Raw genomic sequence first — 123,563 nt, forward strand, 5'->3', positions numbered from 1 at the left:
TCAGAAAGTTCTTGCTCATGTCTAACCTAAGTCCACACTGCTAACATGAGGTGTTTTTTCCGGGTTTGGTCTTCAGAAGAGATAAAAGGCACAGTTTATGGGAAGGCCCAGCTTGGAAAATATCCAGGTCTTGACTCCAAATATCCCCTTGTAAAGCTTCTGCTGTCTGGAATGGCCCAAGGAACTGGAGCAGAGGGATCCTGCTTCCAGAGAGGGGTTCTTGGCTGTTCTGGGGCTTCCGAGTATTTCCTCCTTGTCTTTTTTTTTTTTTTAAATGTTTTTATTTATTTTTGAGACAGAGAGAGACAGAGCATGAGCAGAGAAGGGGCAGAGAGAGAGGGAGACACAGAATCTGAAGCAGGCTCCAGGCTCTGAGCTGTCAGCACAGAGCCCAATGTGGGGCTCGAACTCACACACTGCGAGATCATGACCTGAGCCGAACTCGGACGCTCAACGGACTGAGCCACCCAGGCGCCCCTTGTCTTTTTTTTTTTTTTTTTTTTTAACTAAAACAGTTGACAATTTTATTTTCACATTTCACAATAGAAATGAAAATTGCCCTTTTTTTTTTGGTCCCACTACTCCTCTGCCAAAACTATTCTCTCTTGATAGGAAGGGGGAGCAAGTCTTCCCTGTCATGCTGTTAGAAAACACCCAGAGGGGCGCCTGGGTGGCGCAGTCGGTTAAGCGTCCGACTTCAGCCAGGTCACGATCTCGCGGTCCGTGAGTTCGAGCCCCGCGTCGGGCTCTGGGCTGATGGCTCAGAGCCTGGAGCCTGTTTCCGATTCTGTGTCTCCCTCTCTCTCTGCCCCTCCCCCGTTCATGTTCTGTCTCTCTCTGTCCCAAAAATAAATAAAAACGTTGAAAAAAAAATTAAAAAAAAAAAAAAAAAAGAAAACACCCAGAGTCACAGCACCATGATCTCCTGGTGAAGCAGAACAAGTAATAGAAAATGGATATAAAGAGGTTCCCGTCTCTGCTTATCTGCCTGGTCGGGTCATTCCAGGCCGAGTGGGCGCCATCATGGGATGGGCGGGGCTCTGACCACTGGGGGCCCAGGCGTCCTTGGCATGTGGCCTCCCCTAGATGGTCTCATTCCAGAAGCAGGTCCCACTGGCATCATCCCAGGAGAGGGAGGGCCCAACCTTGGCATCATGGCAGGGCCCCCCCTTAGGGGTCCTGGCATCATACCAGGGCGAGGAGGACTCTGGAGCCTGGGGGGAGGTGGGATCATGGCCCAGGCAGGAGGAGGAGCAGAGAATGGAGGAGGAGGGATCTTGCTGAAATGCCACGGTGGTTTTGTGGGTCAGGCTCTGAGCCTGCTCTCTATCCATTTCTGATAGTCTTTTACATTCTCTTTGTGTTTCCTACCGCTGCGGTGTTGTCTTTCTCACAGATGGAGAGTCATGGGTCAGGGATGTGTCGCAGGGGTCACAGTACAACCCAGCCATGCTGTTCTGCGGGCCAGTGGCCCCCCCCCCCCCCGCCCTTTGTCTTTTCGGCTGATAAAAGGGCTTGAGATTCCCCCATTCAGCTCATGTTGAGAAGGAAAAAAAAAAAAAAAAAGGAATTGCTCGTCTTTGTTTTTGGAATAAAAATAATGTGCAGATGCCAAAGATCATATTGGGATGCAGCATTTAAGAGAAAAATAGCACAGGTTTTTAAAGGTAGTTTATTTCTGGGCGCCTGGGCGGCTCAGCCGGTAAGCATCCGACTTTGGCTCAGGTCACGATCTCACAGTTTGTGAGTTTGAGCCCCACGTTGGGCTCTCTGCGGTCAGCACAGAGCCTGCTTCGGATCCTCTGTCCCCCTCTCTCTCTCTCTGCATGTCCCGCTCCCCCTCCCCCGCTCTCAAAAATAAACACTAAAAAAATAAACTATATTTCTGATTTTTAAAATGGGTGCTTCTGGTATGTTAAAATTGCCCCCAAAAGCAAGGGAATGGCATCAGAGAGACCTGGGCTCCTATTCTGACCGGGGGCACTTGCTAGTTGTGAGAACCTAGGCAAGTTATTGCACTTTTCTGAGCCCCAGTTTCCTCATCTGTAGAATGGGGTAGGGCAGAGGAATCCTTTCTCCATTGGGTTGTTAGAGAAATTACCACATTATAGCACAGACGGACACTGGGAGTTCAAGCTCCCCAGTCTACCTTGTTCTCATTCTTTTCTGTTGCCTCTCCCATTTCTTCCTCCCCTTCCCGATCCACTAGTCTGGCCCAAGTCTTCACCTGCCTGAGGGGCCTCCAGGGCAGGGCTCACAGCTGCTTTCCTCTGTTGGCACCTGGAGCCCAGCTCCCCTGCCCAGAGAAACCGGGAACTCCTTCTGGAGGTGAACCTGTTGGTCTCCCTTTCATCTTCCTTATCAAGCTGGGGTGATGACATCGAGCGGCCAAAGACAATTACCCATGCTGTCAAGCACCGGAATTTAATCAGAACTCACAAACCAGCTCTTTGGCTTGTGGCATTTGGGGAGCTCGAGACATTCTGGCCTTCCCCACTTTGTGCTGCTTTTTCTGATACTGCGAATACTTTTGGATGCTTATTGGTATGCAGGAAAGCCCTGAATATCTGGCTTCTTAATAAGAGTTCCCGTGGAGGGGTGATCGATTGCATCTCTGGAGGCCAGTTGCCACTTCGGAGACTAATGGGGCAGCTTTTCAGCAAAGAACCTAATTAAACAAGCTCGAGAAAGCTGCAAACTGACGTGTCTCTGTGGGGCCACAAGACCATGGTTTCAGGGACAAAGAGGGAGGCTCCGATGCCAGCCGCGTGAAATAAACATTTTCATCCCACAGCCCTTTCCAAAGGCCCCGAGGACTCCTGTTGGTGGGTTCCCCTTGGGGACCCTGCCAAGAATCAGGGAGTGAGGCAGGGACCAGGACTCCCTAAATCTTTTTCCTCTAATAGTACAGGGGAGTACTATGGCTGGAAGCCATTTGTTTAAAATTTTTTTTTTTTCAACGTTTTTTATTTATTTTTTGGGACAGAGAGAGACAGAGCATGAACGGGGGAGGGGCAGAGAGAGAGGGAGACACAGAATCCGAAACAGGCTCCAGGCTCCGAGCCATCAGCCCAGAGCCCGACGCGGGGCTCGAACTCACGGACCGCGAGATCGTGACCTGGCTGAAGTCGGACGCTCAACCGACTGCGCCACCCAGGCGCCCCTGGAAGCCATTTGTTTAACAAATTAATTTCCTATTTCATTTAATCAGTGAATAATTGTCATATGCATTTTTTTTTTTTTTTTTTTTTACTTACAGAATAGGTAAGATATTTTCATGCTTCAAAATTCAGAAGATATGAGGTAAAAGTCCCCCTCTGACGCACTCCCCAACCCAAGGTCTGGAGGCAAGCAAGGATTCCAGTTTCTTATACCCCCTTCCAGAGATATACTGTGTACAGAAAAGCTATACATATTTTATTCCTTTACCTGTTTTTTTTTAATCATATAAATGTTAGTCATTTATAAACTTTGTCCCAAACCTTGATTTTTAAAAACTTAATAAGGGGCACCTGGGTGGCTCAGTCGGTTAAGCGTCCGATCCGACTTCGGCTCAGGTCACAATCCCGCAGTTTCTGAGTTCGAGCCTTGCATCAGACTCTGTGCTGACGGCTCAGAGCCTGGAACCTGCTTCATATTCTGTGTCTTCCCCTCTCTCTGCCCCTCCCATGTTCATGCTCTCTCTCTCTTTGTCTCTCAATAATAAATAAACATTAAAAAATTAAAAAAAAACCTTAATAATAAATCTTGGAATTTTTTCAAAAATTGCATAAAAACTTCATTATTCTTTTTTGTGGTTGGTTTTAGTCCACTGTGTGGAGACATCCCAACTTTTTTGTGATCTCCTCTTGAGAGATATCTGGTTTGCTTCCATTCTTCTGCTATTCACTGCAGTGAATAACCGGGGAGAAATGTCATTTGGTACATGGGCAAGTCAGTCTGTAGGATAAGTTCCTAGGAAGGGGTTGTTGGGTGGAAAGGTATATACCTTTGTAATTTTGAACAGTGTGGTGAAATTGCCCTGTTGAAAAGTTGAACCAGTTTACACAACCATCAGCAAAGTATACGTGTGTTTTCTTTTTTTTTTTTTTTAATTTTTTTTTTCCACGTTTTTATTTATTTTTGGGACAGAGAGAGACAGAACATGAACGGGGGAGGGGCAGAGAGAGAGGGAGACACAGAATCAGAAACAGGCTCCAGGCTCTGAGCCATCAGCCCAGAGCCTGACGCGGGGCTCGAACTCACGGACCGCGAGATCGTGACCTGGCTGAAGTCGGACGCTTAACCGACTGCGCCACCCAGGCGCCCCTACGTGTGTTTTCAATATGCAAGTGTGTTTAATTGAGTGTCTATTATGTTCCCCATACATCAGGTGGTTAAAAAGGTAGAGCCAACCTCTAATGGCTTCCCTTTGCCCTTAGGTAAAGAGCAGCCTTCTACCGGCTGCCTTGTATGACCCCCAGCCTCCCTGCCTTCCTCTCTCCTTGCCCAACTCACCACCCTCAGGCACACCGACCCTTCTTTAGTTCCTCAAACATGCCAACCTCCTTCCCCTCGCGTGACCTTTGTATATGAAGTGCCAGACGCTTAGAAGGCCCTTTCTCCCCTCTCCTCACCTTGTTTTTTAAATGTTTATTTCTTTTTGAGAGAGCGAGAGAGACAGAGTGTGGGCAGGGGAGGGACAAAGAGAGAGGGAGACACAGAATCCGAAGCAGGCTCCAGGCTCTGAGCAGTCAGCGCAGAGCCCGACGTGGGGCTCGAACTCACAGATCATGAGATCATGACCTGAGCTGAAGTCAGAGGCTTAAACGACTGAGCCACCCAGGCGCCCCGCCCCTCTCCTCACCTTGTTAACCATTTTCAATCCTTAGCACTCAACTCAGGCACCATGACTAATTCTCTATAGCTAAGTTATAAGCTCCCCAGCACCATGGACTCCTCTTCAAGGCCCAGAAGCTATTATCCATTTCATTTCTGAGGTTATTCAGTTAATGTCTGTCTTTCCTGCTGATCTGTGAGCTCCATGAAGGCAGGGACCATGTCTGTTTTGCTCCCCATTGTAGCTCCAGAGCTTAGCACTCTCCCTGGTGCCCAACAGGCACTTAGTAAATATTTCTTATTTGGATTTATTCAAGAAGATCAATGCCTATTAAGTATCAACCATGTGCAGGAACTATTCTAGGTACTGGGAATCTATTTGTGAATAAAACAGACAAAATTCCTGCGTGGCGCTTAACATTCTGACGGTGGTTGAGGAGAGGAATATGCAGTCAATAAATACATAAACTGAACATAGAATATGTCAGGTTGTGGTACATGAAAAGAAATGAAGCGCGGTAAAGAAGAAATGCAAGATAGGATCAGGAGAGCCATTTAACAGAGTCTTCAGGGGCACCTGGGTGGCTCAGTCGGTTGAGATTGGACTTTGGCTCCGGTCACGATCTCACGGTTTGTGAATTTGAGCCCCGCATCAGGCTCTGTGCTGTGCTCCAGTTTGGATCCTCTGTCCCCCCTCTCTCTGCCCCTCCCCCACTCATGCTCTCTCAAAAATGAATAAATATTAAAATGAATAAATAAAGTAGAGTCTTCAGGAAGTTCTTTTAAATAAGGTGATATTTGAGCAGAGACCTGTATGAAATGAGGGAGTGAGCTGTGTGGATATTTGGAAGATGAGCATTCCAGACTAAGGGAATGGCAAAGACCTTGAGGCTGGTCCATTATAGGCATGTTAGAGGAACAACAAGAAGACCAGCATGGTTGGAATCAAGAAAGCAAGGGGAAGTGAATGAGGATGGACGGATGAATGAATGACCCATTGACGTGTGGTGGGAAAGGTGAAATTTGCAAGGGGAAAAACTGTAGTGTTTAGACCAAAATCGACAAGGGTCTTCAACAAGTGCTACCAGGGCAAACGGACATCTACATACAAGTAGTTGACCTTGATCTACACTTCCCACCATCTACAAAAATTAAAATGGAACAGAAACCAAAATGCAACACTTAGAACTATAAAGCTCCTAGAAAAAAAAAGAGAACATCTTTGTGATCTCAAGCTAGGTAAAGAATTGTATCTAAGAATAGATACAACACCAAAAGTATGATCTGTAAAAGAAAACAAATTGTAAATTGGACTTCTTCAAAGACATTGTTAAGAAAATGGGGACACAAGTCATAAACTTGGGAAAAATCATTGCAGAGTGCGTAACTGATAAATGACTCGTATATAAAGGACTCTTCATACTCAAAAAAGCAAACAACACAATTTAGAAAGGGCAAAAGACTGGAACAGGTACTTCAAAGAAGACACAGGAGTGGCAAAAAATATGGATAGCAAGTTACATGGAGAAGTATGTGAAAAGCTGCTCGATGTTGTTAGTAATTAATGAGATGCAGATCAAAACCACAGTGTTATATCATTATCCATCTTTTAGAATGTCTAAAGTAAAAAATATTGATGCTATCAACTGCTGACTAGGTTGCAGAGTACCTGGAACTCTTTTTCATTTTATTTCATTTCATTTCATTTCATTTCATTTCATTCCATTCCATTCCATTCCATTCCATTCCATTCCATTCCATTTTATTTTATTTTATTTTATTTTGAGAGAGAGAGATAAAGAGCACCTGCATGCATGAGCAGGGGAAGGGCAGAGGGAGAGAGAGAGTGTGGAACCCAACCCGGGGCTTGATCCCACAAACCTGGGATCATGACCTGAGCCGAAATCAAGAGTCGGATGCCCAAACAACTGAGTCACCCAGGCACCCAGATTATCTGGAACTCTTTTTTTTTTTTAAATTTTTTAATTTATTTTTGAGAGAGAGAGAGAGAGAGAGAGAGAGAGAGAGAATGAGTGGGGGAGGGGCAGAGGGAGAGGGGGAGAGAGGATCCAAAGCGGGCTCTGCACTAACAGCAGAGAACCGGTGCGGGGCTCGAACTCATGAACCATGAGATCGTGACCTGAGCTGGGACCCTCAGCCAACTGAGCCACCCCGGCGCCACCTGGAACTCTTACACCTTGCTGGTGGCAGTGCAAAAATGCTGCAGCCACTTTAGAAATCACCTTGGCGGTTTCTTACAAAGTTAACATACATCCACCGTATGACCCAGAAATCTCACTCACCCCGAAAGGAAATCAATGATCACACAAAACCTGTATGTGAATGATTACATCGGTTATTTGTAATTGCCCAAACTTGGAAACAACCTAAGTCATCCTTCACTGAAGGAATATATAGATAAACTGTGGCACATCCATACAAGGAAGTATTACTTCTCCATTAAAAAAAAAAAAAAAGTGGACTCCAGATATGTATAGCAACATGAATGAATGTCAGATGCCTTATGCTAAGTGAAAGAAGCCAGACTCCGGTCTGCATACTTGGACATTTTGGAAACGGCCAAACTATGGGGACAGAAAATTGATCAGGGCTTGCCAAGCATCTGAGATCAAAACCTGAGCCACATGATCTCTCTGAGCTTCTGTTTCTTCATCTGTAAAGTGAGGGTGATTATACCCATCTCCTCAGGTGTTGTGAGCACTCAATGCCAAACTATACGAAATAGCTGGAAAACTGCCAGGGCTCAAGAAATGTTCGTTTTCTGCCCTTTTTCTTCTCCTACTTTGGGAAGACCCCTTTTACAGTTGGCTAATCTCTTCTATTAAGTGTTGATTTAGGGGCGCCTGGGTGGCGCAGTAGGTTAAGCGTCCGACTTCAGCCAGGTCACGATCTCGCGGTCCGTGAGTTTGAGCCCCGCGTCGGGCTCTGGGCTGATGGCTCAGAGCCTGGAGCCTGTTTCCGATTCTGTGTCTCCCTCTCTCTCTGCCCCTCCCCCATTCATGCTCTGTCTCTCTCTGTCCCACAAATAAATAAACGTTGAAAAAAAAAATTAAAAAAAAAAAGTGTTGATTTGACTAGTTTGCCTCTTGGAGGGGCCTCGTATCTTTAGATTCTGGAGGCACCTTCTTGCCCTCTAGGTGTCAACATCTTCTACTGACATATGTTGACTATGACTTGGGTGGTGATACCATCTGGAATCCAACCCAGGATTCAGATAGGTCTGAAGCTCCACTGGGACGGCTTTCTAGAACCCTATTTGCATAAAGAATAGAACCTCCCTGAGAACTCGTTCTAAGAAGGTGATACAGCCAAGGATAATGAATGGCTAGGAAGGAGCCCTTAGGAATGACCGAGGCAGGGAGAGAGGACAAGGACTCCGATGGTTTCTCAGATTGGCACACCTGCCCAGCCTCCCTTGGACTGTTTAGGGACCCCCTCTCAAAGGAGTGTAGCACCAAGAGGGATTACTGCGAAGAGGGATTCTCTTTCTCTTTGCACCAGCAAACCCCACAACTTTAATATTTCAAGGGCTCCTGGGTCTTTGCTATGACAGGAGATGGTGGTGTTTCATGGCCATGGTGTTGCCCTGGAACAGCTCTGTGAAGAAACCAGGGCTCAGCAGGAGAAGATTCAACCATGGGCACATGGGGGGAAGTCTCCAGGGAACTCCCAGAAGTGCATGAGCAAATGGAACAAGGGGAAGGGGGTTTTGAGTCATTACTCTTCTTGGAGCACCTTCTGTGTCCATAGGCTGGGAGGATCTTCTCCATATTTCTCCCCACCTTTCCTTCTGATGATTGTCACGTAGTGTCTACAGATGATTATGATCCTTCCGGTATGGCCAGGTATTTGAAGACAAGCCCAAAGGAGGTCTTCGTTAACAGAAATTTGGTCAGCAGACATCCATTAAGCATCTACTGAGCACACATCATAGACAGAGCCCTGGTATGTTCTAACAGGAGGCTCCAGTCTCCCTGGTGAGTGCCTCTTATTGGGGGCAGTCACGCATGAAACAACTTTAGAATTGTGGTCTTAATAATATATGTTCTCATACAGACACAAGGTTGGTGGGCTCTAGGCGTGGGAAGAAGAAGGAGCTTCTAGGCTCCTTCCAGAAGAAGGAGCTTTAAAAACTCTGAGGCCTGGGGGGCGTCTGGGTGGCTAAGCCGGTTAAGCATCCAACTTCTGCTCAGATCGTGATCTCGTGGCTCGTGAGTCTGAGCCCCACATGGGGCTGCTCAGAGCCTGGAGCCTTCTTCAGATTCTGTGTCTCCCCCTCTTCCTGCCCCTCCCCTGCTCATGCTCTCACTCTCTCTCAACGAGTAAATAAATATTAAAAAATAAAAAACAAAAACTCTGAGGCCTGGGTCCCACCCAAGACCAATCCCATGGGAACCTGTAGGTAGAGGCCTGCTGCTGACATTTTTAAAAGTTAACAGGTGGGGCGCCTGGGTGGCGCAGTCGGTTAAGCGTCCGACTTCAGCCAGGTCACGATCTCGCGGTCCGTGAGTTCGAGCCCCGTGTCGGGCTCTGGGCTGATGGCTCAGAGCCTGGAGCCTGTTTCCGATTCTGTGTCTCCCTCTCTCTCTGCCCCTCCCCCGTTCATGCTCTGTCTCTCTCTGTCCCAAAAATAAATAAATGTTGAAAAAAAAAATTAAAAAAAAAAAAAGTTAACAGGTAGTTTATTTTCCTTACCTCATATTTTTAGGACCCTTTTCCAGTTAATTAAGACTGAATATTAAACAGGACACAAATAGAGGCTGATCGAAGAACATTCCACATTTCTAAGCTTTGTAAAAATTCAAAATGGGACTCTCGCCCTTTGAAGTACTATGTGTTTTCAACAGCAAACTGCTTTAAATATACTGTGCAAAAAATGAATCAAAAAATAAATTTTATAAATACGCAGGTAGATATTTTTAAGATTAGAATTGACGTAGTGTTGAGACAATTGGGCTCAATTTATCCCACTGTCTTAGTTATGAGGTTGGAAGATTCCAGGGATAACTTAAGATTGAGAAAAAAACAAATTTGATAGTGAAAATATTACTTTCTCCTGAGACCACAGGCCAAAAATAAAACCAGGATCTTCTTTCTAGAAACATCTTGTTCTTTGTGTAATTAGGGCCAGCCACCTTGCTTCAAAATATTTAATTCATTTTGTCTCAGCTTCTTTAAGCCAACAAGACAATACAGTGAAAATTCTTTTTAGCAATAAATAGCCACATTAGGATAAATAAAACCTCCTGAATGTTTTAAATGATGTCAAAAATTTCAATTTATTTAATATTTATGTAACTTTTTAATATAAACATATGTAAAATTACTTATTTTTTTGAAGAGATTATCAATGAAGGAGTTTATCTCTACTTATAATCTTTTAAAGATTATCAACATTCTACTCAGTTCAATGTAATAACTCAATATAATATTGATGATTCTATTTTTGCAAGTGCTAGTCAAAAAAGGGGCAGTGAGATGAGATGCCAGTTAAAAGAATTGTTTTTACTGAAAGAATTCCATGTGCAGATTTGGTCTCCTGAGAACCGGGCAGGATTCACAAAATTGCCCTCAGTGTCATTACCTCCTCAAAAGATTCATCGTAGGTATTTACAAGCACTGTAGATCAAATACTGTGACACCCGCCATGTCAAAATTGGGCCCCCCAATAGCAGATGTCACCGTGGTATACTGAGGCAAGCTCACACTGGGCTTCCAAGGCTGATGGTTAAATATTTAAGAACTTTGCAACCAGGCTGTTCAACTATTAGTAACTTGAAATCTTCCATCGTGAGAGGAATTTCATCGCAGAAATCAGCAAATGCTACACAATCAGGCCACCCCCAAAAGCCAGCTTACCAGAACCTGCTGTCTAGGACAATATTTGTGATTTTACCTACAATTGCCATATTTGGAAAGGCAGTTCCCCCAGGACTTTTAGGGAAGATGGCACAGTAGGAGGAAAAGCAGTTCCTCCCAAGCCCTAACCTGCCTTATCTTTTGCCTGGGGACACATCGAACTAGGATTTAATGGCCACAATACTGAGCCCACTGCAGGCCCATGTGACACAGGCCCGGGTGTCCCTCTTCTTCCATAGTTGAGTTATGCTAAGTCCCCCTAGTCCTGGAATGACACCCCGTGGTTGCATTAGTGGAGTTTCTTTGATAACATGTATGCCCGTTTACTTTGAGCCTGGCTATTTAACATGTATGCATACATGTTAACATATTTGTCCTCGCCATGAGTGAACAGAAGATGTATGAAGTACTTCCCATCAGGCATGGATTTGGGTAGGGAAAAGAAACATGAACCGGGAAACTGCCTTATAAGAAAGTCTCCAAATCTCATCAGTATGACTCACAGATGCAGAGCGTCCCATATTTCTACCTGTAAAGTGACAGAAGTCTGTGTTTTATTGGTAATGATTATTCCCAGTAAGAGCACTGTTCTGCCCAAGACTCACGTTTGAGTGGTATCCTCCCGTGAACAACTTTGTGATCTCGCCAAGTTACCTGGCTACTCGAGCTTACTCCACTGCTCTGTTGTAGACTGGGAAGATACTGAAATAGAGCAGTTTCTCAGCTTTTCCAACTTGAGGGCATCTGGGATCGCCTGGAGGACTCTCGGAAACAGATGGCTGGGCCCCACCTCCAGAGGTTCTGATGCAGTAGGTGTGGGCAGGGCCTGAGAATTTGCATTCCTAACAAGTTCCCTGGAGATGCTCCTGAGCAGGGACAACACTTTGAAAACCACTGAAGCAAAGCATAGAAACAGTAATTACATGGAAACAATAATTCTCTGGGCGCTTGGATGGCTCAGGCGTTGAGCTTTGGCTCAGGTCATTATCCCAGGGTTGTGGGATCCAGCCCTGCGTCCGTCTGTCTGTCTCTGCACTGAGCACAGAGCCTGCTTGGGATATTCTCTCTCTCTCTCTCTCTCTCTCTCTCTCTCTCTCTCTCTCTCTCCCTCTTTGCCTCTGCCCCTCTCCCCTGCTCACACTCTCTCTCTGTCTCTCTCAAAAATAAAAAATAAAGGGGTGACTGGGTGGCTCAGTTGGTTAAGCATCCGACTCGATCTCAGCTCGGGTCACGATCACGGCTTGTGCGTTCAAGCTCCACATGGGGCTCTGTGCTGATAGCATAGAGCCCACTTGGGATTCTGTCCTTTCCCCTCTCTGCCTCTTTCCTGCTTGCACTCTCTCTTGCTCTCTCAAAATAAATAAACTTTAAAATAAATAAATATTTAAAAATTTTTTAAAAAACAATAATTCTGTCTCCCCTATTGCCTTGACTGGTAGGTTAAGCGCACAGAAATAGCATTTATTGCGGATCTGCAATTACACAAATCGTCTCGTTTGATTTAATTCTACACCCTCAAAGTAATTATCATTACTTCATTTTACAGATGAGGAAATTGAAGCTCAAGAAAAGGTAAATGCCCTGAGTTTTACAATGAGGAAATGGTGAATGTGGGCCAAATACAAATGTATCCTACTCCAAAATCTGTGTTCTCATTCTTAGACCTTACCGCCTTCTCCCCATGTTCGGCCACCGCAATTGCATAAGCTTACGGGTTTAATTTTACTGTACTTCTTCCTGCGTGACAGTGTGTCATCCACTTTAATGGTCTTATTATATTTTTTCCAGGTACTCGGATGTACAGCCCAAGTTCAGTGCCCTGGTCTGGGATAAGTAATGTTGGCTCGCTCAGCCTCGATTTCCTCATCTGTAGGATGGGGAATCATCACAACTGTAGGCGTTGTGGTGGAGCTACCGGGCAATGAGCCTGGCAGACGTTAGGTGCACAACCCTTGATAGGTGTTATCATCCCTCCAGAGCCTCCTGCCTCTCTTCTGTACCACCGTCGCTAACTTCAGAACCAATTAGATGGTATGTTCTCCTCCTCTGTGTTAGCTTCATTAGCCAGAACTTGCTCTGCCCATGTGCTTGAATGGTCTTTTGGCATGTCTTCCGCTGGCACCATAATGTTGTGTTGCCGGGTGTTGGGATTATAAATGAGATAACGTGCAAGATGCGTGGCAGCCGGTGAGCGAGCAGATATTTACTGCGCGTCTGCTCTGTGATAGGCATAGGGGGAGTCGTGGAGCAGAGAGGCCCTGCCCTTAAGGAACTTACCTAATGATTCGTATTGCTTCTTTCTGGAAGTGGCAGGGATCGGATCTCTGACACTTTCATGAAGTCACTCCTTCTGCTTCTCCGCTACTGTTTTGCTTTGTTTCTGAGCTATTTTGGTTGGTTTTGGTTGGTGGGTGGGTTGGTGTTCAGTATGTGTACTGGGAGCCAGTGACTTGGCTGGGAACTCGGAATCCTGCTTTTGAACTCCCGCGGCTACCTGTCTGCTTTCCCACAGATGGGCTTGTTGGTGTCAGCAGTGTGATGCTCAGTATCTACGACGTTCCAGGTCTGGGTGAAGCCTTCTGCTGTGACCCTCAAGACAGCAACAGAAGCTGCAGTTAGGAGCTTGCTTTTCCTTCCAGCATCTTCCATGCTCTTGTACAGAACCTGAATTTCCGTGCTTGGTGCGGTACCTGTGACCTTCAGTATTTAGTGGTGCTCTTGTCAAGGTCGCCAATGATTTTCGTGTTGCTTAAATCCCATGCCCGGTTCTTGGTCCCCATCTTAGCTGACCCATGGCAGCATTTGGCAGAATTAATCCCTCCCTCCCTCCTACCTCTAACATATCCTTCACTTGGCTTTGAGGACATGGAACTCTCCTGGATGGTAGTTTCCTCCTTGCCCCCAAGGAGGTGTTCAAATTCGATCTCCTTGCCTCCCCACCCCTGATCTGCCTACCATGTTCTCCTTCTCAGCTAAAAGCGCCTTCACCCTTTTAGTTGCTTAGGCAAAACCTTTGGGGTCACTCTTTATTCCTCCTTCTCTCATACCCCACATCTAATCAACCCAGTAGCAAATCTTGTTAGCTCTACTTTCAACGTATATCTAGAATCTCACCACTTCTCATCATCTCCGCTGCTGCACCTTGGTCCCAGCCACAACCATCCCTCACCTGGATGACTTTAGTAGCCTCCCAACTGGTCTCCTCACTTTGCTCCTTGTCCCCTCCTAATAATTTATTCTTGACCACAGTGTCCAGGTTAATTCTTTCCTTTTTAAGTTTATTTATTTGGAAAGAAAGAGAGCATGCAAGTGGGGGAGGGGCAGAGAGAGAGGGAGATAGAGAGAATCCCATGCAGGCTCCATGCTGACAGCACGGAGCCCTATGCAGGGCTCAAACTCACAAACTGCGAGACCGTGACCTGAGCTGAGGTTGGATGTTTAACCGACTCAGCCACCCAGGTGCCCCCAGATTGAGTCTTTTCTTTTCTTTGTATTATTTTTTTAATGTTTATTTACTTTTGAGAAAGAGGGAGAGTCAGGGTACGAAAGGGGGAGGGGCCTAGAGAGAAGGAGACACAAAATCTGAAGCAGGCTCCAGGCTCTGAGCTGTCAGTACAGAGCCCGATGCAGGGCTCGAACTCACGAACTCATGAACTCACGAACCATGAGATCATGACCTGAGCCTAAGTCAAGTGCACAGTGCCTGGCCCACAGTGAATACTTAATAAATACTTGTCACATTCAGGACTACCTGATGTTTACAGGTTCTCCCTGTGTCCTGGGCACTGTGCCGACTGCCTTTGTGGATTCTGAAGTTTCACCCTCTAGCAGCACTGTGAGATGGGCACCGTTATTTTTTTTTATGGGTGAAGAAATGAAAACTTAGGCTAAGTAACACGCCCAAGGTCACATGGTTAGAAAGCCGTAGACGTAGGCTTTGAACCTGCCTCGCCTGCCTCCACAGCCTGCGTGCCTCAGCTCTTTGCTGTGCTGCGTTTAAGTCTCAGTCCAGAGTCTCTGCCTCCAACAGGCCTTCCTGACCCTCCACGCAGGCCGGGCGGGAGGACCGCCCCACACAGTTGGTGCTCACACCACATCAGGACCATCTTGGTCATGTAGCACTTTCCTGTTATGCTAGGAGTCTGTTTGTATGTCTGTCTGTCCCTTTAGACTGTGCCCTCTGCTACAACGACGCCCTGTTCATGTTTTCCCAGCCTGGCACACAGTAGGTGCCCGGTGAACATTGGTGTAGGAGGTTGGAACTACTTGTGACTTCTGGGCACCGTGGATTAGACAGTGGCTGCTGGGAGCTGTGCAGGAACCCCAGGCCCAGCAGCCACATGTGTCCTGTGCTGGGATGAAGAACAGTGTTACGAGTACCTGTCTGCCCTCATCCAAACACGGAGTGGATAACTTTTATGTAACTTTGGTGACTTGAAGGACAGAATGACTTCCTTAAGGAACTGAACTCTTCAGGCCACACGGGGGGTTTTTGGTTTTGGTTTTTGTTGTCCTTGCCCTTTCTGGTTTAACTGAAGGGAAACCCACTCTATTTTGGTTGACATGCTTTTGAAACTTTGTTAAAATTCTACTGAAAGAAAATGCTTTTGCCTCCAGTGACTGAGGATGCGATAGCATCTATAGGTTAGTACAGCAATGATGCTTGCTGGGTGGGTCCAGGCAGCCACGTAAGGACTCGGGTTAAGTCAAGGACATTCCCTGGGTATTGGTCCTTTTGTTACCTCTCAGACATAAACGTAACTTCGTGTAATTTGGCTCTTTATGTTAAAAATGGAGCACCTATGCTTAGGAATGGGATGGATAAGATTCCAATGAGCTGAGGGTTTTATTTGAATGAATTTCCACTGGTTGACTTTGCACGTAAGGGGGCCCCAAGACAACTTTGGGAACATGTCCCATGTTTACTCATTCCGTGAACCAGAAATAGCCACACCTCCCTGAAGCCAAACTTGAGCTCAGTCCAAAAGTTTCAGCTGTTCTGTAACTTTGTGGGTTGACAATTGTTTTAATAAGCGGACCTCTTTTCATTCCCAAGGCTTGGACGCCTTTTGTTCTATTGAGATTTCTGCTAGTTGTTGTAGCAAGGTTTGGCTGAAAGATAAGAACATGGATATGTGTGGCTGAGGGAAGTGCTTTGCCGAGAGCAGAAAAGATTGTTTTGAGCCACTGCACCTGCCTGTCTCCCTGGGCTGTGAGGCAAAACACAATCCTTTCAAACAAAAGAGTGTAGGAAGTGACTGTCCCTTAGCCTCGCCAATCAATTCAAATCAGCTCCCAGAAAACAGATTCAAATCAGTTAACCCAGACTCCACCCAGAGCCAATTCTTTCTGAACAACAGTAGTGACCAAGCCTCACTGAACATTAGGTGTTCAATTCTATTTTAAGTGGCATGGGAGCTTAGCCCCAAAGTCAGGTTTAATTAGCTAATTAATTTTATTCTGACTCTCTCTCACTCTCTCTCCCTACATATATATGTATGTATATGTACATATGTATACATGTATATGTACATATATATGTGTATATATACATATATATAAAGACACAAGGGGTTTTATACTTTTAAAGATGGTGAAAATGACGAATTTCAAGAGAGAGACTAGAAGCCGGTTATGGTGGGAAGTAGTCTATCAGGAAATGTGGATAAAATAGTTTGAGCATGAAAGTTAACTCTGAGCTTCCTAGCACCCAAGGCAAAAATAAAAATGGCGGGTAGGCCATGTGAGTTTTCATCCTCATTTGAAGACGGAGAAAGAAAGCAGCTAAAAATGGTTTTGTTTGGGGGAGCAAACATTCATCTGGCATTACATGGTTGAAAAATTAGATTTTGTAGAACCTCACATAAGGGACTTGAGATCACTTGCTCAAAGACATCCTCAACCATGATTTTGCAGGAGCAAAATACCCAGGTCTGGGTATTCCCACGAAATCATGAAGGCACAGATCAATGATGGCTCCTCTGAGGAGAGCAGTTGATTCATATTTACGTTCCCACATCAATGCCCGATCCCACGTCACATTTATTTTTTACTTTGGTTCAGGGATGCGAGATGGTTGCTCATAATGAGTTGACTTCCAGAAAGGTGGAGTTTAGAGACATGGCCGATAAAGTAATACAAACAAACCAGCTTGAGCAAACCACCAGAAAACCCCCATGCCTTCTCTTTCCACTGGTTGCTCAATACTGTATTTACCCCTGGGTGATTCTGTCAAAAAAGAAAGTGAAATAACCAGGAGAGGCTTGATCAAAGGAGGCACGAAGCACTGACTTCATGGACTGAGCAGAACCTTTGGTGATTGGAAATGCCCAAAATACGTGCACATTCTGGCATTTCCACCTAGAGCGTGGACTTCCCGGGGTGGTGGAAGAAAGCCAGGCTTGGCATCTGCAGTAAGAGTGGTTCCTGCCCAAGGGCAAATATCCTTGCCCTGAGCTCTCCCTCCTCAACCAGCAGGCGAACTGGCCCAGTTCCAGGGTTTGGCTTTGTACACAAAGGTGGCTTTTCTGATGCATGTTTGCGAGAGATTCAATTAGCTAGTTTCCTTGTCTTCTCTCATCTAGCTCTTTTACAACCAACCTCAAACGTCTGCGTTGCAAGTGAAGGGTTTAGCACGGCCGTGACCCCTATCACTCCTGTAGGCCATCCGCAGGGGGGCTTCCAACTTCTCTGGATTAATAGCCAACATGTCGCACAGGAGGCAGGTACAGGATTAAATGCAGACCTTCTGTCTCCTACTTCGATCCCTTTTCATGAGGAAGTTTCCACTTGGGAGACAGCTCAGTGATGGATGCTTTCCAGCTACGTGCTCTTTGAGAGGTTAGGTTCCTGCCAGGGTGCAAGTGAATGGCAGCGGCGATGACGAAGTCTTCTCTCTAGAACAGTGTGCTGTTTTATGACCAGTAGAGGGCATGAGTTGGCATTATGAAACAGGGGGCTGGGTTGTCTGTCCCCTTACTGGAGGGACAGTAAGCCACTGTCAAGTCAAAGGACAGGAAGAGAGCTCCCCACCTTCCCCGGTGTAGTAAGCCGGTATGTTCTGGGGCACCTGGTTCAGTTCTGAGCATGGCAGCCATGGGGTTTCCCCTGTCTGGGTAAGACAAGTGATTCAGCTCTTTGGCTAATTCTCTTTTCTCAGTTCTTGGCTGTAAGTATTGGCTTGGCTCTAGAAAAAACACTTCTCGGAAATGGGCAGCACTTAGTTGAGCCACTTATGAGGGAGCCAGACATCCATGCAGAAATTCTCTGGGCTCCCCCGAAGGTCCAGCAAATAACGCTAGGAAAAATAATAAGAACGACCATGCCTTATGTAGCAATTACTATGTACCAGCTTCTGTCCTAAGCACTTCCTGTACTACTGTCATGTTCAGAAGAGCCCTAGGAGGCAGGTGGGGTTGTTCTCCTCTTTACAAATCAGGGACTTTAGGAACAGAGAAGTTTAGTAACTTGTGCAAGGCCACACAGCGGTGGGAAGATGTCTGCCGAACACAGGCTGCTAAGAAAGCATCATCAGAAAGAGTGGCTTGAGGTAACGGTAGCCAGCCTGGTGAGGCCCTCATGCTGCTGAATCTTCTTTGGGTCCAGGAACCCTTTGAGAATATGGTGACAGTGTATAACCTCTCTCCAGGAAAATGTATATGTGCTTTATCCCGGAAAAAAGAAATTCCAGTGTAGCTGCTTTACCTGAGGAATTGCAACTCGCTGTTTAACAAGGAATAGTGTGGTTTTTCTGTTTGCTACCAATAGTGCTTGTCAGCCCTCTTTTCTGCAGGTAAGCCTGCTGATGAACAGCCTGAAGGATGTCTCAGTCTGTCCCCATGACATCTTAGTCATGTGTATTTATTAAAGTAGTCTCGTTTTGTGCACTTTGAATATATACAGTTGTATCCGTCAGGAATACCTCATAAAGCCGAGGGGGAAATCAGTCTTAAGGTATGAAATCTTTTTTTAAAATTTTTTAAAAAATGTTTTTATTTATTTTTGAGAGAGAGAGAGACACAGAACACAAGTGGGGGAGGGGCAGAGAGAGAGGGAGATACAGAATCCAAAGAAGGCTCCAGGCTCAGAGCCTGACTTGGGGCTCAAACCCACGAACCACGAGATCATGACCTGAGCCGAAGTCAAGAGCCCAATGCTCAACCGTCTGAGGCACCCAGGTGCCCTGATACCATAGAGAATTTAAAAAGCAATGATAAGACTGACCGAAGTCAGTTTGCATTTATCATCACTACACCCAGATAACACTAAACAACGTCAGTGATACAGCAGTTTTTCCTGCCTAAGCAGACCACCAGCCCTTGGTGTTGCTATGAGGTCACGGGACTTTGGCAGGCCTTGACAGTCCCTTGAGACCTGGAATCTTCAGGCCGACTTCCAGCCGGGTGCACCTGTCGCCCACACCTCTGTGCCCAGCGCTGCCTGCCTCTTTGGCCCTCCAGCTAACCTGTAGCCCTCCCAGCTCATCTAACTCTCCACAGCCCCAGCTCTGCCTGCAGAGAACCTGGCAGGGACCTGGGGTTGGAGGGGGTGACCCCTGCCCTCTCTTGACCATCCCACACATCACTCCAATAGCCCCATGGCATCCTGGTGGCTCTGCAGACATCCAAATAAGCAACGAGACGTCAGTCTCCCCATCGTGCACATCCCCACAGGTTTTTATTGATCCTTGTCCTTGTTGAAACTAGTCAAAAGTCCCACTCTCCCCCTACCTCCACCAGGGAGAGGAAGGATGGACTAACTTCTTTTCACAAACACTCTGCTCCCCCAGGGGACCTCTCCCGACTCCCACAGCCCTCCAGCTTTATATAGACCAGGGTGGTGGGGAGAAGGGGGTGTGGCTCTGGTCCTTCCAAGGGTTACCTCTCGGCAGGCCTGGAGGGAAGGAGGCTTGCCTCCAAGCCCTGTGCTCACGGACCTTGCTATGCAGTATACCTAGGCCCTGTGGTTCTCTGCTCCAGTCTCGGTTTTGGGAAAAGAGACAATTCTTCTCAGCATCTCAGGCCACCATGCAATAGCTGTATGAAATTCCAGACCCACTTAAGCCCCGGCCCCGGCCTCAGGTCAACAACCTCTGTGACAGTGTCGTCACCTCTGAGGCTGGCTCTCACTGGGGGACAGTGCTGGCTGGTGTTGGCACAGCCAGTGTCTTAGTCGCCAGGGCCCTTTCCTCACCTTCGTTTTACTTGCGAAACCTGGTGCAAGCTTCGTGTACCCCAAGGAAGGAGTGGCCTCTTCCCTATTGACACACGGCGCTCCCTGGGTCAGTTGCTGCCTGGGCACAAAGACCCTTTAACAACCCCCTACCCCCACCCCGAGTCCCCCAGGTCCTCGCTAGCTCCCAAAGTTACCCAGTCCCCTGCTTGCTTTGATCTGGGCTATCTTCTTGCCTGTAACTTCCGGGCTTTTCTCCCTGCATCTCTGGCCTCTTTCTGCATTTGGGCCCATTTTGTTTTACCCCGGCTCCTTAGCAGGACCTCTTCCTCAACCTGCTATCCCTCGTTCCAGTCTGATCCTTCACCTAGAGCGTGGTCAGCTCCATGCTGGGACTTTCCAGGTCTGCTTTATGATCAGGGAACTTTGAAGGCCATATTTATCATCAAAGGATCCCAGGATCCTTGTAAAATACTGCTCTTGAAGTTAATTAGTTAAGAAAGAACCCGGGGTGCCTGGGTGGCTCAGACGGTTAAGCATCAGACTTCGGCTCAGGTCATGATCTCGCGGTCTGTGGGTTCGAGCTCCACATCGGGCTCTGTGCTGACAGCTCAGACCCTGGAGCCTGCTTTGGATTCTGTGTCTCCTTCTCTCTCTTCCCTTCCCTTGCTCTGTCTCGCCCTCTCAAAAATAAATAAACCATTAAAAAAAATAAAGTGATGCTAGGTTTCTGCTAGACAAGATGAAGTAGACACACTTTTCCCTATTCCTCCCACTTTAAACACACCTAAATATCCTGGACATTACATATAAAGCAAATATAACAAGGCCCATAGTGGTAGAGAGAAGAAGACAGACCAGCTAGGGACCCTGGGACTCTAGGATTTTCTTTTGGTCTCCTTCACCAGCACTGGGTGTTGGGTGCAGCAGCCTAGAAACACCCAGTGGGCACAGAAAAAAGACCTAAGAAGTCTGTTCTCTCTAGCCAAAGTACAAGGAAAGGGATAACCTAGCAAGACAGAAAACTTTTAGAGAATAATTGGTCTAATCTACCCAATACTATAGAAAGACCTGTGGCCCCACTTCTGCCTCCATCATCAAAGGCTGCATGAGGACTCTAGAGCCCCACATTTGGTGTCTATAATGAGGATTCCTTCCATCTCCTCACTGAGGTAGTGTCAGAGGAGGCCTAGTGGAGAGTCAGGACTTTCACTGCCACTCAGTGATAACAACGCTTCCCCACCATGATGTCAACGGAAACCACATGGTGAGCAAGGCACTCTTGTCTCTTCCTCCCGGAGTATCAGTGGAAGCCAAGTGAGGAAGCTGGATTTTTACCCTCACCAGGAAGCAGTGAGGCAGTGTCAGAGGAGACCTGCTAAACAGATAGAAATAAAATTCAGAATTTCATACTATAATATCCAAAATGTCCAGAATTCAACTGGAACTCACTTATCACACCATGAACCTTCATACCAGGAACATCTCAACTTGAACGAGAAAAGACAGTTGACAGAGACCAATACTGAGGTGACACGGATGTTAGAATTAACTGACAAAGACTTTGAAGCCATCATGAAAGTGTTTGAACAACCAATGACAAACATGCTTGAAACAAATAAAAAAAGACAAAATCTCAGCAAAGAAATGGAAGATCAAAGAAGAAGCAAACATATGTTAGAACAGAAAATACAATAACCAGAATTTTAAAACTCAGTTGATAGACTTAATAGAAGAATAGAGGTTATGGGAGAAAGAATCAGTGAACTGGAAGTTAGAACAATAGAAATTCCCAAATCTGAACAATAGGGAAAAATAGACTGAAAAAAAAAAAAAAAACCCACGGGGACCTAGGAAACTATAACAAAAGATAGAACATTTGTGTCATTGGAATCCCAGGAGAGGAGAGGGAGAGTGAAGTTAAAATGAATTTGAAGAAATGATGGATGAAAACATCCTAAATTTGGCAAAAGACCAATTCAAGAAGCTGAGAAAATATGAAACAAGATAATCCCAAAGAAATGCATGCCAAGACACATTATACTCACACTTATAAAAAGTAAAGACAGAGAAAAAAATCTTGAAAGTAGCAAGAGAGAAATGACACCTTAACCTATAAGAAGAAAGCAGTTTGAATGACAGTATATTTCTCAACAGAAGCCATGGAGCCCAGAAGGAAGTGGTGTAACATTTTCAAATCCCGGAAGAAAAGAACCAGCATTCTATACTCAGTGACATAGAAAATATCCTCCAGGATTGAACAACAAATCAAGACATTTTCAGAGGAAGGAAAACTAAGAGAAGTTGCCTCCAGAATTTGTCTACCCTGAAAACTGGCTAAAGGAAGTTCTAGAAACAAAAAGGAAATGGTAAAAGGAGGAATATCAGAGCATCAGAAAGGAAGAAAGAGCAAAGGAAGGAATAAAACTATTGGGAGATACAAGAGTTTCCTTCTCCTTTTGAGTTTTCCAAATTATGTTTGATGGTTGAATAAAAACCACTATTTGATGTGGTTCTCAATGTACGTAGAGGAAATATTGAAGACAATTATATTATAAATGTGAAAGAATAAGAGACACTGAGAAAAACACAACATCATGTCTGTGTTTTTCTTGCCCAAAATGCTTGACTTCAACCTAATGAGAAAACACCAGACAAACTAAAATTGAAGAACATTAACTGACCAGTACTCTTCAAAAGTATCAAGGTCATGAGAGACAGAAACACGATCTTGGATTGGAAGAGTCTCAAAGAGATATCACAACTGAATGCAATGTGGGATCCTAAACTGGATTTTTAAAATTTGTCCTCCTTTTAAAAAACACTGCTTAAAGAAATTAATATTAACAGAGTGCATAAATACACTAATTTTAAGTATGATGATTTATTTTTACATATAGACACAACTATGTAGCCAATACCCAAGTTAAGACGTATAATATTTATTTTTTTTAATTTTTTTAAACATTTATTCGTTTTTGAGAGACAAAGCACGAGAGGGGGAGAAACAGAGAGAGAGGGAGACACAGAATCCGAAGCAGGCTCCAGGATCTGAGCTGTCAGCACAGAGCCTGACGCAGGGCTCAAACTCATGAACCACAAGATCATGACCTGAGCCAAAGTCAGATGTCCAACTTACTGAGCCACCCAGGAGCCCCAAGACATAGAATATTTCCATAAGGTAAGACAGGGCATACCCATAGTTTCCTTTGTGCCTATTCCCTACCTATTCCCTCCTCCAGAGGTAACCATTCCTCTGAGTTCTGTCATCACTAGTTAGTTCTGCCTGTTTTTGAACTTCATATAAATGGGATCACATACCATGTTCTGTCTTGTGTCGGATTTCCTTCATTCAACATATCTGTGAGATTCATTTATGTTGTTTTGCAAATAACATATGGTGTGTCGTATTCCATTGTACACATTTACTTACTTATTTTCCTATCGATGAGCATTTAGCTTGTTTACAGTGTTTACTGTGGACAAAATCTCCTATAAACATTTTTGTATGTCTGTTTTTGTCCTCACATGAACTCATTTCTTTGGGTAAATATATGGCAATTGCTAGGTCATAGTTTTAGCCTTACAGATTTCCCAATTTATATTCCCACCAGCAATGTATGAGAACCTGTTGTTCTGTGTCCTTGCTCACACTTGGTATTCTTAGTCTTTTTTTCTTTTTTTCTTTAGCTATTCTGGTGGTTGAGATGCTCCCTTTATTTTCATGCCATTTATTTGTTGAAGCATCTGGGTCAATTTTCCCATAAATCTTCCCATAATCTGGATTTGGCTAATTAATTGTTCTTTGCAGTAGCATTTAATTAATATGTTTCCTTTCTCCCCAGTATTTCCCTTAAACTAATGATTATCTCTAGAGACTTGATTATATGAAAGGGTTTTTTTTTTTTTTTTAAATACTTCATAGGCTGTTCTTCCTTTATTGCATCAAATCAGAAAGAACATAATGTCTGTTGTCTCGCTTCAATTTATATTAAGAGATCACTGGACTCAGGTGATATCAGCATGTTTCATCTGCTATCAAGTTTCCCATCAACCTTCCACTTGATGATTTTATTTTATTATTATTTTTTTAATTTTATTTTTTATTTTTTAAAGTTTACATCCAAATTAGTTAGCATATACTACAACAATGATTTCAGGAGTAGATTCCTTAGTGCCCCTTACCCATTTAGCCCATCCCCCTCCCAAAACCCCTCCAGTAACCCTCAGTTTGTTCTCTATATTTATGAGTCTCTTCTGTTTTGTCTCCCTCCCTGTTTTTATTTTTGTTTCCCTTATGTTCATCTGTTTTGTCTCTTAAAGTCCTCATATGAATGAAGTCATATGATTTTTGTCTTTCTCTGGCTAATTTCGCTTAGCATAATACCCTCTAGTTCCATCCACGTAGTTGCAAATGGCAAGATTTCATTCTTTTTGATTGCCAAGTAGTACTCCATTGTATATATATACCACATCTTCTTCATCCATTCATCCATCAATGGAAATTTTGGCTCTTTCCATACTTTGGCTATTGTTGATAGCGCTGGTATAAACATGGGGGTGCATGTGTCCCTTCGAAACAGTATACTGGTATCCCTTGGATAAATGCCTAGTAGTGCAATTACTGAGTCATAGGGTAGTTCTATTTTTAGTTTTCTGAGGAACCTCCACACTGTTTTCCAGAGTGGCTGCACCAGTTTGCATTCCCACCAACAATGCAAAAGAGATCTTCTTTCTCCACATCCTCGCCAACATCTGTTGTTGCCTGAATTGTTAATGTGAGCCATTCTGACAGGTGTAAGGTGGTATCTCATTGTGGTTTTGATTTGGATTTCCCTGATGATGAGTGATGTTGAGCATTTTTTCATGTGTCAGTTGGCCATCTGGATGTCTTCTTTGGAGAAGTGTCTATTCATGTCTTTTGCCCATTTCTTCACTGGATTATTTGTTTTTTGGGTATTGACTTTGATAAGTTCTTTATAGATTTTGGACACTAACCCTTTATCTGATATATCATTTGCAAATATCTTCTCCCATTCTGTCTGTTGCCTTTTAGTTTTGCTGATTGTTTCCTTTGCTGTGCAGAAGCTTTTTATTTTGATGAAGTCCCAGTAGTTCATTTTTGCTTTTGTTTCCCTTGCCTCTGGAGACGTGTTGAGTAAGAAATTGCTGCGGCCAAGATCAAAGAGGTTTTTGCCTGCTTTCTCCTTGAGGATTTTGATGGCTTCCTGTCTTACATTTAGGTCTTTCATCCATTTTGAGTTTATTTTTGTGTATGGTGTAAGAAAGTGGTCCAGGTTCATTCTTCTGCATGTCGCTGTCCAGTCTTCCCAGCACCACTTGCTGGAGACTGTCTTTATTCCATTGGATATTCTTTCCTGCTTTGTCAAAGATTAGTTGACCATACGTTTGTGGGTCAATTTCTGGGTTCTCTATTCTGTTCCATTGATCTGAGTGTCTGTTCTTGTGCCAGTACTATACTGTCTTGATGGTTACAACTTTGTAGTATAGCTTGAAGTCTGGGGTTGTGATGCCTCCTGCTTTGGTTTTCGTTTTCAAGATCGCTTTGGCTATTCGGGGTCTTTTCTGGTTCCATACAAATTTTAGGATTTGTGAAGAATGCTGGTGTTATTTTGATAGGGATTGCATTGACTATGTAGATTGTTTTGGGTAGTATCGACATTTTAACAATATTTGTTCTTCCTATCCAGGAGCATGGAATCTTTTTTCATTTTTTTATGTCTTCTTCAATTTCTTTCATAAGCTTTCTATAGTTTTCAGCATAGCGTATAGATTTTTCACCTCTTTGGTTAAATTTATTCCTAGGTATTTTATGGTTTTTTTTATGCAACTGTAAATGGGATCGATTCCTTGATTTCTCTTTCTGTCACTTCATTGTTGGTGTATAGGAATGCAACCGATTTCTGTGTGTTGATTTTATATCCTGCAACTTTGCTGAATTCATGGATCAGTTCTAGCAGTTTTTTTTTTGGTGGAAACTTTTGGGTTTTCCATATACAGTATCATGTCATCTGCTAAGAGTGAAAGTTTGACCTCCTCCTGGCCGATTTGGGTGCCTTTTATTTCTTTGTATTGTCTGATTGCAGAGGGTAAGACTTCCAATACTATGTTGAATAACAGTGGCAAGAATGGACATCCCTGTCTTGTTCCTGACCTTAGGGGGAAAGCTCTCAGTTTTTCCCCATTGAGGATGATATTAGCAATGGGTCATTCATATATGGCTTTTATGATCTCGAGGTATGCTCCTTCTATCCCTACTTTCTTGAGGGTTTTTATCAAGAAAGGATGCTGTATTTTGTCAAATGCTTTCTCTGCATCTATTTAGAGGATCGTATGGTTCTTGCCCTTTCTTTTATTGATGTGATGAATCATGTTAATTGTTTTGTGGATATTGAACCAGCCCTGCATCCCAGGTATAAATCCCACTTGGTCGTGGTGAATAAATTTCTTAATGTATTGTCGGAACCGGTTGGCTAATATCTTGTTGAGGATTTTTGAATCCATGTTCATCAGGGAAATTGGTCTATAGTTCTCCTTTTTAGTGGGGTCTCTGTCTTGTTTTGGAATCAAGGTAATGCTGGCTTCGTAGAAAGAGTTTGGAAGTTTTCCTTCCATTTCTGTTTTTCGAAACAGCTTCAAGAGAATAGGTGTTAACTCTTCCTTAAATGTTTGGTAGAATTCCCCTGGAAAGCCATCTGGCCCTGGACTCTTGTTTTTTGGCCAATTTTTGACTACTAATTCGATTTCCTTACTGGTTATGGGTCTGTTCAAATTTTCAATTTATTCCTGCTTCAGTTTTGGTAGTGTATATGTTTCTAGGAATTTTTCCATTTCTTCCAGATTGCCCATTTTATTGGCATATAATTGCTCATAATACTCTCTTATTATTGTTTTTATTTCTGCTGCGTTGGTTGTGATCTCTCCTCTTTCATTCTTGATTTTATTTATTTGGGTCCTTTCCTTTTTCTTTTTGATCAAATTGGCTAGTGGTTTATCAATTTTGTTAATTCTTTCAAAGAACCAGTTTCTAGTTTCACTGATCTGTTCTTCTGTTTTTTGTTTTTGTTTTTTTGGTTTCGATAACATTAATTTCTGCTCTAATCTTTATTATTTCCTGTCTTCTGCTGGTTTTGGGTTTTATTGGCTGTTCTTTTCCCAGCTCCTTAAGGCGTAAGGTTAGGTTGTGTATCTGAGATCTTCCTTCTTTAGGAAGGCCTGGATTGCTATATACTTTCCTCTTATGACCGCCTTTGCTGCGTCCCAGAGGTTTTGGGTTGTGGTGTTAACATTTTCATTGACTTCCATATACTTTTTAATTTCCTCTTTAACTGCTTGGTTAGCCCATTCATTCTTTAGTAGAATGTTCTTCAGTCTCCAAGTATTTGTTACCTTTCCAAATGTTTTCTTGTGGTTGATTTTGAGTTTCATAGCGTTGTGGTCTGAAAATACACATGGTATGATCTTGATCTTTTTGTACTTACTTAGGGCTGATTTGTGTCTCGGTATATGGTCTATTCTGGAGAACGTTCCATGTGCACTGGAGAAGAATGTATATTCTGCTGCTTTAGGATGAAATGTTGTGAATATATCTGTTAAGTCCATCTGGTCCAGTGTGTCATTCAAAGCCATTGTTTCCTTGTTGATTTTTTGATTAGATGATCTGTCCATTGCTGTGAGTGTGGTGTTGAAGTCTCCTACTATTATGGGATTACTACCAATGAGTTTCTTTATGTTTGTGATTAATTGATTTATATATTTGGGTGCTTTCACATTTGGTGCATGAATGTTTACAATTGTTAGGTCTTCTTGGAGGATAGACCTCTTGATTATGATTAATGCCCTTCTGCATCTCTTAATCCAGTCTTTACTTTAAAGTCTAGATTGTCTGATATAAGTATGGCTACTCTGGCTTTCTTTTGTTGACCATTAGCATGATAGACGGTTCTCCATCCCCTTATTTTCAATCTGAAGGTGTCTTTAGGTCTAAAGTGGGTCTCCTGTAAACAGCATGTAGATGGATCTTGTTTTCTTATCCATTCTGTTACCCTATGTCTTTTGATTAGAGCATTGAGTCCATTGACATTTAGAGTGAGCACTGAAAGATATGAATTTATTGCCATTGTGATACTTGTAGAGTTGGAGTTTCTGGTGGTATTCTCTGGTCCTTTCTAATCTTTGTTGCTTTTGGTATTTATTTATTTATTTATTTATTTATTTATTTATTTATTTCTATCTATCTATCTTTATTTATTTATTTATTTATTTATTTATTTATTTATTTATTTATTTATTTTTCATCTTTTCTCCCCTCAGAGAGTCCCTCTTAAAATTTCTTGCAGGGCTGGTTTAGTGGTCACAACTCCTTTAATTTTTGTTTGTCTGGGAAACTTTTTCTCTCTCCTTCTATTTTGAATGACAGCCTTGCTAGATAAAGAATTCTTGGCTGCATATTTTTTCTAATTCAGCACACTGAATATATCCTGCCACTCCTTTCTGGCCTGCCAAATTTCTGTGGATAGGTCTGCTGCAAACCTGATCTGTCTTCCCTTGTAGGTTAGGGACTTTTTTACCCTTGCTGCTTTCATGATTCTCTCCTTGCCTGAGTATTTTGTGAATTTGAGTATGATATGCCTTGTTGATGGTCGGTTTTTGTTGAATCTACTGGGGGTCTTCTGTGCTTCCTGGATTTTGAGGTCTGTGTCTTTCCCCAGGTTAGGAAAGTTTTCCGCTATGATTGGCTCACATAACCCTTCTACCCCTATTTCTCTCTCTCTTCCTCTTCTGGGACCCCTATGATTCTGATGTTGTTCCTTTTTAAAGAGTCACTGATTTCTCTAATTCTTAAATCGTGCTCTTTTGCCTTCATCTCCCTCTTTTTTTCTGCTTCGTTATTCTCTATAAGTTTGTCCTCTATATCACTGATTCTCTGTTCTGCCTCATCCATCGTTGCCGCCGCTGCATCCATCCGTGATTGCAGCTCAGTTACAACATTTTTAAATTCATTCTGGCTATTTTTTACTTCTTTTATCTCTGCAAAAGGGATTCTAATCTATTTTCAACTCCAGCCAGTATTCTTATTGTCGTGATTCTAAATTCTGGTTCAGACATCTTGCTTGTATCTGTGTTGGTTAAATCCCTGGCTGTCGTATCTTCATGCTCTTTCTTTTGGGGTGAATTCCTGCGTTTTGTCATTTTGAAGGGAGAAAAGGAATTAATGAGGTGGAAAAATTAAAATTAAAATTAAAATAAAATAAAAAATACTAAAATTAAAAAATTAAACACACACACACACACACACACACACACACACACACAAATCAAATAAATGATGCTAGATCCTAGGTGTGTTTTGGTCTGGGTGTTGAAAGTGGTTTGACAGATTAGAGAAAAAAAGGAGGGGAGGGAAGGAAATCGTTTGAGAATTTGAAAAAATGAATACACTGAAGTAGACTAAAATGAGATGATGGGAGTAAAATAGAATTTGAAAAAATATACGCAAAAGTAAAGAATATGGTAGAAAAAAATTAAAGAAAAATATTTTTAATAAAAATTAAAAATAAATATGAATGTTTTCTTTTTCTGTATTCAAGAAAAGGAAAAGAAATCAAAAAGAGAAAAAAGATTTAAAAAAGAAGAAAAAGGAAATCGTTTGCAAATTTGAAAAGTGAATACACTGTAGTAGACTAAAATAAAATGATGGAAGTAAAATAGAATTTGAAAAAATTTACATAAAAGCAAAAAATATAGGACAAAATTTTAAAGAAAAATATTTTAAATAGAAATTGAAAGTAAAAATGCAGTTGTTCTCTTTTTGCATTCAAGAAACAGAAATGAAAAAGAAAAAAAGGAAATCGTTTGAATTTGACAAGGTGAATACAGTGAAGTAGACTAAAATAAAATGATGGAAGTAAAATAGAATTTGAAAAAATTTACGTAAAAGCAAAAGATATAGTAAAAAAAATTTAGAGAAAAATATTTTTAATAGAAATTGAAAGTAAAAATGAAGTTTTTCTCTTTCTGCATTCAAGAAAAAAGAAAAAAAGACAAAAAAAGACAAAAAAAGAAATCGTTTGAAAATTTGAAAAGGTGAAAACACTGAAGTGGACTAAAATAAAATGATGGAAGTAAAATAGAATTTGAAAAAATTTACACAAAGTAAAAAATATAGTAATAAAAACTAAAAAATATTTTTAATAAAAATTGAAAATAAAAATGAATTTTTCCTTCTGTATTCGAGAAAAAGAAGGGTAAAAGAAAAAAAAAGAAAGAAAATTGAGTAGATGGACCTGCTACCAGATTGAAGCAGGACTGAAATTACTTCATTTTCCCCTAGAAGTCAGTCTATGTAGTGCTTTATAGTCCATAAACTAAGCCAGCAGTGAGACTTGTGTTCTTGAAAAGCAAAATTGGCCCAGTTGGGCGGGGCTCAGTGTAACACCTCTGCTCTCCACTACATGGCGCTGCTAGGCCATTGGGGTGGAGTGTTGCAGTGCTCGTAGGTGCGTATGCGCATGCGCGGGAGCGGCGAAAATGGCGCCTCCCCCAGCCACCCAGTCTGTTCTCCCGGATCAGCAATCCCGCACCGGTCCTCTGTCTTCAGCTCTCGTCCACTCCCCGCCTTTTCACTCTCCATGACCAGGCCCCAGGCAGTACCTCTCTCCCGAGTTTTGTCTGATGCGGCTGTTTTCCCCGGCCCCTTACTTCCAAAGGACTGCGGCTTTGACCCGTTCGCCCCTCTGCGGGAGGGTCTCACGGAGCAATGGCCGAATGGGCAATGGCCGAATGTTGGCTGCACCCAGGAACGCCCGCTGGACCCTGCTGCTGCCGGTGCCCCGAGACTGTGGCCAGGTGCCAGCCCGCCCAGAAAACGTTCGCGAGATAGTGTAGCAGCAGCTTTTCAGGGATTCTGGAAAATCACAACACACAGCTGGCACCGGACTTCACCCTTAATGACCTTGTTCCAGCACCAGCGAATGTGGCCGTTTCCTGGGGTCTGCTGGGACCAGGTGGCTTCAACAGTCTCTACCAAATGTCCTTCCAGCAGTGGAACCGCTTTTCCCTGTGTGGCCTGAGAACCTCCTGGACCCCACCCTGTTCCTGGGGATTCGCCCTTCCCACCAGAGCACTGCCAGGTATCGAGCTGCGGAGTTGCAGACTTTGCGCTCCCCTTGTTTACAGTCTTAATGGAACTTAAACCCTCTTTTTCCTTCTTTCTCCCTTTTTAGTTTAGTCCCTACAGCTGTTTCCAATTTCCCACTTTCTCTCCAGCTGCTTTTGGGGAGGGGTGCTTTTCCCGTTTTCTCCCTGCCCTCACCCAGTCTCCGTCCTCTCTCCACTCGCAAAAGCACCTCCCTTCCTGCACCTTCTTGCTCCCCAAGTTCACTTCTCCGCGCTGCGTACCTGCTGAATTCTGTGGTTCAGGTTGTGCAGATTGTTGTGTTAATCGTCCAGTCAGTTTTCTAGGTGTGTAGGATGGTTTGGTGTTGGTCTGGCTGTATTTCATGGACGTGAGACACACAAAAAACCTCCATGCTGTTCCACCATCTTGGCTCCTCCTTATTTTATTATTTTTAAAATATTTATTTATTTTGAGAAAGAGAGAGCTTGTGCATGTGAGTGGGGGAAGGGCAGAGAGAGAGAGAATCCCAAGCAGGCTCTGCACTGAGCTCATTCCCACGAATGGTGAGATCATGACCTGAGCAGAAATCAGGAGTCGGGTGCTTAACTGACTGAGCCACCTAGGCTCCCCGACTTGATGATTTTAATGGAGATTGATGATTATTGCTTAGATCCATCATTTCATTGGAGTTGCAAAATGATAACTTTCTTATTATAACATTCCTTTGCATTTGTTATCTCTGATTATTGGTATTCTTCCTTATCAATTATTTGCTTGTCTTGTAGACATTTCCTACCAGAAAGGCAAGAAAACTGCCTGATTATCTACTATCAGAATACTGGGTTTTTGCTCCTTATTGTTGTTGCTTCAACCTCCCAGATAATGAATGATTTTTTTTTAAATATCATTATCCACTTAGGGATTTATAAAAAATATCGAAAGGTTTTCAATTCACTGGAGTTGTTCTTTTTGATGTTCAAACTGTCCCATCTTTGGCCAGCAAGAATAGCTTCAAGTTAGCTCTAAGTGTATGGTCGTTTTTAAGGCATTTGATACACACCACCATATTGCTCTCCAGGAGACCTATGTGACTATATACCCACAAGTGGTGTGTGATGATGTCACTTTTCTGCTGTCACTTACAATGGGTTCCATAATATATTTTAAATAAATACCTGCCCATGTGATAGATTAAAAATAGTATCACATTAAACATTTTTTATTGTGGGGGCACCTGGTTTGTTCACTTGGTTAAATGTCTGACTCTTGATCTCAGATCAAGTCTTGATCTCAGGGACATGAGTTCAAGACCCACATTGGACTCTGAGCTGGGCATGGAGCCTACTTTTAATTTTTTTTTTTTTCAATGTTTTTATTTATTTTTGGGACAGAGAGAGACAGAGCATGAACGGGGGAGGGGCAGAGAGAGAGGGAGACACAGATTCGGAAACAGGCTCCAGGCTCCGAGCCATCAGCCCAGAGCCTGACACGGGGCTCGAACTCACGGAGTGCGAGATCGTGACCTGGCTGAAGTCGGACGCTTAACCGACTGCGCCACCCAGGCGCCCCTGGAGCCTACTTTTAAAAAAAGAGAGATAAACTTTTATTGTGATAAAGTGTACAGAACAGAAAACGTACCATTTTAACCATTTTTAAGTGTACAATTCAGTGGCATGAAGTACATTTTATTGTCGTGTAACCGTCACCACTAACCCTCTCTAGAACTTTTTCATCATCCCAAACTGAAATTCAGTCCCCACTAAATAATAACTCCCCATTCCTCTCTGCTCCTTGCTCCTAACAATCACTATTCTACTTTCTGTCTCTGAGTTTTTAAAATGTAAATCCAAGTTAGTTAACATATGGTGTAATGATGATTTCAGGAATAGAATTTAGTGATTCATCACTTACTTATAACACCCACTGCTCATCCCAACAAGTGCCCTCCCTAATGCCCATCGCCCGTTTTTTTCCATTCCCCCCCACACAACAACCCTCCAGCAACCCTCAGTTTGTGTTCTGTATTTAAGAGTCTCATGTTTTGTCCCCCTCCCTGTTTTTATATTATTTTTGCTTCCCTCCCCTTATGTTTGTCTGTTTTGCATCTTAAATGCCACAAATGAGCGAAATCATATATTTGTCTTTCTCTGACTTATTTCGCTTAGCATAATACATTCCAGTTCCATCCACGTAGTTGCAAATGGCAAGATTTCATTCTTTTTGATTGGTGAGTAATACTCCATTTATAATGGAGTGCGCACACACACACACACACACACACACACACCACATCTTCTTTATCCATTCATCTGTTGATGGACATTTGGGCTCTCTCCATACTTTGGCTATTGTTGATGGTGCTGCTATAAACTTGGGGGTGCATGTGTCCTTTTGAAACAGCACACCTGTATCCCGTGGATAAATGCCTAGTAGTGCAATTGCTGGGTTGTAGGGTAGTTCTATTTCTAATTTTTTTTTTAATTTTTTTTTTTAACATTTATTTATTTTTGAGACAGAGAGAGACAGAGCATGAACGGGGGAGGGGCAGAGAGAGAGGGAGACACAGAATCGGAAGCAGGCTCCAGGCTCTGAGCCATCAGCCCAGAGCCTGATGTGGGGCTCAAATTCACGGACCGCGAGATCGTGACCTGAACTGAAGTCAGACGCTCAACCGACTGAGCCACCCAGGCACCCCTCTATTTCTAATTTTTTAAGGAACCGCCATACTGTTTTCCAGAGTGACTGCACCAGTTTGCATTCCCATCTATGAATTTTTTTTAATTTAAATTTTGTTTTTGAAATTGTGGTAACATAACATAACAAAATTTATCATTTATCATTTTAACCATGAGTGAGTGTACATTTCAGTGGCATTAAGTACATACACATTGTTGTGCAACCATCACGGACATGTATCTTCAGAACTTTTCATTTTCCCAAACTGAAATTCTGTGCCCATTAAACAGTAACCCCCGTTTCCCTCCTCCCCTTGGCCCCAGCAACCACTATTCTACTGTTTGTCCCTATGAATTTGACTACTCTAGATACCCCATATAAGTGAAATCATACAATATTTGTCCTTTTGCAACTGGCTTATTTCATGTAGCTTAATGTCTTCAAGTTTCATCCACGTTGTAAGCATGAGTCAGAATTTCCTCCCTTTTAAAGACTGAATAATATTCCATTATAAGTATACACCACATTTTGTTATCCATTCATCTGTACTTGTGAATAAGTTTAAGACTCTGTGCTTTCAATTCTCTTGGGTATATATCCAGAAGTCAAGTTGCTGGATCATATGAAAATTCTATGTTAGCTTTTTGAGACTCTCTTCCACAGTGGCTGCACCATTTTACATTCCCACCAGCAATACACAAGGGTGCTAATTTCTCCACATCCTCACCAACACTTATTATTTTCTGTTTGTTTGTTTTTTAATAGTCATCATCCTAATGGATGTGAGTGGTATTTCTTTGTTGTTTTGATTTGCATTTCTCTAATGATTAGTGATATTGAGCATCTTTTCATTTCCTTATTGGCCATTGTATATCTTCTTTGGGGAAATGTAAATTCAAGTCCTTTGCCCTTTTGTTATTAATTTATTTTTTTTAATATTAATTTATTTGAGAGAGACAAGGAGAAAGTGCACACGCCCGAGTGGGAAAGGGGCAGTGAGAGAGAGAGAGAGAATCTCTAGCAGGCTCCATGTTCAGCATGGGGCTCAATCCCACGACCATGAGATCATGAGCTGAGCTGAAATCAAGAGTTGGACACTTAACTGACTGAGCCACCCAGGCCCTCCAAATCCTTTGCCCTCTTTAAAATTGGGTTGTGTGTTTTTTGTTGTTGTTGAGTTATTGGAGTTACATATATTCTGGATATTAACTTTTAAAATTGGTCAGGAAAAATTTGGAGGTACAGGTACCTATATTATCTGTCTATCATCATCTTCATAAAGATCAGATATAGGATTTGCAAATATTTTCTTCCATTCCATAGGTTGCCTTTCACTCTGGTTGATAGAGTCCTTTGGTGCACAAATATTTTTAATTTTGATGAATTCCAGTCTTTGGTCTTTTGTTGCTTGTGCTTTTGCTGTCATATCCAAAAACTTATTGTCAAAGACAATGTCATGAAGCTTTCCCCCATCTTTTATTCTAAGAATTTTATGGTTTTAGTTCTTCTGTCCATTTTTTTTGTTTTGTTAAAAAAAAATTTTTTTTTAAACATTTATTTATTTTTGAGAGACAGAGCATGAGCAGGGGAGGGGCAGAGAGAGAAGGAGACACAGAATCCGAAGCAGGCTCCAGGCTCTGAGCCGTCAGCACAGAGCCAGACACGGGGCTAAAAACCCACGAACTGTGAGATCATGACCTGAGCCGAAGTCAGAAGCTCAACCGACTGAGCCACCCAGGTGTCCCTCTTTGGTCCATTTCTAGTCAATTTTTAAATATGGTGTAAAGTAAGGGCCAAACTTCAATTATTTTGCATGGGGATATCCAGTTTTACCAACATGTGTAGAAAAGACTGCCCTTTCCCCATTGAATGGTCTTGGCACCCTTGTAGAAAATCGTTTGACTATTTATGCCTTCCTGGGATGGCTTGAACCTTTATATCCCCAGGTCCTTTTTCTACACAACAGGCCTTTAAATATTGTAGACAGCCATTGTGGTCCCCCATATGGATCCTTAGGTACATCAACCATCTTTTGATACAATTCTTCCCTTTCATTTGCAGTGCCTAGGAGGTATTTGTAGGTTGAATTGATGAACTCATAAATGAATAAATATGCATGGTATAAATCTTCCTCCTGACCTTGGTCATTCTTCTTTGGACATGCCCCAGTGTTCCAATGTTCTTAAAAAATGTGATTTCCCAAACTGGACACAAGGTTCCATATGAGGATGAGCCATCTGTAGACCAAAAGTTGTCACCTCCTATTTTCAGGACACTCTGCTCTCTTCACATGGCTGAGAGTTGTGTTAGTTTTTTTTTGGCAGATGTGTCTGTCTCACTGTTGACTAATCCTGGGCTTATGATCAGCAAAAACACCCAAGGATATGTTAAAAGAGTTTTTATTGCCATTTCCTCAACTTAACTATAAAAGAGAGAGATTTTGGGAAATGTAGAAAGGTAACATGAAAACAAATCAATTGTTAACATGTTTAGTATTCAGTCTACCTTCTTGTCTATTTGTACGTTTTAACTTTTTTAAAACAAAATTCAGGTTATATATTTTATGACATTAAGTATTCTTTAAAACCTCATTTCATAATGAGACTCTATAAGATCATAATGACTATATAAAATTCCTTCATTTAGAGTGTATTGTACCTTAATATTCTATTTTATAATTTATTAAACCATTTTGCTATTGTTGGACATTTCAATTGTTTTCACTATCTGTTATAAATAATACCATAGGAACATCCTGGTACACAACTCTTTTTTAATCTCTCTGAATCTAAGTTGGACTTCACAATTTATTCACTAAATTTTACTTTTTCCAACATTTAACTTGTTTTTGGTTGGTTTTACTTGATTCTTTCATCCTTATCAAAGTCTCTATGAACCTCAATTTTCTTTCCTAATATATTAGACATTCTTCTCCCATTTGGGTCAATATAGGCAAGTATTATATCTTCGCTTGAGTTTTTACTAAAAATATTGAAGAGTGCAAGGTCCTATGCAGAGCTGTGTAGCTTCCTATTAGAGAGAACTTTCTGTTGATGTTAACCACTTAGGGGGAAGAGAAGTTACATCTTATTACTATTATATTCTTGACACTTTGGAAACTGACATTAAGAGAGGTTATATCACACAAACTGAGTCTGACTGGAACTAAAGCCCACGTTAGTCATATGCCACATTTAGTTTTATAGTTAGTCTTAGTAAGTCTTGATATCTGGTAAAATTAGTCTCCAACTTTCTTTTCTTCTTTTTCATGATTATCTTGGCCAGAGGTCAGAAAACTATGACTCACAGAATAAATTTGGCCCACTGCCTGTTTTTGTACATAAATCTTTATTGGAACACAGCCATATCCATTTGTCTAAGTATTGTTTATGTTTGCTTTTGTGTTACAAACAGAAATGAGTAGTTGTGAAAAAGATTGAATGGTTTATAAATCTGAAATATTTACTATCTGGGCCTTTACACAGTTTCCCCAACCCCCAGTCTTAGTTATTCTAGGTCCTTTGTGTATCTGTATTTTAAAAATCCTGCAGGGACTTTAACGGAGATTGCACTGAATTTTTAGGTCAATGCCGTCTTGCAGTATTGAGTTTCCCAATGCATCAATATGGTATCTCTTGCCACTTATTTGTGTCTTCTTTAATTTCTCCCAGCAATGTTTTATGGTGTTAGTGTAGCTCGTGCACATCTTTTAATAGATTTATTCCTAGGTGTCTGATGTTTTTGATACTATTATAAATGCATTTTTAGACTTTTTATTTTAAAATTATTTCAGACCTAAAGAAAAGTTGCAAAATTAGTACAAAGAATTCTGGGTAGTCTTCCTCCAGATTCCCTACATGGTAACATTTTATTGTATTTGCTTCATCATTCCCCCCCTCCTCTCTCATACACACACACACACACACACACACACACACACACACACATTATTGGTAAGTGATATTTTTAAAATCTTATTTTTCAATGTTGCTAATATATAGAAATAAAATTGTATTTTATATTGACCTTGTAGCTAGTGACTTTGCTAAACTCACTTGTTAATTCCAGTAATAGACTCTTTGGCTTATCTACATACATAATCATGCAATCTGCAAAAAAAACAAAAACAAAAACAAAAAAACAAACAAAAAAAAACGACAGTTTTACAGTTTCCTTTCCAATCTTTTTTATTTCTTTTTCTTGACTTATTGCATTAGCTAGCACTTCTGGTAAGGTGTTGAATATAAGTGGTGACAGTGGATATTTTTGTTCTCAAATCCAGAAGAAAAGTGTTCAATATTTTACCATTAAACTGGTTATTAACAGTAAACATTTTGTTGCTATTATAATAGAGTATCAACAAAATTCCAACAAAACCCAAAATTCCATAAAATAAATTCATACGACAATGAAAAAGAATGAATTACTGCTACATTCAACAATATGGTGAATCCTCATAGATACAGCAATGAACTAAGAAAGCCAGAAATGAAAGAATTCATTATGTATCATTCCACTTATATCAAATTCAAGAACAGACAAAACTAATCAGAATAGTGGTTTCTGAAGCAGGAGACTGACAAGACAGGGGCATGAATAAGCCTTCCGGGGAAGAAGTATTATATCTTGATCTGAGTGATGGGCACGTAGGCATGGATCATCGACCCTGCTATCTAAACTTTATGAAGTCTATTTATCTAAACTTTGGTATTTCCAAGTAAAATAGGCCAATAATCTCTTCCTGCCTTACAGAATACTATTAAAATTCAAATAAGATAAGAGCCATGATAGCTAACACATGCTGGGTGTTTTTTCTGTGCCAAGCATCACTTAAACACTATATACATCAATTCATTTGATTCTCACTATACCCTGGATGGTAGGGTCTGTTGTTGTACATGTGAGAAATGATGCTTCTGAGGGTCTCACAGTCTCTAAGTGGAAAAGCCAGGATTTGATCCCTGTTAGCCTGGACCTAGAGCTGTAACGACTGCCCCATCCTGCCTCTGAGCCCTTCTGCTCTGACAGTGACCAGGATGCCCTTTTACAGCCCTTAGTGTGTTTTCCAAGTTTCTGCTTCTTCTGCTCATCAGCCTTCCTGCCTCTGCTTTGAGTTCTCTGAGCTGCCACACCATGCTGGAGGAGCTGTTGGAAATTCCATGCTGGCACGGCATAGCATTTCCACCCAGGCTGTGGGCGCAGCCTCAAGACAACACGTTCTTACCTCAGCCTGTGAGTGAAGCGGTGGGGGAGGCAACCCCAGGCATGGTGAACAGACTTGGCTTGCTGCCTGCGGGCATCATGGTGTAGCCAGCAAGAATGCTTTAGCGTCTGGGCTTGCTTCTTGCTGGAGGACAACTCTGAACTCTGAACTGGCTTTTCAAGAACCAGTGTTCACCTAGTGATACTGTTCCCTCCTCCTCTCTCTTTTTTCCTTTCTTCCTTCTTGCTTTTCTTAATTAAAAAATTTTTAATGGATAATATTTATGCCAGGTAAAAAAAAAAAAAATCAAACTGTACCAAAGAGTACAGAATAAAAATGTTCTTACTCTCAACCTCGATTCTCTCCCACATTAGTTGCCCCTCCCAGAGGCAGCTATTGAACCAGTTTCCTGTATTTCTTCCTGAGATATTATTATTATTATTAATTTTAATGTTTGCTTATTTTTGAGAGACAGACAGAGTGCAAGCAGGGGAAGGGCCGAGAGAGAGGAAAGCACAAAATCCAAAGCAGGCTCCAGGCTCTGAGCCATCAGTACAGAGCCCGATGTGGGGCTCGAACGCATGGACCTCGAGATCCTGACCCAAGCTGAAATTGCTTGCTTAATCAACTGAGCCACCCAGGTGCCTCTCTTCCTGAGATATTTAATGTATCAAAGCATATATAGATGTATTACTCCCCCTTGGCTTTTAACAAGTCATGTGATACTATTACATCTTGGTTTTTACACTTAAAAATCTATGTTGGAGGCTGTTACATATCACTATATGAAGACCTGGTTCATTCTTTGTAACAGCTGCAGAGAACTTCCATCAATTCATCTAATGTAATCTATTTAATGCTGCCTCTTCTGGCCGTACCATCTGGTCTTGCCCGTGAGAGGCGGGTAGGGGTCCACGCAGGTGTCTACACACACACCTACCCACAGACACCTAACTGAATGCAGGGAGAAGCAGCTTCAATCCTGGGCATTATGAAGGAAATCAGAGAGTCTAATGGGAATGACGGACCCACGTGCTGGAAGGAGGGTGATATACATATTATTGTATGGTTATCAAATCTAGATGTGACTGAGTCTCTGTGGAGAGTCTCTTTCCTCTTCCTGGAAAGCTGGGCTCGGCACTTCAACATATGTTGCAGATGGCCATGTCACAGCATGTAACTAAGAAATGGGTACTTGACAACACTCTGGGGGAGAGATGGGGAAGAGGCTCTCCCTCCATCACTGCCAAACTTCATGAAGGCCCCCAAACCCCCTTTCTCATACTCCCCGCCTCATCTCCCTGCTCCCCCAGTCTCACTCACTGCCTCTTTGGCTGCGTACTCCTCTCGGACTCTCCTTCTTCCCTGTCTGGGCTGGAGCCATTTAGCTCTCTCGCCTTCCCCCTTGGCATCCCCTCATCCATTTCTTAGAGTGTGGTCTCTCTCTGGATCTTCTGTGTCAGCTTCACTGGCAGGGTTTGTTGACAATGCCCTAGAGGACCTGAAAGAACTGGAAACTGGGGGGAGAGAGGTTTAGCATAAGCATCACTAGCAATTAGTATTTAGTATCTGGCATACTGGTAATTAGCATCAGCATTACTAGCAAGCTCCTAGGTGATCTGTAGCTGTATTCAGGGTTGAGGCCCAGGTGTCGAGGCTGCCTTTGGGACCATCAGTTGGATCCAGGTATTTGGAGCCAACTTGATGGGATCAAGTTGTACTGAGCACGGTGGTCTGTCTGTGGGTACAAATGCCCCATTCAGAAAGGGGCCATGGTGTGGCCGGACCAATACCAACGCCAGTCTCTGGGATGAAGGAAGAAATACCCCACCGGTGTGCTTTGCACATGGCAGATCCTATTTGGAGGCCAGTATTTTTTCCCTTTTAAAAATTGAGGTAGAAGGAACATGCAGCAAGGTGCACAAAATCTAATTGTGCAGCTTGATGCGTTTTTGCATAATTACACACCTGTGGAACACCACCTCCATCAAGAGATAGAGCAGAAGCTCTTTCGCGCCCCCCTTCCTCCTACCTCCCTGCCCGGAGGTAACCACCACTTTGACCTCCATCACCGTAGATGAATTTTGCCTGTTTTTGGACTTCACCTGAAATAGAACCATACCGGATGCACTCTGTGTTTGGCTTCTTTCGCTCGGCAGTATGTCTGTGAGATTCCTCCACGTTTTTGTGTGGTGGAGCCTCAGTCTTTTTTCATTGCGTGAGCAAAGAATCAGCAAACTATTTTTATAAAGGGCCAGATGCAATATTTTCGGCTATGCAGACCATACATCGTCTGCTGTAACTACTCCGCTCTGCCATTGTAGCTCAAATGCAGCCACAGGGGACACACACACGCAAAATAGGCCACAGGCTGGCCTGTGGGACATAGCGTGCTGACCCCTGCTGTAGGAAATTCCCTTCTGTGACTACATCCCAGTGTACTTAGTTATCCGCCTTCCTGTTACCGGCACTTGGGTGATCCGCTTTTGGATACAGAGATAATGCGCTGCCATATGCACTCATTTTATGGCTTGGAAGGAGTGGAATCGTCAGCTCCTGAGATTGGCCCACGTGCCGCTTTCGTAGATACCGCCCAGTATGGTCATACCAGTTTGCGCTCACCAGTGACATTTCTTCGCGCCCTTGATGCCTCTTGGTATTGCCAGTGTTTTTACTCAACAGCCATTTGCGTAGAGGTGTTGTGGATTTTAATTTGCATTTCCCCGATGACCAGTGATGTCCAGCACCTTCTCAAATGCTTCTGGGCCACTGGGATATTCTCTTTGGTGAAGTAAAAATTGTCTACTGTTTCTGAAAATTGAATTGTGTGTCTTCTCGTTGGATTGTAGAGGTTTGTTACACATTTTGGAGACAGATCCTTTGTGAGATAAAAATATGGCAGGTGTCTTCTTTCAGTCTATGGCTTGCCCTTTTACTTTCTTAATAATGTCTATTGATAAACAGAAAGTTTTAATTTCGATGAGGTCCGGTGTATCAACTTTTTCTTTTCTGGTTAGTCCTTTTTGTGCCCCATGGTCGTGAAGATATTCTCCTATGTTTTGTTTTAGCAGCTTTTTTGTTTTCTACCTTCCCAGCGGGGTCTGGAATCCATTTTGAATTAATTTTTGTGTTTGATGTGAGGGAGGGGTCAAAGTTCATAATATTCCATAAGGAAATGCATTTTTCCAGTACCAATTAGTGAAAACACCATAATTTCCACCCATGATAGGAAGGCTGCATTTAAGGTTGGGCTCTAGTCTTTGTAAGGGTTCTGGGGGGTGCCTGGGTGGCTCAGTCGGTCGAGCGTCCAACTTCGGCTCAGGTCATGATCTCATGGTTCGTGAGTTTGAGCCCCATGTCGGGCTGTCTGTGGTCAGCACAGAGGCTGCTTTGGATCCTGTCTCCCTCTCTCTCTGCCCCTCCCCTGCTCATACTCTCCCTCTCTCTCAAAAATTTTTTTTTAATTAATTAAAATAAATCAAAGGGTTCTGGACACCTGTAGTGTGTTCAAAGCTGAGGAGGGTCTCTAGACTATGCCCCAGGAAGAAGAGATGAAGGGGCAGGGGGTCCGGATGCTCTGGGCTGGCTATGGCGTCACCAGCTCTAAGATGGATAAGGCATATAGGCAAAGGGGGTTGATTCTCTTTAGCTGGGAAATTCCCTGTCTCCATAATGCTTAAAAGGATGCCACACCAGGCCAAGATTTTTCAGCTGTTGCTGGAAAAATGAGATTTCCAAGAAACTACCTTTGAAAAAAAAAAAGCACGCAGTTTTACATTTTTAGATGTTTTCACTACTCTTCATATTTCCCAGGTCAAATTATTGCTTCCAGAAGAAAACAGCCTTCAAACTGTGAATAGCTAAGTAAGCTAGAACTGGCAGTAGCAGAACGAAGGAAAGTCCTGAATATTTTGAGACCCAACATTATTTATTTCTATAAGTGAAAGAGAAAGAGTGTCCCAGGCTTAGGTTCTGCAGACATCAGACTGTGGACTAATATTTTCCAGACAGATGACTGCTGTCCAGAGCTTTCTTGACTACTCCTCACAGCCTTCTCTCTGGCTACGTGAACCCAGGCAGCCACTCTGTCATCTGCAAGGGACAAGAAAGCCACCTTTCTGTACACTGCTCTGATACCCTGAGGATAGGGCAGAAAGGTGCTCGTTATTTCTGACCATTTCTGGAGTGTGTGAGGTTTGGACTTGGCTGGTGGGTATGGAGCCAGGGAGTGGACATGGGGATCAGGGTCTTGGCTCTTGAATCGATGCTAGAAGAGTGACTTGTGGTTTATTCCTGAGGACCCGGAGTCTGCAGGGGCATCCGCGCCTGGGGATAAACACTTTTGGCTCAGTGGGCTCCACTAACCCAGGACCATCCTGGAGGTCCGCTCTCCTTGGAAATTGATAGAAATTATCCTCTGCCATATTAATCGATGCATTCACCCAACAGATTTTTATTGAGGCAGGCACTATGCGGGGCACTGGGTATACATCAATGAACAAAGCAAAGATTCCTGCTCTCATGGGGCCCCCTTTCCAGTGGGGAAAAACAATGAATAAACAATGAATAAATATAGGATGTGAAGGTCTAGGGCAGGATAAGGGGGATCAGGAGGGCCAGGGGAAGGAAGGGCTGTAATTTTAAGTTAGGGTGATAAGGTTGGCCTCAATGAGGAGGTAACATATGAGCAAAGCTGTCAAGGAGGAGCAGAAGTGAGTCATGGGGCTACCTGGAGGAAAGGTTGTCCATGCAAGGCTTTGGTTTGCTCCTAAATTAGGCAGATTCCAAAGTTTCCTCCCTCCCTCCCTTCCTCTTCTCTCTCTTCCTCCATTCTTTTCTTTTCTTTTCTTTTCTTTTCTTTTCTTTTCTTTTCTTTTCTTTTCTTTTCTTTTCTTTTCTCTTTTCTCTTCTCTTCTTCCTTCTTTCCTTCCTTCTTTCCTTCTTCCCTTCCTTCCTTCCTTCCTTTCTTCTTCCCTTCCCACCATACCCCAGACACTCTCACCCCCTATAATTCTCCTTCACCGAGAAACCAAGGACAGATGCATTCAGCTGCTGAGAGCTCTCCAGGCCTCTCAAAACAGGACTGGAACATCTTCAGAAATGCCCCCCATATCACAGTACAGATGGGAATTTAGTGATGGATTGTCTCTCTAATATTAGAACCTCATAGATGCCCCCAGATGAAATTAAATTTTAAGATGTTCACTCCAACTATTTTCGTTTCATCCCAACTAACCCCTATCTTCTGAGGCCTTTGATGGACATTTTAATTAAATCATGAAGAGCCCTTTGTCCCCTAAAAAGGAGGATTGAATCCTCCCCATCCCTCCGTCTCTCTCCACTTCCCCCTTGCCCTGACTGCTGAGGAATGTGCTTTGTCCCCAGCAGGGTGTTGGGATGGCAGGACCCTGTCCTGGATGTGGTCTCCACCCCCAACCCCCCTCCTAGGTTCAGGGGAGTCTTCCCAGTAAAGGGATGCACGCATGCATTCATTCATTTCCAGTTTCATGTCCCACTGGGGAATTTCAACCTTAACACGTCTGACTTTGAGCTTCTGATCTAACCCTGCCCTTAAAGCAGCTCCTCCTTCTGTCTTTACTGCCTTAGTAAGTAGCATCCATGCCTCTCGGTCCCAGCACCCAGAAGCCTGGGCATCACCAGGATACTTCCCTCATTCTCCACGTTCATCCATCAGCAAGTCTCATGGGTCTCGTCTCCAAAGCGTAAGCTGGTCAACCACTCTGCACCTTTCCCCATAGTAACGTGGAGATGATAGTATCGCTACCTCAGAGGTTTGTTTAAAGGGGATAGGAGTACCCGTATGTAAAGAATCATGTCTGGCACATAGTAAGAACTAAATACGTGTTGGGCAACAGAGAGCATGGTGTTGGCTGTGTCCCTATCCTTTAGCCAGGGAGTAGCTCATGATATTATTATGCTTTTAATGCTACATGTTTTAATTTGAGTGCAGGAAATATTACATAAAAATACAATAAAGGAAAAATGTTATCTTTACCAAAGAAAAGAATAAATGATATGGAAAATAATAATGATATGGAAAAAGTGTTCATTCACATCTATTATTGTTAAGCAAAACCAAAAAGCATGCTAGAAAACAGTATGTAGGGGTGCCTGAGTGGCTCATTGGTTAAGCGTCCCATGTCAGTTCAGGTTGTGATCTCACAATTCATGGGTTTGAGTCCCGCATCGGGCTCTGTGCTGATAGCTCGGAGCCTGCAGTTTGCTTTGGATTCTGTATCTCTTTCTCTCTCCCTTTCTGCCTCTGCCCCACTCACGCTCAGTCTCTCTCTCTCTCTCTCTCTCTCTGTCTCTCAAAAATAAATAAGTATTAAGAAAATTTAAAAGCCAATATTATGCCATTGACCTCATTTTTGTAAAAAAAAAAAAATGTGTGTATATGTGTTACCAAATATTAATAGTGTAACTATTAAGTTACACTCTAGGTGTATTACATAGGGTTTTCATTGTCCTTTTGTTGCTCTATAAATTCTATATAACTCTTTTTCTTTAAGTTTATTGATTTTTGAGTGAGAGAGAGAGCGCGCACGTGTGTGAGCGGGGGAGGGGCAGAGAGCTAGGGGCCAGAGGATCTGAACTGGGCTCTGCGCTGACAGCAGACAGCCTGATGCAGGGCTCGAAATCACGAACCTCGAGATCATGACCTGAGCTAAAGTGGGACGCTCACCAACTAAACCTCCCAGGTGCCCCAATTCTATATAACTCTTATAGTAAAAGGAAAAGTCAACCAAATAAAAGTAAGCATTGCCATACCATTTGGTAGTTCTTGTACAACTACATGATGAGGGATCCACACTCCTTGGCATAGCATCTGAGAGCCCCGTCATCTGATTCCTTGTGTGGTCTAGTCCCTCCCGATCCCTGCCCCCCAGTCTCCTCTTCAGCCATACGGAACTACTTAGAATTCCCAGCCCCAGCCTGACTTTTCAGGCCTCCATGGCTTTGCACATGCTATGCCTTTTGCCTTGAACTTCCCTTGTAAGCCTTGTCAGCTTGGTGAATATGTTCTTCAAACATGTAACAACATGTAAGACTTTGCCTTGCAAGAGGCACTTTTAAGAGGCTAAAAGACTGGGAGAACATACTCGCAAATCACACGTGGGACCAAGGATTCCTACCCAGAGCGTATGAAGAATTCAGGAAACTCAGCAGTAGGAAAACAATTAGCAGATTTTAAAAAATGAGCCAAAGACTTGAACAGACACTTCACCAATGATATGCAGATGGTAAATAAGTGCATGGAAAGATACACAGCCTCATTAGTCAATAGGGGAAATGCAAAACCACAACGAGATAACTCCACGCAGCTATTAGAACGGCTAAATCAACAAAAACCTGACAGTACCTAGTGCTGGCTGGTGTGTGGTTACTGGAGCGGTCATACATTGTTGGCGGAAATGTGAGGTAGCATGGCCGCCCTTGAAAACAGCATAGAGGTTTCTCATACACGTACCACGTGACCCAGCAGTTTCACTCTCAGGTATTCAACCCAGAGAAATTAAACTTACGTTCACACAAAAACCTGCACACAAAGGTTTATAGCAGCTCTTCTCATGATTGTCAAAAACGGGAAACCACCCAAATGCTTTCAGTGGGTGAATAGACTGTGATTCATCCACACAGTAGATTACTCTTTAGCAACGAAACAGAGCAAACTATCCATACCCGACGATGTGGATGATTCTCAAAGGCATTATGCTGGGTGGAGAAAATCAGCCTCAAAAGGGCACGATTCCATTTACATGACAGTTTAGGAAAAGCAAAACTATAGGGACAGAGAACATATCAGTGGTTATCCGGGGGGTGAGGGTTGGGGTAGGGTGTGACTACCAAGGGCAGCATGATGTCCGAGTTCCCCGGGGCCGATTTTGGGGGGTGACGGAACCGTTCTGCATCCTGAGTATAGTGGTGGTGATGGGAACCTACATAAGCATTAAAACTCATAGACCTGTACCCCCAGAGAAAAAAAATGTCAACGCTAATTTGAAAAGCAAAACAAAACCCAACCTGACGCGGACACTCGTCACTCAGATTAGGACAGGGAGAGCATTTTCACACAGCCTGCACACCTAGCATGCGGAAAATGGAGTGGAAGCCGAGAAGCTCTCTGGAGCTTCCAACAGGTCAGGTGGTAAACGCTGTGTAACTTCGTGCCCATGTGGGACCTTCTCAATTGTGGGGAGAGAAAGCCCCAGTCTCTGGGTTCCCCAGGGGGACAGATGGCTCCGCCAAGCAATCATGAAACTTGAGTTCGCTGGAGCCACTATGAGTCCGTGAAAGCAGATTGCCTTTTCTTTTTTTTTTTCAACGTTTATTTATTTTTGGGACAGAGAGAGACAGAGCATGAACGGGGGAGGGGCAGAGAGAGAGGGAGACACAGAATCGGAAACAGGCTCCAGGATCTGAGCCATCAGCCCAGAGCCCGACGCGGGGCTCGAACTCACAGACCGCGAGATCGTGACCTGGCTGAAGTCAGACGCTTAACCAACTGCGCCACCCAGGCGCCCCCAGATTGCCTTTTCAACAGGAATTTCAGCAAAGCGCTCTGCTTCCTCCAAGCCCCAGAAAATGTATTGGGGTACTTTCCGGCGTGACAGCTTATCATAGTCTCCTTCCTCAATCATCCCTCAAACAGCTGCTCACGTTTTTTACCGCGAAATAGGAGACTCCCTCAATAAAGCAGCAGTATCTGTGTGAGGCTCCCTTAGGGAGCCGGGGAAATGCAAACCCCTCCCAGGTTCCTTCGGGGAATAAGAGCTTATTGTAGAATTCTCTGGGCAATAGGGAAGCTGGGCAGCTGGACCATGGCCGGGTGTCACGCAGCCCGAGGGGAGTTTGGCACCCTGGGTGCTGTCCTGCTCAAGGCCTGGGCTTTCTCCACACTGCCTGGCTGGGCGTCCTGCCCTCCACTCCCCACCTCAGGGTGCTGCTCACTTGTGGCTTCTTCTGCCCCTGGCTCCCCTTCTCCATCTTCTGTCTGGGGAGGGGGGTCTTTTGGACACCTGCCTGCTATCAACCGCTTCTCCCCCGTCTACAGTTCAAACCCTCGGAGGCAGAGGGCCCACCAGGGCCACTGGCTGCCCCAGGGAGACAGGCCCACCCTTGTCCAATCAACTGGGAAGGGTCACATGACCCCCACTGGGGAGACTGAGGCCCAGGAAACCTCTCAGAAGTGGCTGGGCCAGGGCAGTTGTCCTGATGCTTCTAGAAGAAGTCTCTCTGGATAGAAGTTAAGGTTTTTTTTTTTTTTAAGTTTATTTATTTTGAGACAGAGGAAAAGAGAGCAGGGGAGGGGCACAGAGAGAGAGAGAGAGAGAGAGAGAGAGAGAGAATCCCAAGCAGGCTTCTTGCTGTCAGTGCTGAGCCCGACATGAATCTTGATCCCACGGATCTAGAGATCATGACCTGAGCCAAAATCAAGAAGAGTTGGACGTTTAACCAAATGAGCCACCCAGGCGCCCCAGGAGTTAAGTGTTAATGACAAAAACAATTCATACAGAATTACAGACACAACAAGAGCCTGGGACAAAGTTGCAATCACAAAGCTGCCCGTGTTTTGTGGGACCCAAGGAATTTAACAAAAATCCCCTACCCCTGGACAAGCAGAGCAAGACTAACTCCATTTTGTGCTACACCCACCGTCTCATGTATAACCCCCACATGACCTACTTATTGCTGAAAACACTCCCCCACCCCAGTCAAGCCGCTGAGCACACCCTTACTGGAAACCGGCTCATATAGGAATGCAGAACCCCTAACCGCCAAAGAATGTAAACTCTGCCTTTTGCCCGCCAAACTTGCGCGCCAATTCTGACCAGAGTGATAGGCTAGTTCAAACAGTTACTATAGGGTAAATTGTAATTCAATTGGCCACCTGCGTGTGGACTGACATGACTGCAACTTTCTGTGTGTGTTACAATCTCATTGGCCCCTGGCCCCTATAAAACTGCTATGCCTTTTAACTTAGGGGTCCAAGTCCCTGCTCCGCTGTGTCGGGTATACTTGGGCCCAAGCTCGAGCTTGCAAGTAAACCCTCGTGCGTTTGCATCGGTATCGGCTCCTTGGTGGTCTCTCGGATTCGAAATCGGGGGCATTACAGATTGTCTTTATTTTCTCCACCTCTCTCAATCCACTGCCTGCTTGGGCTAAAAGAGAGAACATGTATTCCCTCTCTGCCCCAACACACATTCCGTTCCCTTTTTACAAAAAAACATTTTTTTTTTAATGTTTGTGTATTCTTTTTTTTTTTTAATGTTTTATTTATTTTTGAGACAGAGAGAGACAGAGCATGAGCAGGGGAGGGGCAGAGAGACAGGGAGACACAGAATCCGAAGCAGGCTCCGGGCTCTGAGATATCAGCATAGAGTCTGACGCAGGGCTCGAACTCACAGACCGTGAGATCATGACCTGAGCTGAAGTCGGACGCGTAACCGACTGAGCCACCCAGGCGCCCCTGTTTGTGTATTCTTGAGAGAGAGACAGAGCACGAGCAGAGGAGGGGCAGACAGAAAAGGAGACACAGAATCCGAAGCAGGCTCCAGGCTCTGAGCTGTCAGCACAGAGCCCGATGCAGGGCTTGAATCACGAGACCATAACCTGAGCTGAAGTCAGATGCTTAACAGACTGAGCCACCCAGGTGCCCCTCCTTTCCTTCTTGATGAGGGCCCCTGAGGTCACCTGACAACTTACACAGCAACCTCATGAGGTGTGTGTCACCACTGTCCCCATGTTACATGCGTCAGGGAACCCGCTCACCTGGACTCACTCAGATGAGCCAAGAATCTCCCCTCTAAAGGGGCTCATGGCCTCTTGGAGTGGCAGTGGCTGCCTCTCCCGGGCCCCCCATAATTCTAGGGTCTCCCGGGATGGGGGCAGAGCCAATGGCTGCCACCACCCCAGCCATTCCAGCAATTTATTTTGTCCTTGTCCTCTTTCTCTCCTGACATTTTAACTGTCCCAACCAACAAATTACTTAGGTGACACAGAAACTATCCAACGGAGAGCTCACCTCACAGGGTCTAAGACAGTAAATATAGGTCATTGCTCTTACAGTGCCTCATGCCTGAGCCTGGGCGCAGATGCGACTATTTTCTCTACTGAGCCTTAAAATCCTCCACGCTGTGAGGCTCTGAGTAGCCTTGGCTGTTTAGGTTGGTCCTGGAATCTGGAAAACCCTTCTGTGAGGTTTGCCCATGGAGCTGTGGTTGAGTCCCGATGGGCTTTTCTCAGGTGCCCCCCCCCCCCAAATCCCTACCCCCTCCAAGGCCCTAAATGAGAGGCTCAGGAATCCGGAAAGTGGGAGTACTAAAGGATACAAATGGCTGGGAAGAAATCCCCTCCGGGGGCCAGTGCTAATCTTCCCAGGAATGTCTGCAACTCCCACCCACTCAGTGACCCTCCACTGCCCGGCAGCAGCTTCCTGCCATATACGAACCTCTCTTGCCTGTCTTTCTCCCTCCGCCCTTCCACTGCCCCACCTCCCACGCCTTCTCCAGCCCTTTTCCAGTAGTTAATTAATGCATCCACATTTGCGCACATATTGGACAGACCTCTGAGAAAACAGACTGGAAAAAGGAAACGCCCACCACACTGCGCCCTGTGCAGGCAATGTATGCGCATTCCCGTATTCTGTCATCCCACAGGCTGGGCTTATTATTTCCACTTCCTGGAAGAGGAAACTGAGGCTTAAAGGGGTTCCAGAGCTTGCCCCATCCAGAAAGGGGTCCTGTACACAGCCTCTCCATGGCTCTCGGGGAGTCCAAGTCATCTGCACACTCTGAACTGCCCAGGAGTGAGGCAAACTGGGTATCTGGAACCACAGTTTAGGATGGGCTGCAGATTACTGTGTGTCCACCCAGTGCAGGCCCCCAGCAACGGGGGAGTGGACTCTCCTACCAAAACCAGAGCTCATAGCTCAGGGACTGGCATTCCTTCTACATGTCCATCCATCCAACCATCCATCCAACCATCCAAAGGCCATTGACCACTGCACAACCACTTGGAAGTTATTATAAAAAAGACAGGCAGGGCGCCTGGGTGGCTCATTCAGTTAAGCATCTGACTTCAGCTCAGGTCATGATCTCGCGGTTCATGAGCTCAAGCCCGGCGGCAGGCTCTGTGCTGACAGCTCAGAGCCTGGAGCCTGCTTCGGATTCTGTGTCTCCCTCGCTTTCTCTGCTCCTCCCCCACTCATTCTCTCTCTCTCTCTCTCTCTCTCTCTCTCTCTCTCTCTCTCAGAAATAAACATTAAATTTTTTTTTTAATTAAAAAAGTTTTAAAAAGACAGGCAATAATAAATGTTGGTGAGGATATGGAGAAATCATAACCCTCACCCACTGCTGGTGGGAGTATAAAATGGAGCAGCTACTTTGGAAAACAGTCTGGCAGGTCCTCAAAAGGTTAAAGCTTAAGAAACAAGCGAAACATAAAGTTACCCCATGACCCAACAATTCCACTCCTAAGTACGTACCCAAGAGAACTGAAAATATTTGTTCACACAAAAACCTGTATGCAAATTTTTATAGCGGCATTATTCATAATATCCAAACAGTAGAAATGACCCAAATGACCATCCACTGATGAATGGATAAAAAAAAACTGGCATGTCCATGCAATGGAGTATTATTGGGTTGTAAAAAGAAACAAAGTACTGATACGTCCTGCAACATGCCTAAATCTTGACAACATTATGCTAAGTGAAAGAAGCCTGACAGGAAAAGACCTATTTCATGACTCCGTTTATATAAAATGCCGAGAAGAGGCAAATCCAGAGACAAAGGCAGATTAGTGGTTGCCTAGGGCTGGGGGTTGGAGAAAATGAGGAGTGACTGCTAATGGGTATAAGGTTTCTTTTTGGGGTGATGGAAATTTTCTGGAATTGGATAGAGGTGATGGTTGCACAACCTTGTGAAAATGCGAAAAACCACTGACTTGTACACTTGTAAAAGGTGAATTTTATGGCATGTGAATTATATCTTAATTAAAAATTTTTTATTGAGTATCTACTATATGCCAGGCACGGTGCTGGTACCATGGAGATGTGTGAGACACGGCCTTGGCCTTGGGGAACTTGTGTCTAGGAAAGGAGACAGATGAATGGGCCACAGTGCAAAGAGTGGGATCAGTGCTGGGCTGGAGGGGGACCCCAGGGAGCTTGGGGTGGAGAGTCAGGGGACCCTTCTAGAGAGGATAATACAATGAAGTAAAACAGACTCTGGAGGGGATTAGAGTTAGCCAGGGCAAGTGTGTGGGGTTGGGGAGCTGTCTGGAAGGTCAGTCCAGGCAGAGAGAAGAGTGCCTGTAAAGGTATGGCTTGCTGGGGAGTTTCTGGAGAGGCCGGAAGAGCCCTGAGGTGCCCAGATGATGTAGCAGGGGCACACATACCAGATGCTGAAGGCCCAGTTTCCCTCTTAGAGGAAAGCAGGTGCCTCCCTTGTAAGCTCAGCAGCCAGCCGGGCAGAAGGCCTATCACCCTTCTCTGAGGGCTCTCCTGCAGGTCCTGATCTGTATACACAGCAAGAAAACTGCCTGCTCCCCCCTGCCCCACCCCCAGGCCCACAAGGAAAGTGCAGAGATGGATAAAGAAGAAAATAACTATTGCACATATATACACCACTCTTCATATTTTAGTATTTTTTTTTTTCTGTTTTTCTCCCCTGTGCCTTTATTTTATGTGGTGGGGATCATTGTGTGCTACAATCTGACGTTTTTCTAGCTGATATCATAAGCATTGTTCCTTGTCATAGAAAAATTCTTAATAGACTTCACTTCTTTGACTATATTATGGCCCGCCCTAAAGCTGGACTCCAAAGCTGGACCAGCATGACTTTATTTTATTATTATTATTTTTTTAATGTTTATTTAGTTTTGGGAGAGAAGGAGAGACAGAGGACAAGCGGGGGAGGGGCAGAGACAGAGGGAGACACAGAATCCAAAGCAGGCTCCAGGCTCTGAGCTGTCAGCACAGAGCCCCACGCAGAGCTCGAACTCACGAGCTGTGAGATTGTGACCTGAGCCAAAGTCGGAAGCTTAACTGACTGAGCCACCTAGGCGCTCCTGGACCAGCCTGACTTTCTTAAATGATGACCATTGAGGTTGTTTTGGACTCTCATCCGCAATGATGCCCTGAACATCTTTGTGCACCAAGTGGCCAGAATCTGGAGTTGGAAGTGCCAGTTACTGTTCTGCTTTTTGGAGGGCGCTCTGGTCAGGAAGGGGTCTCTCCCCAGAGCACCAGAGACAAGACATCCATGAGGCAGGGCAACTCAGGGAAACCCAGATGTCAGAGCTGGAAGGGCTCCAGAGAACCGTAACTGAAAACACAGAGGCCCAGAGGGCTTATGTGGCCCAACCAAAGATGCACAGCTTTTTACGGAAGGACCCAAGGGGCTGTGTTAAGCTGGTGGGAAGGCCTTTAGAACTTCTTCTGGGATTAGCATCCAACATCCTCAGAGGCTGAAGCTGGGGAGAAAGTGACCACACACTTGTCTTCCTCCTCCATTTGGCCTAGCCCTCACCCACCTGTACCATGCAGCCTGTGTTTTGCCCACATCTCTCATTCCAGGGCACCCTGTGAATTCCAGCTACCAGCAGCGGCATCTCTGGGCCTATGAGCTTTTCCAGAACTAAGGAAGGCCACGCTGCCACAATCCCCCTGGGAGCAGCCTCAACCAGTGATTCTCTGGCTGCAAACAGCCAGCAGTCTTGTCCCTCCGATGGTGCTCTCTACTGTATCCTGTGTTTCCCTGTGGAATTGAACTCCAGTTGCCCGTTGTGGCAACTGGCTTAATGTTACAACCCTTGATGGCTGCCTGCCCTTCCCCATTTCCCTACTGATGTCCCCTGCATGTCCCAAATATACTACTTGTAACTGAATCCTTGCACCTTGAAGTTACCTTGCCTCGGGGGCTGCCCGGATGCCACTCTATGTATTAATCCTCAACCCAGGAAGCAGCATAGAAGGGCAGAGAAAAGAAAATGTTCTGGGGAGTGTCAAAAATAAAGCTGACCCTTAAAGAAAATTCCTGGCTGGAATGCCCCTGTGAGCTGGTCAGGTCCTTATGCACTGGGCCGGCCCGGCCAGTGAAGTCACAGGCCTGTGCCAGCCACCATGAGTCACACTCCAGGGACTCAGGGAGTAAAGCCGCCCATCTTCTGGGCCACCTTAGGTCTGTCCACCCCAGGTGACCACCTGGGCATTTCCAACAAAAATCCCTCTGCTTCTGTCATCTCCAAGTCATTCAAGGGGTCCACAGTCAGGGAGACCTTGTCTACCCAGTGGCTGGAATTTTGTGTGACTCACACCCTCCAGTGGTCAGTCGGCAAATGACGTGGGGCTCAGGGGCTGGGGGCCTGCTTGAGACCCGATGCCTTTAGGGTATCAGAGCTGGGAGGATCCTTAGAAAGCCTCTTCCCTGGTGCCTTCCTCTGTCAGGTGAGGGGAGGGAAACCTTACTAGGACGCGTGACTTGCTCTGAGTCCCACGCGAGCATGTGTGTGCACGCATAGTTGCTGACAAGTCAAGACTTGCATACACGCGAGTATATGTTCCTTGCAGGTGTGTTTGTGTTTCACCTTCAGGAGTTCTTGTCACACCTGCATGCCACATATACTATCATTTGCTTAAATATTTTTTTCCTTAAAACGACTCTTTTTTTTTTGAACTTAAAAAAATGTATTTCTTTTTTTTTTTTTTTTTTTATGTTTATTTTTGAGAGAGACAGAGTGTGAGTCGAGGAGGGGCACAGAGAGGGAGACACAGAATCCGAAGCAGGCTCCAGGCTCTGAGCTGTCAGCATAGATCCCGTCACAGGGCTTGAACTCACAAGCTGTGAGATCATAACCTGAGCCGAAGTCAGCCACCCAACCGACCGAGCCACCCAGGCGCCCCCCAAAAATGTAATCTAAAATGAATGTTTATCACTTTCTGCAAGTTGAAAAACCAGTAAATGGTCACAGACAGTAATCACATCCATAAAAACTTTAACTGTAAAAATAAAAATAAGGCGATTCCAGGTATGACTCCTAAGGAGTGCCCTAAGTACATTGACCACACTTTGGGAGACATGTCATTTGACCCGGGTTACCCAGATCACCTTGCCTGTCGCATCATCTGTAAGGACATCTACTGAGCGCCTACTGTGTGCTGAGTGCTGAGGTTATAAGACACTCAGGGGAGAGACCAGATATATAAGCAACCACGTCACCATCTGAAAGGGGGTTGGCATCAGTGAACCTTGGGGAGGAGAAAGAAGCAGGAGGATGGACCAGATGAGTGCAAGGGAGGTTGGGGACCTTCTGGACTGGAAGAAGGGGAGACTTAGGAATGAGACACTCTCAGCTTCCCCATCTCCTAGGAAAGGAACTGTTAGTATCTCTTGGGTGCTTGGCACTTTGAAGACAGGATCTCATTTTATCCTGGGGAAAACCATACAAAGGAGCTCTCACTGCAGCTAAAGAGCCTGAGGCTGGGGACTTGGCCAAGTTCACCTGGCTGAGCCAGGAGTGAAACACAGTCCAGTCTGGCCTCACAGCCACATGCGTACAGGGTAGGGATGGTAAACCCGAGTGTTGGAGACCCTGCAGAAATGCCACCGCCCAGCGGTCAGCCATGGCAGCGCTTGCCTGAAGGACTGCAGTCCCCATGAGCCCTGCTCACCTGGAGGCCAGGTGCCCTCAGCATCTGAGCAGCACAGCCACGCACTTTGTGCGGTACTGTCCCCTAGGGGGCAGCTCCTTTGCTTCAGCACAGGGAAGACTCAGGACTGCATTTCTGGCTGTCCAGTTCTGATGGATGGTCCTTGAGACAGTGGGCCACCTCCTTGAGCCTCAGTGCCCCATCTGTAAGACGGGAAGCGTGGCCCCTTCATTGCAGGGTTGTGGTGAGGTTGGGTAAAGTGCTGTGCACATAGTAAGTACACAAATCCTCCATGCAATCAATGTTTGACCACCTACTGTATAGCACAGAAATGCAGAGATAAATGTGACAGAGTCCTCCTGTCCTTGTGGAGCTTAGCATACAGAGAAGGGTGGCCCTCTTTCCCTTATTATAACACATATTCTGAGAGTGAGGAAGACAAGGGCTGTGTCTTTGGGATCACCCCTTTGTCCACCATCATGCTGAGTCCTACCTAATGGGCACCCCATGAGTACATGGCATAGGAACAACCGCCTTTAGAGTCTGAGAGTTCTGGGTTCAAATCCCAACTCAGCCCCTTCCTGGGTAACTCAGGCAAGTCACTTTCCCTCTTTAAACTGCAGCTTCCTCCTCTGTACAGTAACTCCCTCAAAGAGCCATTGAGAGGATCCCATGGGGGCTTCTGTGAAGCAGGGGCATGGGGCAGGGACCCCTCTGCCCCTTCCTGGGGGGTCCCTGCACCTGTCTTGTATTGCACAGCACTGGCAACAGACACTGGTATGGGGAGACAACGTTCAACCCAAGGTAATCCTCCGCTCTTCCCTCGGCCTCAGTTCCCCACCCCCTTCCTTCTACATGTCCTCTTTGCCCCCGGGGTATGCTCACTTGCAGTGAAATGGGCAAGTACACAGGGCACACGAGGTGGGGAGTCATCTGGATTCAGTGAGACCTTGGTCTCAGACCTGGGCCGAGCCTCAGCTCTGCCTTTTATCAGCTGAGTGACACTGGGCTGGTTGCTCAACCTTCCTGTGCCTCAGTTTCCCTACTTGTGAAATTGGCTAGATAATAGTGCCTTCCTCGCCAAGGGCTGCTGGAGCTATTGACTAAGATGAGCAGTAAGCTCAGGGCCTGGCTGTAGTTATGTGGTTCGTGGTGGCTGTAATTCTCATGCTGGGGAATTCTTATTACAGGACAGTGTCGGGGGGAGGGGGGGAAGAGTCCAAGAAAGGCAGTGGGGTGTGGTGCGGGAGGCTTGCTCCCCTGGAACCCCGTCCTGATTGTCCCCTTTGCAGGGCTTGACAGGCTGGAGGAGGTGTGGAAGGGGGACTCCAGCCTGCGAGCTGGAACTCTAGGGTTTTAGCCTCGCCGCTGCCGAACTGTGTGATCCTGGACAAATTCAACTTCGCTGGGCCTCCATTTCCCCGTCTACAAAACGAGGCTAGTAGTAACACCCACCTCACAGGCTGTTGTGTGGATCGGGTGGCTGATCCACGAAAGTTCCTTGCTTGGTCACCGTGCCCTCTGAGCATTATTTTTGTAGAAAGAGCTTTAACGTGGCTACCTGCCGAGGCCCCAGTGGAGCTGAGGCAACTCCACAGCCTGGCGCAGGAGCAGATTAATTTTATTTGATGGAAAATCAGTCCCAGGATGATAAGGCTGAGGAATGCCAGTGGGGCTTGCTATAGGCGTGATGCCCCAGATGCCCTAGTAATAAAAGGAGGAGGTGTTCTCTGTGGAGGCCTCAGAACCTCTACCTCCCCCCCCCCCACCTTGCCAGGGGCCCACCTGTCCCTGCCTGCTCTTCAAGGTGCTCTCTGATTTCTCCTTGGCAGCATTCACTGGCCACATCCATCATCAGAAGAGGCCCAGGAATGTGGCCCGTTGGGTGAGCAGGGCCAAGAGCAGGCCCAGAGAGCCAGCCCTGGACCCTGCGTGCAGATGAGCTCAGGAGGGTGAAGGGGATCAGGGCCCATGACTTGTTCCAGCTCCAAGGCTTCCTGCTGTGTGACCCTGGGGGATCTCTTAACCTCTCTGTGTGTCACCCTCCTCACAGTTACAGTCACTCTCTTTCTCACTGTTGGGACTAAGTATTGGGATAGTGGTGATTACGACTATACTAAAGATCATGAATATGCTAAAAACCACAGACATGTGCACTTGAGAATAATTAAAATGGTGAGTTTTTTTCCCCTGGTGAGTTTTCCCCCAATAAAAAAAAATAAATAAATGAGTGCCATGTGACAGAAAGAAAACTGGGGATTCATGTTCGTGATGGGGTGCTAACCCTCTGGAAGAGAGTCTGTGTCCCCCACTTGCTCTTTGTCAAAAGGTGAATTGTTATTCTCTGACCCACAGCGGGGCCCAAACATTCTTGCTTGGCTGCCTTTTTGCTCCGTGGCTCAAAGCATTTTCATGGTTCTCATCCACTCGCTTTGATCTCGGCCACCGTGGGTTGTGTGAGAAGTTCAGGCCTGGAGAGGAGGGCTGTCTATTCTGAGGTCACACAGCAGCTCAATAGTGGGGCTGCCCCTCGAACCGAGGACCTTTCAGATTAAAAAAAAATTTTTTTTTTCACACTTATTTATTTCTGAGAGACAGAAAGAGACAGAGCACGAGCAGGATAGAGGCAGAGAGAGAGGGAGACAGAATCAAAGCAGGCTCTAGGCTCTGAGCTATCAGCACAGAGCCCGACACAGGGCTTGATCCCACGAACCGCAGGATCATGATCTGAGCCGAAGTCAGATGCTTAACCGACTGAGTCACCCAGTCACCCCTCAAACCCAGGACCTCTCAGACCCATCGCAGCCACGTCTGCAAAGCCTGGTGCTCAGGTCGGGCAGTGACTACTGACCTGAACCCTGCCAGGGACCAAGAACACCGCGGCTTGACACACGCTGTGTTAGAGCAGGCCCCAAGGTGACGTGGCACCCTTGACGCTCAGGCTGGCAATGGGAGCAGAACACAAAGGAACAGGGAAAGGAAACAAATGGTCCCGCTGTCACCCTGCACCAGGCACTCCAGAGGCCCTTTGCTTGGTACCTCTCGCCACTCTTTTAGCTAATGCCTCCCGAGGGCCCAGTCTGTGCCGATCGGTGGGTGTTTGGGATACTGGGTGGTGAGAATGCCTACCCCCAGCAGCTCATGATTTATTGGGGAGACAGGAGACCTGGGTTCTGTCCTGACCCTGCCACGGATTTGCTGAGACTTCAGATGCATCAGCTTCCATACCTATCCAGAGGGATGGAATCAAAGAAGGCAACTGGGCAGTCTGGACAGTCTACCAGGCAGCTGGACAGTCATAAACGCCACGCACTTCAAGGGGTCATGTAAAGGGAGGCCTCTTGCACAGGAAAGCCGACAGCAAGGTAAGCAGTACACGGAGACACTCCCAGGAACCGCAAGCGGGAGAGTTCCTCTTCACTAGGGATGGGAGCATCTGAGATCAAGCCAGGGCACCAACCTCAAGTGAAGGGCAACGCACACACATTCTGGGTATGACCGTGCGTCCAAGGCCCGACTGTCACATGTTTGATAGCTCAAATAACTGAATATCTGCATTTCCTGAGGCAAAACCAACCGGGTGCTCTGATGCTGAGTCCATGGGATTCTAGAGGATTCCACGAATGGCAAATAGTAGTACCCATCTCATGAGACTGCTAGAGGTGTTAAAGGAATTAGCACACGTATGTGCAGCAAGAATAGCCAAATATGTGGAAGCAGTTACAGGGAATAGGGATTAGAGTGAGGCAAACTCCTAATCATCCCTTAAGACCCTGTCCTGGTGCCCTCTCCCTTTTGAACCATCCCTGAGTAATGTAGATTCAGCTACTTCAGCCACGTCATCCCTCCATCACTGCATGTATCACTCTGTACCATAATTATCCATCATTCTTTTCTCTGAGCTTTGCACTCGCTGAGCCCTGGCAAACAGTATCTTTCCTCAAGCAGTTTGGTGTCCCTGAACTGAACTTGCTAAAGCCTGAACGAAGGATGGCTTTGGCATGCTGAAACTCATTGCAGCCTACTCCTGTTTTTCATTCATCCATTCCACAAAGATCTTTGGGCTCCTCTTCGTGGTTTTTTTGGGACTCAGTTTACCTTAAATGAATTCCATCCATCATAATGCTGCATTTAATTTGGGATGGGAAGGAAGGAGACAAATGGATGGTGACAGTGATGTGTTAGGATGATGAAACATTTCCAGGATGGTGGAAACAATCCATACCACACAGGAATACCGGATTGGAAGTATTATAATAAATGGAAGTATAAGAAATGATAATTTTCCATAGAAGAACGTATAAGAGAATTTCTGTTACAAAAAAGGAATTTTTTTTTTCCCTGTAGAAAATTATTCTACCAATTATTCTCTGAGGGTGAGACATAGTGTGTCCAACATCTGAGAGATCTCTCTGTGCCACTGACTCCCCTTCCCTTTCCCCAAACGCAAGCTGAATATTTCAGTGACCTGTTTGGAACACTGGCATCATCCAGCATCACTGGACTTCTGTAACCTGGGCATTTTCCAATGTGTTCCATGCTGTCAACATTCCCCAGCTTCCTGGACCCCTGCCACCAACTGGAAAACTAAGAGGCCAGACGGGAATTAACCAGAGCGCTCCCTGCTGAGGAAAAAAAGTACCCAGATGCTGAAATCCAGGCAATGTGGCTTAGCTAAATAAAATCTGGCTTCACGATGACTCCTGTATCAGACCCCACCCCCACCCCACCCTGCTGATCAGCTGCCGCCAAAGACCTGGGACCAGGAAGCAGTCGGTTTACGGAGGATGCACCACATAGGGTGATGTAACAGCAGGAGCAGGTCACCCACAGACCAGGAGCCCCAGTCACAAATTAGCAAACTCTACACCCAGCTGGGGACACTCCCTTTGGAAACAAAAAAAAACAGACCTTTATGCAAAAACGGCTCCCTGGATGACACTGGGTGGGTATAAATATAACTTAGCTGCCAGTGTGCTCCTAACTTTGCGGTCAGTTGAGCCTGAGACTTTCTGGCCCCAAAGAACTCAGCATCGCTGGTCTGAGACCTCTCGGTCACCCTCGGTGAGGCGCCCGGGCAGTTTGAAGTGGTTCCCAAGGCCTCAGGCACAGGTCTCCCCCGCGTGCTTGTCCGTACCCTGCTGAGGCAGCGTGGCCAGCGGCACGGTGAGGTGAGCTGTCTTCATTTCTGGGGAAGCTACTGTTTTGAGGGGGTTTTGCTTCTTCTGGTTTGGGAAGGTCCAGAAAACTGTGGGAATTTTCTGCCTACAGAGATAAACTGGTGGAAATCTAAGAAATGCCCACGTGAGGTTCGGCCACTTGGAAAGGGCATCTTGTTTAGATTTTTTTCCCTGCAAAATTTGCTACAGTTCCAGGAAAACCTTTCTGGCAAATTCAGATTGGAGAGCGGGGAGAAATCTGCTAGGAATCTTTATACAGGCGATCCTACTCAATCCTTTTTTTTTTAAATTTTTTTTTTCAACGTTTATTTATTTTTGGGACAGAGAGAGACAGAGCATGAACGGGGGAGGGGCAGAGAGAGAGGGAGACACAGAATCGGAAACAGGCTCCAGGCTCTGAGCCATCAGCCCAGAGCCTGACGCGGGGCTCGAACTCACGGACCGCGAGATCGTGACCTGGCTGAAGTCGGACGCTTAACCGACTGCGCCACCCAGGTGCCCCCTACTCAATCCTTATAATGTGTGCCTCTCCCCTCGCAACTGAATTCTGTTGAGTATTATTAAGCCCATTTTACAGATGAAGAAATGAGTCTCAGGTAAATAACTCAATCCAGGTCATGCAACTAGTAGACCCAGGACTTGAACCCAGATTTGGGCACCTCTAAGATTCCTACATGGGCCACATCACCACACTGCCTTCCAACGCAGAGGGTTTTGCCATTGAGAAGGCGTGCTGGGGGCTAGCCTGGACCAGACCTGGCCCTCCACTTAGGTGTCCCTTTTTTGCCCTTAAAAAAAAATTTTTTTTTAGCATTTATTCATTTTTGAGGGACAGAGAGAGACAGAGCAGGAGTGGGGTAGGGGCAGAGAGCAAGGGAGACACAGAATCCGAAGCAGGCTCCAGGCTCTGAGCTGTCAGCCCAGAGCCTGACGCAGGGCTCAAACCCACGAACTGTGAGATCATGACCCGAGCCAAAGCTGGATGCTCAACCAACTGAGCCACCCAGGCACCCAGCCCTTTTTTTTTTTTTTAAATTTTTTTTTTTTTAACGTTTATTTATTTTTGAGACAGAGACAGACACAGCATGAACGGGGGAGGGTCAGAGAGAGGGAGACACAGAATCTGAAACAGGCTCCAGGCTCTGAGCTGTCAGCACAGAGCCTGATGCGGGGCTCGAACTCACGGACCGAGAGATCATGACCTGAGCCGAAGTCGGCCGCTTAACCGACTGAGCCACCCAGGCGCCCCCACCCAGCCCTTTTTTAAAGGAGGTGATCTCCAGTGTTGAGGGTTGAGTGCACTTTTTCACAAACAGTTCTACAAATGATCTCACAAACAATGATTCTCTCCCCTCCGCTGCCCGTGCTTTCTCCAATGGCAGGTGTAACATGACAGTTGCTAGTTAGACTACTGGGAGTGACCTTGCAGGACCAGGCAAAGGCACCCATGTTTCAGTGCACATGGGCTCCTCCCCACCTTGCCCCGGGGTCAGGCAGGCCAGCAGGTCCTATGAAGGAGGTTCACAGGGTATATGTGCTTTGCGATCGCTATGCTATGGATTCAGTGTTTCTCCTTCAGATTGTCATGCAGCTTTGTAGAACTAAAATCTATGTCCACGGATCCCCAGATCCAACCTCAAAATAGGAACGGAGATTGCAAGCATGGATGAAGTGGCTGTTTGTGTCAGCTTCTGTCCCGATTCCGGAGCAAACTCACCGTATCGGGAAGGCTCAGTTCCGTAAACTCTTCCTAACCTGTCACCATCTCCTTTCCCTTCGTCAGCCCCGTCGGTGAAGAGCCTCCGAGTTTCAATCCAGATAAGTGACCTGCTTTGCAAAGCATAGAGATGGCCTGTCCCTGGCAGTTTCTGTTCAAGGCCAAATCCCACCAGTACAACTTGACTGAGGAAACAGACATCAACAACAATGTGGGGAAGGCCGTCCGGGCCCCCTCTGGGTAAGCTCTTCCCTGTTACCACCTGCTGCTTGTCTTCCCCGGGGCTTCCATTCCCTGCCCTGTGCGCCAACTCAGAATTCCTCTCCCTGTCTCTGGCGTCTCACTGGAGGTCTCAGATGTCCCCATAGGAATTCAGCGCAGGCACTCTTTAGTGGACACCTCATCGCGCCTGACACTATGTGTAGAAGGAAGGGACATGGCACAATCCTGGCCCTCAAGGGTTCTGGAATCTCTGGGGGAGGAATATGGGAAGGGAGTATGGAATATCTGACTTGAGAGGAAGAGGCAGTGGGGCCCAGTGGTTAGAACAAGCAACATCCCGGCTGACGTTCGATCCCATTCTCTCTGGTGTGCAGGCTTCACGAACTGGTAGATATTTTGAATATCAGCCTGAAGGGTAGCAGGACATTAGACAAACCGTATCCAAGCCTTCTGCTGGGCTGTGCCAGCTGGCCCCGTGCTGTCTCTTCCCCTGCTGTGTGACCTCTCTGATGCTCAGACACAGCAGGAAGACACCAGTGGGACCCACCCCGTAGCCGGTTGAGGATGACACAAGAGTGTGCATATAAAACACTTAGCAGTGTGCCCATACGTAGACACACTTGATTAATGGTAGGGTCTCTTATTATCTATTGGGCAACCCGAGTTACTGAGTAACTCTGTGCCAGGGTCATACAGGGCACTTCACGTGCGTTGCATCTCAACTGATCTCCACAGCCGCTCCGTGGAGTGTGGGTCATTGTCTCATTTTACAGATAAAAAAATAGAAGCTCCAAGAGGGAAGTGACTCCCCCCAGGTCACACGACTGGTAATTGATCCCCACCCACGCCCCCACCTGACCCCCAGCCGCCTGTAGGAGAAGCAGGCCAGAGACAGAACTGAGAGAATTAGCCAGCTAACCAGCCAGTCAGTGAACAGGCTTCCAGAGCATGCTAGAAAAGTCCAAAGCCTCAAACTGGAGGAAGTAGAAAGACAAGTTAATCTGCATTAACATGATCTTATGAATCAGAACAAAGCCCCAGTCCACACGGAGCTGCCACATAGCCCCGCAGCCCCCAGAGAAGGTTTCCCGTGGACACCGGTGGGCAGGATGGCAACCTTGAACGCACCTGCCAGAGGCCACAGAAGAGTGGCAAGGTTAAGAGCATGGGCTTGGAGAGAAGCAGGTGGCTTTGCCACTTAATAGTCCTGCGGCCTTTGGTAAGTCCCCTGGCCTCTGAGCCTCTGTTTCCTCACCTGTAAGAAGGGGGTAGTATTGCTTATCCCCTGGGGTCGTGGTAAGCATGAAATGAGTTTTCGGCTCAGCCCTGTGCCTGGCAGAGAGGAAATGCTCCGTAAATGGCATCTGTTGTGGTTGTCTCTGTTTTCGCGGATGGCAGCTAGGACGAGGTCGAGCGATGTTGAACAGGGTCCCCTCCAAGGGCTTCACAGAAGCGAGGTGGGCTCGGCGGACTCGCAGAGAGGGTAGAATGTGGGGAGGTCAAGACAAGTAGCAAAGACATTGCAGGAAGCGGGTAGCGTGGGCAAAGATTCAGACAGAAGCCAGCATGACTGTGTTGGGGGCTGCCATAGGAGAGGCAGGGAGCCGCTGCAGGTTCTTGAACAAGACAGTCCCCGTGTGGGGTGTGGGTTGAACTGGAGGAGAGCAACATTGGAAACCAGGCAGTCTGCGCTGTGGTGGCCAAGAGACCGAGAGATGAGAGTGCAGGGTTGGACAGCCTCTAGATGTCCTCCTGGCACTTCAAGACTCAAATGCTGCAGACCGACAGCAGCAGCATCCTCCCGGGATCTCAGGAGGTCACCAAAGCATGTGTCCCTTCCTTCTCTTCACGTCCCACCTGCAGCACCCCCCTCTCACCACCCCAGCTCCAACCTCTCTTACTCCATGACTTCTAGCAAACCCTGCTTCTGCTCTAGAGTCTACAGTGGCTCCCCATGGCCTGGCATCATGCTGACGCTTGACTGTGGCTGTTCCATATGACCCCAATCCACCCCCCATCTTTTGAGATCATCCTGAATGCCCCTCCTCTCCTAGCCCATCAGTGTGGCCTACTGCCTTGAGCCCCAGATCCCACACCTTCTAATAGCACTGACAGTTAGTCCTGATTTGTGTTTTGGGACCACTCAGGAAACCTGAGTTGTAGGTTGACTTGAGGCAAACTAGCTCACTTTACTCATCTTTTTAAGCCGGGGTGAGATGATGGAAGTACTGACATAGGTATCAGAGGTGATGGAGAGAAAATATCACATTTAATTCATTTAACCCTCTTAACACTTCACAAGAAAGGACCGTTCGTTATCCTCCCACTGTAGCCATGAGGACACGAGAGCCTAGGAGGTTTGAGTAAAGTTTTTTAAGATTTATTTATTTTTAAGAGAGAGAGAGAGAGAGGGAGAGAGAGAGAGAGAGAAAGCAGGGAAGGGGTAGAGAAAGAGGGGGACAGAAGATCTGAAGTGGGCTCTGTGTTATCAGCGCAGAGCCCAGTGTAGGGCTCGAACTCACAAACCGCGAGATCACGACCTGAACCGAAGTCGGATGCTCAACCGACTGAGCCACCCAAGCCCCCCTTAAGTAATTTTTAAGATCTCAGAGCTGGAAAATGATAGAGCCAGCAGTCAAACCCAGCAGTCTGGCTCATAACCCCACCCTGAGCCGCCACTCGGGCCTGGGCATGTTCTGGTCCACAAACAGCGATTTGCTGAGGGCTACCTACCTGGCTCTGTGCTGGGGCGTTTTGGAGGTGTCAGTGAAGCCCTTCTGTTTATCAATTAAATAAGCAACAAATTGAGCCATTTATTTTTTTTTTTTTTTTAATTTTTTTTTTCAACGTTTTTATTTATTTATGGGACAGACAGAGACAGAGCATGAACGGGGGAGGGGCAGAGAGAGAGGGAGACACAGAATCGGAAACAGGCTCCAGGCTCCGAGCCATCAGCCCAGAGCCTGACGCGGGGCTCGAACTCACGGACCGTGAGATCGTGACCTGGCTGAAGTCGGACGCTTAACCGACTGCGCCACCCAGGCGCCCCAATTGAGCCATTTAGTAACCGCATACACAGCATCTAAAAATAGCAATGTTTATAAAGTCCTAATTATGGTGTCAGTGTTGAGGCAGGAACTATTATTACCCTTATTTTACAAGGTTGGGTGACTTACTCAAGGTCAGCATCTGGGAAGTCATAGAGCTGAGGTTTGAACCAAGCCCCAAATCATAACCTCTACACTCTATGGACTCTCCCTACGGGCCTACTATGGGCCAAGAAAGGGACCAAGAGAAGAGTTCCTGCTGTCAAGGAAGGAATGGGGAAATGACGTCTTACTAGTTCTGGGAGGGGTACATGCAGAATGGGATGTTAAAGCGCTTTATACATTAGGGCAGAGGTGGGGCAGGCAGAGAGGTAGACAGCAGGTTATAGGACAATGTAGGTGCACTAGGATCTCTTCTGGGGAGACTGGAGGGGGCCTGGCCTGGCTGTCGTGTGGGCAGGAGTGGGGTGGGAGAAGGCTTTGGGGAGGAGGTAGGCCCAGCTGGACAGCTAGCCTACACTGAGGGGGGATGGGGAGGATGTTCCTGTAAGAGGAAGCGGCTGCACAAAGGGGATTTTATCCTGAAGGCAACGGGAGCCAATTAATGTTTTCTGATTTTAAAAAGCAATTTTCAAATCCATTCAGATGTAATGAGACCAAGAACCCATTATAGGTGACTAATGATTCTATATTTTATGTAAACAAACGATTAGGAAGTGAGCACGGTGCCTGCACGTGCGGTGCGCATGTGTGACTGTGTGTGGTGTGTGTGTGTGTGTGTGAGAGAGAGAGAGAGAGAGAGAGAGAGAGAGAGAGAGAGGGACGGAGAGAGAGAGAGAGAGAGAGAGAGAAAGGCAACTGTGGGAACACCTAGGTGAAGCTACCTGGAATTTGGAACAAAGTTGAGCTCAGTGTTTCTAGCTGGGCTGCGATTGGCTCAGAAAAAATAAGTACCCTCTTTCATTCCACTTTAATTCGGCTTTGGGATTAAATACACTGTCCTACATGCAGGAGGGCCCCCTGTTCCCTGAGGTTGAGGGCTACTGTCCTGTCCCTGTCTGGACCCTAGAAGTTACCCTGCTTCCAATGTAGGGAGCCAGTCACAGATGGAGGAAAGTCAGGAGGCACTGTGACTTTCAGGTAGCAAGGACCAGGCCCCTGGAGGGGACCTGAGGGGGCTTCTCCACCATCAGCCGCCCACCGTGTCTCCCACGGTGTCACCCCCAGCCCTGCGCTTCCTTTGGCTTCCCTTCCTGGAATCACACAGAACTCGCCAAAGAAGCGACAGCCTTGTGAGTTAAGGGAGCTTAGGCCGTGGCCTGAGGCTGCTGTGTGCTCTAGGGCAAGATCCTCAACCTCTCTGAGCCCCCAGCTTCCTTCTCAATAAAGAGGAAACCATATAGAACTGTCTTCTCGACTGGATTAAGTAAGGGATAGATGAAATAACAGACAGGAAAGTTTGCTTTCTAAACCATAAAGCGCCAGATGGTGGGAATCGTTACGATAACATACACTGTTTCGTGAGGAATAAACCAACCCGAGGCCGGCCGTGCATGTCCAGGCTCCTGGCCCGAAGAAAGTCCAGTGGCGTCCAGCAGAAGGCCGACTTCCCTGTGGACGCCAGGTGGGTGTAGGGAGCCCGGGGCCACGGCCGGAGAACCCAGAACGGAGGCGCCGGCGACCCCCGCTCGGGCCCCGGGCCTGCGCGGGGCGAAACACGGGCTGGGCTGGCCTCCGGCTCGCTCCGCCCCGGGGCGGGGGCTGCGGGGTCGCGGCCATAAAGGGGCCGGGGCGGAGCGGGGCGCCCTCCGAGCTGCGCCCTTGCCGGGGCCATGCGCGAGGGGCTGGGCGCCGCGTGCGAGGCCGCCCGGCCCCGGCTCTGCCGGCTCCTCCGCAGGATCCTGCGGCCGCAGCCCGCCTTCGGTCCCCGCCGAGCCAGGTACCCCCGCCGGGCCGGGTCCGCCCTGGGAGGGTGGCGGGCGGCTCCACGCCGGGACCCGGCTCGAGCCCGGGCGCGGCCCCGGCCCGCTCACAGCCTCGGTTTTCCGTGAGAGTTTGAGGGTTGGGACGCTGGCTCCGTAGGATGCCGACGAGGATGTAAAGTGGTTTTCTCGTTGAGAACACAAAAGAGGTTGCGGTTTAGTAGCCGCAGACGACCCACAGAAGCCCCGCGTGTACCCACGAGAGGCGTCTATGCGGGCTGGAGTCGGAATTGTGGATGTTTCCGCACTTGGGACCTTTGTAGATGTTTCAGCGCTGGGGCTGCTGCACACTAGGACGGATATGATTAAGAGAGCAAAGAGGTTCTTGTTTTACAAATCAGACCCCTTTCCCAGAGCGTTCCTCCGCCGCCGCCCACCCCCCACCCCCATGCGTGCAGCGGTGGGCGGTGGGCAGGAGTGGTAACTGCAAGGGAAATCATGACACCCGTTACCCCAAACAAGCCACAAACTGCTGCTCTGACCTCAGCCATCTGCAGTCACCCGGCGCTTGTGGATAGGTCCAGGTCTAAGCACCACGCTCCAGCACTCCTTCTGACAGCAGGCTCTTCAAGGGTCCACTGCTCCCATGAAGGACCAGACGGTACTGAGCATAGCTGTGGGTTTAGCCAAATTGCAGGAGTGTCTGGATGGACTGTGTAGTAATTTGGCAATAAGTATCCAGATCCTTAGTATGCTCACCTGACTTATGGCCACCCTGGCTCCCAGCAGCTAGCCCAAAGAAATTAGCTAGCTACCTGGGGCAGAAGGTAGCTAGGTACCTGTGCCTAGCTTTGCTTATTCGTCTTTCAAATTAAAATAAAAAGATTCCTAATTTATGAAGGAATTGATGGTCACACAGTAAAAGTTGGAAAATGCAGAAGCCTATAAAGGAAAATTGAGAGTGTCATCATCTCAGTGAGACTGTCATCACTGTTATTACTGGCATTTCCCCCAGGTGTTTTTTTGTGCTTGTACACACAATCACACACACACACACACACACACACACACACACACATCATCAGCAGCATCATCATCACCATCACCATCAGACCATGTATACAGTAGTGTGAGGCATTATTTATAATAGTGCAGAAACTGGACACAACCTAATTATCCAACCATAGGCAATGAGGTCATCTGGACCATCTGTATAGTAGATTTTCAGGTGGTTTTTCATATTTGGTGGCAGTAGTTATGTGCAGTGTACAAAGACATTGTTTTTCCATCTAAACGTTACTTCTCAAATCCTCCAGTCCTATGGCCACAAGTAAGTGACAGGAAGCAAGAACCAGCAGGGTGGAGGCTGGAGTTAGAGGTGACCGCGAAAGATTAAGAGCAGTAAGTGATTGCCTCACTGAGAACCCCAGCCTAAAAACTCTTCCGATTTAAGGAGCCCTCTGAAGATTGTTCAGCCATGGCTCACCTGTTCCGAATGCACAGATTACCCTATTCTGGCTTTTTTTCTGGTGGGGCCCGCCAGTCCGCATCAGAGGAGTGATGATAGCAGGTCGCACGGAAAGCCTGTTGGGTCACTTGATTTAGATAGAAGTTGCTTCCTGATACGTATTTATGTTCTCGTAAAAGGATACCGTCTCTTTATAGTTATAAATCAGGTAACTACTACATAATGTATGTAGTTGATCATATAATGTTAATTTAAATGTATAGTCATTACTTTTCCCAATAACTAAAGTAATACATGCTCATTCTTCACATGCCAACGTTACAAATACATATAAAGTGGAAAATGAGAGACTTTTGTAATACTTTCTAACTTCCTTTCCCCTTGGATGTGTGTGCACACGCATGCCCGCCCCAGAAAATACCCAGAAGAACATGGAACACAGCTTTCATACTGAAACCCCCCTATAGTGTGATTCGTCCCAGAAGGAGGCACGTGTGGAGTATGACTGTTGGGTGGTGCTCACCTGTAAGCGGCCTGGGGAGGTCACAGGCTTTCTTTTCTCTGTAGCATTCGCCAGAAAAGCGAACCTGAAATCCCAAACCAGAGGCAGGGGTTTCTTTGCCTTTTTTTTCCCCCTTAAGTTTATTTATTTATTTTGAGAGAGAGCACGCAAGCGGGGGAGGGGCAGAGAGAGAGAATCCCAGGCAGGCTCCATGCTGTCAGTGCAGAACTGGACTCGGGGCTCCATCTCACAAACCATGAGATCATGACCTGAGCCGAAATCAAGAGTCAGGCGTTTAACCGACTGAGCCACCCAGGTGCCCCGGGGTAGTGGTTTCTGAGTGATTTCAGACTGTTAGGGCTTTTTCCTCTTCAAAGGACAGGAAAAGTTCTTTACATCTCCTGTTTTAAAATAAATATAAGCAATATATTTTTTAAGAGTCCTTGACTTCCAGATACACTTACTGAGATATTTATGAATGATGTGATGTCCCATATTTGCTTTGAAATGATAGCAGAGGCTGGGAGAATAGAGTTCAAACAAGATTGGCCATGGGGTGATACTTGTTGAAGTGGGGCTGAATCTGGGCGAAGGGCCCATGGGGATTTATTATATTATCCCTCCTACTTGCATATGCTTAACATGTCCCCTAATACAAATTTAGGATAAATAACGAAACCAAGATATATCAAGGGCTTGAAACAAAAAAGCTTAAACAAGTGGGTAGTGGGCAGTGCTGCTGGCCTGGGAGGGCGGGCCTGAAGGAGCCATTCTCTGTGCACTCATAGGATGACTATATTTGTACCTGGCTTCGGGAGGGGCATCTTCCCAGAGCTTCTGTGGGTCATTTGGGCGGCTAGCTTTGACTCGGCTCCTCTCTTGTCTTTTTGGCTTTGTGGGTGGGTGGGTGGGGGGAGGCAAGAAAAGAAGAGGAGGAGGGAGGGTGGTGTTGGTGGGGAGATTGGGTCTGTCTGGCTGGCTGCCTTCCCCACCACATACACACATCCTACTCGACCGGCAGCTGTGACATTCACTCCTACCGTCTGGGCCTCGGTTCCCCCTCCATCAAATGAGGGGTTGGCAGAGGGGACTCCAAGATCCCTCTTTGTCCTGAGATGCTCTACCTCATGATGGCTATTTTCTTTTGCAGTCTAGTGACACAGGATGACCCCAAGTGTCACAGCCTCAGCAAACACCGGAATGAGCCCCCCCAGTCCCTCACGGGGACAGTAAAGGTCAGTGAGTCATACGGGTGTGGGAAGCCCCCTTCCTCCCTTGCGTAGGCAGATGCAGGAGGAGCAGCCTGGTGGAGGCTAGGGCCTGGGCAGTGCGTGGGGACCCCTGGGGGCATGGGTGGGGGTGAGGAAGGGCCTTAGGAGAGCGGGAGTAGTGGCCCCTGTGATGCTATGGCCCCCAGATGATTTGCCTGTGCGGGCTGACAGGCACGGATGAGAGGAGGCCGTTCATGGAGCCAGGGGTAGGACACCCCAACATAAAGCAAACTCATCAGCTGAGCCTCAGTCCCAGCGCCCAGCCTCTAGCCCACAGATTCCATCTTTCCTAAGAGCTTTGGACCTCAGCGTTCCAGAGAGGTGGGCAGAGAAATGGGCGAGAGGTAGGAGAGGAGATGGTTTCCATGGTCTTAAATGCCTGCACGGGAGGCAGTGGTCCATTCTTCCTTGTGCTGAGATTTCTGTTCTCTGCAGTATTGGCTGTGACCATAGTCTCCCTTACAGCTAACCTTAATCCCTCCTGTGGCAGTTCCTCTGAGGGAGCGTTTGGCAGGGTCCTGGGTGAGGAGAGAAGCCTGGCCAGTGGCCCAGGCACCTGGAGCTCTTAGCAGGCACTGGCCCAGGTGGCCAAGCTGCTGGGAAAGGAGGAGGGACACAGACCGACATCCTGACCTGTGTCCTCAATCATGGTTCCCCGCTCCAAGCCAGAGTAGGGCTCAGGGGAGACCTGTGGGGTCCTGGAGTGAAGGCGTTTGTAAATCCTTGGTGTTTTCCCCCCCTTAGACAGTTCCAGAATCCCTGGGGAAGCTGGATATGCCCCCGTCGGCCTGCCCACGGCACGTGAGGATCAAAAACTGGGGCAGTGGGATGACTTTCCAAGACACACTTCACCACAAGGCCAAAGGGGTGAGAGGTCTGGGGCTCAGGGAGAACGACCCTTGTCCCAAGCTTGTGAAGCCGTTAGGGCCCTTATTAGCTCAAATGGACATCCTCCTGGGCAAACCAGACAGTCATCTGCTTGGGCACAGGGTGCTGGGAACAGAAACCAGTGTTCTTCACAAATAACAGAAGAAGTAAATGATGCCCACTCCCTATTAATCCCCCTAATGGGTAATGGGTAATCTGAAGGTAAGATCAATGATTACAGAAAGAAACTCAATCTTTCTTAGAGAGACAATGCAGTATTGGGGACCTTTCTTTCTTTTTTCTTTCTCTCTCTCTCTTTTTTTTTAATCAGGGAGAATTTTCTAATAGAACTGTCCAAAACTGAACTGAACTACATCAGGAGATAGTGAGATCCCTGTCACTGGAAGGATTCAAGTGCTATTTGATAGGGAGATTGGAGAGGGGTTCAAGCATCTAGTGAGTAGTTGGGAGTAAGTGCCTTTAAGGCTTCTTCTGCTAAGTGTCTTATTCTAACTATAGAATGCATTCTGGGAGTGCCTGGGTGGCTCAGTTGGTTAAGCGTCGGACTTTGGCTCAGGTCATGATCTCATGGTTCGTGAGTTTGAGCCCCGCATCGGGCTCTTCTGACATCACAGAGCCTGCTTCTGATCCTCTGTCCCTTTCTCTCTCTGCCCCTCCCCAGATCACATGCTCGCTCTCTCTCAAAAATAAGCATTATTTTTTTAATTAAAAAAACATTTTTTTAATCTTTATTTTTGAGAGAGAGAGAGAGAGAGTGCGAGAAGAGTGCAAGCGGGAGAGGAACAGATAGAGAGGGAGACACAGAATCCGAAGCAGGCTCCAGGCACCGAGCCATCAGCACAGAGTCCGACGCAGGGCTTGAACTCATGAACCGTGAGATCATGACTTGAGCCAAAGCCGGACGCTTAACTGACTGAGCCACCAGGCGCCCCCAAAATAAACATTATTAAAAAAAAAAAAAAAAAGGCACTCTGATTGTAAAGTGGAAAAGAATTGAAAATTCCAAGACCATGAAAACAGAATGATTTTCCATACCTTCCAGAAAATACCAGAGTTAACATTTAGGTGTACTTCTTTCCAGTATTTTTTCTGTGCCATCCTCTGACTTTAGGATTTATATCCTCTCCTTGCAATTCATTTTGGCTGAATACTAATAGTGTGTACCCAGGAACCATATCAGCCTCTTTAAATGAGAAGGTAGTTGACATGTCCCAGGGATCGAGCTGTTGACTTTGCCAAGTCTGAGTCTGGCTGGGGAGCAGAGCCAGAGACTGAGCCCGAGGTGGTGGGAATAACCCCAGCTCACACCCACTTGGGTGAGCCAGTAGAGGAAAGGAGATGTGAGTGGGGAGAAAGCTTGGTGGACCCCAAGGAGGAGGTGCCACAGGGGTGGAGAGGGGCAGCAAGGAGCTGGAGCAGCTGGAGTGGAAGGAAATGGTCAGGAGAGATGGCCCTGAAGGAGGACTTGTGTCAACACCTTCCCAAGGGGCCAAGCAGCCCCCTTACCACCTGCTTCTCTCTTTCCAGGATCTTGCTTGCAGGTCTAAGTCTTGTCTGGGAGCCATCATGAACCCCAAAAGTTTGACCAGAGGACCCAGGGACAAGCCTACCCCCCCAGACGAGCTTCTACCTCAAGCTATCGAATTTGTCAACCAGTATTACAGCTCCTTCAAAGAGTAAGTCTCACTTGGGCAGGGTTGCTGCCTCCCCCTTCCCCTGAGCTCCTCCATCTCTAATCATTTCCCTCTGACCCCAGGCCCTTTTCCTTCCCAGATTCACAGTGAGCCCGGGGCTAAAGGATAGTTCTCCAAGGGGAAAGACCCCAGAGTAGGTTCTCATAATCATAAGAAAAAGACACATAGTTGGGGCGTCTGCGTGGCTCAGTCGGTTAAGCGTCCGACTTCGTCTCAGGTCATGATCTTGCGGTTCATGGGTTTGAGCCCCGCATCGGGCTCTGTGCTGACAGCTCAGAACCTGGAGCCTGCTTCAGATTCTGTGTTTCCCTCCCTCTTTGCCCCTCCCCTGCTGGCACTCTGTCTCTCTGTCTCTCAAAAATAAATAAACGTAAAAAAAAAGAAAGAAAGAAAAAGACACATAGCAGTAGTGGTTGAAAGCATAGGTGTAGGAAAGTGACGGAGTGCACCTGTTTGGATTTGAGTCCTGGCTGCACCAGTAGCCAACCAGTCCTGTACCCTTGGGAAATCTGTTTACCCTCTCTGTGAGTTAACTTCCTCATCGGTAAAAGTGGGGTGAGATTAGAACCTGGCTCAGAAGATTGTTGTGAGCCTTTAAGTTTGTGCCAAGTTCCCTTTCATTATGAAGTGTCTGGGATAGAAAGGACTTTCGAGACCACCTGGTCCAGCCTACCTCCAGCGGGTGTGAACAGGGAAGCCCAGTCCCAGCTGGAGTCCATGCCATTTGACCTGGAGAGAGCTAGTCATGCTCTTTGCACTGAACTCTGTATTCCTGGGTCTCATGAAATATACGATTATCAACTTAGGCCCACTTACAACTTTAAAATGAAATACACAAAGGGGTCGTAAGACAAGAATGACTGAGGGAAGGCACTTGCTGTTTTATGGGCTGGGAGGGAGTGTGGCTTTTATGGTATACATCACGCGGCACTTTGCTGCATGAAGTGAGTCCTAGAAGTGCGCCTGGGACCCCCATGGTGGAAAGAGTGGTTCCTGGTGATGCTGTGTCCCCTCTACTATGACCCTACAATGTCTGAGCTGGAGGGGGCCTTGAGTTTATGCAAAGGGCCCTTACTTTCCGGGGTCTCTGATCCTCAACCCTGGCTGTGCATCGAGTCACCTGAGGACTTTGCAAAGTACTGATGCCAGGGTACGCTGGGCCAAGGGCATCGGGATCTCAGGAAGTGCGGAGGAGGAAGATGTCTGTGTTCTTTAGAAGCTCCTCCGGCTATTTTAATAACTGGATTGAGAAATCTGTTGGGGGTTGCCTGCTGTGTGTGCCGTGCAACCACACCTCTGTAGAAGTGCTTTGTGACCAGGAGGCTCAAGATCCTTGGGCTGTCAGCTCTGTCAATGAGTAATGAGCCTTTCAGAGTCTGGGAATTCTCCTGATGGGCCTCATCGGGCCACGGTCTCAACACTAACATTTACTGAGCACTAAGTATGTTCTGGGCCTTGCATAAGTGCCTTGTAAGTAATGCTCACCACAACTCTATGAAATAAGTATCATTATTACCCTCCCCGTTCTACAGACAAGGAAACTGAAGCCCCTGGGTGAAATAATTTGCTTGAAGTCAGATGTTCGGGCGTCCCGCAGCTGGGGTTTGAACCCAGGCAGCTTGGCATCAGAGCCTCTGCTTTTAACCTATGTTGTAGCCTCCAGCTCTTTGACCTTGAAGGTCCCAACTTCTGTGCAGCCAGAGGCACAGACAGCTGGCGAGTTAGGTCTTGCTTGTGAATGAAGGAGTATAGTTAGAAATGGTAACTTGCTGAATGTTCTGTTCAAATCTGTTGGCTTATGCCAAAAGCTAGACTCTTTTTTTCAGGACGAATAGGCATCGTAGCATCTGGAGTGCCTCAGAAATGGGACTGTATAAAAACGGTGATAGAATATGAAACTTGAAGGGGATCAGACAAAAATGTGAAAAAATCATCCCTTCTTACATAGTCCCGTAGTAACACCACGCAGGGTGCTCCAGGCATGGGTGTCCTGGAGATTGCTACTGTTTCCGTGCTTGGATGTATCTACGAGTCTCGCTAGATGCTTTGCTGGGGAGGGAGGGCTTCCAGTGTGGCGGCCTTAACCTCACCCAGCAGGTCCTTAATGCCAGGAGTATCCTTGAAGATAAAGAGCCCCAAATGTTTTGCCTTTGAGCTTTTTTTCTTTAATCAAGAGTTGTCAAGACACTCTTCATCCACAGAAAGGCCATTTTGTTCTGAGTTGTCCACTGTCCTTAATCAGCAGTTCATTCCTTAAATAGCTTTGTTTGGTGCCATTTCAAATAGTCTTTGGTGTTGATTGGAAATCTCAAGGTTGCTGTGTGTATGTGTGTGTGTATGTGTTTCAAAGCCTTTCTGACTGAATCCCTCCCTGGGGGATATTTTTGCAGCCTGGGAGGGGAGGGAAGGAACAGTTTGGAAATCTCTCCTGGAATTGCTGGCTGAACAGTGTGGGGGTTGAGAAACGACACACTGTAAGGAGCCTGTGCTGTTGGACCGGGCTGTGGAGGGCTCCTCCCTGAGTAGGCCCTGGGGCCCTGCAGGCTGAGTCCTGAGAGCCCAGTGCGGTCCAGGGAAGCGTGGGCAGGCCCTCAGCGCTTTGCACTTGCAATTCCCCCCTAGGGTGGAGGGTGGAAGGTTAAGGGCCTGGGCTTGGCATCAGGGCAACCTGCTTCTGAGTCCTGACTTTGCTGTTTATCACACTTGCGTTTCTGGGCTGCTACTTAACCCACTAGAGCCTTCCTACCCCACGCTACAAAATGGACACAAAAATGCCTCCCCCAGAGACTCGGTGAGACCCCAGCTGTGAGTGGCTTCGCCCAGTGCCCTGCTCATAATGAGTACTCGGCACACGGGAGCTGCCGTCGCACGGGCTGCTCCTCTCCTGGTCACAGGATGGTGGCCAAGAGGCAGGGTGTGGCTGTGGCTTGGTGAGTACTTCCCCGGGTGTTGCAGGCATCTGAGAAGGATTTTGCACTCCTGGCTGATGCTTGCCAAGTTGAGGTGAATGTAATTGGAGAAAAAGCGCTTGGAAACAACTAGGGTGCCCACAGAATCAGGACCAGCCACGTAACTGGCAGGACCCAGGGGAGAAATGAAAACGTGGGCTCCCTGTTCAAGCTGACTGAGAATTTCAAGACCGTGACAGCAGAGCATTAAGCCAAGCAGGGGGCCCTTCCAAGCTGGGGGCCGGTGTCACACACTTGTGAAACTGGCCCTGAGGGGACAGCCTCTGTGAGGGCCATCTTGCCCTCTTGGTGTCCTAGTTCAGTTCCTGCTTCTGTGGCTGGAATTAGTCTCCATCTAAGGCCATCTCATTGTTGATCTTCCTGATGTCTTCCTGTCCCCCAGGGCAAAAATAGAGGAACATCTGGCCAGGGTGGAAGCAGTAACAAAGGAGATAGAAACAACAGGAACCTATCAGCTGACGGGAGATGAGCTCATCTTCGCCACCAAGCAGGCTTGGCGCAACGCCCCCCGCTGCATCGGGAGGATCCAGTGGTCAAACCTACAGGTGGGCGCTCTTAGACCTGAGCGGGAGAGGACCTGGGTGGCGGGCAGGCCCCCAGCAGGTGGCTCTGAACAGCCGGGAGGAGCTGTGCCCGAGACTCCCCACTCTGGTTTTCTCTTCACATTTGTGACCGTGAGATGGGGACTCGTAGGGCTCCCCCCTCGAAGTCTAGAATGTGGTTTCAGCACAGGATTTCTAGCTGGCCTTTTCTCACACAGACATAAAACCAACGACCTTGTTCTTATTACTGTTACTTGTTTCTTATTACTTGTTACTGTTGAGGCCCTGGTGCCACAACAGAGGTTGTCAACCTCGACTGTTTGAATCCTTGGCTCCTAGAAAACATTTTCTTTATCCTAGCCTCATAGGCATCTTTACGTGGGGGGATCATTTATTGCTGGATAATATAGGAAGTGCTTGGACAGAGAAATTGATGAGAAATACCGGTGAAACCAACGCTGGCTGAAATAAAATGTGCTGAGAGCCCTGTGAAAAATGGGCTGATGTTGGGGCACCTGGTGGGTTAGTTGGTTAAGCGTCCGACTCTTGATTTCAGCTCAGGATCTCAGGGTTCATGGGATCGAGCCCCACGTCAGACTCTGTGCTGACAATGCAGAACCTGCTTGGGATTCTCTCTTTCTCCCTTTCTCTCGGGCCCTCCCCCACTCATTGCTCTCTATCTCTATCTCAAAATTAAACAAAACTTAATGAAATGTGCTGATGTTATCAAGGCACTAGGCTAGGGCTGTGATAGGGTTTTGATGGCGTCTTCCAAGAGGGGTTGCCTGGGCTCCTCAGGTTGGGGCAGCCCTGAGACGGGAGGTGTCAATGCAGAGGAGAACGTTCTCCTCCGCTTGGGGTTTGGGTGGTGGGGGTTTTGGACCATTCCCCCCTTCCCTCATTAACTTAGCTTCTGATCAACCCCGAGGCCTCTGTCCTCACAGTCTTTGATGGTGTGGGCTGGGTGGGCTGTGTGCAGGTCTTCGACGCCCGGAGCTGTTCCACTGCCCAGGAAATGTTCGAGCACATCTGCAGACACGTGCGTTATGCTACCAACAATGGCAACATCAGGTGGGTGCACCTTTCCCAGGGGTATGGCTAGGGCCCACCCTACCCCCCCACCCCGAGTCTGAGCCAAAGGACACAGATGGGTTTAGGGGAGGTATCTCTGGCTCCAGGAGAAACCAGGGAGATAGAGAAAGGAGAAAGACTCAGGCTTCTTTGTCGAGCCCCAGTAGTGAGAGTAGCCTCCGTGAGCTTAGCTCCCCTCACCAGCCCATGACCTTGGTTTCCTTCCAACTTGAAACCATTTGGAAGGGATGGGGGGATCTTTAAGCAGCCACTTCTTCACTGCTTGGTCGGGCTTTCCACTTTTTAGAAGGGCTGAGAGGTTGGCTTTGCAGCTCAAGGCTCTAGTGTGTCGTTTTTCTTAGAGCCAGGAGAATCACTCTTCATCAGTAGCCCCTCCTGCCCTTACCTTCTCCTATTCCCAACAAAAGAGGTCAAGGCCACAAGGACTGGATGGCTCATTCGGCGATTCATTCATTTTTCTGTTCAGCAAACACTCAGCGCCCACATAATGGGGACCCAACCCACGACTAGACATGGCAGTGGGGTGGGGGCAATGCAGAGGTGACTAAGACCTAGGACACTGCTCCAGCCCACTGTCCCTGGTACTAGACAAACATCCAACTAACTAGACTGCAAGAGAAATGTGGTGCAGCCAGGGAGGAGGCTGGGAGAGCTAACCCTGCCTGAGGGATGGGGAATGCTCCCCGGAGGCGTGGTCCCTGTATCGGTCTTGAAGGAAGGGGCAGAGGTGGGAGGAGAACAAGGGAGAGGGTATGTCAGGAAGGGGGGCAGGTTGCACAGAGGCAGGGAGAGGAGTTTGGTTCGACTAGGTCAGGTGCAGAGCCCTGGGGAGTGGGAAGACAGGAGGCAGGGGGGCACTGTGGAGGCTGGCTGGGAGCCCCTACCAAAGCCGAGGGGTAAATGGTGCTGTCTTTGTCTTGGGAAGGTCGGCCATCACCGTGTTCCCCCAGCGGAGTGATGGGAAGCATGACTTCCGGATCTGGAACGCTCAGCTCATCCGGTATGCTGGCTACCAGATGCCTGATGGCACCATCCTGGGGGACCCTGCCAGCGTGGAGTTCACCCAGGTACGGGATCCAGCCTTGGTGGCCGACAGAGTGGAGCCAGAGGGGCCGAGGGGTCTGGGTGTGTAGACTCACCGGGCCTGTCTTGCCCCCAGCTGTGCATCGACCTGGGCTGGAAGCCCAAGTACGGCCGCTTTGATGTGGTGCCTCTGGTCCTGCAGGCTGATGGCGGAGACCCTGAGCTCTTTGAAATCCCGCCTGACCTCGTGCTCGAGGTGCCCATGGAACATCCCAAGTAAGCAGGGTGTATGTTATGGGTGCTGAGGGTGTATGTTAACATGTATGCTCCATTCTTTTCCTTAGGGAGATCCCAATCCTCAGACCCCCCTCCCACTCCCCTAAAGCCCAGCCAGCAGCAGCTGGTGTCCAGAAGGGCTGGCTTTCAAGTCATGCCTTGTCAATGCTTGTGAAGCAACCATGGACTTGGGTCTTGGGCCTCAGATTTATGAGGATATGTTGATAACGAGGGAGAAGCAGAGGCTTAGACGGATGGGGCCCTAAGAACTTGGGAAGCAGTGACCTTGGGAGAGGGACCCCCAAAAGGCTCTAATATCCTCACACCGAGCAGCCCAGGCCTCTTGCTTCCTGCCAACTCTCTTAGCTGGCCCTCATCTAACTGTGGTGAAAGTATAGGGCTATGGTGGCTCCTGGAGCAGTCCCGGCTCTGGGCAGCTCTCATAATCACAAAATACCTCCATATATTTGGGACTCACTGTGTGGCAGGCATTGAGCTATATACTCTTCTTTTTGTCTCTTGAATATACTGAAGTCAATCCCACCTCAGGGCCTTTGCATTTGCTGTTCCCTCTGCCTGACATGCCTTTTCCTCAGAAAGTTAAAGGATTCATTTCTTCTTGACAATGAGATATTTCCAGAATGTCACCCCCTCTGAGAAGCCTATCGTGAACACTCTATCAAGAGCAGATACCCTCACCCCCCATCTACCACATCACCTTCCTTTTGTTTTTCTGTTTATTTGTCTGTTTACTTGTGTATCATCTAGAGTCTAGACTGTAGTCTGTAAGCTCTTTGAGAATGGGGATCTTGCCTTTCTTGTTCAGCCGTAGACCCCTAACACCTGGAAGGGTGCCTGGTACATGGTAGGTGTTCAATTATAAATATTTCTGCAATAAATGAATTTCCAAATGAGTGATAATGTTATCTTCACAGTAATCCCATGAATGGGATGCTGTTGTCTCTATTTTACTGGTGGGGTTACTGAGGCTCGGAGAGGCTAAATAACACCCCAAGGTCACACAGCTGGTAAGCAGTAAGGCAGAACCTGAACCTGGGCTTTCTGACACTAGAGTCTTTAACTGCTATGTTATGTTGGGCTCTCAGTGTTTAGCACGGTGCCTGTCACACACGTGTTGCTTCAATATATGTTTGCGTGAACGGATGAGTAAATGAATGCTTAATTAATGACTCATACTTCCTGTGCCCAGTTCACCTCTCCAGGTTGCATAAACTCAGAGAAAAACACTTGGAAAGGAGTTTTCTTAGTTGAGTCTTTCTCTGAAGGCTTTTTTGTGTGCTGGTGGGGGTGGTGGTGAGGATGGGCAGAAGCACAGGCCTCAGTTCTCACTGGCTCTGCCTCCCTGCCAGGTATGAGTGGTTCCGTGAACTGGAGCTAAAGTGGTATGCCCTGCCTGCCGTGGCCAACATGCTGCTCGAGGTGGGTGGCCTGGAGTTCCCAGGGTGCCCCTTCAACGGCTGGTACATGGGCACGGAGATCGGGGTCCGGGACTTCTGTGACGTTCAGCGCTACAACATCCTGGAGGTAATGAGGCCCGTCCGGCGGGGCCAACCGTGGACGTGGGCTTGTGCAGGAGGAGTCCCGGGCACCAGTTCACCCTATCGCTCTGCCTCCGCAGGAAGTGGGCAGAAGGATGGGCCTGGAAACGCACAAGCTGGCCTCACTCTGGAAGGACCGGGCTGTCATTGAGATCAACGTCGCCGTGCTGCACAGTTTCCAGGTATGTCGTGTTTTGTGGGTCTGGAGACTTTCTGATTAGGTCGTCTCCGGTCATCTTATGCTTGGCTCTCCCCTTGACAGCATTGTCCATTTCCTCACGCCTCAAACAAGTAGCGAGCACCCGGTCTGTGCCAGGCGCTGTGGTAGGTGCTGGGGGTGCACAGACCTATAAGCCCTCCTACTCGCTCTCGCGCTTCTCGTGTAAACTGAGTGCTTCCAGCAACAGGCAGCTCCTTACCTTTCAAGACCTGTCGGTCCTTGTCAATTTCAGGGCTTGAGCACTGAATCCTGTTCCCTGTCAGTTGCTCAAGGACTTTGCTCCTGAAAACTGACCCCCTTCTTCTGTATCACTGGTGTCTTCCTGTCTGCTGGATCATTTTCAGCAATGACCAACAGGCTATAGTGGTTCCCGTCTCAGAGAAATAACTGACCAGCTAGCCGAATAAGTCCCCCAGCTACCACCTTGTTTTCTTGCTTTCCTGTGTAGCCAAACCACTATAAGGTCTCGCTATACCTCCTCATCCTCTAGCCACTCCAGTGAGGCTTGCATCCTCTGCCACTCTTCTGGTCCCTCTGGAATTCTTGCTGTTTTCCAAACTTCACCAAGACGGTTCCTATCTCAGGGCCTTTGCACTTGCTTTCCCCTCTGCTTAGAATACTCCTCCCACAAATCATCCCATGACTGGGTCCTTCCCTTCATCCACGTGTCTATTCACTTCCTTGGAGTAGCCCTTCCTGACCATGCCGTGTAGATGGCACCCTTCCCACACCTCCATCTTGTCCCTCTCTCTTCTTCTTTTACCTCTGTCTTTATTTTTCTTCAGAATTCTTATTAGCTCCTGACGTGACAGAGTACATCTACTTCTTGCCTTTCTGTTGGGGCTGGGCATTGCCTCTCTTGTTCATTGCTCTACCTGTAGAGTCTAGAAGAGTGGCCATGGCAGATACTGAAAAAACTATGAACTTGAGTGAGTAAACGAGAGCCCACGTCCCCATGGGCAGGCGCTGCTCTTGCTTCCCTATACTGAGTGAATATACCCACCCCTTGGGCCCATGCACAGGTCAGTTCTCATGTGGGACTGAGCCCTCTGGTCTGTCTGCTGCTCTTACTCATATGATCACTCTCCTTCCTTTTGGGAAGGAGGCAGGGGATGTGTGGATATTTTACTTTAGAGGCTGAAACCATCTCCACAAAGCTGGCAGATACCCTGGGGACAGATCATTAGGAAGATGCTCATTCATTCATTCAGCCAAGTACTTTGAGCCTTTTGCATCAATCAGGCACTGGGCTTGGCCCAGGATGTGAGTGGTGAACAAAATAGGCAAAAACCTTTTCCTGGTGGAGTGGGAAGGGGAGTTGACATTAAACAAACATCCAGTAAATATTTAGAATCACACTGTTTCCCAGGGCTGGTCACCCCAAGGGCAGGTCAAGCTTGTGCTTGATTGTTCTGAGGGTTGTGGGTGGGCGGGGGTTCAGAGGCGGAACAGGAAGAGCACCACCCCCCCAGGGCTGGCCCAGCTCAGAAGGACCCCGCTGGCCATGGACCACACATCCTGACTCCTGGGGGCTCTGCGCACCAGGCCTGATACTGCAGGATGCAGATACGTCCCAGAGAATCTGCCGATCCTCAACTGTCTCCCGACCATGCTGACCACGTCCCCCCCCACTGCTTGAGAGTCTCCAGGACTTCCTTGTCACCCTCCTTCAGGATAAACTTCCTCATCTGTACACCGGGGATAAATAATAGGTCCTCCCTCACTGGGTTATTGTGAGAATTAAATGAAAATGCATGCAAAACATTTAGCTGTGCTGCCTGGCCCATAGTGAACACTCAGTAAGTATTTGTTTTATTGTTGCTGTTATTTATTATTATCGTTGTCAGCTTCTCAGCTCAAAAGTGTCCTGGCACCCAGGAGCTGCTTGTACATGTGTAAGATTTTAGAAGGCCTGTTGCGTCCTCCATCAGGAGGCTCCTTCCTCTTGTGCTTCTGGCCTTGACTCAGGCAGTGTCCTCCTCCAGGAATGCCCATCCATCGCCCAACTTGTGCCTGTCTCTCAAGACTTGTCTACTCTTAGATGCAGTCTCTGGAGTCCCCTATTTCTCCTCCAGGCCTCTGTCTGGGCTACCCCCCTCTGCCCTCCAGCAGCACCTGTCTTCACCTCCCTTGTACCTTGTATCAGACCACATGAAAATGGCCTCCCCTCCTTAGAGCATAATCTAATGCAGAAAAGGGGCCACGTTCTCACCTCTGTAATGCCAGTGCTTTATGCAGTGCCTGGCATTAATAGATAAAGATAGATAGAAATAATAATAGCAGCTAACATTTATTGCACACATTCTGTGCTTTACTTATGTTAACTTTTTTTTAGAGTTTTTAAATTATTTATTTGTTTATATTTATTTACTTAGAGTGTGAGCAGGGGAGAGGAGCAGAGGGGGAGAGAGAGAGAGGGAGGGAGGGAGAGAATCTTAAGCAGGCTCCACACTCAGCTTGCAGCCCAATGCAGGGCTCGATTGCATGACCCTGGGGTCATGACCTGAGCTGAAATCAAGAGTCAGGCTCAACCAACTGAGCCACCCAAGTGCCCCTACTTGTGTTAACTTATTGCCTCCTTTCAGCAATGTTACAATGTAGAAACTGTTATCAACCCCATTTTACATTTGAGGAAACTGAGGCTTAGTGAGGTTCAGGAACTAATAGCTCAAGGTCACATGGCTAATAAGAGGCCAAAGTTTGAATCATGACATTAAACAAATGTCTCCTGACTGAGTTGCCCCAGACATTGAGGGGTGTGGCTGCCTTTGTTGGATCATTCCAGGAAGGCTCAGACCCCCTTGGCTTCTAACTTTAGGATGTGGGACATTGTGCTGACTTGTCTTCCATATGCTGCCGTTTCCCCAACACTTAGTTCTCTTCAGAGATGTCTAGTTCCTTCTTGGCTGAGAGAGCCCCATCCTCAGGGAAGTGACTCCTGGAACTCTCAGTACTAACAAGTGGCAAAAAGACACTATGGTTGGATTTGTCCACATCCAGAGGGAGCCATTTGTGGGGAGTTTGGGGAGACTTGTAGGCGTGGCCTGAGAAGCTGACTCTGTCCCTAGAGGGCCAAGGGGGGGGGGCCCACCATGTGACCTCTGGGCCGACTATGACTGTGGTGATTTCTGGGGCTCCTTTGGAGGCTCTGAAAGTGCCTTCCATTTGGGTATTTACTTTCAGCAGCGAGGAGGTGGCCAGGAGGAACTGTTGTCACATTTTACTGACCTTGGGAGCCCCGCTGACAGACCATGCTCCCGAGTCCCCCTTCCCTTGCCTCAACCCCCCCTCTTTGCCTCCTCCTACTTCAGAAGCAAAACGTGACCATCATGGACCACCACTCGGCTGCGGAGTCCTTCATGAAGTACATGCAGAACGAGTACCGGTCCCGAGGGGGCTGTCCTGCCGACTGGATTTGGCTGGTGCCCCCGATTTCTGGCAGCATCACTCCCGTGTTCCACCAGGAGATGTTAAACTATGTCCTGTCCCCTTTCTTCTACTACCAGGTGAGGGAGGGCCTTCCTCCCCTCTCTGTCTTGGGAGCTCAGGGGTGGAGAATGTGTGTGTGTGTGTAGGTGTGCATGCGTGTGTGTACACGTATGCATGCACGTTCACGCTCACTCACACAGGACACATGGGGCAGGGTCGGGGACACAGGGGCCTATTTGTAATGCTTGTCAGGATGCTGAACAGCAATCGTCCATTTCCGCAGGGAGTGGGACTTAAGGAAATACCTTTTATTTCACCTTCAGGGGTCCAGCGCTCTGATGGGGCTTAAGCTTGAGGGTGACCGCCATTGCCGCCACCTCAACCAGTCACATCCCATAAGGGTGAAGAGTTTGGCTCGAGGGTCAGACACACCTGTGGGCGACTCTGCCACTTCCTAGCGGCATGGCCGTGGGTGGGTCATTTCACCCATGGGAGCCCTGATGTTCTTGTTGTGTGGATCCCGTGAGCTGGTCTCTGCCCAGCCCAGAATGCATTCCATAACCATCCCCTATTGAAACCCGTTCACTTTTTGTCATAAAGGGCTTCGGCTAGATTCGGGGAGGAGCCTCCTTACTTTAAGATGCCAGGTAGGGGGACTGACTGCCGGGGACAGTGTGTGCCTGTCGTCATAGTGCCTTATTTCACTCAAAGCTGTCCGGTTTGGACTATACATCACATGGTCTGCCTAGTGGCACTAAAAACGAAAGAGAAGTGGGGCCTCTTCCTCCTGGGGGGACACTAATGGAGAATAAAATCAACTGGCCACCCGGTATGCGCAAGTTCCAAGCTGGACCCTGGAGCCGCAACTCTGAGGGAGACAGAGCCCCAGCCCTCCCTGCCGGGGCACCCGGGGACCCCCACCTCACAAAGCGCACAGAGGGTCCTCTGGCTCCCTCGCATCCCCAAGCCCCGGCCGAGCCAGGGCCCACCTTGCCCTCACAGGTGCCTTCTTTTCTGCAGGTGGAGGCCTGGAAAACCCACATCTGGCAGGATGAGAAGCGGAGACCCCGGAGAAGAAAGATTCCGTTCAAAGTCTTGGTTCAGTAAGTGGGAGCGGCCAGCGCTGGCGTCTCACCTGCAGCCCTTTCTTCTAGCCAGCCTGCCCTTCTAGGCCTTGAAGGGCGGGGAACAAAGAGAAACGATGGTCTTTGTGGAGTTGGGCTCGCAGAGGTCCAGACGCCCGTGGGGACCGCCTGCCACCATCGTCCCAACCTTCCCTGTCCTCTGTTTTCCCACGGGGCTGAGTCATGGGTTGAGTGGGTGAGGGGAGGAGAAGGGCCGGGAGTCAAGGTCGATACCTGGTAAGAAACATGAGTTCTTTTCCCACAAACTGCCACCCTTTAGACACTGTCCCTCTTCCATTCTCTGTGACCCGTGCGTTCCTCTGGAAGGGTGAGTCAGCACAGTGTCTGTCTGTCTGTCTACACAGAGCTGTGCTCTTCGCCTCCATGCTGATGCGCAAGACCATGGCGTCCCGAGTGAGAGCCACAATCCTCTTTGCGACGGAGACAGGAAAGTCAGAAACACTGGCCCGGGACCTAGGGGCCTTGTTCAGCTGTGCCTTCAACCCCAAGGTGAGCAACTCAGAGGGACGCATGCCTCCTTCTCTGCCTGTGTGCAGACAAGTTGGTAAAAGTTAAAACGGTTACTCTGCTCCTGAATGTCCCAGAGCCTTGGGGGTGCTGATGCACATTGTAAATCTGTGATAGGACAGATTGGTGTCCAAGGGCTCCCAAACTTACACAGCAAATAGAATTTTCATGGTGTTCCAGGGAACACAGTTTGAGAAACACTTTCCTAATGCAAGTGTCAAAATCCACAAGCTGCTGTAGATGAACTTTAGTCACTCAACACCTTCACTACGGGCTGTAGTGCTCAAGGCGAGGGGGCAAAGGATGAATAAGATGCAGACGAATGAAACAACCCCACAGGGGGACTCCCTCATTCCCTCAGTGTTGGAGTTCATCCTTCATTGGAAGCCTCCTGCGTCAGGTGGGCTGGGCCCCGGGTAGAACAGCAAGGCTGTGACACATTTCACCTGAGATTCGCTGAAGTGTTGGCCGTGGGGCTTGAGCGGGGGGAGGAGGATGGGGAGCGATGTGTTCGCGCAGGTTTATTCGACGGCCATTCGTGAAGCATTCCCCTCCTCTGTGCCGCGCCTGTGCTGGGCATGGGAGGGGTAGGGGGACAGGTGACGCAGGGGGCTCCTGGGAGGGGGGAAGGGAGGCACAGGGCTTCCGGGGATGGCGCGGAAGGCCGCAGCCCGGGAACCGAGGGCTCATGTCCACCCTTGGTGCCGCGCAGATTCTCTGCATGGACCAGTACGAGCTGAGCAACCTGGAGGAAGAGCAGCTACTACTGGTGGTGACCAGCACGTTTGGGAACGGAGACTCCCCCGGCAACGGAGAGGTGGGTGGCCCAGGTCCCGGTGGTCTGGGGCGGGGGGGGCGGGGTAGGGTCCGAGAGGGACAGGGAAAGGATCTGGGAGATTCAGCATGTCCTAAGGAGGGCACTTGGAAGTGAGCGCTTGGATCCCTGTGGGCTGCCCGAGTGCCAGCCATTTGGCTGCCTCCTTTATAATTGTCACCATATGTATGTGACGCCTTTCCTGTGACATGATCTATACTTTTAAGTAAATTGACCCACCTTTTTAAACTCAAAAATTCATGCTAATTTTTTAAAATGTTTATTTACTTATTTTTGAGAGAGAGAGAGAGAGAGAGAGAAAACACAGGGGAGGCGCAGAGAGAGAGACAGACATACGTACAGAATCTGAAGCGGGCTCCAAGCTCTGAGCCGTCAGCACAGAGCCCGCTGCGGGGCTTAAACTCATGAACCGTGAGATCGTGACCTGAGCTGAAATCAGACGCCCAACCTATTGGGCCACCCTGACGCCCCTCAAAAATTCATGTTTAAAGGAAACTTTATATCACTCCCACGAATGGAAGGCCAACCAAAAGTAAACCCAATGAAAGCCAAACAAAGTTCTTTAACTGGGTACTGTTGCCTGACCGTGGCTTGTTTTGTTTTTTAAAATGAGTAGTAGGCAAAGATTAGAGGTCTTCGGGCTCTCATAGCCCCAAGCGAAGACACTCCCTGGTTTTCATAAAGATAAGAATAGTAACTGAAACAGGAATAATTTTTTAAAATTTACAGAAAAGAGTACTTTCTTACCATGTGATTTGACGCCATTGCTGCTGGGTCACATTCTGCCTAAAATAATCTTCAGTCCCTTGGAAATCAGGGTAATCTTAGAGAGAATGGGACCGGTTGTCATTATTACCAGGTTCCAAAAAGGAAGAGAGGCTCGTGCCCCATGAGGAGACCCTCTGGAGATGCCGTGCTGTAAGGGAGGTCCTCCTCTACCAGAGCTGGATGGGGCTGGGCTGTTCTAGGTCCCCCACCAAGGGTCAAGCCCACATGAGTTGCTAAGACTGAACTTGTCCCTGAGCCCCAGCCAGCTGGCTCCACACTTTCGTTTGTGGATCTTGAACCACATGTGGCCAGATGTGGCCAGTACTTATACTAATCTCATCCTGAGAAGTCTGTGGTTCTTTCTCTTTCTAGAAACTGAAAAAATCCCTCTTCATGCTGAAAGAGCTTACCAACAAGTTCAGGTAAGGCTTTCCCCACCCACTTGTCCAAGCCCTACCTTATGAACCTAGAGTCTGGGTGCCAGGGAGGAAACTGGTTGTGTGTAAGGGGGTCTTCTCCAAGATATCCAGGCACAGAGAGATCCTTGTCCTCAGCATATGTCGAGGGTCAAGTCAGGGAAACCAAGTCCCTCTCATAGGTCTGCCTCTCATAGGTCCCTCAAGCGTGGGATTGGTCACAGGAGTTGGTGACAAGGCTTGGGAGCTACGGAGGACCAGAAGGGGGCATGCGCTGGCCGGTCCTGTGCCCAGCTGCGGGGGGAGTGTCTGAAGCTGGCCTTACGGGGCCACTAATGCTACGTGATGCTTGTGTGGCTGGGCTCACCCCAGTCTCCACGTGTGTGTCCTCCTCGGGCAGGTATGCCGTGTTCGGCCTCGGCTCCAGCATGTACCCTCAGTTCTGTGCCTTTGCTCATGACATCGACCAGAAGCTGTCCCATCTGGGGGCCTCTCAGCTTGCCCCAACAGGGGAAGGGGACGAGCTCAGTGGACAGGAGGAAGCCTTCCGCAGCTGGGCCGTGCAAACCTTCAAGGTCAGTTCTTAGCTGGAGCTGCCCCCCGGCCCGGACAGGGATGCCACAGCCCACTCATGTCCAGGACACCTCACGCCGGCCATCCTGGATGGCGTGACTCCTGCCTGGTCCTATAGGCATAGTCCTAGGTGTGGCCTGAAGGCTCAGGTCACTGCTGCTTTCCCTCTACCCCTCAGAACTCCACTTTAAGCATGTGCCCCCAGATGGGGGAAGGTGGCTGAGACACCCCCCTGCCCTTAGAGAGCTTCGGTTTAAGATCTTTCCCCCTCTAATTATTCAGGTCACCTCTTGACGACTTTGTCTTGTTTCCGTCTCCCAGCCACAGAGAGCCTGGGGACAGGGACCATGTGGTTGAGTCCTCTGGACCTGTGTCAGAATCTCAGTAGGGCTTTGCTGCCTGTGGCCGCACCCCCCCCCCCCAATTTTAGAGAACTCCACATATGAACAGTGTTTCACCCAGCGGTGGCGCTTAGAGCACCTGGTTCCCAGGCCCACGCCGCCTCCACGTGACCCCACACCAGGAACATGGGGGTAATCAAATCTCATGGTGTGGGCATGAGGATAATATGAAAACAATAGCGACGACGTGCCAAGCCTGGCTGCCTCTTCGAGTGCACACAGCAGCCCAGTCAGATCCGTGTACTTAGTAATTATTGGAAGCACTTAACTGATCTGTAAGGACCTACAAAATGGTGGCCCCGATGGTGGTGACGATGTCGAAGAGGAGGACCATGATGATGGTCTGCCCCATCTTCTTCCAGGCAGCCTGTGAGACGTTCGATGTGCGAGGCAAGCACCGCGTTCAGATCCCCAAGCTCTACACCTCCAATGTGACCTGGGACCCGCACCACTACAGGCTCGTGCGGGACTCACAGCCTCTGGACCTCAACAAAGGTACCTGCTGGGCTTGCGGCCCTTCCTGCTGGGATGGCGGTCTCTGACGCCGGAGTCTGTGCTCGAGGAGACCACTAGGACCCTCTGAACGGAGGCAGCCAGCCTAGGGGTTCCAGGCCTCTCCCTCTTGTTGCAGCCGAGAGCCTGCTGGGGTGCAGCACTGGAGAGCTTGCTTCATCTCTGAGGAAGCCTATTCCAGGAGGAAGCCCTGGGAGGGTGACAGAAAGGGGAGCCAGCGCCAACTGAGGGCCTCCTGTGTGCCAGGCACTGTGCTGGGCTTCTCACCCACGCCACTCTAAGCGACCCTGACACTATCTTGTAAGAAGGGCACAAAGACCAGGGCTCCTGGCTGGCTCAGTTGGTAGGGCATCTGATGCTTGATCTCTGGGTTGTGAGTTCGAGCCCCATGTTAGGTGTGGAGGGGACTTAAAAAACAAAATACGACGGGCACAAAGACACTGAAGTTTGGGGAGGTGAAGCAAGTTGCTAGCATGTGGCCAGGCTGGGATTTGAGCCCCAGCTGTCCAGTTCTGACAGCAGCCAAGTATTATAAACCACATCTTGTAGAAGCAGTCCCAGGCTGCCGTCTGTGAACTCTTGATGGTGCCTTCTTGACGCTGTGCCTCCGTGATTCCTCTTTTCTTGTACCATGAGTACAGTAGCCCTGTAGGTTCCTGCATGTTTAGGACACCCCTGGCTTCAGCTATGCTCTCCTGCAGATACCAGGCTATGGGGATGGCCTAGAAATCCCCACCTTTGGGCACCTCATGCATTTCCCAGCGCTTAGCAGCACAGCTACCCTCTGTCAAACCAAGGGTCTTTCTTTATTTGTGATTCAGAAACAGCAGGGAAAAAGAAAGGACAGAAAACCCCCCTGCCATCACAGCGGGACAACCCAAGGGTAGTGTCCAGGGATAACTGACTCAAATACATGGAGGCTGCCCCCACCAACACTTAAGAGACACTTTGCCATTTTTTCCTCTCTGTCCCCCACAGCCCTCGGCAGTATGCACGCCAAGAACGTGTTCACCATGAGGCTCAAATCACAGCGGAATCTCCAGAGTGCGAAATCCAGGTAAGGGAGACTGCAGGCCTGCTTGAGTGATGACCCACAAATTTAATTTAATGAAGGGAACACCAGAGCAAGTCAGTCTTTGAAAGGAGAGAAGTGTCCACTGGTAATAGCAACGATGACTTTGTCAGGACCAGCTTGACCGGTAACGCCTGTGACCTCCATCACCTCTAGGTCTGGTATCCATTAACCATGGGCCAGTTTCCCAGCTTGACAACTAGGCACCTGCTCTACCAACCTGTCCTTTGTCACTAAACCCTTTCACCAAAGGTGGAGGGCAAGAGAAACTCAAACCATTTGGCTCTTTCTTAAGAACTTTCAGGAAAACTTTTGGCAGGGAAGGACATTTCCCTGCCAGGAGAAATGAGTATTCTGGACTCCCTGTAGGTTGTCTGTGCTGTCCTCCCTCCCCCTCCCCATTCATTAGGAAAACTAGGCTTTGTTCCGAGAAGAACCAGATTTGTGCCGGGGACAAGAAGGATTTTTTTCCTAATGCTGACTATCTCCTAAGGGGATGCTTTCTTTAGGCGGAGGGTGTGGTCAAGCCTGTGTGGCTCAGGACCGTCATGTGGGGAGGGTGCAGCCCACCCTCTCCCCACAGAGAAGCCCCAGGCCCTCCTGAGCACCGCAGCCTCAGGGGCTGTGGGTGACCCATGCTCATGGAACTGGGCAGGAAAATGAAAGGGCACATTTCCTAGGGAAGCTGGCCCGGCCATCAGGACCTCTGGAGGAAATCCTGGTGGCGTCACCAGAGGCTTCTCTTCCCCCTTTCCAGCCGCACCACCCTCCTGGTGGAGCTCTCCTGTGAGGACAGCCACCGGCTGAGCTACCTGCCTGGAGAGCACCTCGGGGTTTTCCCAGGCAACCAGCTGGCTCTGGTAAAAGGCATCTTGGAGCGAGTGGTGGACGGCCCTGCGCCCCACCAACCGGTGCACCTGGAGACCCTCAGCGAGAGCGGTGAGCCGTCTGCACGGTGGCCCCAGCATCCCCCCGGCAACCTCCCCGACTCTGCTGGTGGGCCGGTCCCACGCCTGCGCTGTGGGCAGTTAGCCCTGTCCTCCCTGCTGAGTGGCTGGGCCGCCCAAGCCCATACTCGTGCAGCTTTGCCAATGGAAGGGACGCTTCTTTGGGACTATCTGTCCAACCCCAGAGACTGGGGAGTCTTTTTCCCTTTGTTCTTTTGCTCACCCAGCCACTTTTTTTGTTCATGATGGATTCATTTATTTTTCCATTGAAATTTCAACCGGTCACATCTATATACCAGGCAGGCCCTGGGCTACAAAAACGAATGAGGCTCAATGTCTGCATTCAGAAAGCTCACTACCGAGTACAGGAGGCAGATAGGCAAGAATATTCATCACCGTCATCATCCTCATCCTCATCCTCATCCTCATCATAACAGTAGCAGCTGGCATTTGTTGGGTAATTACTAGATGCCAGCATTTTACATGCCCTGTCTCTTCAGTCCCCACAGTAGACATGTGTGTGCAGTTTGCCTGATGACGTAATGGAGAAATGTGGGAACAGTGTAAAAATGCTGCGCTTTGAAGGTTCAAGTCCCTGATCCATCACTTCCTAGCTATGTGACCTTGGGCATAGGAGTTAACCTCTCGAGGCTTTATTTCTTGTCTCTAAAATGAAGACAAAGGAGCTGTCCTTGTAAGGTTGTAGTAAGACCAGATGATTAGGTGCAAATGCCCCCTTCACCACCGTTCCTGGCACCGAATAAATGTAGAAGCAGAGGGATGTCCATTCCCTACAGGCTGTGAACATCTGTCCAGAGCTCAGAGAAGGAGCTTAATGTGCCCTGAGAGTGTCCCTGGATCCCAAAGTTCATAACCTCCTTGCATGTTCATGGCATTCTGCTTTCACACTGCTTACCCATCGAAGGCCTCACTTATCCCCACCTTACCCGGATGATGGGCAGCGGCAGACTGTGGGTGGCAGGGAGAGTGAGTCTCCTCCTGGTCATCCTCACCTGGGAGAGGACGCTGTCCTAGGGAGGGTCGGGAGCACCCCCTTCCCCTGCTAGGGTGAGGCCCAGTCTGTGTGGTCAGCACAGCACAGGGTGGGGGACAGGCACTAGGAGAGATAAACTAATGAAATCAACACTTGCAAGCCTCCTAGCCCATAGGAATGGCCCTCTGGCCCGAGTGACAATCAGACCTCCAAAGAATGTGTGCCCCTAAAGAGAGTGGCCACAATAGGAAAAGGAGGGTCAGAGAAGCAAAGTGTGGCATTGTCCCCCACTGTCCAGGAGAATGTCTTGTGACGCAGGAAGACAGATGTGTAGTTCTTCAGGCCTTGGGTCTAGATGAAATAACATAGTACGAATATTTTTACCTAATATTTATTGAACATGTATGTGCCCAACACCATACTATTACACGTACACTATACCATTCAATGGTCATACAAATCCAGCGAGACAGGTTTTGTTATTGCGTTCGTTTTATAGAGACAGAACCCAAGGTTGTGTTCAGTCACCTCGCTAGTAAGTGGGGAGCCAGAGTTTGAACCCATGTGTACTGGCTCCAGGGTCCACACTATGACGGCCCTGCATACTGCCTCTTGGGACTCCTTGGGACTTGCCACTTTACTTTGATTTGCTGCTCACCCAGTACCTCTTGGTATAGCCCCAGGGGACTGAAGTCATGGGCTTTTCTGTAAATGCATAACTGGCCTCAGGGGTGTACATCAGTCTTTGGTGAATTTAGTTACTGTGAGTCTGTAGTTCACCTATGGTTGTTTTGCTAAAGTACAGATCTGAACCAGAGAGGGACTGAACTCTGGTGCATAGTTAAGTTTTCAGGATTGTGCTAACTTGGGTACCCTTTAGAGAGCTGTTGGTCAGCCTCCCATGGCAGCCCTAACTCTGAGCACCACTTCCTTGCATGTGAATTGGGCACGTGAACACTTCTGCTGTTCCTGAAGGCAGAAATTCAGTGTCTTCTCTCCCTGCAGCTGGAGGGTGGAGGGTGTTTTCCCCAGAGGCCTCATCACCCTTCAGGAAACCTAAATGGGGCCTTTTTTGCCATCCTGACTCCTTCTTTCCCTATCCAGGAAGCTACTGGGTCAGAGACAAGCGGCTGCCCCCGTGCTCCCTCAGCCAGGCCCTCACCTACTTCCTGGATATCACCACCCCCCCAACCCAGCTGCTGCTCCGCAAATTGGCACAGCTGGCCACAGAAGAGGCAGAGAGGCAGAGGCTGGAGATCCTGTGCCAGGTGAAGGTTGGGGCTGGTGGGTGAAGGAAGGGCAGGGTGGATGAGGGGAACCAGAACCCAGAGCTAGTGTTTAACCTCCAAGGGGAAATCCTACCTAGCTTCCCAGAGTGAGACTTGTCAAAAGCTGGTGTGAAGTCTGTATCCCCTCCATCCCATCACTAGGACACAGTTGCTTTGAGTGATCTTAATTTTTCTTAGTGTCTGCAGGACACTACCTGAGATGAGATGAGATGAGATGAGATGAGATGAGATGAGATGAGATGAGATGAGATAAGATAAGATAAGATAAGATAAGATAAGATAAGATAAGGGGCTAGAAAAGGGAGCCATTATTGTCTTGGCTTTGTATATTCCCAAAACCTGGAATAAGCCTGAAACTTAGGAAGTGCTGGAGGATGGATGGTGAGGATGAATGGATAAATAGACACAGTAACAGGTGGTTGAGTTAATAAATTAATGAGAGGATGCATTAACTCACTGACAGCTTTCTAGGCCCATGCCTTTGCAAAGGCACCGGATGGCATTATTACCATCATGTTTATCGCTAATTGTCTTGATTCCCACCACCTCCACTGCACTGTACTAACTTGGCACATGTTCTTGCATTTAAGTCTCTCGATATCCCCATGAAATAGATGATGCCATCCTCGTTTCACAAAGGTTAAGTGATTGGGACAAGATCCCACAGCTGGTAAGGGCGTCCAGTCAAGATCTGAACCCAGGTGTGTATGATTCCAGAGCTCTGTCCACAGTTAGATTACAATAAAAATTTGACTCCTGCCCACCAGGAGCCAACGGTGGAGTTCTAAGCACACAAATCAGGTTAATGCTACTCACTGACCTGAGTTCTTCCAGGAAGGAACGATTTTCTCTCCAGCTTGGTAGTCTCAGCACCCTGGACAGCGCCTGGCACTCGGAAATGTTTGTTGAGGGTGTGAATGAGTGAATGAATGAATGCTGGATTGTGACAGCCTTCTGCCTCCGGGAGGGGCAAGTGCCAGAAGTCACTCACACTGCCCTTGGCTTTCAGCCCTCAGAGTACAACAAATGGAAGTTCACCAACAGCCCCACATTCCTGGAGGTACTGGAGGAGTTCCCATCCCTGCGGGTATCTGCTGGCTTCCTGCTCTCCCAGCTGCCTATTCTGAAACCCCGGTACTACTCCATCAGCTCCTCCAGGGCCTGTGCACCCACGGAGGTCCACCTCACTGTGGCTGTGCTCACCTACCGCACCCGAGGTAAGGCTGGGCAGGGGCTTTGGAGCAGTCCAGCTCTGCTGTTTACTGGGCAGTCGTTCAACATCTCTGAACTGTGGTCTCCTCGGCAGTTAAAAACCCACTCCCCAGGGGAGCCTGGGTGGCTCAGTCAGTTGAGCGTCTGGCTCTTGATTTCGGCTCAGGTCATGATCTCACAGTTTGTGGGTTCAAGCCTGACATTAAGGTGCCGGCGTGGAGCCTGTTTAGGATTCTCTCTCCCTCCTTCTCTCTCTGTCTCTGCCTCTCCCCCACTCATGCTTTCTCTGTCTCTCAAAATAAGTAAACAAACTTTCAAAAACCCCTACCTCCCAGAGTGTTAATAGCAATAGGAGGTGTGTGGGAGAGATTACTACGAACCAGGCACTGAGCTCACCCTTTTGTATATGTATTATCGGTAACCGTACGAGATGGGGACTGTTTGCATTTTACAGGTGAGGAAACTGAGGCACAGAGAGGTTAAGCCACAAAGTCATACTGTTAGCAAATAGAGAACTGAGGTTCGAACCCAAGCAGTCTGACTGCTGAGTCTTCCCTTCTTCACTCTACTGCCCTACTACTGTTGGGACAACTTAATGAGATCAAATGTCGAAAGCACCCAATACTTCCCAGCGATTCTTCATTTCCTGATAGTCTAGCCTGGGTACAGGGGTGATTATGCCTTGATTGTTCACTCAGTCATTCACTTATTCAGCGATGGTTATTTCATATCCATCTATGCTTGGCCTGGTGGTGGATGTGGAAACACAACACGTAGCTTCTTCCCTCATGGAGCGTCCCATCTAGAGGGGGCAGTGAAGAGAGACTCATAGTGATGGACAGTTGTCATTATGCAGGGTGCTCTGAGGGCAGAGGGTAGAGGATGGGCTAACATAGACTGGAAGGTCCAAAACCTTGTCTACTTGGACTTGGGCCTCTGTGCTGGGTGAACTGTACCCTGTAACTGAGCATTGCCTGGGTTGGTAAAGCCAGGTAAAAAGCATAGTCACATGGTTTCTAAACACTGGGCAGAGACTCTGTCTGCTCTGTTCGAGAACATCTACACAGGCCAAGTCTCAGTCCTCAGGCAGGGAGAGGGGAGGTGGGGACACCTTGTGAGAGCAAGATTCCATCCAGAGGAAAAAAGGGACTTTTCGAGTTGGTTGGGATAGCTTTAAATGCTGGGCCTTTGGGAAGGGAATGTAAACCAGAGAAAGTAGGGGTTTCCACAGGCCCAGGAGGGGCCGCTTGGGGAGACAGTGAGATATCACAGCAGACCAGAATGCTCAGGGGGCTGTCTGTCACCCAGGGTTCCTACCAGCAAGGGGTTTACCTCATGAAGACACTGTGGGGCAGTGACTGTGGCCACCCTGCAGGGCCACTTTGTGCTATATCATCGGAGCTGAGTGATGGGCTGGGAGGGTCCCTGGAGAAACTCTTGGAAGGAGCATTGGAGTAGGAGTCAGGGAACCTGAGCTGTGGCCTCATTTTACTGCTACCTGAGTGACCTTGTACAAGTCACTTTCTTTCTCTGAGACTCTGCAGTGGCAAAGGGGAGAGTCTTGCAAACTCTCTAAGTACGTTTCAGTTTTCACCAGCTCTGGCTGCATAGAGGGCAGACCGCAGGACCAGGAGAACTGCCCCCTCACTAAAGCCCACAGAGTGCCTCAGCGGACACTTCCAGGAGGCTCGTTGGTGTGGGAAGAGCCTCTGGGACAATTCACCCCTAGGGCGTGGGGAATGATGTTGGTCATGTCTGTGTTGTCCTTGCAGATGGCCAAGGTCCCTTGCACCACGGCGTCTGCAGCACATGGCTCAGCAGCCTGAAGCCCCAAGACCCAGTACCCTGCTTTGTGAGAAGGTAAACAGGCCCTCCACTCTGTCCCTGGTGGGACCACTGGTCCCTGGGAGTTCTGGTTTGAAGGGGAGTGATCTGGGACTTAGGTACCATGCTGGGCCCCATGGCCCATGAAGAAAGCATTGGGGTCCCCCTGGGCCTCTCCATTCTATCCCTGGCAATAGAGCGTAGCCAGATCTCCAGCAGAGACAGAGATGACAGCAGTCGGGGTGGGGATCTAGAGAACAATGAGTTTCAGGCCTTTTTCAAAAGGAGCCCAGGGCGAGGAGATGGTGTGCCAGGGCAGGGGAAATGAGGCAGCCTACAGGACTTGGGAAATCACATTTGAGCTCATTGTCTCCTCCACCCTCACACCACCACCACCCCCAGCTGCACCCCAGTTCCCCAGCCCCTGTCCAGTGTGTGCATCCATCTCAGGGTGTCTGAGGACTGGGCCTCTTGATCTGTCCCCTTTAGTGCCGGCGGCTTCCAGCTCCCTGAGGACCCCTCCCAACCTTGCATCCTCATTGGGCCTGGCACAGGCATCGCCCCCTTCCGCAGCTTCTGGCAGCAGCGGCTCCATGATGCTGAGCACAAAGGTACAGTTAGGGGGTTTCCGGCAGGCGGGGAGGGGACACCAGGTGGCCTGGCATCTCTCCAGGAGTAGGGCGGCAGTGACTGGAGAGTTGTGCCACCGCCCACAGACGTTTCCTTGCCCTTCTCCCATTTGCCTCAGCCTGTGTGGACAAGTGATCTGAATGCCCTGGGCCTCATTTTCCTCATCTGTAAAGTGGGGATAATACTAGGTAGGATAGCTGTGGGCGTGAAATGAGAATTCAGGTCAGTTGCCGGGCTCCTTGGGCCCTCTGGTGGCCACCCTGGTAACTGGAGCCTGCTGGGTCTCACAGGGCTCCGGGGCAGCCGCATGACCCTGGTGTTCGGGTGCCGCCGCCCGGATGAGGACCACCTCTATCGGGAGGAGATGTTGGAGATGGCCCAGAAGGGGGTGCTGCATGAGGTTCACACAGCCTACTCTCGCCTGCCTGGCCAGCCCAAGGTAAATGCGGCAGTTGCCCGTGCAGTGGGTGGGACATTAAAAGCGCAGTCTGGTGGGTGCCGCGGCGGCTCCCCGCGAGGAGCCCCTTGCTCTTGGAGCCTTCGTCTCAGCTCTAAAAGGGAGGCGGTTACACAACCATCAAAGCGATGCTGTGAAGCTATCATGTTCACTCTGTCAGGAGAAGAGAGGGTCCCCGGGACATTCAGGACAAAGCAGGTCACCTGGTAGGTTAGACCCAGTGCCCAGCTGACTAAAAGTGCTCCCTTCAGATACACAGCTGCCTGGGAAGAAGTGGTCCGGGCTGGCTTTATGCCCAAACACCATGCCCCGGTGACGGTCTCTGCCGCCCTGGGGAGTCGGGACAGACCCTTGCCTCAGCCCCTGTGAATTTGTTCTAGCCACGGTGCTCTGTGTCCAGTGCTAGGGTCACTGGGCATCTTGTGTGGAACGAGAGCAGAGACTCCTAGGTTTCTGTATAACTGGGGAGCCCAGGGTTCTGTGCCCTGCTCTGAATTACAATGGGGATTCCGTGAACTCTGCACTGAGAGGCTCCCTTTACTGGGGTGTAGGCAGGTGGGCCTCAGAGCCCAGGCAGGGGAAGTGGCTTGATAGATGCCTCTCTGAAGCATGGTGAATTCAAAGTAAATGCAGGAGCCTCACTGAATTGTCAGCTTCTTGAGGGCAGGGCTGAGGGGTCAACATTCCTCTCTCTGGCCCCAGCCCAGGCCAGAGCTGGGCGGGATGCCAGGGTACCTCCTTATCCTGAGCCTGATCCCTAGGCAAGGTCCCAGCTGGGCGGGTCCTCACCCTGCAGCCCAGCATGTCCCCTCACTGCCTCCCCCTGGCCAGCAGGCCTGACTGCACGCCTCACCCCCAGAAGCAGGGGCCTGGACCCACCACGTCCTCTGGTTTCAGGTCTATGTTCAAGACATCCTGAGGCAGCAGCTGGCCAGCGAGGTGCTCCGCGTGCTCCATGAGGAGCAAGGCCACCTTTATGTCTGTGGGGATGTGCGTATGGCCCGGGATGTGGCCCAAACCCTGAAGCACCTGCTGGCCGCCAAGCTGAGCCTGAGCGAGGAGCAGGTGGAGGACTATTTCTTCCAACTTAAGGTACGGTGGCTGGTGTGTGGGTCAGGGGTGCAGATCAAGGACACGGGCAAGGGAATCAGGACTAGGAGAGTCAGGCTCAGAACAGTCCTGCACCTCAAAAGAATCCTAGAGGTGACTGGAGGTCAGAGCGAGATGGGCTGTTAAAAGGCCTGGCCGCTCAGTTAGACAAAGGCAACACGTTGCTTTATGACAAGACTTCTCAGGGCCGCTAATGTGCTGTGTGTCGTGACTCCTCAAGGAGAGAAAGGATGCAGCATTTCCCAAACGTGTCTATCTCAGAGCCCACATTTCCCGGAGCGTCTTGTGGGACAAGAACGAGGCAGGCTGGGACAGCGGGTTGGGTGGCTCACACCAGCGCAGGTGCTGATGGGAGGTGGAGCCTAAGTGGGATTCAAGTGTGCCCTAAGCATGGCCGTTGTGAAGGCAGATGGCTCATGAGTGTATGTGTGGTAGGGAAGCCAGGGGAGCCCCAGGGGCTCGTCCTAGCCTGGACCTGATGAATGGGAGGCGGCTGGACCAGCAGAGCTGACACGCTGGCCTGCTTTCCCTTAAAGAGCCAGAAGCGCTATCATGAAGACATCTTTGGTGCTGTATTTCCCTACGAGGTGAAAAAGGATGGGGCAGCAAGGCAGCCCAGCGATCCCAGAGTTCCAGCGGCCCACGGGACAAGTTAAAGTCGCTGCCACAGAACTTAATGATGGAGCCGACTCCTGATTATCTGAGGTCACAGGGCCCGGAGAGATGAAAGGAAATCATAGCCCGGAGCCTCACGTCTTAGTTCCCCAGCTCCTTCCCCGCCAAACCCTATACGTGACCTGCTGCCGGCTAGCAGCCTGGACCGAGTGGAACCTCTGGTCTCCCTTGAGCCCACCATTCCCGGATAATGGAGAGTTGGGGCTTCCTGGGTCCCTTGAAGACTAAAGCTGCTGTGCCGGGCTCACCTGGTGGGTGACAAGGATGAACCTTCTTCTGATTGCACCACTTTACGTGACCGCCAGGAGGCGCTATCGCGCCACCCTGTATTTAGCTCCCCACTGTACAGTTATTTATGCCTCTGTATTTAAAAAAAACAACCTCCAGCCTTAAGGGCCGCTCGGGCCGTCCCTGTATGACTCCTGGATGGAGATATTTATATGGAATACATTTTATTTTAACCACATTGTACGTGAGTGTGGGTGTTCTGTAGGGAAAGCCACTCCGTCACACAGAGTTGGGGACTGGTGGGTGGCACAGCCTGGACAAAAATCCCCCTCAGAGGGACATGCTGGTTTGACCACGCCACCTCTCGGAAATGGCCGCCAGGTATGAGGCAGAACGTGGAGTTTTGTGCCCATCTGAAGACCTGTGATGGGGGCGAGGAAGCAAGATCACCCATGGGGTGTGGGCGGTGACTCACGGGGCATGTCTCACACGGGGTGTGTGGGGGATGCACCGCTGCCTGTGGTACCAGCCCCTTGGTGAAGGCCTCGCCCACGATCCCTTTCTAGAAGGCGGCTGTGTTTTGCTCTGGGCTCGCCTGTTTCATGAGAGTTTGGCCAATAATAATTTGGCACCTGGGTGACAAAGCAGGTGAGGTGGGACTGTGCCAAAGCCGTGGCAGTGAGTGAAGGGCACGTGTCTTCCACGGGGAAGACTTCTTCAGGGACTGAGCCTTATTCTTTAAGGAAGGAACTTGGGTGTCCTGGGGGACCCAGTCACTTGGCTCTTGGTTTTGGCTCAGGGGATGATCTCACAGCTTTGTGGGTTCAAGCCCCACATCGGGCTCTGTGCTGGCAGCACAGAGCCTGCTTGAAGTTCTCTCTCTCTGTCCCTCTCGACTCGCTCTCAAAAAATAAACTTAAAAAAAAAAAAAAAAAAGAACTTAGCCAGGGGCTGAGAGGTGTGGGAAAAATCCAGCTCCCAGCTTGGATTTGGCCTTTGCTTCATTGGTTCCTGGGCTCACTTCTCCCCTCCCCCTACTCAGATGGGGTGAGAATGGGACAAAAGGGCACCCCAGCCCCCAGTGTCCCAGCAACGCACCTGAACAATGTGGTCGAGAATGCGGTCACCTAGACCAGTGCCTGTCCCCTCGGAGATGCACGCAAACCACCGGCGTCTTGTCACAACACAGACCGATTCTGGAAGTCTTCGGCGGGCCTGCGTTCTGCCTTCCTAATAAGCTCCCGGCTGCCGCCGGTGCTGCTGGTCTGAGGCCGATGCTCTGAGCCCCAGCCCGGTTCCAGAAGCACTGGATTCTTGATGGAGTCAGCAGGCTGAGTTGGCATCATGTGGGCACTGAACCGGCCTTCCTTCGCCGGCCCAGTGGCTGGTAGGGAGCCCCCCACACTGAGCCACTCTCCCCACTGTACCCTAACCCCGAATGCTGGGACCCACAGTGGAACGACACAGACAGGTGTCCACTTGAGTCAGCTTCTCCTGAGACCACACCTGCCATCTCCTCCCACTGGGACACAGGGGGCTGATAAGCCATCTGGCCTTCTGGCCCAGCCCTTGCAGTGTTTGTTTGTTTGCGGGGTTGGCCTGTTACCAAGCTTCCTGCATCACAGATTCCTGCCCAGGAGGCCCGAGCCCAACCTGCTTCGTCCCACCCATGTGGGGTGTGTGAGGGACCCACTGGGAGCAGATGTGGATGTCAGGACCCACCCCATCAGTGAACCCATGCTCTCTCCTCCCGTTGTCCTTGCCCAGAACTTCCCCAACTCCAGAGACTCCAGAATGTCTCAGACACATTCAATAACCACAGTGAGCCCATGCACAGGTGCCCATAAGCATTTGTCTTTCTTTGAAGGAGGCTGGGAAAGGACCTGCTGGCTGGTGGAGATCAGGGGAGCGTCCTCAGGGTATCTTTCCAGGAGCAGGGAGGGTGGGAGCTGGGTGCAAGGCAAGGTCAAAGGTAGGAGAAAGGGGAGGGGCCCAGAACACAGCTTTCCACTAGAATGAACGGCTTGGGGCTGAGGCGGAGTTGACCGGGGGGGGGGGGGGGGGCAGGGGGTAGGGAGTGTGACAGAGGGGCAGATGGGGTGCAGGCCTGGTCTGGGATCTTGGGCTCTCCCTTTCTGCCAAGGGGACTGAACATAGGGCTTAACCTGTGGGGACCACCCCCCTCTCCTCAGACGGCAGGACTGGGGCGGCTGCTGGAGCCCCAGGTACTGCTCTGAGGAAGGCGCCGCCCCCCACCCGCCGCCAGCTGCCCTCCTCCCCTCCAGGCCGGCTGCAGCCGGAAGCAGAGCCATACAAGAACACAGTCTCTCCAGAAAAGTCCCCAGATCGTCAGGTAGCTGGAAAGTCCCGGGCAGGGACAGGGAAGGTGGAGGTGAGGAGCAGATACGAACAGCAGCACGCCCCTTCCCTTACCCCCAGGGCCAGGGAGCCCGCCTATGTCTGCACATGGGTCAGCTGGATGTCACCCGCCACCTCCAGGCTGTTGATGGCAGGCAGGTTCTTCAGGCGGTGGCAGTATTCAAGCAGGTGCTGACCGTCCACAGACACCTTGAGGCAGTGGCCTTCACACATGATCCACACCTGCGTGGAGGCCACGTTATTTGCACTCCCCTTGGAAAGTCCTCAACCCTAAATGCAGGCTCGTGTCTCCCACCACCTACCTGCCTTCCCCAAACATGAAGCAAGTCTCACGCCTGCCTTCAGCCCACCTGGGGGAGCCCACCCTTCCCTCCACACACCTCCTGTTCTTCCCCTTGTGCCTTTACATACCCCGCTCCCCCTTCCTCTGTGCTCGCCGCGCTGCCCCCCTGCCCCCCTGCACCCATACAGGTGGCTTCTCCCCAACCAGCAAGCCTCCCCTGCCTTCCCCCACCTGGTCAGATGCCCCTCAGGCCGTGTCGCCCACCCTACCCCCACTCTCCCACTGATCCCGAGCCTCTAGGGGTAGGAACACTGGCCTGTGCCATCCATGTCCCTAGTGGCCGGCACCCAGCCAGCCTCCATGCCCGCACCCCCGCAGTGCAGCCTCCTGACTTGTGCTTCCCAACCCACATGTGCTCCAGGAGGCAGCGAGACCACGTCTGTGAAAATGTCACCAGGACAGCTGACACTTCCGGCACACTTACTGTGCCCTGGGCACTGTCCTAAGCCTGTCACAGACATTATTTCATTTCATTCTAACATCTCTATGAGACTATTAGCCCTGTTAAAAACATTTTTCTGGTAATGTTTTTGAGAGAGTGCACACGCGCAAGCGGGGGAGGGGCAGAGAGAGAAGACGACACGGAATCTGAAGCAGGCTCCAGGCTCTGAGCTGTCAACACAACTGGGGCTTGAACTCACAAGCCGCGAGATCACGACCTGAGCCAAAGTTGGACGCTGAACCCACACGCTGAGCCACCCAGGCGCTCCATATTAGCCCCATTTTTTAGATGAGAAAACTGAGGCCCGGAGCAGTGAAGTCACTTGCTCAAAGTCACACAGCTACCTATGAATCCATGCATACTGCTCTCTGGCTTGAAACATAACAGCACGCTGCACTGAAATCCAAACTTCTTCCCACGGCTCTCAAGGCCCTACATCAGTCACCTCCAAGCCTGGGTGAGGAGTATCATGGCATATTTTAAGATAAGATGTCCAGGCTGGGATGGGGCCAGGTGAACCGAATGCGTAGGTGGGGCCGAGAACACCTGCCCTGTGTGATCGGGCCTCCAGCCTCACCACCCACACCTTTCTGTTGTCACTTTAGTCAGAAGCCCCTGGCCTCCCTGTCCCTAGACAGACCATGCCCCTGACTCTACCTTTGTGGGAATAGCTGCCCCCTCTGCTGCCCACCAGGAATGCCCCCTCAGATCTTTGTGAGGTGGGCTTCTTCTGAGGTCTCAGCTGCACTAGGGCCCCCTCTGACAGCTGTCCCCATCAGGGCAGCGTGGCCCCTGCCCCAGGGCTCACTCGATCCCATTAGTCTGTTTCGCTCTCTGCACAGACCAGTTGTTATTTCCAATGACCTGTCCAGGATTGTTGAATGAGTGAGAGGTAAATGAATGACCCATGCTTGGGCCCCACCTGGCACTTACTGGCTGTGTGACCTCAGGCGAGTAACCTGCACCTGTGAGCCTGTCCCTTCACTGGCGAGCAGAGGCACCGCCACCCACCCTATGTGGGACAGTACGAGGAAAACAATAATAGCAGCCATCTGTGGGGCACGTTCTGTTCTTCTAGGCCCAGGTTTCACCCCAGAGGCCTCAGCTCCCACATCTTTCAAGGTGCCCCCAGACGCCCTCCACGCCCTGCTTTGTTTGCCCGTTGACACCCTCTGTGCTCCGGCCGTGGCATCTTACCGAGAAGCTCTGGCCTCGGACAAAAGGCATTTTTCGGGGCAGGCTTCGCTCCTCGGACCCCCAAGAGCCGTTGACCTGTGTGTTGCGGACCACGGTGTTCTCGTCGAAACGGGGGTTCAGGTGGAAGGCGATGTCACTCCCACAGCGCAGGTTGATGTGGAACCTGGGCATGGGCAGCTCCCATGAACCTCTTCTGCCCTCTGAGCTCTGAGTCCCTACCCCTCCCAGCCTGCCCAGAGCTAGGGGAGGATGACCAGAGGACCTTGAGAGCCTTCTTGAGGGCCCTGGCTTACCTCTGGGCACTGGGCAGGACGGTGCCAGACACGATGATGCTCTTGGAGGGGTACAGCCCACCCGGGATGGAGGTGAAGAAAGGCATCGACTATCAGGAGGAGAGGGGACAGGTCAGTCGCAGGGGGGGTTTTGTGCCAATTTCCATGAATATGGACTGTCAGCTGAGTTTGACGGCCACTTCTGAGAGTAATATATTTTCAAGAAAGAACTCCGTAATATCCTTACTTGGCTCAGTAAATGCCAACGGAAAACTTTCCAGCATTGCTCAGAGTAACAGGCTCAAGTTGTCATGAAAAGAGCTTTGGCCGGATGCCATAGGATGCTTGGGCTGAGGGGAAGGCCCTAGCCTATGCTCATGTCGAAGGGATAGTTTTAAAGGTGACAGCTCCTTTCAACAGCCTTTTAATTCACTTGGATGTTTTCAAACGTTAGGTTACTAAAGAGTTGCCTTAATTTTGTAAGCCCCCCCTCACCTCCCACCCTGCCCTACTTGAACAAGGCGTCCGCCCCTCCCAGAGAAACCACTTACGTAGGTTGGGTTGGGGTACGCCATAGGTGGGATGGCGGGGTTCTGTTGAAAGAGACCAGGAAGTTTGGTTTGGGAGTGCACACCCACATGGGACCCCCACATTCCAGAGGCCCCTGGCCTCTCGGCTTCGCCTTCCTTCTCAAGTCAGCCTTGGTGAAACTTCTTGCCATGTTCCCTGACATCATGGCCGCCTGCCTGCAGGTAGCCGCACTAACTCCAGGCCTCCCATCTGATTTGTGCCCGTGGAGGGAGAAGCAGCAGCAGCTTAAGCCTGTGACCCGCGGTGACATGCCAGGGGCTTGTCCTCAGGACGCAGAGTCTCATACCCACACGCTGGGACTGCTGCACTCCCCTCTCAGTGACAGCAGGACCAGTTTTTTTGCCGGTCCCTGAGAAACCCGCTCCAGAATCTTTGCCGTCCCCAGGGGCATTTTACTCATGTGCCTCCTGAGCAGAAGGCCCAACCCCCCAAAACTCTATCCTCTTTGCTGCACTTCCTTCCTGCCTCTGGGTCTAGAGAATTCAGTCCTTGGTGAAGGGGCACACGGTGGGGCCGTGATCTGACCTGAGCTTTCAAACTTACAGGGAACATCTGTCCGGGGGCGCTCTGCATGGTGTGGATGACAGTTTGAGTCTGGAAGAAAGAAATCCAGATTTGAACCGGCTCTCCGCGGCGTCAAGACCACCAGCTGCCACCAGAGGGCATCACTTAACCCCCTATGAGGTGACTCCATCTTGAGCGTGTAAGCAGCCCAGTGGCCCCCGCCAGATCCCCCGAAACTGGCAGATGGAGGGGTATCTTCTCTCAAGGGGGTGAGGTAGGGGCAAAGGTTTCTTCTACTTGGAGAAGAAATATGGCTGCGCTTGCGGCCTGTGGCTCGTCTTTCTCCTCAGGGGACTTTATGTGGCACAGCCTCGCTTTAAGAGAGGAACGAGTGGATGTGTGGCCTCGGTCTCCTGTGGCCGCTCACAGAAAAGGGCAGGGGCTTGAGCAGACGGGGGCAATTCAAGGTGTTTCCCAATTCACGAGGGCCAGCCAACCCCCTTGCCCTGCTTCCCGCCCCCCCCCCCCCTCACCTCCCCACGACAGCCAGGCAGACGGCCCGGGGTGGCCTCCCCGTGGGAGAGGCCCGGTGCCCAGCCTGCCTCCTCCTTTGAACCCACCAGAAGAAGCAAAATTAAGAGGATGGGAGAAATCCAGAGACTTACAATGGGAGCCGCGTTGGCCTGCCAAACGCCTGGAGACTGAAGGGGAGGAGAAAAATCAAACAGTAGTTGACGTTGGTGTTTCACGAGGGTGAGACACTGGCGGCAAGTGGAGTGAGAAATGCCTCCCCAGACTCACGCTCACCTCCTTCCTGCTCCCTAGCGAGCCTTCCAGAGCGAGCCTCCCCCACCATCCCAGGCCCACCGGGGTTGGGGGGTACAGTCAGAGTTGGGGGTACGGTCAGGTTGGGGAACGTCCACATTGGCTCCTCCAGAGGGAGAAGAGGATGGATCGCAGAGAGACCGTACAGCTTCCCTTCCCTCCCCGAGGCAAAACCACTACTTCCGGTGCCCTATTTCATCCGTAAGGTCAACCACTTAGTGAAGGCCGGCTGTGTGCCAGGCTCTGGCTTTGGCACTTTTGCAAGGGAGGCACCCTCGGCTCCTGTTTCGCTAGCGAGGCAGCTGGGTCAGAAAGGTTAAGCAACTTGCCCAAGCTCCTCCCAGTAGTAAGTGATAAAATCCAAACTGCTACTCGGTTTTGGCTGATTGTATCTACCACACCCCGTCGTCCCCAGGCCAGAGCCAAAGTCGGGCTGCCCTGCAAGACTCCCTGAAGCTTGCCCGGTCCTGAAGTCAGTGGGGCGCGAGGCGCATGCCCTGTCTGTACTGCGATGGGCCACAGAAAGCCTGGGTAGAGAGGCACCCCTTCTTCAGCCCCCGCTGCTCCAGTGCTCGAAGGAGGGGCCAGGCCATGCTTCCCTTCCTGTCCTAGACCCTGTCCCCACCCAGCAGACCCTTCTTGCCCTGGCTGGTCTCCCCTTCTGCTGGCTGTGCAAACCACACTCCACATGCACCGAGCCCCTACTGCTTGCCCAGATGCTAGGCTAAGTGCTGGGGATACACAAATGAACGACCCACAGTCCCAGCCCACAAGGGGCTTGTGGGTGTAGGGAAGGAGGGGGTGGAGGGACAGGGACAGATACGTAGGCACAGTTACAACAGGACATGGTAATTGGCATAGCACAGATATATACAAAGTCCATGGGGACACTGGGGGGGGGGGGTGGGGAACGGGACATCCAACGATGTTCCAAGCAGCAAAGATGCCCTTGAAGAGTGACATTTAAGCAGAGCAGTGAAGGGCTGTTAGAGGTTGGCTGGGGCTGAGGTGGCCCAGGGTGTTTTCGGCACCAGGATTGCAGGTGCAAAAAGCATGTGGCCTCAGAGAGCCTCAAGTGAGCAGTGGAGGCTGCCTAAGCTTCATGGGGGAAGGGGTGTGGCCGGGAGGTGGGCTGGGGCAGGACTGGGGTGGGAGCAGGGTGGTTTCTGCACATCCTGCCAGGAATTTAAGGCTTTATTTAGAAGGGTTTGCAGCCTTTAGGATTTTTAAGCAGGGAGAGGATGCAGTCGCATTTGGGTGTAGGGAGGTCACTGCCGCAGTGGGCGGGGTGAGTGGGGAACTAGAGCCCGGTCCTTGTAGTCAAGGGTCAGACGGCCTGGCCCAAGAAAGGCAGTGGCTTCGGGAGGGAGAGGTGTGGGTGCAATGCAGGCATACTAAGGAGGGGAAGGAAGGCCGACTCCCAGGTCCCCAGCTCTGGGCCAGGTGGTGTGGTGGAGACAGGGAAGCTTTGGGTAGGCATCACGGGGCCCGCCTGCTGGAACCAGCCTCTCGGAGCCTCTGTCCTTCCTGATGAGCGCTCGCTCGGCCTCCAAGGCCTCCACATTGAACTCACTTTTGGCTTTCGCCCTTTGGGCCTGGGTGGGAAACAGGCAGTCTGGGAGAACTGCACCGTGGAGAAGGCAGGCTGCATAGGGGTTGCTCGCATGTTCTGTTAAAACAAAAGGCACCAAGGCATGAAGAGAAGCATTCATGGAGCCAAGGAAGCTCAGACAGGCAGGGGCCTGGGCCAGAGGGAGGAAGCCAGGCAGGCCGGGGAGGGTGTTCAGGATCATGCAGAGAGGCAGAGGGAGGATTCGGCTCCAGTGAGGGACAGCAAGCCAGTGAGCTCCTGCCCCACCCTCCCCCACCCTCCTCCATCTTTCTCCTTCGCCCTCCCTTCCCCAGGCCCGTGGGGAAAGAGTTGGGTAGGGAGGGAATATGAGAGATTAGGACGAGAGAGAGAGAGAGAGAGAGGAGCTTGGACCCATGGAGGGCCTGCTGTGTGCTTTTCTCATCTCAGGGAGCACCAGGACCAAAAATGGTGACAGCGGTCCCCCTCAGCCTCCTGGGGCCCTGAGGGAACATGCGCCCAGCATACCCCATCCTCCCAGTTTTCAAAAAAGCCAGAAATCCTGGCTTTTTTTTCCTCACCTTTTTTTTTTTCCCCTTTAATTGTGGTGACACACGTGTGAATTTACCATCTCAACCAATTTTAAGTGTATGGTTCCAGCGGCATTAAGTACATTGGCACTGTCATGCATCCGTCACCACCACCCACTTCCAGAATGCAAAACTTCTTCTCCTGGCCTTTTAGATGCTGGCAACACGTTCGAAAATGTTGACACACGGAGAGGGGCCAATAGACCCTGGCGTGGGCCCAGGCAGGCCGTCTTGTGAGCTCACTGAATTCACCCAATAACTCATGGGGCAGCAGTGGCTACGCCCCTTCCACAGATGGGGAAACTGAGGCTGGGAGAGGCACAGTTGCTTGTGTAAGATCTCACAGCTGGTGATAATGGCAGAGCTAGGCATCTGAGCTAGATTCAGTTGGATTCCCAAGCCTGGGTTCTTTCTAGAGCCACGTGGCCTCCTAAGCATGGTGGAAATAGAGAGTGACAGAGAGCGGTGGCCAGAGTGTCTGGGAGACTGAGACGAGGGTTCTGGACAAAGACAGTGAGTAACACAGAAGGACAGGACAGGGGAGCTGGAGGTGTGCTCCCAGAGTCACCTGGGTAGGACATTGGCTGCTACCATTGGGCCCTCCCAGCAGGGCCTACGTGCAGCTAGACTGGGCCCTGCACTCAGCCCTGAGACAGGTGCCAAAGGGACATTCTGACCTGGAAGCCGATGTAGGACAGGTGCACAGCACCGCTGATGGAGAGGGTGTCCACGCGGTGGAAGGGCACGCGGTGTGAGTACTGCACAAAATGGCTCCCGTTCACTGTCACCTGTGAAGACAAGTGCATATTCCAGAACAGTGGTCTCAGGCCAGGGCGGGGGACCTGAACCCCTGCTCCCAGGAATTAAGACCTGTGTTTGGTTTTCACATCTGTCCCCCAGGGGTCAGGGACACCAGCCTTCAGAGCTGTGCCAGTTGTAAGAACATGGCCTATGATCCAAAGTGCATCGGAACCCAGTCCCTACTGGGCTCTACTGGGCTTTTTAGTGCTTACAGTCATTTGTTTATTGCAATCAGTTTACCTTTCTTTTTTTTTTTTTTAATTTTTTTTTAATGTTTATTTTTGAGAGAGAGAGCACGCACGGGTGGGGGAGGGGCAGAGAGAGAGAGAGAGAGAGAGAGAGAGAGAGAGAGAGAGAGAGGGAGACACAGAATCGGAAGCAGGCTCCAGGCTCCGAGCTGTCAGCACAGAGCCCAACGTGGGGCTTGAACTCATGAACCATGAGATCATGACCTGGGCTGAAGTTGGATGCTTAACCAACCGAGCCACCTAGGTGCCTCAATCAGTTTATCTTTCTAATGTTAGCTCATTGAGGTGTTTAAATATGCATAAGCATGTTCATGGGGAGCAGGGGAGAGGCAGGTTGTACACTGAGGGGACGGGAACATCCATGCTCGCACAGAGAAGGACAGACATGGGGACACTCACCCCCCACCTGTCTCCCAAGCCCAGAGACACTACTCTGCTTACGTAATTTGCAACACCGTGTAAAACTAAGCCATTGGCAGAACCCGGACAAAGGCTGCAACAATATTAGCAAAAACCAAACGTTAGCAGGGACCTGCAGGGGAGGAAAGCCTACAGCAAAGGAATGGAATGAACTAGAACTTTAAAGACCCACAAGGCCCAAAAGCGCCACGGTGATTTACCCAGTTCCTATTTCCTGAGTAAAAGCAGCAACAGGTGTCCCTGTAGATGTGCAGGTGAAGGTGTGTGAGCAGACTGTGGCCATCGCTAACGTTCTTACAAGGCAAACGTCCTGCCATCTGTATAATGGCATTGCTCACGTGGCCATTTAAAAGCTCACGTGACTTCTGATGGCTGCTCACCGCACCTGATAGGGCCGGGAGGGAGGGGAAGGAGGCAGTGGGAAGGCGGGCGAGGGGGGGCTGCTTCTCACCTTGAAATTGTAGCTGTCCACCAGGAAGCAGAGCTCAAATGGGTTCCCCATCTGGAAAGGCATATGCATCTTCCTCTCCTCTGGCCCCCAGCATCCGTTCTGCTTTGTGTTGCAGACCACATACCCGCCCTCTTCGAACCGTGGGTTGAAGTGGAAGGCAATGTCATTGTCGCTGGGGCCAGAATGAAAGTTCACAGCAAACCTAGGCAGAAAGAGATTCCGAAGCCTGGTTTATTGCCAAGTGGGGGGAGGGAGGCTCACGCCCTTGACTTGGTCTGTCTGCGAACTTGCATACAACCTGCATGGCAGGTTTGGACCCATCCTTAGTTTGTTGCCATCCTTTCTGTCCACCTAGCTTGGACTTCATGTGTGTTTGTGCAATTGTTGCATGCTGCCCTTACGGTATGATTTTCTAAAAATACGTAGAACACGGGTAAACAAAAATAGTGGACGCTTTCACGCCAAGTGGATACTCGGAGGCCAGCCCCCATCAGCTCAGTTGGGAAAGAAGAAAACCAATTCAAAGGCGATGCAGAATTGAGGGAATAGGCCTCCAGATCTGGTTTCTAAGGCACAGAGTAAGTAGTAGCTCTCTGTCTCTCACTGGAGGTTGGCGTGCGTCCCACACATGATGTGCGGAGTGGTGGCCCCGAAGTCAGCAGGTCTGGACCCAGACCCCAGCTCTACACTGCTCGTCATTTGTGACGGTTCTGAGCCACACTACCCTCAAGTCACCATCACCAGGGAGGTGAGTTACTTCCTTCGGGGATGCTTAATGAGGCGGTGTTCTGGAAAGCCCCACCCAAGTCCATTTCCATTCCTGCCTCTCCTTGGAAGCAGCCTCTCACTATCAAAACTGCCTTTGGGTACAGCCTATGGCTCCGAGGTGAGGGATTAAAACGAAGAACCTTCCAAGGAGCCTCGCTCCCAGAAGGGGCACAGTAAACATTTGTTCTGTCTCTTCCCAGACAGAGCTCCCTCAGGTCCTACAACCAAGTTCCAGCCTGAGGCTCTCCTCCGAGGCATCTCTGTCCGCAGCCTTCCCTGAGCTCAGCGAACCAGCGTCGTCTGCCGCCTGCTTCTCGGGGTCACTCCGGTCTCCCCAGCTAACGCACAGTGCTCTCCTGTCACCCACATCCCCCACGGTGCCGGGCTCTGCACCAAGCCCAGAAGCGGCCCTTGAGAGTCATTCTATTAAATTCCTGCAGATGCCGCTTGATTTCTTGCTGGAGGAGCTCTTAGAAAATTTCTGCCTCGGGGCCCCTGGCTGGCTCAGTCAGGTAAGTGTCCGACTTCGGCTCAGGTCACCACGTTACAGTTCATGGGTGCGAGTCCCATGTTGGGCTCTGTGCTGACAGCCCAGAGCCTGGAGCCTGCTTCAGATTCTATGCCTTCCTCTCTCTCTGCCCCTCCCCCACTCATGCTCTGTTTCTGTCTCTCAAAAATAAATAAATGTAAAAAAAAAGAAAAGAAAACGAAAGCGAAAACTCCTGCATGCAGAAGCTTTGCAGGAAGAAGTGGGGACAGTCTCTGTTAGACAGGATGGGAGTAGAAAGCCATCCTGGTGCCAGGGGAGGGGTAGGCAGAGGGAGAGGGAGAGAGAAAGAAGGGAAGTTCAGAGATGAGGTCCCGAAGTTCCCTGCTGGCAGGGTTTAGGGGGATCCTGGTGCCTCCCTTCCCTCAGAGTCTCCTGGGGGCGCTCAGGGCTCTGGGACAAGTCCCACGGTCAGCGCGACCATGTCCACCTGGCAGGGAAACGGTGGTGGAGGAAGTCATCTAGAGTCTAGATGCCGAGCTGAGGTAGGGCCCGGCCTGGGAGCGACGTGAAGGTGGGTCCAGGAGGTCCCAGAACCCGTGCCAGGTGGTGAGAGAGAGGACCACAGTGAGCAAGAGACATTGGAGATTGAGGCAGAAAGGCTTCTGAGAGAGGCCGCGGGTCCAGACGGGCTCCCGTGGGCACCGTGGACCTCAGGAAACAGCCCCCATGTACACAGGCCCCGTGCAAAGTGGGCGAGAAGCTGGACCGCAGCAGAGGCCAGCCAAGACCGCCCGAGCTTCTGAAGGGCCTCCAGCCTCTGAGAAGTCGAGTGCCTCCCCGCCTCCCTGTTCCCAGAAATCCCTCCTTGGGAAGGAGGGGGGTGGTGGGAAACAGCACTTAAATGGTGTTTGTGTTTTGGATCGACTTAGTATTTTCCAGAAAAGACCTTGACACTGAAAGCGACTTGCATTTGATGGCAAGTTTCAATATTTCTGTATCAGCCAGATGAGGGCTCCAAAGTACTTAAGGGCAAGTTCAGGAAATAAAGGAAGTGATATTTTTGCCACTCAGTTATGGTGTAGAAAGTTCGATCCCAGAACAAAATCATCTGCTTCTGGGCTGGCCTGCCTCCCTCCTTAAACTATGAGCTCCTGTCACCCCGATGTCTATGGGGAATCTCTGTTAATGGTGCCCAGACGCTACGGGCAGATGACGGTGGTGTCACGCAGATCACCCGGGATCCCCCGAGCCAGGCGCAAGCGGCTCCGAGGGTGTAGGGCGAACCCACCTGAGCTGACAGGGGCCACGGTTTGCCAAGGGGTGAGGCTAGAGAGAAAAAAAAAAACAGTTCCAGGTACCTGGTTCCATTGTAGTAAAGAACGTTCCCAGTGAGAGTGATTTTAAGTCCATCCTGGAGACCCCCCTGGATTTTCCCAGAGAAGGGGATGATCTGTCGGGAGAAGAGGCAGGTCAGTCAGTGGGCCCACCTCCGTCTCGTCCCCCCAGCACTTGCTAGAGGCGCCTGGGTGTGTCAGCCTCATGGATCCTCCGGGCCTGTGAGGGAGCAGATCTGAGTCCAGATAGTTCCACACACATTCTAAGATTGTGACAGGGAGGCTCTGGGGCTCTGAGACGATGTGATGGGGTGCTGGCCTCCCTTGAGAGTCTGAAAGTGACAACTGCTAAGAGGAAGTAACATGTACATGGCCCCGAGATGGGAAGGAGCCAGTGATGGGAGGAGGGAGTGATGGGAGCGCTGGACCCCAGGTCAAGCTCCTAGCAAAGGCCCCAGAGCCCTGGCTGGGGACTCAGGAGGCCCAAAGGACCAAAAGAGACCACCCATTCTAGAGGATAAACCTTCCACTTGCCTGACAGGTCCAGGAAGAACGCATCCTCCCCTGCTCCTGCCCTCCCCACCCATAGAACCATGGTGACCATGACCTTTGCCCTTCCAGCCACCTCAGGTAGCGCCTCTCCTCAGATGCTCTCTGCAGCCATGAGGCAGCCCCCTCTTCTACTTCCGCTTTTCGGCTCCCCGTTCCTTTCCTCGGGCCCTCGGCAGCCTCCGAAATCCTCCTCCTAGGGCCCCTCAGCACCAGCTTTGTCAAATTCTCATTCCTGGGCCACTTTAAAGGAGCAACGGTTATGGTGAGGCACGCCTCCTTTCAGAGCCAGACGTACTCCAGGTCTGAATGCTAATTCTTTGGCTCATTACCTGAGTGGCCTTGGGAAGCTTATTGAACCTCTCTTTGCCTCAGTTTCCTCATCTGTAAACAGAGGGATAAATCCCCCCCTTCCGTGTCAGTTTGATGATTAAGAAAAAGTCTGCGGAAGAAGCTGGCACCTAGCAGGTGTCTCTCTACGGCCCCCCTTCTTCGATGTTGGGCTCTCTGAGCGAAACCCCAAACTGGTTATTTCTCAACCGTCAAAGCCTAACTCCAGAATCCCTCTTAATTAATATGGTTGTATAACCTGCATTAGACTGGGAGAGACATCTAGCTCCCCGTCAATTTTCACGCTTAAGTTGTCCACACCTTCTCTAACTTCTCCCCTAGGTCAGTTCCTTGCAAAAATGAAATGCTCACAGGAGCCAGGCCGGTGATATGTGTGAGTGAGGTGTCCAGGTAAGGCGAGAGGCGAGAGGGACTGGAGGGGAGTATTACAAACTAGATGTCGCCTCCCTCATCTAACAGGGCAGTGTGCGTTCAGCTCTAACCAGTGATCACCACCCATGCCCTGTGCCGGCAGAGCTCCCAAATTTTTAGAAGACAGAAATCTGGATTTTCTTTTCTGTAAAACTTTCTAAGTTCTGGGGGGAGAATTCTTTAAAAAGGATTTTGGGGGCACCTGGGTGGCTCAGTTGGTTAAGCGTCTGGGGTTCTTGGTTTCGGCTCAGGTCAGGGTCGTGCAGTTCACGAGATCGAGCCCCCAGTCGGGCTCTGTGCTGGCCTCGCGAAGCCTGCTTGGGATTCTCTCTCTCACCCTCTCTCTCTGCCTTCCCCCGCTTGTGCTCTCTCCCTCTCTCAAAAATAAATAAGCATTAAAAAAAAAAAGAGAGAGAGAGAGAGGGGCGCCTGGGTGGCTCAATCAGTTAAGCATCTGACTTCTGCTCAGGTTATGATCTTGCGGTTTGTGAGTTTGAGCCCCGCGTCAGGCTCTGTGCTGACAGCTCAGAGCCTGGAGCCTGCTTCAGATTCTGTGTCTCCCTCTCTTTCTGTCCCTCCCCTGCTCGTGCTCTTTCTCTCTCTCAAAAACAAATACACATTAAAAAAAGAGAGAGAAAAGAAAAAAATACTCCTGGCAAGCATGCGTCCTTCACTTAAGCACATCCACACTAAAGTGTGAAGAACTAAAAGCAGAGTGTGGTTAGGTGGGTTTATCAGCGCACAGAAGGGAGGGTGAGATCGTGGGGACGGGGCAGCACAGGTTAATCCTAAGCAACGATTTCCCCAGAAAGGTTTTGAGCTTTCAATGTGTCTTAAATGGTGTCCCCAAATTCCGAAAACCGAGATTATTTTAAATTGAGTACAACTTTGCAGACAAGGCTATTCAACCGCAGCATTGTAAGAGCAGAGGATTGGAAAGAAAAGTTCAGCAAGAGGATGATGGTGAAGTAAATGGGTTCGATGTAGCCTCCACAAAAAAAGGAAGAGGAAGAAGGGAATTCTTTGAGAACTGATACGAAATGACCCCATTTGTAGAAAAAAACATGGGTGGGAGGCCATATACTTGCATTTACTTATTGATGAGGGAGCAGAAGGCAAGCTGGCAGGTCTCAAACACTGCCCTCCCCCCACCCCCACCCCCGCCCCCACCCCGTGGGATATGTGTGATATTCCTCAGGGACTCCTGGCTGCCTAAGAACAAAGGAAAAGGAAAAAACTAATGATTAACTGATAGAGATCATAGTCACCCTCCATCACCCTCCACAGTGATGCAGGGAACACAGGCAGAAGGAAATGGCAGATAAAACTAAATTTCCTTATAACCTGCAGCCCATTGACGAATACTTGAGGCTGGCGGAGTGAAATGTTTCTCCAGAGACTCCCTACTGTCTTGCTAGAGGGAAGAACAACCTTAGCTGGACAATACGTAGGCCTCCAGTATCCCATGAGTCTCTAGCATTTGAAAATCTCAGTGGAAACTTCCCCTGGACTCTACCTCCCCCAACCCCATAGTATATAACAGGTGTCTCTTCATAGTCCTGGGGCAACAACTCCTGCCTGCAGATCCTGTCCCCGTGCTGCAATAAAATCACCTTTTTGCACCAAAGACATCTTCGGGAATTCTTTCTTGGCCGTCGGCTCCGGACCCCACGAACCCCACTGTCACCCCCAAAACCTCATCTCCTATTATGCATAGAATATCTGTGGATGGATTCAAAGAAACTGACAATACTGGCTGACTCCAACGAGGTCCGGTGGGTTGAATAATTACTACGCCTTCCCCGCCGCCCCAAACGTCTACGTTCCAATCCCTGGACTTTGTGGCTCCCGTATGTCACCTTATGAAGCAAATGGGGATTTGAAAGATGTGATTCAGTTACAGATCTTGAGATGGGGAGTTTATCCTAGATTATCTGGGTGGACCCAATGTCATCACAGGGACCTCAAAGAGAGAGGCAGGAGAACAGAGTTAGTGGTAGGAGGTGTGACAACAGAAGCAAGAAGCTGCTGGCCGTGAAGATGGAGGGAACCCCAGCCGCGGTAGGCAGGCAGCTTCCAGAAGCTGGAGAAGGCGAGGAGAGCTTCTCCCCTGAAGCCTGTATTTTTGGATTTCTGCCCTCCAGAACTGTAAGAGAACAAATCTGCATCGTTTTAGGCCTGGTGGGCCAAGTCTGTTGTGGAATTTGGACCCGTGCACGCGCATGAGAGAGAGAGAGAGAGAGAGAGAGAGAACTCTTGGATTTATGGTCCCAAAGACGTGCCTCCTTGTGGTAACAGCTCTCCTACTGGGCAAGTCACTTGATCTGTCTGTGCCCCAGGTCCCTCCTCAGGACAGTGGGACAATAGCACCAACCTGACCGTGCTCGTGAGAGGATTTGATGGATGAGATGCCACACACTGCCACACACGAAAGCCCCTTGGTTCACAGGCCTTTGACAATGGCAGCTGTTTGCATCAGGATGTGACTCTGCTGGGTCAGAACTTGCTCTCGGCTCCTGGCTGTGCCTGGAGGCTGAGGACCTTCTCCTCCTCTTCTGATCTGGAAGAACCAGGCTCTACCTGCCGGCCTCGGCAGCTGCCTTCTGGAGGAGGCCCAGGGTCACCAGAGGGCTCACGGGCAGGAGGCGGCGGGAGGCTTTCGGCCAAAGGGAGCCATTGCCCTACAGGTTCTGAGGCCCCTCTGGTGGCTGACCTTCCTTCCCTGGTACCTCATTATCCACTCTGAGTGCCACTTTTACAGAGGAAACTGAGGCACAAAAGATTTGGCAGTTGGCCCAAGGCCACTCAGCTGGTGACAAGCATGGGGTCTGAATCCCAGCACAAGGCTGGTCAGGTGAGGCGTATGGGGAGTGGGCAGGAGACGGGGGGCCAGGTTCCCAAGGCGGCCCTCATGGCGTTTCGCTCCTCAGAACAGCTGGGCCGTGGGACCTTCCTGCCACCCTTGGGAGGAAGCAATGTTCCCACAGCTGGATGTCAGCGGGCCACTTGGGAGAGGGCACCCTTGTGGGACAGGCAGGTTTTCCTGGCGCCTGTGGGGACTGCACCCACCCTCTTTCTTGTCTGGACTCCAAGGCCCTGTTTTAACTCACTGTTGCCCGCAGGAAGATTCTCCTTCTCATTTGAAACCCTTGAATGCAAGGATTGGAAAGTAAAAACTAGCCACCAGAATCATGAAATGTCGGGGCCTGTGAGGATCTCTGGGATCCCTCATCTGGTGGAGAATGAGCCCGAAGTGACACATTTTGACGCTGAGAGCCCCATGGAGGGCCAGCTAACTGGAGCCAGGCCCAGCTTCCTCTAGCGACAACCCCCCCCTCCCCCCACCCCTGCCCCGCAGCCTCTGTCAGGCTATCAGCCCAGCCCTTCCGGAAGCTCTTGGCCAAGGCTCAGAGGGGCTCCTACGAAGCCTCCTGGGCCTCCTGGGCCCTGCTGCTTGCCTGCCTTCCCCTGTTAATTGCTCTCTCTCTGTGGGCACCTCTCTCTTCTGGGGGTAAGTCAAGGCACCTCCCTTAGTTGCCACTTAACATCTGGGGACATTTGGCAAGTGGCCTCACCTCCTCTGTTTCCCACGTCTGATGTGGGGGTCGTAAGACTCACAGGGTTTAAACAAGGCCACGGGCAGACGGAGTCTACTCACATGTGGCCAAAGGTTGGAGGGAGCCCCCTGGGCCCCGCTCTGCAGGGACAGCCCCACTCCCCTCTCGTTCCCAAGATGGCCCCTCTGCACACACCCTTGGCCTGCCTCTGCCTTGCTAACTCACCCCTCAGGGAGCAGACACCTCCCCCGGAAAGCGTCCCCCACTGCCTCCAGACTCCTAACAATACAAAACACTTCCAAAGCCCCCTCCCTACAGTGTGCCAGGCACTGTGGCCACACTTTAGATATGCTACCTGCCTAATCCTTACCAACCCTGGGAGGTGAGCCCGAAGATGATCCCCTTTTACAGATGTGGAAATTGAGGCCCAGAGAGGTAAAAGTAACTTGCCTGAGGCCCCCCAGCTAGTAAAATGGCTGGACCCAGGGAGGCCGTCTCCAAAGTAAGCGCCCTCAACCGCCGCGCTGGGCTGTTTTCCTCCCGCGGGAGCCCTGCTCGCTGCCCCCGTGAACATACAAACCACCACTCTTCTCGTTATTATGCCTGCCTCCCCCCTCTTCCCCCTCCCCGCACTTCCCGCACCTAGGACATTTGTCGAAGAGGCATGAATCCCTAGGACGGGCTCCCAGGGGAGCTCCGTGAACCTTTGTCAGAGGCATGAATCCTGGTGGTTGTCAGCCCGCCAGTCCAGTCCGGAGATGCAAGGGAGACCGGCACGGGGTGTGCTGGGACTGCCCCTCCTGGCTCTCTGCTCTTTGCCTTGTGTCCTCTTCGGGACACCTGCCCTCCGCCTGCTGCAACCCACGGGTCATTTCCCCACAGACCCAGCGCTGTTTCCTCCTGGCGGAGGCGGCCGGCTCAGCCGGGGCCAGCCCATGCCAGCACCAGCCATGCCCTCAGCCCCAGAACTCACCGGGTTCAGGTAGGGAGGCTGGGAGCTGCTTAAGGCCATCTCTCCACTGCCCGTGTGGCCCTTGCTGCTCTCCACGGCCAGCCAGGCAGTCAGTTCTCTGCACTGGGAGGAGATAGCCAGGAAATAGAAAGTGAAGCAAACCTACGGTTACTCAGTAGGGAGGAGCCAGAGGCAAGAGGAAGTGGTCTGGAGAAAAAGAGAAATGGAGGGTGTTGAGGGAGGGCTGGGGGTACACTGAGGGAGGAGGGAGCAGACACGCCTCACCTCAGTGACCTTTGCCCTTCCTCTCTCCTGTGCTCCACTCCAACAAACCACTTGTGTTTGGTTCAGACAGATTCAAAGAGCCTGACCTCACTGACATAGCAAGTTTCTAGAGGACACTGTCCACGAGCGTGGGGCCGTGTCTCCTGCGTATGCCCGCCCACAGGGCCCAGAAAACAGTGGGGCTGTGCCGGGCATCGCCCGTGCACGGGGCGGTGGGGGAAGGCCTGCTTCTACCCACTTGCACACAGAGAAACTGACGCTCAGAGTCTAAAGGACACGCCCACAATCACACAGCTCACCAGCGGCCACCCGAGCTGTAGGACACCTGGGTTCTCAAAAAGTATTTCTCCCTTTCAAAATTCTATTCCTGGAACGCCTGGGTGCTCGACTGGTTAAGCGCTGGACTCTTGGCTTCAGCTCGGGTCATGATCTCTCAGTCGTGAGATCGAGCCCGTGTTGGCTCTGTGATGAGCGTGGAGTCTGCTTGGGATTCTCTCTCCCTCTCTCTCTCTCTCTCTCTCTCTCTCTCTCTGCCCCTCCCCCACTTATACTCTCTCTCTCTCCCTCAAAAAATAAAATAAATATATAAATAAATACAAATTCCACTCCTCATATTAAAACACAATCACGTAGAAAGAAATGTTTTTCTGAGCCTGAGTGGCTCAGTCGGTTATGCATCTGACTTAGGCTCAGGTCATGATCTTACGGTTTGGGAGTTCGAGCCCCGCACCGGGCTCTGTGCTGACCCCTCGGAGTCTGGAGCCTGCTTTGGACCTTGTGTCTCCTTCTCTCTCTGCCCCAACCCCCCAGTCAAAAACAAATAAAACGTTTTTTAAAAATTAGAAAGAAATGTTCTTCAAATAGAGGACATGATAATGGAAATTGTTATCCTAGACTGTACTGGTGCCCCGGGAGCTTCAGATCCCCTCTCTTTATTTCTTTCGTCTCTTCTCCCCTCCCCTTTTCCCCCTGGGCTTTATAATGGAAAGAGGACAAGTCTTGGACATAATAGAACATTCCAAGTGACAAGACGGTTGGAGACATATGAAATAAACTGCATTCGAGTGGCTTTAGTACCTAGTGAAAGGAAATGACTGACTGAAGCAGAGACCAGCAGGATAGGCTGTCAGAGGATGGGGTGGGGGGAGGTGACAATAAACTTACCTAGAGCCATGTGGGTCCCTGCACTGTGCTAGGGAGAGGGGCCACGGTCAAGCCTGGAAGAGTGGTTAAGGGTCATCCGGGCACCGGCTGGGTAGAGGTTGCCCTGGGGCCGTGCACAGCTCTGGGCCTCTCTTCCTTTTGCACCTTGCCTAGATGCTCCAGAATTTGCAAAGACTGACTTCTCTGAGATGCTCCCAGAGACTGAGCCCACATGTCCCCCCTGCCCACCCTCCGTCCCCATTATATTCCTGGATCAATCAGAATATGACCAAATATAAGGGGCAGACAATAGATGGAGCAGAAAGGAGGGGCAGGAAAGGAAGGGAAGGTCTCTGGGATCCTTTCGGTGACACCAGGAGAATTTCATCATTGATTGGCTATGGAACAACTGGATGTTAGGTTGGAATATTCACTGCAGATTGGAATATGAAAGAATACAACTTTGGAAAACTCCTTGATGGACTGTAATAAAGTCAAATATCTGCCTCTCCTATGTCCCGGTTAGTCTACTCCTAGAAATTTACCTGAAAGAAATGAAAGCACATGCATGCGTTCATGACAGCTTTGTTCCTCCCAGCCCCAAACTGGAAACCACACAATGGTTCACCAACAGCAAAAAGGAAAAATGCATTCATACAATGGACTAGCCTACTGCCAAAAAAAAAAAAAAAAAGGAACTACGTCAGCGAACCTCGTGGTTGAGTGCAAGAAATCAGATGTGCTGTGGGGCGCCTGGGTGGCTCGGTCGGTTGAGGGTCCGACTTGGGCTCAGGTCACGATCTCGCAGTCTGTGACTTCGAGCCCCGCGTTGGGCTCTGTGCTGACAGCTTGGACCTGGAGCCTGTTTCGGATTCTGTGTCTCCCTCATCTCTCTGTCCCTCCCCCACTTGCTCTCTGTCTCTCTCTCAAAACTAAATAAACATTAAAAAAAAAATTAAGACTGTGCCAGGTCCCAGTCGACCTTGGCAGCTCCACGTCGCCGTGCGGTGGCTGCCACCCATTCCCAGGTGGCAAGAGGCAGCCCTTGGGAACGTTCCTTCAGAGCTCTGTTGTTCAAGGTCCTGGATGCTCGTCCGAGGCTCTCCGTTCCCTGCACTGTAGACCAAAGGATCTGTTCAAAATAGGCGTCTGCCGTCTCCCACCCATAAGGATGGCCACTATCAAAGCACCAGGAGATGACAGGTGCTGAGGCAGATGAGGATGAAGGAGCCTGGGGCCCGGCTGGCAAGCATGTGAAATGGTGAGGCCGCTAAGGAAAAGTGCCTGACCTTAAGCGTCTGACTGCCGAGGTGTCCATTTCAAAGACGTCCGCCTCGAGTAAAGGCATCAACAGCTATGGGACAGCTTCTAGCTTCTAGCACCCAGGTGGCCCACATTCATGAAGTTCCCCTTTTAGAAAGCCTTGGGGAAACCTCGACAACCCCTGAGCGAGCCTGCTTTTCCATACTGCACCCCCATTCCCTTCCAACAACCCCCCATTAGATCCCAATAAAGGCAGGACTCCACATCTGTGCTCATGCTCGCTCGCTTTCTCTCCCTACAGCCTCCCCGAGTGGCCCTCGTGTGCCGTGGACCCTCCAGGACTTGTGAGTCAGAGACCTTGGGTTTTCTAAGTTCCCTGAGGGTTGGTGCTGAGGTGCATCTTGCAGTCATTTAAGAAGCAGAAAGGCTGGTTCAGCCACCACAACCACTCTAATGGGGAAACATCTGGGGGATGCTCACCCAAGCGGTATGGGGTCAGGTGAGCGGCCAGCCATTTCTAGCCCACAGCATCACTCTATCAATAGGTTGAGACCCACGTGACACAACAGTTTGGTGGTTTCTTAAAAGCTAACCACAGGGGCGTCTGGGTGGCTCAGTCGGTTAAGAGTCTGACTTCGGCTCAGGTCACGATCTCGTGGTTTGTGGGGTTCAAGCTCCGTGTTGGGCTCTGTGCTGACAGCTCGGAGCCTGAAGCCTGCTTCGGATTCTGTGTCTCCCCCTCTCTCTGTCTCTCAAAAATAAACAAACAAACAAACAAAAAAACGAACCATAGAATTACCCCATGACCCAACATTAGCTTATAGCAGCATTATTTATCACAGCCAAGAAATGGGAGCAACCCAAGTGTCTATCGGTGGATAAAGGGATTAAAAATGTGTGTAAATAGGGATACCTGGGTGGCTCAGTAGGTTAAGGCATCCGACTAGCTCAAGTCATGATCTCATGCTTTGTGGGTTCCAGCCCCGCGTCGGGCTCTGTGCCTCCCTCTCTCTGCCCCTCCCCCACTCAGGCTCCACGTCTCTCCCTCTCTCTCAAAAATAAATAAACATTAAAAAAAAAAAAAAAAAGCAAGACCTAGGGTCACCTGGGTGGTTCAGCCGGTTAAATGTTTGACCCTTGATTTCGGCTCAGGTCATGATCACACGGCACAGGGATAGAGCCCTGTGCTGGGCTCTGTGCTGACAGCCCCTCCCCCACTCATGCACGGGCTTGTGCACACTTTCTCTCAAAACAAATAAATTTTTAAAAAAAGCAAGACCTGGAGTAGTGTATTTTTTTTTTAATTCCAGTATAATTAACATACAGTGTTCTATTAGTTTCAGGTGTACAATATAGTGATTCAACAACCCTATACATTTCTGGGTGCTCATTACGGTAAATGCACTCTTAAGAAAAATTTTTTAAGTGTATTTATTTTGAGAAAGACAAAGAGAGTGAGCAGGGGAGGGGCCGAGAGGGGGACAGAGGATCCGAAGAGGGCTCTGTGCTGACAGCTGACAGTGGTGAGCCCGACACGGGGCTCGAACTCCCGAGCTGTGGGATCATGACCTGAGCCGAAGACAGATGCTCAACCGACTGAGCCACCTGGACACCCCACAGTAAATGTACTCTTAATTCCCTTCATGG

At 49.1% G+C, this 123,563-nt stretch overlaps 2 protein-coding genes and 1 pseudogene across 5 annotated transcripts; 1 reads left to right on the top strand and 2 right to left on the bottom strand.

The window, feature by feature from the left end:
* Positions 1-980: 980 nt before the first annotated feature.
* On the bottom strand, positions 981-1,451 carry LOC147574179 (U1 small nuclear ribonucleoprotein C pseudogene; annotated as a pseudogene).
* A 28,946-nt stretch (positions 1,452-30,397) lies between these two features.
* NOS2 (nitric oxide synthase 2) lies at positions 30,398-100,418 on the top strand. Of its 2 annotated transcripts, XM_086686533.1 has the most exons (27): positions 30,398-31,022; positions 62,527-62,700; positions 70,772-70,856; positions 71,637-71,759; positions 73,308-73,456; positions 76,826-76,988; positions 77,965-78,056; positions 79,003-79,144; positions 79,237-79,376; positions 80,747-80,921; positions 81,016-81,117; positions 84,467-84,661; positions 85,605-85,687; positions 86,074-86,218; positions 86,949-87,053; positions 88,212-88,261; positions 88,656-88,830; positions 89,592-89,724; positions 90,721-90,799; positions 91,572-91,753; positions 93,860-94,023; positions 95,054-95,261; positions 97,029-97,116; positions 97,570-97,691; positions 98,001-98,149; positions 99,065-99,259; positions 99,814-100,418. In XM_086686533.1, the coding sequence occupies exons 2-27, from the start codon at positions 62,591-62,593 to the stop codon at positions 99,931-99,933; spliced, it is 3,474 nt and encodes a 1,157-aa protein (XP_086542659.1). In that variant the 5' UTR covers positions 30,398-31,022; positions 62,527-62,590; the 3' UTR covers positions 99,934-100,418. The 2 variants fall into 2 exon arrangements, with proteins under 2 accessions (XP_086542659.1, XP_086542660.1); XM_086686534.1 differs by lacking the exons at positions 30,398-31,022; positions 62,527-62,700 and adding an exon at positions 67,540-67,668.
* A 1,594-nt stretch (positions 100,419-102,012) lies between these two features.
* On the bottom strand, positions 102,013-119,399 carry LGALS9 (galectin 9). 3 transcript variants are annotated; one of them, XM_086686537.1, is made up of 11 exons: positions 119,247-119,399; positions 113,430-113,521; positions 110,814-111,015; positions 109,571-109,681; positions 108,307-108,402; positions 106,574-106,609; positions 105,948-105,998; positions 105,365-105,406; positions 104,835-104,923; positions 104,542-104,616; positions 102,013-102,781 (listed from the first exon to the last, which is right to left on the bottom strand). In XM_086686537.1, the coding sequence occupies exons 1-11, from the start codon at positions 119,283-119,285 to the stop codon at positions 102,703-102,705; spliced, it is 912 nt and encodes a 303-aa protein (XP_086542663.1). In that variant the 5' UTR covers positions 119,286-119,399; the 3' UTR covers positions 102,013-102,702. The 3 variants fall into 3 exon arrangements, with proteins under 3 accessions (XP_086542663.1, XP_086542661.1, XP_086542662.1); XM_086686535.1 differs by having other exon boundaries at positions 104,542-104,704; XM_086686536.1 differs by lacking the exon at positions 108,307-108,402 and having other exon boundaries at positions 104,542-104,704; positions 119,247-119,398.
* Positions 119,400-123,563: the final 4,164 nt, after the last annotated feature.

This window comes from Puma concolor, chromosome E1, assembly GCF_028749965.1.
Source record: "Puma concolor isolate L17-30 chromosome E1, mPumCon1.1.hap2, whole genome shotgun sequence".
Taxonomy (NCBI): Eukaryota; Metazoa; Chordata; class Mammalia; order Carnivora; family Felidae; genus Puma; species Puma concolor.

Coding starts and splice junctions, on each gene's coding strand:
- NOS2 (XM_086686533.1), top strand. CDS start 62,591: ATGGCCTGTCCCTGGCAGTTTCTGTTCAAGGCCAAATCCCACCAGTAC. Junction 70,857..71,636: donor CCCTCACGGGGACAGTAAAG/GTCAGTGAGTCA, acceptor TCCCCCCCTTAG/ACAGTTCCAGAATCCCTGGG. Junction 97,692..98,000: donor CCATGATGCTGAGCACAAAG/GTACAGTTAGGG, acceptor TGGGTCTCACAG/GGCTCCGGGGCAGCCGCATG.
- LGALS9 (XM_086686535.1), bottom strand. CDS start 119,285: ATGGCCTTAAGCAGCTCCCAGCCTCCCTACCTGAACCCG. Junction 113,522..119,246: donor AGCCTCCCTACCTGAACCCG/GTGAGTTCTGGG, acceptor TTCTCCCGACAG/ATCATCCCCTTCTCTGGGAA. Junction 109,682..110,813: donor TGGACAGCTACAATTTCAAG/GTGAGAAGCAGC, acceptor TTGTCTTCACAG/GTGACAGTGAACGGGAGCCA.